We start from the raw sequence: 140,796 nt of genomic DNA on the forward strand, positions 1-140,796 counted from the left end.
TGCTCAACCAGCCATGAAAAATGTTTAGTTTAGGATCGATAATGATGAACACAGGGCTTGACATTAACGCTTGTCCGCTTGCCCGGGGCAAGTAAAACAAATTTWAAAAAATTGGTTGGACAAGAAGAATATAGATTTAAGTTGTCCGTATTGGACAAGTAAAAAGAATCACTGAAAAATAAATCACAATGTGTGTCATCATGGATCAGTGTCCTCTGGATGCAATGTGTTGCACACTGTTCTCCCAATCTCTGCAGAGCAAATCAGAGTATAATTATTGTAGGCCTTCGTTGACAGGCATGAGCGGTCTTTCGATCATGCAGTCGTGAGAAAGCCACATTGCTAGTTAGTGAGTTATTTGCGCAATTATACCAACATTTTGGTCGGCAATGAAAATCCTGGAAGGGTCATGTTGTTTGCATCACCTGCATCTGCAGTGGGCCTTTGCCAGAGGAGAGAGAGAGACATTTGCGCAGTAGGTAAAGTAATTTTCTGTTTACTGTTTACCTTTTTTTCTTCTGCAGCGCTTTTCTTTCCACTGACAGCAGCAATGCTGGCAAAGTACTGAATGACCCTCTTGGTGTTCACCGTCTTTCCAGCACCGGATTCTCCACTGGGATTGAAAATACAAACGTCTCAGAATTTATCTTAATTATAAATAGCCTCAAATCAATATAACCTTTGGTTGATGTACTTACGTGATAAGAACAGACTGATTTTCCCTGTCTGTTGAAAGAGAAGTATCAGTAAAGTGTCATCACACAAAAATCTTTTGATATGTCAATGTAAATGTAAAGTGATATTTTACCTGACAACATGTACTGTAGGCATTGTCAGAGATGGAGAAGATGTGAGGAGGAGCTTCTGTCCTCTTCTTGCCTCTGTATGCATTGACAACAGACTGATCGTACACTGGCAGCCACTTGTAGGGGTTGACAGGACACAGAACAGCCCTGAGTAGGTCTGTGGAAGACGAGGAGATGCAGATTTAGGTTCATTTGAATGAATGTTTGATTTAATGGAGATATTAGCAGGCAGGCATGACTTACGTAGATCATCCAGGCTGCGTAACGCTCTTTGAGGTTAAACAGCACAGCAGGCTCGTGCCAGGAAGCGTGAACATCGCCATGTCCTCAATTTTATCAAACTTTGGCGGGTTCTGGGGGTGAACGTCATCCTCCTTCACAGTAACAGTCTGAAAGATGGGCAATTTAAATGATTTTGTGTCATTTTCAAGGTGTAGAGGTATTCACTTTTGAGACAAATTGTAACTTSATTTTTCACAAGTTATTAATTGACATGTAATGCCTGAAGTTAAAGATCTCAAGTTAGAATTCTGCTCTTAGTTTTATATATACAGTGTATAACAATGTGGACACCCCTTCAAATTAGTGGATTCAGCCATACCCGTTGCTGACAGGTACATAAAATCGAGCACACAGCCATGCAATCTCCAGTAGAGCTCAGTGACTTTAMACGGGGGGATGCCACCTTTCCAACAAGTCACATTTTTGCCCTGCTAACGCAGCCCCGGTCAACTGTAAGTGCTGTTATTGGGAAGGGGAAACGTTTAGGAGCAACAACAGCTTATCGCGAAGTGGTAGGCCACACAAGCTTACAGAACGGGACCGGCGAGTGCTGATGCGGGTAGCTCGTAAAAATTGTCTGTCCTTGGTTGCAACACTCACTACCGAGTTCCAATCTTCCTCTGGAAGCAACATCAGCACGAAAACTGTTCTTCGGGAACTTCATGAAATAGGTTTCCATGGCTGAGCAGCCGCACACAAGCCTAAGATCACCATGTGCATCGCCAAGCGTCAGCTGTAGTGGTGTAAAGCTTGCCGCCATTGGACTCTGGAGCAGTGGAAACACGTTCTCTGGAGTGATGAATCAGGATTCACCACCTGGCAGTCCAAATGACGAATCTGGGTTTGGCGGATACCAGGAGAATGCATAGTGCCAACTGTAAAGTTTGGTAGAGGAGGAATAATGGTCTGTTTTTCATGGTTCGGGGTAGGCCCCTTAGTTCTAGTGACTGGACATCTTAACGGTACAGGAAACAATGTCATTCTAGATGATTCGGCGTTTCCAACTTTGTGGCAACAGTTTGGGGTAGGCCCTTTTCTGTTTCAGCATGACAATGCACAAAGCGAGGTCCATACAGAAATGGTTTGTTGAGATAGGTGTGGAAGAACTTGACTGGCCTGCGTAGAACCCTGACCTCAACCCCATCGAACACCTTTGGGATGAATTGGAACGCCGACTGCAAGCCAGCGCTAATCGCCCAACATCAGTGCCCGACCTCACTAATGCTCTTGTGGCTGAATGGAAGCAAGTCCCCGCAGCAATATTCCAACATCTAGTGGATAGCCTCCCCAGTGGACTGGAGGCTGTTATAGCAGCAAAGGGGGGACCAACTCCTTATTAATGGCAATCATTTTGGAATGAGATGTTCGACGAGCAGGTGTCCACATACACTACATGGCCAAAAGTATCTTTTAAGAACAATTTTAATAGTAAAATATTTACCTTTCCAAACTCAGTATCAACGGTGACTTTAGCCCCATCTCTGCTGGTGATTGTGGCCTTGACGTACTCAACCTCAGGGTCTGGNTCTCTGCTGGTGATTGTGGCCTTGACGTACTCAACCTCAGGGTCTGGCACATAGCACTCTCTCTTTATGTCAAAGGGTCTAGTCTGGCATTCCATACGCTCCTTGTCTGACTTACGCAGATAGGAAGCTGCGCCGCCAAACTCTGCCATCAACGCGTCCCCCATTCTTAAACCTGTGCAGGCAGAAACAGAGCATTGAATGCAGTATGAACATTATTTACACACAGTACCAGGTTTAAATTAATGCTGACCCCAAACTCTGCCGTCAACATGTCACACATTCTTAAATTTGTGGCACATAGCTTTGAATGCGCACAGTGGGGTTCGAAGTTGTTGACACCCTTGACTGTAGAAAATTAATTATATTATTTTTTACTGAAACAATTGCACAGAGGAAGAGATTTTGTTTAACAAGTGATATTTTTTCCCTCAAAAAGGTAGGAGTCAAAATGATAGACACCTCCTAAAGATTCTTATAAATGAAGTAGTCAAAAGTTTAGTAATTTGTCCCATATTCCTAGCATGCAATGATTAAATCAAGCTTGCTACTCTACAGACTTGTTGGATGCATTTGCAGTTTGTTTTGGTTTTATTACAGATGATTTTTTCTACAATAGAAATTAATGGTAAATAATGTATTGTGTCATTTTGGAGTCACTTTTATTGTAAATAAGAATATAATATGTTTCTAAACACTGCAACATGAATGTGGATGCGACCATGATTATGGATAATCCTGAATGAATCGTGAATAATTGTGAGTGAGAAAGTTACAGAGGGTCCAAGATCATACCCCCAAGACATGCTAAACTCTCACCATTACCAATAACAGGGGGGTTAGCATGTATGTATGTATGTACAGGGATGGAAATTAAGCTAGGCTGGAAGTCTCCAGGATGCTAGCTGTTCCCATAGACATCCAGTCATTCCGCTAACGAAAGTTAGCAATTTTCATACTGAACGCAGAGACATAAAAAATGTATCCACAAGTTCATCTGACTCTGGGGAAKTAGATAAAAGGCCTCACTGACAAAATCCATAACTATCCCTTTACTTTGGAACCAGTTTTGAAACATACATAAAGTGATACTAGTATCCAATATTCCAATTTATTTAGGTCTTTGGGGAAAATGTTTGGGACCGACTTTTAAAAATTAATTTAGTGAAGTATTAAGGCAAAATCAAAGGGCTAACTTACAGCCCTTTGATTTTGCCTTAATACTTCACAAAATTAATTTAAAAAACTCACTCCCAAACATTTTCCCCAAAGACCTAAATAAATTGGAAAATTGGATATTAGTATCACTTTATGTATGTTCTGTATATGAGCAGTATACTGTGCCAGCATGGCAGACCAATAGAAATGTAAAATATATGGAGTGGCTGTGGATCTGACTTTTTCAGGATTTTTTGTCCACTGCGCTAAAACATCTGGAGCTTCCCGAAGCCTCTGCGCATGTGCAGATCACGTCCTGCGCGTGTGCATATTCTCACCTTTAGATGCAGAGAACATGCTACTCAGGCGAATGGTCACGGTGCTTGTTATGTGATCTTGCAGACACTGATTCAGCTTTGATCTAACTTTATTATTAAACATGCGCCATTCGCTTGAGTAGCCTGTTCTCTGCTCATAAAGTATAGAATATACACATTCGCAGAATGGGATCCGCACATGCGCATAAGCTTCGGAAAGCGCCGGATCTTTGAGTGAGGCCGAAAAAGTTGGATTCGCAGCCACGGCCTAAAATAATAGCCTAAAAAAGACATGAGGGTCGAGGCAGAACACCAGTAGGCTACCAGATTTAGAATCCTAGATTGATAAGACTTTATCTGAACAATATGAAGGTCAGCAAACCAATAGCACATTGAAAATAAACCAAAACATGTGAGGTTCACAGCAGACCAAAAGTAGCTAGGTCCACTATAGCTCAAATCTACAGCTTGTGTTAGTGATGACACTGACTACATGTAATTACTGTACGGGAAAGACGTATTATGCATCATATACAAGTTGACTAGATGAGTAGACAACAAAATAAAACATTAGTATAAAAATGTATAGTTTTCATGGAACACATTTAAAGACTTAATGCAAACCACTAAGAGGCGCGTTGTAAAACTTATATTTAAAAACCTATATACTAATAGAAGACTATTAGTCTTACCTGTTCTTGGTCACACCTTGAATACGTTTGGTGGAAAGGATCTCTACTGAGAATGAAATAGACAAATACAATGACCAAAATCAATCAACTGAACACTTATGTGTGGTAATGACTATTGTTAGGTCCTGTGATGATAATCTTTGCCCTCCTCAGCAGACTGCCTCTATATGCTTACCTTCAGGATGTCCAGTGCCTTGTGTCTCCCCCTGGTCTGTCTCCACTGGTCTCCATCACTCTTTATAGAGTGTTGATCAGCCCTATATGGAGATGGGCCATCTATTGTAATAAATTAGTCTGATTATTTTAGAAGATCTGTATTTGGAAGTAGAGGGTGTGTTTCTCAGACCAATGAGGTGGGAGGAGGGGAGCAAAATCCCACGGTGCATGTATAGCATCACCCTTTGCTGTAACTCCTTTTTTGGAATGTCACTTTACGAGATGGCTACATGACGACGTTAGGACATTTCAGAGACTATTTTAGCACCCTCCTTTATAGAGCAGTTTCAGGCACCATGTATATCCAACACTTATCAATCTGGTATGTTTGAGCATTGGAAATCCCTTGCATCTAGTGTTTTGGTGCAATATGTCAGCAATGCCAGTAAGGGGGAGTAGTCTTTATGAAGATTAATTTTTTGAGTTTTGCATTTTATGTTCTAGTAAATGTTTGGCAACAAAGTAGGATGTCTCTTATGAACAATTTTGTTGTTTGCGTGTTGTGATTGCTTAAGGTCATTGAGATGACATGTTAGTCTTGCATGGTGTGAAATCATTGCAAGATAACTGCAGCTGTCCTCATTTGTTCACAAAGGCAAGGTCACTGTCCTATGTATTGTCGCCGAGATTCCCGTCTACTGTAAGCATAACCCTAGGCCCCATCTTGTTGACGTGGCATTGTCTACTTTTTATCCTTGAGGACAAATATAAACCTGTGAAATTCTTATTGGATTCCTTCTACTGTGGCCCTCACCATGTGACATTGTAATAGCTGCAACCTTTTCACATAAATATTTCCAGGCCACAAATTGAACACAAGCCACCTTCCTCAAGCAACTCATGTTGGGGGACTCAACATCAACATCAAATAAAATTGTATTTATCACATGCTTCGTAAACAACAGGTGTGGATTAACAGTGAAATGCTTACTTACATGAGTTGTTAACAAAACTTACACCCAGGGCGTCAAACTTACACCCAGGGCGTCATGCCTAAGTTTGAAAGAAAGAAAGATATTTTTTATTTTACAAATAATTATTTAGTGCTCCTTCAAGGAAAATGTGTCCAACAGGCCAGATACTCGTCAAACTTTCACTTTCAAAGACAATATCACATTTAAACCTTGGTAAATAGCCTTTTATAGTTTTACCCCCTTATTTATTAGCATATTTTGTGTAAAGTATGGATCAACTCAGTCTTAATACAATTCTATTCTCACAAAAACATTTCATTCTATTCCATTCTCTCCCTTTAAATTTCCATTAGACTAAGTGGATATCTGATAAGGTGCTGAGACAAGGGGCATGGGGTCTTAGATTTGTAAGTGCCATACTGTTAAAGATCAAGATAGCTGTCAGGGCATCATGTACAATATGGGGAAAGTCAAGCTGTTAAGGTGATGATGTAGGGGTGACATAGCTGGAAAGTGTGTTACCTCCTTCAAGACCTGTGCATTATAGTATACTGGAGGCCTTTTGACTCTTTCAACTTCACACCTTGCACCTCGCTTCAGCCTTGAGGTTCTGCAATAGCTTCCAAAGCTGAACATACCATCTCCTGCCCTTCAATGACTTGCTAAGGGTCCCATTCCCAGCTGTCGTGTGTTTGTGTGGAGGGGAGAAGGGGTGGCTGTGCCCTCCACTGCCGTCTCAGTGTGTGTGGTGTGGGGCCTGGTGGCTGGGTAAGTGTGTGTGTGTGTGTGTGTGTGTGTGTGTGTGTGTGTGTGTGTGTGTGTGTGTGTGTGTGTGTGTGTGTGTGAGTGTGAGTGTGTGTGTGAGGTCTTGCTATATGGTGTCAATTCCTGAATGGGTTTTAAGGGGGTTATTTGAATCTTGCTTGATGTACTTGAACACATGAACTCACCTTAACCTATTCTCCTGTCATCCTTTGTCTCCATAGAATGACAGACTGCAAGTCCATCTCCACGGCTCCCCCAGGCTGAGACCATCTCTTTCCTCACCAAGGCACGTGGGCTCCCTGACAGGGAGTGAGTGAAGGAGGTAGGCTAGTAATGCAGGAGCAGTCTCCACAAACCTTCCTCTAGGAAGATAATCAGCACTGACCAAGGTAAGTCATAATGACATTATCTGTAACTCATACATAACTGTCAGAATGCGGTATTCAATGTGTAGGTGCAGGGATTTCATATTTTAAGAAATAAGTGTGGCTATTATTATCAAATTGGAGTGTCATGGTCTGCATCCCAAAGACGGAACAAAAAGCCTTTATTTTACAGGACCTTACTCCCATTTCGTTTTTGGTATAGATAATTTGTTGTGAGTTCTGATAACTTACCAGTAGTGGCATTAGAAGCCAGTAAAGAAGTGGATAATAGTTCAGTTTATTTTCTACCTTCCCCAAGTGGACAACATTGGAAGTACAGGGAGAACATTCTGAGTCTGCAGCCCAGGAGATCACTTCACAGTCCCTGTACTTTCACCCTTACTGTAGGAAGGGTAACAGATGAAATATGACCTTCTTTTTGTTCAAGTATTAGTTATTATTTTTTAAAGATTTTTATTAAAGGTAAGTATAACACTTACCTGAACAAGAATATAAACGCAACATGCAACAATGTCAACGGTTTTGTTGAGTTAAAGTTCATATAAGGAAATCAGTCAATTTAAATAAATTMATTAGGCCCTAATCCATGGATTTCACATGACTGGGCAGGGGTACAGCCATGTGTGGGCCTGTGAGGGCATATGCCCACCCAGTGGGGAGCCAGGCCCAGCCAATCAGAATGAGTTTTCTCCAAACAAAATGGCTTTATTACAGTAGGAAATACTCCTCCGTTTTGTCAGCTGTCCGGGTGGCTGGTTTCAGATGATCCCGCAGGTGAAGAAGCCGGATGTGGGGGTCCTGGGCTGGTGTGGTTACACGTGGTCTGCGGTTGTGAGGCCAGTTAGTTGGACATACTGCCAAATTCTCTAAAATGATGTTGGAGGTGGCTTATGGTAGAGAAATTAACATCAAATGATCTGTCAACAGCTCTGGTGGACATTCCTGCAATCAGCATACCAATTGTACGCTCCCTCAAAACTTGAGGCATCTGTAGCATTGTCTTGTGTGACACAAGTACACATTTTAGGGTTGCCTTTTATTGTCCCCAGCACAAGGTGCAACTGTGTATTGATCATGCTGTTTAATCAGTTTCTTGATATGCCACACCTGTCAGGTGGATGGATTTTCTTGACAAAGGAGAAACGCTCTCTAATATGGATGTAAACAAATTTGTGCACAAAATTTCWGAGAAATACGCTTTTTGTGCTTATGGAACATTTCTGGGATGTTTTATTTCAGCTCTTGAAACATGGGACCAACGCTTTACATGTTGTGTTTGTATTTTTGTTCAGTATATTTCATGTAAAATAAATTGTATATGAATCATCAAAACATTTACTACCATGAAAGTCCTTAAAATATGGTTAAACATACACGCTACTATAAGGCTAGGCTACTATAAAATAATCAATTACTTAACAGCTTTCCAAAATACAGGGTATTCATCAGAACTGCTCTGTGATGTAGTAATATTATCCTGTGATTACTTTATTGGTGAATTATTAAACAAACTAATTGGTCAATTAAACTTTTGTAGTTCACCATCAATAAACCAAGTTATTGAATACCAAAACTGTTTTCAGTGAGAAGTTAGGGCTGGTCAAAAGCCGAAAAAGCCAGGAAATTCAAAAAGCATCACAGCTCAACCTCACCCATGCAATACCAAGGTTTTCCAGCACACAGCTGTGATACTTGCTACATTAAAGTGTAGAATACTACTACTATTAGAGTAGGGGTATTCAAATCCATCCTTCCTGTCACGTTCCTGACCTTATTGCCTTTGTTTTGTCTTTATTTAGTTGGTCAGGACGTGAGCTGGGTTGGTATAGTCTATGTTCTATCTTTCTAGGTCAGGTTTGTCTTATAGGCCTGATATGGTTCTCAATCAGAGGCAGGTGTTTTACATTGTCTCTGATTGGGAACCATATTTAGGTTGCCTGTTTTCACTCTTGGTTTGTGGGTGATTGTTCCTGTTCGTGCGTTCATGTGTTCTATGTTCACTAGTTCAGGACTGTAGCTTCGTTGGTTTTCGTCTGTTTATTGTTTTTGTTCGTATTGAAAAAGTATTCCAATAAATATGGAAACGTACCACGCTGCGCTTTGGTCCTCCTCTCTTTCAACCGATGAAAGTCATTACACTTCCCTGGAGGTCTGCTGGTTTTATGTTGTACCTGATAATTAATTGCACCCACCTGATGTCCCAAGTTAAAGGGAAGAATAAATAAAAAAATATTTAAGCAGAGGATCTGGCTATGAAGTCCAGATTTTAATTAGAATGTACTAGAGCATACTACATAAAAAAGAAATATTGAATGAATAGACATGCATAATAAGTTTAAAGGTCCAATGCAGACATTTTTATATCGCAATATCAAGTCATTTCTGGGTAACAGTTAAACACCTTTTGATTGTTTTCAATTAAAATGGTCAAAAATAGATAAATAAAGCTTCTTAGAAAATAGTAMTTTTTTAAGCAAGAATTTAGCTAGGACTGTCTGAGAGTGGTCTGAGTGGGAAGGGGAAAACTGAAAACTAGTTTACTGTTGCCAATGTCAACAGGCAGGCCAAAACTCCATCCCACCAATACACACTGACATTTCAGCTCTTACACTAAAAGGGCATTATAATTGTAACAATTGTACAGTATAATTCCAACCTCATAGTGTGGAAATATATATAAAACACAGGAAAATATAGTTTTTGACTGCACTGGGCTTGAAGAGTAAATACTGTACTGACCTCGCCTTCTGGATGATAGCGGGGTGAACAGGCAGTGGCTCGGGTGGTTGTTGTCCTTTATGATCTTTTTGGCCTTCCTGTGACATCGGGTGGTGTAGGTGTCCTGGAGGGCGGGTAGTTTGATACGTTGTGCAGACCTCACTACCCTCTGGAGAGCCTTACGGTTGTGGGCGAAGCAGTTGCCGTACCAGGCGGTGATACAGCCCGACAGGATGCTTTCGATTGTGCATCTATAAAAGTTTGTGAGTGTTTTTGGTGACAAGCCAAATTTCTTCAGCCTGCTGAGGTTGAAGAGGCGCTGTTGCGCCTTCTTCACCACACTGTCTGTGTGGGTGGACCAATTCAATTTGTCCGTGATGTGTACGCCGAGGAACTTAAAACTTTCCACCTTCTCCACTACTGTCCCGTCGATGTGGATAGGGGGGTGCTCCCTCTGCTGTTTCCTGAAGTCCACGATCATCTCCTTTGTTTTGTTGACGTTGAGTGTGGGGTTATTTTCCTAACACCACACTGCGAGGGCCCTCACCTTCTCCCTGTAGGCCGTCTCGTCGTTGTTGGTAATCAAGCCTACCACTGTAGTGTTGTCTGCAAACTTGATGATTGAGTTGGAGGCGTGCATGGCCACGCAGTCATGGGTGAACAGGGAGTACAGGAGAGGGCTGAGAATGCACCCTTGTGGGGCCCCAGTGTTGAGGATCAGCGGGGTAGAGATGTTGTTTCCTACCCTCACCACCTGGGAGTGGCCCGTCAGAATGTCCAGGACCCAGTTGCACAGGGCGGGGTCGAGACCCAGGGTCTCAGCTAGAAAGCATTGTTTAATGACTAATTACCAAAAAAACATTCAACAATGATATTACTCATAGTTACATTCTAATTAGCGTCTTTCAAAAGTGCAATGAAGAACTGAATAGAGAAGCATCAACAGAAGCAGAATACAGGTATGGTTGTGATTGAATTATAAGCCTTAATATAGGAGGTGCCTTTAATAATGGGAGTGTAGCTGTTGCTATCTCTCAAGKTGCTGGTTTGTGTGGTGTTGGTTTGGTTCACTATATTTAAACAAAATCTCAAATTTACATGTAAATGGCATGTAATAGAAGGGTCCAGACATTTTTTTTGCTATTTCACTTGGTTTCGAGAAACTTACCACTGTGCTGCGCAGGCTACTGGGAGAGACAGCACAGCTGGTAGGGGAAATCGCTCCATTCGCACAAAAGGGAATATAACGTTGCCGAGTGCTTTTCTCTGATTGAGATGGACAGATTGTGAGGTACATTGATATCTGAGATTAGATAGTGGTCTATAAAAATGTCTGTTCACTGAAATTTGGTCACAGATAAATAAAGCAATTTAAGATCATTACTAATAATAATTACTACAATATTACTACAATATTCGTCCTTGAACGAAAACATCACTAATGGTGAATGGAGGGAAGGTATTAATTATTTCAAGTTTACTATAACCAATGCATCCTTGTCAAGGCCATAGAGAGTAAACATTTCTGAAAAGCATTCACTTGGAGAACCAGCTGGTGCGTGTGATTGAACCGTAGTTGAGGATAGGAATGCGGATGCTAAGCTTGAGGGCAGGAAGCAAATAGTTAAGTTTTAGGTCAGGGGTTAAGGGGTTTTATGTCAGGGGTTAATAGCTGCAATGCCACCTTTTAGCGCCATCTAAAAGGAGGGACTGCTTCAAAGTAAGTCGTTGAAGCCTTAGAAAGGTAAAGGGGGMTACCTAGTCAGTTGTACAACTGAATGCCTTCAACTGAAATGTGTCTTCCGCATTTAACCCAACCCCTCTGAATCAGAGAGGTGTGGGGGACATCCCACGTTAACTGCCTTGTTCAGGGGCAGAACGACAGATTTTTACCTTGTCAGCTCGGGATTCGATCCAGCAACCTTTCGGTGACTGGCCCAACGCTCTAACCACTAGAAGACCTCTTCACTGAGTAAATGTGGTTGTTTAAAAACAATGGATGAAAAAGAGACCGTGGTTTCAATGGGACCCCTGCTTAAATAAAGGTTAAATTAGGTCTCTTGCCTTGTTTGAACCTACTGTAAGAATGTCTTAATATATCTTAAGTAATTAATGGTGCTGTCTAAAGTGTTCACGCAACCGTAGTATGCGGCTTAGGGAATTGGGAACAGCCCCCAGCTGTTCAGACCAGACTCCTCTTCCAATCAAACTGCCTTACCACACACACAAGTCACACTCTGTTGCAGCGCCTTATTCATCTGTGCTTCCCCTATTGAAGGAGCAAGATGGCCTGCTGCCCCACTCTCACCTTTCTTTTAATGAATATGTCTGATCTGATTCCATTCCTGTAGGTGCAGCTCCACTGAGGACCGGAATTCTTATTGAAATCCTTATCATGAGGTGGGTCAACTTTACAAATCCTGTATTAGCCTGTTAATATGGATAGTAATACATAATGTGTGTTATTCCCTTTTTTGCTCATAAAGAAGGCGCTAAACATGGTGTCCGACATTAACATTTTTATTGAATTCTGGGTGGGGTTAATTCGGATTGCTTTGGCTGGACTGACAGAATTATGAAAGTACCTTTTTCCATTACTTCCATGCTTCTCTCTACTAGTGTTACAGTGTATACTGGGAGCACGGTAATATCACGGTACCAAAACGTCATGATACTTCAAACATTGCAGAATTTATTAAATGTTTATAAAGTCAGTTTTGTTTATAAATTCTGTTGAATTTAAGCAATAGCCACTAGTCCCCCGCACATTGATTCTGTACCGGTACCCCCTGTATATAGCYTCCTATTGTTATTTTACAGCTGCTCTTTAATTATTTGCTACTTTTATTTCTTATTTTTTACTTATCTATTTTTTTACTTAGCACATATTTTTCTTGAAACTGCATTGTTGGTTAAGGGCTTGTAAGTAAGCATTTCATTGTAAGGGCTACACCAGTTGTATTCGGCGCATGTGACAAATAACATTTTATTTGATGGTCTCTTGTATGCGCAGGTTGCATTCCCTACCAGCCCTCACTCACCTGCTTCTCTCCACTCTTCGTGCGCATTTATTCCTCCGTCGGTTAAAAAAATATTTAATTTAGCAGTGGGGATGCAGACCCAGACCTTGCTGAGTCTTCTGCTGTTAGATTTGTACATGTGTTACATTGGAGCAGCGAGCAAAGCAAGCAATGTTGATACATTGTATAATTTCATCGCCTGTTTTAACCAAGAGCACAGGCCAATCTGAGTAGTCTTTGCAAGTTCTCGGTCGTGCAGCCTCTGAGTGTCAGAGAAGAAAAATGGAGCACCGCTTCACAACAGCCATGCTTCCAGCTTTACAGCAAAGAAGATGGCTTGTCTCTAGTCTAAACGGTTAAAAACAATATGACCCATATGACAAAAATATGACCCATAATACCGGAGATGACTTTTTTTTAAATATCTATCGGCATTCGCATGCATTTTTGAACATTTCACAAACCATGTTGCGGGCCGTTTTAAACTAATCCCGGGTAGATAATTATGGGTTTAATAACAAACAACGTTGTTCAGTCATGTTACCTAGTTAACAACCTGGTAACTTGTTGATTGACACAGGAAGAAAGGAAAAGTGTCTGCTAGTCATGAGATGTGCTTCAGACCCCTTGACTTTTCYCCMAAAAATGTACATTACAGCCTTATTCTCAAATTGATTAAATACATTATTTTACTCATTAATCTACACACAATACCCCATAATGACAATGCAAAAAAAAGGATTTTAGACAACAGAAATGCCTTATTTACATAAGTATTCAGACCCTTTGCTATGAAACTCAAAATTGAGCTCAGGTGCATCCTGTTTCCATTGATCATCCTTGAGATGTTTCTACAACTTGACTGGATTTGGAAAGGCACACACCTGTCTATATAAGGTCCCACAGTTGACAGTGCATATCAGAGCAAAAACCAAGCCATGAGGTCGAAGGAATTGTCCATAGAGCTCAGAGACAGATCTGGGGTAGGGTACGAAAAAATKTCTGCAGCATTGAAGGTCCCCAAGAACACAGTGACCTCCATCATTCTTACATGGAAGAAGATTGGAACCACCAAAACTCTTCCTAGAGCTGGCCGCCCGGCCAAACTGAGCAATCGGGGGAGAAGGGTTTTGGTCAGGGAGGTGACCAAGAAACCGATTGTCACTGACAGAGCTCCAGAGTTCTTCTGTGGAGATGGGAGAACCTTCCAGAAGGACAACCATCTCTGCAGCACTCCACCAACCAGGCCTTTATAGTAGAATGGCCAGACGGAAGCCACTCTTCAGTAAAAGGTACATGACAGCCTGCTTGGAGTTTGCCAAAAGGCACCTAAAGGACTCTCAGACCATGAGAAACAAGATTCTCTGGTCTGATGAAACCAAAATTGAACTCTTTGGCCTGAATGCCAAGTGTCACGTCTGGAGGAAACCTGGCACCATCCCTACGGTGAAGCATGGTGGTGGCAGAATCATGCTGTGGGGATGTTTTTCAGCGGCAGGGACTGGGAGACTAGTCAGGATTGAGGGAAAGATGAATGGGAGCAAAGTACAGAGAGATCCTTGATGAAAACCTGCTCCAGAGCGGGGCAAAGGTTCACCTTCCAACAGGACAATGACCCTAAGCACAAAGCCAAGACAACGCAGGAGTGGCTTCAGGATGTCCTTGAGTGGCCCAGCCAGAGCCCGGACATGAGCCCGAACGAACRTCTCTGGAGAGACCTGAAAATAGTTGTGCAGCGACGCTCCCCATCCAACCTGACAGAGCTTAAGAGGATCTGCAGAGAAGAATTGGAGAAACTCCCCAAATACAGGTGTGCCAAGCTTGTAGCCCAAGAGGACTCGAGGCTGTAATCGTTGCCAAAGGTGCTTCAACAAAGTACTGAGTAAAGGATCTGAATACTTATGTAAATATAATATTTTAATACGATTGCAAAAACTTATAGAAACCTGTTTTTGCTTTGTCATTATGGGGTATTGTGTGTAGATTGAGGGAAAAAAATATTGAATCAATTTTAGAATAAGGCTGTAACGTAACAAATTGTGGAAAAGATCAAGGGGTCTGAATACTTTCCGAATGCACTGTAGGTCTAATGTAAGCCTAAACTATATACAAATTATAAATATATACATTTGTTTCTTGTGCTCCTTAAATTCTGTTTGTTGCTTAATGTTTTAAAAGTTTGGAGTTGAGTAATGTCATTGTTTTGTGTGTGGGAGAGAGAGAGTGGCGTGTGTGTTTATGAGAGGGAGGGAGGGAGAGAGTGGTGTGGGTGTTTGAGAGGGAGGGAGGGAGACAGAGAGAGTGGTGTGTGTGTTTATGAGAGGGAGGGAGGGAGGGAGAGAGAGGGATATGTATGTTTATATGAGGGAGGGAGAGAGAGTGGTGTGTGTGTTTATGAGAGGAAGGGAGCGAGAGTGCGTAAGGTAAGGAGGGAAAGTGTGTCTGAAGAGTAAAGAAGCTTTCATGCAATTTTCCCTTACTGACAATGACATGCAAATCATGATGCATATATATTCATTCCTCCAGCCAAATGTTTTTTTATTTGTTTTATTTAACCTTTATTTAAATAGGCTAGTCAGATGAGGACAAATTCTTATTTACAATGACGGCCAAATCCGGACGACGCTGGGCCAATTGTGCGCCGCCCTATGGGACTCCTAATCACAGCCGGATGTGATTCAGCCTGGAACACAGGTAGGCCTTTGCAAATATGAGCAAATCAGCCATTCTATGCAGCATTCTATTATACAGTGAACAGTTGGAAGTTAAATTCAATGTGTTGTATTGAGTAGAAGTGTGAATTTCAGTGACAGATTTTTTGAGAACGTTTAGAAAACGGGAACCAGTGTCCAGGGGACATAGCCAACAGGATGCTAAGCCACTGATCTTTGATGATTTTATGTGTGTAAATTCACTTGCCACATAATTGTCGCTGTGTTGATTTCTTTCAAGAGAAAATCAACAAACGCTAAAACTCTAGCGCCTTTTTGTCAGTAGATAAAGATACTCCATGGATGTAATGTTGGGTCACATGCAAATATGATCTAATATTAATCAGAATCTCATGAAACCTCACAAATCCTAAGTTTTAGGCAAACAAAATATATTGTTCATCGGTGTGGATAGTAGTTTCACTTTCTGTCTAATTAGGTATTTTCTGAACAATGTACCTGTCCATTTAGGGTAGTTCCCAACCTTTTTCAATTACTGTACGACCAACTGAATTTTGCTCTGCCAGAATACTACTGAAGTACCCCCTCGTGCATTTTACCAGTAGGCCTATGGTCTCATGAGTCTTCCCAAGTACCCACTGTGGATAGGCTAAGTACCCCCAGGGGTCCTAGTACCCCTGGTTGGAAGCCACTGATTTAGGGGACACAATTTGGCTCAGGAACACCGCCAGAGATGTTTGTCTATTTTCCTGATCYTCTGTGGGGTAAATTATCAGTATATTCTATGAAAACTAGTGTTTACTTAATTTTGTTAAATAATAGTTGATTTCATGCTTATAAAATGTCTGGAATTCCTGTTTGTAATAGAAAAAAGCAAAACACAGAAGGCCTATTTTAACTTGACTTTATTCTTTATTCTGCTCATGTTACATGGAGAATATAGAAAACTATATCACTATAGTCAGGAGATGTTCAGTAAGGTCCATCCGAGAGCTTCACTCTTCATCATGACATTTCTGTGACAGAAGATGGATAAAGGTTCAAAGTGAATTAACTATTGTGAACACTAAAAACATTCTTAGAATATTCTGTGGGTCATCAACTATAAATGAAACAATGGGACACCTTGTTTGAGTTTACAGAATACACTACAAACATCATGCATTACACAAACTGTTTACTAGTAAATTAAAGATTTTACAAAAATAATGAAAGAAGCAAYGATGTCTAGTGTTTATCTAAGTAAATGTCTAGTATTTATAAGTAAATAACAATGCGTTGCTTGCCATCACAGTAAGTCACCACCAATAAATATTATGCTTTTGAAAAAACATTTTTTAACCCATGACAGGAAATATTATTCAAATGTATAGAATATAATAGAATAACACTTTATAGGTAGTCGTATGGTTATTGGACATCAAATACTTACAAAGCTATTGATGTTGGGGCCGTCGTCATACATGACAAATGAAAACCAATATCATTATTTTGATGGAAAGAACTGACCTGGGAGCCGACATCACAACTCTTGGCCTCACTCTTCATCCTTTCCTTTCTGTGACAGAGAAGATGGATTGATTATGAGAAAATGGTTTATACTGTGACCTCTGGTTGAAATTTTACAGTTGGGAATTTCAACAGGTATAGTTACTTAGTAACAATTTAACAAATAATTAATGTATTACTTATTTTCTTCAGGAATCAATGGGTGAATATAGAGAATTGAAAAGACCATTAAACAGATTCCCAGATCCCAGACTTTAGCTTTGAAGCTATTTAAGGTTGAGGATTTTGCCATACATTACAAATGGGAATCTGCTTAATTATAACCATTACAACTATGTATGTTAAAAAGGTAACTTCACTGACCTTGGAGCCGGAATCACGACTCTTGGCTCTCATCTTGTTAACCTGAGACTCAGCAATATCAGCCCTCTCCTCTGCCTCATCCAGTTCATGCTGAATCTTGCGGAACTTGCCCAAACTGGAATTGGCTTGTTCCTCCTGTGAATAATGTTAAATATGAATGTTAAAAATCCTGTGAATAATGTTAAGTTTCTTGCAAACAACAATTTGAGAATTACAGATTCATCAGTTGGATGATGGAACGTTTTCTACTTACAGCCTCCTCTGAAGTTCTCTTGTAGGATTTGACCTTCAGCTGCAGTTTGTCCACCAGGTCCTGAAGACGGGACAAATTCTTACGGTCTTCCTCAGTCTGTAGCCAAAAAGAAAGGAAAAAATTGTCATTTGTATATCTTACATTTGATTCTTAGCATGTTAATAGTGCACTGTCAAATTAAAATATATGATGTACCTGGTAGGTGAGTTCCTTGATGCGTCTCTCATATTTACGGACWCCTTTCACAGCATCACTGCTCCTCCTTTGCTCCATTTCCACTTCACTCTCTAGCTCCCTCACCTAGAAAGACATGATGGATGTTAACACACTACTTCCAATTACGTTGTTATTACACTGCTTTTAATATTAAAGCTAGAAATATGAAAAATGATTTGGAATTAATAGAAGATTATGTAGCTGGGCCTCAGACACTTACTCTGGACTCCAGCTTCTGGATCTGCTTCTTGCCACCTTTCATGGCAATTTGTTCAGCTTCATCCAGGCGGTGCTGCAGGTCCTTGATGGTCTGCTCCATGTTCTTTTTCATGCGCTCCAGATGAGAACTGGTGTCCTGCTCCTTCTTCAGCTCCTCTGCCATCATGGCAGCATCGGTAATGGCCTTTTTGGCCTTTTCCTCAGCGTTTCTGCACTCCTGCACAGCTTCCTCCACTTCATTCTGAAGCTGGGATGTGTCACCTTCTAGCTTCTTCTTCTGGCTCAACAGGCTGGTGTTCTAYACATATATATGACAAATTACTTTTAATATAACCTCAACAAGTCTCAAATCGCAGACATTTTAAGGAGAACACAAATTGTKATCTATTACCGTCTTACCTGTGAGTGCAGGAGCTGAACTCTTTCACTAACATCCAGCAGTTCCTGCTCAGCCAGTTTGCGGCCTCTCTCMGTCTGCTCCACCATGGCTCTCAGCTCATCCAGTTCAGCCTGCATCAGGTTGTTGCGTCTCTCTACAATAGCAATGTTCTCCTTCAGGTCATCATTGCCACGAAGAGCATCATCCAGCTGCATTTGAGAATCCTGTAGAGAGAATTTATGATTTTACTATATTTATTGTTTCACAGTGTGGTTTGGCTTTTTGTGAAGGCACAAGCAATATTTTTAATTCACAATGGTGTGGAAGTATTACCTTCAGATGGGAATGAAGACCCTTAAGTTGCTTCTGGGCCTCTGCTGCCTGCCTGTTAGCCTGGCTGAGCTGGATCTCCATCTCATTGAGATCTCCCTCCATCTTCTTCTTCAGCCTGAGAGCTTCATTCCTGCTGCGAGTCTCTGACTCCAGGGAGCTTTGCAGGGTATCCACCACTCTCTGCTGGTTCCTCTTATTCATCTCCATCTCCTCATCCTTCTCCACTAGCTTCCGTTCAATGTCAGCTTTGACCTGATTGAACTCCAGCTGTGCTCTCATGATCTTGCCCTCCTCATGCTCTAGGGAGCCCTATGAGAACACAGCCACCCATAGTTGAGAATATTTTACAATTCAATTCTGGTACTTTCACTATCAGTAAATGTTTTCTATTCTTACCTCAGCTTCCTCTAGAGCTGACTGTATCTCAGCCTTCTCCTGCTCCAGCTGTTTACGGATCTTCTCCAGCTCATGGATGCTCTTTCCTCCCTCACCAAGTTGCTCAGTCAAGTCAGAAATTTCCTCTGTGGAAAAATATAATTTTACATAAATCTTTTTGTGACAACTGGTAGGGTTGGGCTGTATCCAGATGTTCATACCTTCATACCGGGGTATACGGTATTACCGTTGGTGTATATTTATTTGGCACATCTTAGATAGTTACATTTATAGTATTGAAAATCATAACGTCGGTATTTCAAAATACCCCGGTATACAGTACATATGGAAAAACACCCAAGCCTAATAACTACAATATTTTTGGGATCTCTATAACATATTGATCTTTAATTAACTAAGTTATATAGGCAATAATGCACATGCTCTGACCTTGAAGGTTCTTGTTCTCCCTCTTCATGGTCTCTAGATGATCCAGAGATTCCTCATACGAGTTCTTGAGTTTGAAGAGTTCAGTGCTGAGAGATCTGGCCTCTTTCTGGGAGCTCTCCAGCTCAGTCTGAGACTCTTCAAACTTCTGCTTCCACTCAGCCAGGACCTGGAAACGTAAGTGATTTCAATACGGTATATTATTAGGATAAGATGTACTTTATTGTCCATTAACTTACAGAAGAACGATGCTCACAACCTAAGCCCCCGAGAAAACACGGGCAGAATGCAATGGGTCAGCCGCAGTGCAACTCCCCTGGAGCAATTATAGGGGTGAAGTGCCTTGCTCAAGGGTATGTAGGATGATGACAGCAACCTTCTGGTTGTCGGCTAATTCAACGCCAGATTTTCTCATCTGAGCTGGGATTCTCTAACCACTAGGCTACATGCTGTCCCTATCATGTACTATAATCAATCAAATGTATTTTTAAAGCCCTTCTTACATCAGCTGATGTCACAAAGTGCTGTACAGAAACCCAGCTTAAAACCCCAAACAGCAAGCAATGCAGGTGTAGAAGCACAGTGGCTAGGAAAAACTCCCTAGAAATGCCAGAACATAGGAAGAAACCTAGAGAGGAACCAGGCTATGAGGGGTGGCCAGTCCTCTTCTGGCTGTGCCGGGTGGAGATTATAACAGAACATCGCCAAGATGTTCAAATGTTCATAGATGACCAGCAGGGTCAAATAATAATCACAGTGGTAATGAAGGCTAATTGGACTTGTCTACAATTTATTTTCTTACCTTGTCGAAGTTCCTTTGCTTTTTGTCCAGAGCGGCAGCAGATGCATTAGATCTCTCCACATCCACCATGAGATCTTCAATCTCATTCTGGAGTCTGTGTTTAGTCTTCTCCAGGGAGGAGCATTTAGCATTAACAGCTTCCACAGCTTCCTCTGCATCCTGCAGACGCTGAGCCAGCTTCTTCCTGGATTGACATAGATGAGAAACATTTAAGACATCTGCCTTTTTTCCGTCTGATATTTAATGGTTGTATATCAGGTAATCTATGTATCATCATGTACATTTGTGTGTCACTAATTCAGCCAAGGTTGAATAGCCTTAAAAGTAAGAGAAAGTAAGAAAGAAACCTTGCTTCTTTTTTTTGTCAGCTTCAATATTGCAAATAGATTGTGGCTTCTATCAATGTAATTGTCTGCATACTTTCCAATCCCCCATATATWTTTTTTTATAAAGATATATTATTAAATGTATATATTTTTTAAATATGTGTTCGTTTATTATTTTCCCCAAACCCTACCATCCCTCCCCTAATTGGAGTAAACTAATGGACGACAACAACAACACTCTTACTTCCATCTTATACATACTATATACATTTTACAGACGCAGTATATTTTACATGAGTTATCTTTTGTTTGTTTTTAGTCCCATCCTTCAGCTAMCCTCAACCCCTCCCATCTATCTCTGAACACCATACAGTTGTGATGTTTCACAAAAGTTCTGAACCTTTCTTTCTATTCTCTTAGTTTCTACAGATTGTAAATTAAAGATAACCATTTTTGCTAAGTGTATTATTATTTTATTGATCGATTGACTATGACTTTTCAGATCACCCAGCAGTGCTATTTGCAGAGTTAACCAGGTAAATGTTGCAATTCTTCAGCCATTTCTGAATCTGTATCCCCCATATATATAAGATTCTATTGGTTACAATACTTTTGTATAATAATTTAAATTAAGCATCCTTACTTTGCATCTTCAAGCTCCTCGGTCTTCTGGATGGCATCAGTTTCATACTTGGTTCTCCACTGAGCCACTTCAGCATTAGCCTTGGACATGCCACGCTGCAGCTCAGACTTGGCCTCCTGCTCCTCCTCATACTGCTCCCTCAGCAGGTCTGAGTCATGGCGAGCAGACTGCACTGCATGGGCAAGTGCGTTCTTTGCCTGGTAAGGACATTTTGTAAAGAATCAAATTATGCCGGAGGTTAAATGAAGTTGATTATTGACACTGCATTTTTWGTATAAATACCTTGACTTCCTCYTCCAGTTGTCTCTTGAGGTCTTCAATCTGCTGAACGTTGGACTGCTTACCTCTGGTCAGTTGGGAGACCAGAGAGTCCTTCTCCTCCAGCTGTCTGGCAAGTTCACCTGTTTTAATGCAATTCTAATTATTTCAAATTATATTACTTATTTGGTTATTTGTTGTTGCTGTTCATGTGAATGTCCAGGTTTTTAGTTAATATACCATTCTCAGTTTGAAGCTTTGCTTTCTGCATGGTGAAATCATTGATGGATCGCTGTCCTTCCTCAGCTTTCGTTCTGTATTCACTCATCTGGTCCTCCAGAGTGCGGCACATTTTCTCCAAGTTTGTCTAAAAACACATTTGTTTTTTGAATGACAGAACACCTTCACTAGATTACATCTTTAAAAAGCATGTACAGATAACATTTTTTTTTTTTTTCTTAGTGATACCACATACTTTGGACTTCACAATCTGCTCCATGTTGGAGGCCACATCATCCAACTCCAGCCTGAGCTCACTCTTCTCCTTCTCCAGCTTCTGCTTCACTCTCTGAAGGTTGTCAATCTGCTCTCCCAGGTCAGCCACACTGTCCGCATTTTTCTTCCTCAGAGTGGCAGCTGTAGCCTCATGCTGCAGAGTAGCCTCTTCAAGGTCTCTGCGCACCTTCTGGAACTCAGCCTCCCTCTTCTTGTTCATCTCAATCTGAGCAGCAGTGGCTCCACCTGCCTCCTCCAGTCTCTCACTGATCTCCTCCAGCTCTCTGGCCAAGTCTGCCCTCTGTTTCTCCACCTTGGCACGGGCAGCTCGCTCAGCCTCAAGCTCTTCCTCCAACTCCTCAATGCGGGCCTGAAATGGAGGGAATTACGATTTACAGAACAAGTGTCAAGTGTACAATGGTGGAAAGAGTACTGAAATATCCCTCTCAAGTAAAAGTAAACGGTAGATCATTTAAAAAGTACTCTGATTACTTCATTAAGCTTGATAACCTTAGCAAAATTAGCTAATTATCTGAATGTTGTTACACATAATTTCCATGCATTAAATTGAAAAAGTACTCGAGAAAATTAATGTACAGTAGGATCTAAGTTAGTTTATTTTATGAGTTTCAACAAGGCAACATTTTAAAATAAATTAAACATGCAAAGCAATTAAAATCAGGGGTGTAAGGATTACTTAAATATTTTACTTAAGTAGAATACTGTTACACAACATTTTACTCAACTAGAATAAAATTACTGACTTTGAAAAATACTTGGAAAAGCTACTCAATTGCATTAACGAGAGTAGTTGTAATTCGTTACTTTACAACTCTGCAAGTGTAACAGAAAGATTCCCTTTTCAATAATGCTATTGAAATACCTGCAGCTCCTTCAGTTTCTTCTGGAGTTGGGCACTCATGGCCTGCTCATCCTCAATCTTGCTGTTGAGTTGGCTCATTTCAAAGTCCTTCCTATTGAGAAGAACATGCTTTTTGAGAAAGCATTTTCTACTGAATAATATTCTATAAGCATTTTTTGATCTGTGATCTTACTTCTTCATTCTCTCCTCCATTTGTTGCTTGTCGTTCTCCAGGTCCATTAGGCTCTCCTGGGTCAACTTCAAGTCTCCTTCCAGCTTTCTTTTGGCTCTCTCAAGGTCCATCCTCACCTTCTTCTCTTGCTCCAGAGACCCTTCAAGCTGATGAAGGATATATCAAACAATATTCTATTGTAGCCTATTTTAGAATATTACTTATTTGTTGTAATTTTTATGAATTCCTATTTGGTACTCACATCATCAACTTGCTGTTCCAGTTTGGCTTTGGCCTTGGTCAGCGTGTTGACCTTGTCCTCCTCACTCTGCAGGTCATCCAACGTTTGCTGATGAGCCTCCTGCAGAGCCTTCTTCTCCTTGGTCAGCTTGGCAATGATTTCGTCCAGAGCTGCCATCTCTTCAGTCAGGTTTTTAACCTAAGGAAACAATGTCATTACGCTTTCATCCAAAACAATCAATTGGAGTTTTAACAATGAATGAAGAACAACTTTTACCTTGTTCTCTGTGGCATGCTTTTCCTTCTCCACTTTAGCCAGAGTGAGCTCCAGATCATCAATGTCCTTCTTGAGTTCTGAGCACTCATCTTCCAGCTTCCTCTTCTTAGCAGTCAGCTCTGAATTCATCTCCTCCTCATCCTCCAGTCTTTCTGTCAGCTCTTTGGCTTTGGCCTCAAGCTGGATTTTGCTCTTGATCAGACYCTCRCATCTCTCTTCAGCATCACCAATAGTGTCTTCTGACTGTSAATGTGTCAATATATTGTAAGTATATCAAATTCTCCAAAGCTCAGAAGTTTGTTTGGTGGCAAAATATTTGGAGACTACAAATGCTCCACTGATTGTACATACCTATTTAGCAAATCATGTCTCCTCTTTCTCTGTTTTTACATTTCTCTAGTTAACTAAGGCAATTTTGACAAAGGATGTGAGTGCAGAAACGTAACTGTAGTGCAGTTAAAGTTACTCACAGTTTGGACAGCTATCTGCAGGTCATTCTTCTCTTGGATGAGGGAGACCATCTTCTCTTCCAGCTCCTTTCTACGGGCTTCACTTTTAGCATAAGCCTCTTTAAGCTTCAGGAATTCTTCCTTCATGTTGGCCATCTCCTTCTCAGTCTCTGCTGACTTCAGCAGTGGTTTGATCTTAAAGAACATCTTCATCCAGGGCCAATTCTTGACACCCATGAAGGCACGAATGTTCCATTGGATCACAAGCAAGGCATCCCTGTTAAATGGAATAGAAGTAGCTTTTTATACACCCTTTTCCACCTCCACCATATTGTCTGCAGAAGTTGTATCTATTCTTATTCCAACCTGCGGTCAACGATTTTCTGGAACTCAATTCTGGCAAGAAGACCACGTGATCGGGCCTGCATGCCAGTGATGATGAGAGCGAGACGGTCATCTCTCATCTCCTCAAGGGTACCCAGGAGACCAGCCTTGAAGAACACCTAATGATACACAAAGGCCATAATGTGGTGGTTGGATCGTCTTGTATTTGTACGAATGTATTTTTCTGCCAGTTGACCACAAATAACTTGAATGTGGTATCCCAGATTTATAAAACTTAGTAGTCATGTTTAGATTGCTAATTTCTTGACTCTGCGAAAATGGCACAAATTTACCACAAGTTGGCCCTGTAATGTGCAATTCATTTTACAACTTCTGTCCCCGCATGACTGAGAGTWAAAAAAAAAAATGGGCGCGTTTTTTAAAAACATGTACAGAAAGTCTATCTCAAACAGTATGGCCACAATGCTTTTAATATCTTATATATTGCCAGATATGGATCTACTACATGGTAAATATTTGTATCTCTTGACTTGATCCATTTCCCCTAGAGACAGATGATATGTAGTAAGCATGATCAGTGGTATGTCATCAGTTATTTCAAGAGGCATTTCTCAGGTTAACCTAGTGGTAATATACTGCTTGGACCCCGTAATTGCTGCAKGTCCAACAGGTCTTATTGCTTTTCATCTATTTAGGGAACGTACCTTAGTGTGTCCTAATCTGTACTGGGTGTGGTCAATGTCCAGAGAGCCCAGCAGTTTTTCTGCTGCCTTCATGTTGTCAATGAACTGACCCTCAGGGATAGCATTTGGATTGAGGATGCGGTATCTGAATTTAAAGCAGAAAGCAATTATCTTCAAAAATGGAACACCTGAATAGGTAAACAGTTGAATTTATGCATAATAAAAGCATAATAATTTGTACCTTTGTTTGAAGTCAGCATACAGGATCCTGTTGGGGAAGCCCTTTCTGCAGATCCTGATGCCTTCCAGCACACCGTTACAGCGCAGCTGGTGCATGACCAGAGGATTCTCCATGGCCCCAGGAGTCTTGGTCTCGTTGGGGATGAGGCAACGCACAAAGTGGGGGTGAGTAGACCTCAAGTTGGTCATGAGTTTACCCAAGTTCTCCTGTRAGTAYGWCAAATGTAGAATTTTCCATAAATKACTYYCAGTACCTCACGAGTCATAACRGCATTTAATGCTAACATGCCAATCCACAACAAACTGACATSTCAAATTTAGCRCAAATATAATACATTTGTTATTTTCTGCCAWTTGAAAACATCAGAAGTATATTGATTTAAAGTCAGATTTACCCTGTGCAATGCAGACACAGTCTGGAAGGAAGAGCCTTTCTTCTTCTTTCCTCCAGCCGCTTTTTCTTCAGCACCTGGATAATAATGATATCAATTAAATATATTATTGTCATGTACATTTGTATTTATTTTAGTGGTTTGTAGTCTTTGCCGATTAAAAACACATAGTACCTCCTTCTGCTCCAGCATAGCTCACAAAGAGGTTAGCCAGGAACTTAAGACTTGACTTCTGGAACAGTCCGACCACAGTCTCATTCAGCGGGTCCTTGTTCTTCACCAGCCAGTTACCAATGTTGTAGTCAACAATGCCAGCATAGTGAACCAGGGAGAAATGGGCCTCTGGTCTACCCTTAATAATCCTAGGCTTCTGGAAGCATGCATTTTTGCCCAGATGGTTCTCATACAGCTTAGCTTTGAATGTAGAATCACTGGCCTTGGGGAACATGCACTCCTCTTCAAGGATGGACATGATACCCATGGGCTGAAAGGGGAAAATGAATGAAAATAAATGAATACTAAGGCAAAAGCATAGTGAATAAATATGAGAAATAGTTGTTGAACACATTTAGGAAGATTGCCCTTGTGATGTTTGAAATCAGATTCAATCATATAAATTAAACTACTGCGAAACTGAAGACACCAACCCTTTCAATGAGGTCAATGCAGGCAGCCAAGTCCATGCCGAAGTCAATGAACTCCCAGACGATGCCCTCTTTCTTATACTCTTCCTGCTCCAGCACAAACATGTGGTGGTTGAAGAACTGCTGCAGCTTCTCATTAGTGAAGTTGATGCACAGCTGCTCAAAGGTGTTGAACTGAAATAGAAGTTTACAGTTACTTTATTTTGTCAGCTGTAATGTTTTAGATGAATCGTTTCATGACGTGGCTTTTCATCAAATCACTCACATCAAAGATCTCAAAGCCGGCAATGTCCAGCACACCAATGTAGTGCTGGCGAGCGTTCTTTGTGTCCAGAGTAAGGTTGATTCTTATCACCATCCAGAGGAACATGTTCTCGTAAATTTTCTTTGACAGTGCACCAATGGAGTAGTACACCTACAAAATATTGAGAAAATAATTTGCCAAAACGTAGGCTCCACATAAACGCATAGGGACAGTTTCCCAGACACAGATCAGGCCCTGGACTAAAAAGCATCGTCAATGGGGAATCACAGGCATGAAAATATTAGCAACTCTAAACAGAAGTTTTATGCTCAAAATTATTATCTCCTGGAAATGTACAACTTTCTTGAGACTCACCTGGTCGACACTCTGACCTTTGGTGACCCACTCATTTCCTACTTTGACCCTTGGGTGACACAGCCCCTTGACCAGGTCAGCAGAGTTCAGGCCCATCAGATATGCGGCTTTGTCAATATCTGGAAAGGCAAAGTTTTATGGTTGGAGGAGGCAATCTGACCGTCAGATTTTTCAGACATTACTTTATGTTAAAGTGAGAGGTTTTTAATCRGTGCTCACCCTCAGTGCCATCTGCCTCTGCTTGCTCCTCCCGCTGCTTATTCTTGAACTTCAGGTTGCCGTAGTGCATGATGGCCCCAGTCAGCTTATAAATGCCATTAATCTCTTCTTGGGAGAATCCAAGCACATTAAAGGCATCCTAGTTTCGAAATAAAAGCCACTTGTTTTGATTGGAGAGAAGAGAGTTGATACATTCAAAATCAAGTGGAATCAAATTCAAAATCAAGTTTAAATTTATTCTGTCACATGCCAACTAACAACCTTGCAAGTGAATGCTTACTTACAAGCACATACAGTGTTCATTAGAACATTATTTTAACTACGAATCAGTACGCATTAGCTCATCTGCATCATTAATGGAAGTAACAGCATTCTCTCCTTGGGGAGTCAAGGCGAGTCATAGGATTTGCTGGTATGAGTAGCCACTCTCTGAAATATATCGAACAGCACAGTTTGATTGTTGTCAGCATGGTTATCAGCCCATAACATAATTATAGTGTAAGGCCCCCTCCCGACCAGGGCGCACCCACAGTTTGGGAACCGCTGGTTCTAAGATTCCCTCCCAATGTGTTATCCAATGTTCATTTTAGAAAAAGCTCATGTCGTTGTCCTCACAAGGATTTTATAAACAAAATCTCTTTCTCTGAGCAATTTAATTAGTATAAAATGTATTTAATTTAAAAAATGCACAGTATTTTGTATTATTTATTTTATACAGTATTTGTTTGCTCATCTTATCATGGGATCCAATAAAATCTGTAATCAGAAGTTCTCAGTTGAGTTCAGAATTAGACCTTAACCCTGCTCAGTAGTGTTTGATGATTTAATACTCACCCAGCAGTTCTGGTTTCTTTGGGACAGGATCTGGTAGAGATGTGATAGTCTCTCTCAGCCTTGAGCTGGAAGTTACACGTGACTTCTCCAGAAGATCTGATCAGTATTGAAAAGTGCTTTTGGTATTAATGTGTTTCCTGTCAAAGAGATCTGTTCAATTCTGAGCAAATATCTATTGTACTCACAAGTCTCAATGTCAGCAGACGAAAGCTTCCAGTGACTCCAAAATGAATTCGGATGAATTTACCCTGTAAGTTATTGTCAAAGCAGAAATGAATGAGCACACCAGATCTGGGTTCAAGTAGATATTGTTTTCTTTTTGAATAGGTGTGCTTGATTGAGCTTGCGTGGTGTAATGGAACTGATGGAATAGTCCCAGAAGTTTAAATCACACCTTTCACACTCTAGGCAGGCTCGATCAAACACAAAGTATTTGAAAGAAACAAAGAACAAATTGTATTTAACCCAGGTCTGTTGCACACATACATCCCAAAGGGAAGATTAGCTGATGGACCCAAAGAAGATTAGCTGACATCATTGAATCAACTAATGGGGATCCTAATAAAAATTATCTAATAAATTCAAATACAGAAGATATGGATCAGATGAACATTTATGATAAGATTTGAATGGTCTTTGACTGCAAACAAAGAACAACATTACGAATCGAGAGGAGTTGTCATTCCTGATGGTCTTGGCAATTACCAAAAGCCCTCAGGCAGGATTGCGCTGGATGATTTGATCCTCCGCGCTCCCTAGAAACCAACATCCATACAGTGTGAAAATTCTGCAATGAACACCAAATACTCCATGAATAAAATGGATTTGGTCAACATATGCTCATCCAGCCATGAAGAATGTTTAATTTGGGATCGATAATGATGAACATTTGCATTCTATTTACCTTTTTTTCTTCTGCAGCGCTTTTCTTTCCGCCGACAGCAGCAATGCTGGCAAAGTACTGGTATGCCTCTTGGTGTTCACAGTCTTTCCAGCACCGGATTCTCCACTGGGATTGAAATATAAATGTTTTATGTCTCAGAATTTATCTTAATCTTAAATAGCCTCAAATCAAATTAACCTTTGGTTGATGTACTTACGTGAAAAACAGACTGATTTTCCCTGTCTTTGAAAGAGAAGTATCAGTAAATGTTTCATTACACAAAAATCTTTTGATATGCCAATGTAGATGAAAAGGAAAAGTTATATTTTACCTGACAACATTACTGGTAGGCATTGTCAGAGATGGAGAAGATGTGAGGAGGCTTCTGTCCTCTTTCTGCCTCTGTATGCATTGACAACAGACTGATCGTACACTGGCAGCCACTTGTAGGGGTTGACAGTGACACAGAAAAAGCCCTGAGTAGGTCTGTGGAAGACGAGGGAGATGCAGATTTAGTTTCATTGAATGAATGTTTGATTTAATGGCGATATTAGCAGGCAGGCATGACTTACGTAGATCATCCAGGCTGCGTAACGCTCTTTGAGGTTAAACAGCACAGCAGGCTCGTGCAGGAAGGTGAACATCCCTGTCCTCAATTTTATCAAACTTGGCGGGTTCTGGGGGTGAACGTCATCTCCTTCACAGTAAAGTCTGAAAGATGGGCAAATTAAATGATTTTGTTTCATTTCATGGTGTAGAGCGTCAGCTTTTGAGACAAATCCAATCTTGAGATTGCACACAATGTTGAATTTTCACAAATCAACCATTTACATGTAATGCCTGATTTGCATAAAAGTTAAAGATCTCAAGTCAGGATTCTGCTCTTTGTTATCTCTCGTGAGAAGAATGTTTATAGTCAACAGTAAAGCACATAACTTATATYAGTTTATAACTAACTGTTCATCAATCATAGAGTTATCCTAGTAGAAAATGTATTATCTTGTGATTTTCTCCAGGTCATATATTTTCAGAAATGCTTTTCACCAAAATATTTACCTTTCCAAACTCAGTATCAACGGTGACTTTAGCCCCATCTCTGCTGGTGATTGTGGCCTTGACGTACTCAACCTCAGGGTCTGGCACATAGCACTCTCTCTTTATGTCAAAGGGTCTAGTCTGGCATTCCATGCGCTCCTTGTCTGACTTACGCAGATAGGAAGCTGCGCCGCCAAACTCTGCCATCAACGCGTCCCCCATTCTTAAACCTGTGCAGGCAGGAAAAGAGCATTGAACACATACATATGTATATATTACACACAGTACCAGGTTTGAGTTGGAATAATATCATGTATTTGTTGTGGATATGTATGTATTTGTGTATGTATTATTAGGTTACATTTGCTAAACTACAGATTTACATGTGGCTGTCTTCTCACTGTTGCCAAGGTTTGTTGTATGTTAGGATTCTCATAACAAACTGTTCTCAAACTTAAAGCTGCAATATGTCACTTTTTGTGCGAMCCAACCAAATTAACATAGAAATATGTGTTATAGATATGTCGTGATCATTGAAAGCCAGGCTAGGAAGCGGTATATCTGTTCTATATGCGCTATTTCTATGCTTCCTGTTCTTAAGTTTAGTTTTTGTGTATTTTACTTTCGGTTTTGTACAACAGCTTCAAAAAGCTGAAAATATAAATATTTGTGGTTATGTAAAAGTTATTTCACATCGTTTTAGAAGGTACAATGATTCTCTACACTATACTTGTAAATTAGCCTTAATACTTAAGTTATTATTTAAATTGGTCCCAATAATGTTACCCACAAAGACCTAAATCAATTGAAATATTAGTTTCACTGTATGTATATACTGTTTATATGAGTAGTATTCTGTAGCATGGCAGACCAATAGAACTTTTAAATAATAGCTTAAAAAATCATGTCGAGGCAGAACACCAGTAGGCTACCAGATTTAGAATCCTAGATTGATAAGACTTTATCTGAACAATATGAAGGTCAGCAAACCAATAGCACATTGAAAATAAACCAAAACATGTGAGGTTCACAGCAGACCAAAAGTAGCTAGGTCCACTRTAGCTCAAATCTACAGCTTGTGTTAGTGATGACACTGACTACATGTAATTACTGTACGGGAAAGACGTATTATGCATCATATACAAGTTGACTAGATTGAGTACAGACCAAAATATAAAAATGGCATTAGAATAAGAATTTGTTAATAGTTTTCATGAAACACATTAAAAGACTTCACACAAACCACTAGGAGGCATGTTGTAGAACCTCTTTTAGAGGATTATGAATCTTACCTGTTGTTGGTCACACCTTGGATACGTTGGAAAGGATCTCTACTGAGAATGAAATAGACAAATATAAAGACCAATATCAATCAACTTGCCAGTTTAAATGTGGTAATGACTATTGTTAGGTCCTGTGATGATAATATTTGCCCTCCTCAGCAGACTGCCTCTATATGCTTACCTTCAGGATGTCCAGTGCCTTGTGTCTCCCCTGGTCTGTCTCCCCTGGTCTCCATCACTCTTTATAGAGTGTTGATCAGCCCTATATGGAGATGGGCCATGTCAGGACAAGAATTAGACTGATTATTTCAAAAGATCTGTATTTGGGGCTAGAGGTGTATACCTCTTTTGACCTATCAGGCTCGTTCTAACAACAGGCTATTCCAGGGTGGACAGAGGAGGGGAGAAATTGGCTGCATTGAAAGCCCACTTGATCATAGGGCAGTCTCAAGCACTGTAGTTATCTAAAAATGCCAAGCATGTATATTTGACCAATGGGAATTAATCCAATTATATATTTTAACGTGCAATGACACAAAGTAAGTTAGTTCCAAAAACRGTTTGAAACCATAAGTAATGTATGTCCATTATTTGTTAAGAAATACCCGGTTATGCTCATTGTGAACACTTGGAGGGGGACACGAGAAAGTGTTGTTGCAGTGCGTAAACTCACAATAGGGTTCTTATGACAAGTGCAGCTGTCTTTTGTTCACCAAGACAAGGTCACTCTTCTATGCATTGTAACAGCTACTGAAGTATTAAACTAGACCTCATCTTGTTGACGTGACATAGTTTCCTTCCCTTTGTCCTTGATGACAAAAATAACCCTGTGAAATTGTTCTTTGGGTGTACAGTTTATGAAGAGCCCATAATTCAATTAATTTAAGCCACAAATGGAGCAAAGTATGAAAATGTATGCACTTATGCACTGACAGCCATCTTGACCTTTAACAGCATGTTACTACAAATCTTCAGACCTTATTATGCCCCTTGGGTCAGCACCTTACATACTACTCTACACAGACGTTTCTAACCTGATTAGTCAGCACCTTACACAAGTTATTTAAAACATTTTACATTTTGAGTCCCCCTTGTTAAAACTAGCATGAGTTTCTTGAAAGTGACATGTACAGGTAACTGCCAAAATATCCAGTCGTTCTGGATAAGAGCGTCTGATAAAATGTAAACTGCCAAAATAAAGGAAACGCCAGCATAAAGTGTCCTAATAGGGGCGTTGGGCCACAACAACCTGCCAGAACATAGATTCTACAAATCTCTGGAACACTATTGGAGGGATGCGACAACATTTCTTCCATGAAAAATGACATAATTTGGTGTTTAGTTGACGGTGGTGATAAACTCTGTCTCAGTCGCTGCTCCAGAATCTCCCATAAGTGTTCAGTTGGGTTGAGATCTGGTGACTGAGACACACWCAACCTTTAAACCCCCTATGCTCCTTTGAGACCCCTCTTTCAAAGTCACTGAGATCTTTTCTTCTAGCCATGGTAGCCTAAATAATGGGTAACTGGGCATTTTTAATACATGACCCTAAGCATGATAGGGTTTTAATTGCTTAACTAACTTAGGAAACACCTGTGTGGAAGCACCTCCTTTCAATATACTTTGTATCCCTCATTTACTCAAGTGTTTCCTTTATTTTGGCAGTTACCTGTACATGTCACTTTCAAGAAACTCATGCTAGTTTTAACAAGGGGGACTCAAAATGTTAAATGTTTTAAATAACTTGTGTAAGGTGCTGACTAATCAGGTTAGAAACGTCTGTGTAGAGTAGTATGTAAGGTGCTGACCCAAGGGGCATAATAATGTCTGAAGATTTGTAGTAACGTGCTGTTAAAGGTCAAGATGGCTGTCAGTGCATTAGTGTGAAGCTGTCTACAAGTTGTCTACGAGGTGATAATACTGTATAAGTGGTTGTCATCACCAGAGAGAGTTTCCCTCCTTAGACCTCTTCAGGAGCACATAGAGGAGCACCTTTGACTCCTACAATTTCACACCTTGTGCATTCAGCCTTGAGGTTCCTTACTTTACTTCCACATGCTACTCCTCAATGACACTGTTAGGTGTCCAATTCCCAGCTGTCGGGAAATTAATTCCTGTCACTACAGGAGGGAACACATACTGATAATGACAAAACAGTGAGTTTTTACCCTAAAACAATATCAGTAGATGGTTAAAAACAAATTATGTTCTCTATCTCTCTCGAAGATGGATTTCAAAAGAAGCAACGTATTGTAAGCCAAGACTATCACTATTCTTTACCATGAGGATAATGTAACACCCTGCAACCCATCAGCTAATACATTTCAAGCCTATAAAATCGACCATGACCCACAACCCTCAAATGTTTGAATTAAGCAGTAAGGCCCAAGGGGGTGTGGTATATTGGCCATATACCACAAACCTCTGAGGTGTCTTATTGTAATTATAAACTGGTTACCAACATAATTAGAACAGTAAACAAGTAATTTTGTGTCATACACATGGTATATTTAAGCAAGAAGGCCCAGGTGTGTGTAGTATATGGATAATATACCACAGCTAAGGGCTGTTCTTACGCAGTGCTGTGGGATATTGACCATATACTACAGGGTGCCTTATGGCTATTATAAATTGGTTACCAACGTAATCAGCACTAAAAGCAGTAAAAATAAATGTTTTGTCATACATGTGGTATACGTTCTGATATACCACGGCTGTCAGCCAATCAGCATTCAGGGCTCGAACCACCCAGTTTATAATGTCTAGTATACCATGGCTTTCAGACAATCAGCATCCAGGACCCAAACTACCTGGTTTATAATATAAAATATATGCAATTTAACAGACGCTTTTATCTACAGCAACTCAACGTGCGTATGCTCCCGGGAATCTAACCCCCCATTCTGGTGTTGCAAGTGCCATGCTCTACCAACTGAGCTACAGAGGACCACACTCCCTCTCATCAAGCTCCTTACTTAGTCTCAATACTTGAGCAGTCTATTCTAGGCTCAACCTTTCTTTATACGTCCCCATTCTCAGCTGTCCAGTCTTCTCGTGTTATCAACACTGTGTTCTGTCTGTCAGATAGAAGGAATGATGGCTGGACACCTTACCACTGTTCTGCTGTGTAACATGATTCTCCTTTGCATTTCAAGGACTGCACTATCTTTAGGATGTCCATGCATCTGTTGTGACACAAAGGTCGTTGAAAACTCACTCAACTCATATCTCAGTGTTTGTCATTGTCCTTGCATTGCTGTTAACGCTCTGATGCTATTGGGCTTGTGCTATTCCCATACTGTAGATGCTTTAACAGAAAAAACTCTCATCGAAATGTGTTGCACTATAAATGTAACTGATTGTTGGTTTTAGAATGATTTTGAAAGCTGAGCTTAAAGTTAAGATTGCAAGAAAGGTTGTTGTTTGTCACTTGCATTTCTGTGTAAACCCGATACAATAGTGGACCTCCTTGTACAGTAAAGTAGCTATCTACATTTGTTCATTGACTGGCAAATTGTTTACTCTGTCACCCCGCAGATATTGAATATTAGACAGTTTTGCCCGAATTTTGTCACACTTAGTTTTTTATTTGTGGGGTAACTGAAAACTCCCTTTTGAGTTGCTGGCTGTTTTAAAGTGTTGTACTACAGTATGGCTTACTAACAATTAACAGGATAACATAAGTGTCCTGTTTGGACTCAGGCAGTTACTGTGTAGTATTAACCTTATTTGTATCCATCATCAATCTCTCCTCCATGTGACTCACAGATGCAGGTCCAGCCTCTTGCATTGGGAGACCTCCTGCCAGGGACACCAAACATGACCACATACAAGAGATGGTAAGACGTTATCAATCTTTAGTAGCATTAAATTGTTCACTATTACAGTGTCTATTGTTTTATTTACTCCTAATTAGATTTGTTATGTCTTTAATTTCTGTCTTTTGATACCATGAACGTACAGATGCGCTGGTTAACAAGTTAYCTTTTCTGCTCACGTCACACTGCGGCAGCAAGCACAATTGCTAGTTTTATTTCCATCTATTGTTGCAAGCTAGTTTTGAAGAAAATACATTCAATTATTTTTATAGAATTTACCGTAGAACGATATTTATTTAATTCCCATCGGGACGGAGGATAACTTTTAAACCAGCTGATTTGTGTGATAAACTTTTATTTATTTTTCTCAATTTGATCTTACATCTCACTTTTCATCTCTTTCAGCTAATTCATTTTGCTTTCAAGTTCCTTCTCCCCTCTACATCTGTACATCAGCTCATTTCAAGTTCCTTCTCCCCTCTACATCTGTACATCAGCTCATTTCAAGTTCCTTCTCCCCTCTACATCTGTACATCAGCTCATTTCTAAATATTCTATCTGATTGTTGTCTCCATGTCTTCTAAACTTTAGATTGGACCCTTATAAATGTACTCTTTGTAACCGAATACAGTTCAGGTACCATTAACAGTTTTTAATGGGTAGGCCTCTAAGTAGCCTATGTAAAACAATTGCTCTTGTTTTGATTTTTTAAAATTGTATTACTTTTTATTTTTATACTTTATCCATGCATTTCTCCATATAATTTGTAGGTTTTTCTCTGTTCAAGCTGTTGCACTACTTTGCTCATTTATATCTGCTGTAAGACTTTCCTCTATCAATAATTATTCTGTTTGATATACTGTATGCATCCATTATCATTTATTTAAAAAAAATAAATAAAAAAAAAAGCTATATTATTTTGTATTTTACTAGGCAAGTCAGTTAAGAACAAATTCTTAAAGCTGGTGTACAAAACCGAAAGTAAAAGACTTTACTTGATTTGAGGGGTAACCCCCCCCCCCCCCCAAAAAAAAAAACACAACCCTGCTGCACATGGGGATATCTTCAGTTGGTCTTAAAGTGGAAATATGTAACTTTTTCCCCGACCTGACCAAATTCACATTTGTTATAGATCTATCATTCTGCTTGAAAGTCTAAGAAGCAGTAGATCAGTTCTATGTAAGCTATTTCTATGCTTCCCGTTATTAAGTTTTGTTTTTTGGTCTTTTGCTTTCGGTTTTGTACAAGTACTTCAAACAGCTGAAACAACAATATTTTTGTCTATGGAAAATATATTTCACAGCGGTTTAGATGGTACAATAATGATTTTCTACCCTATTCTGTCACATAAACTGAAATTAGGCAAACTATTAGAATTATAGCAACCAGGAAATGGCGGTGCGATTTCTGCATAGTGCAACTTAAAAAATATGGGTCCCTGGGGGGAAAAGGGACCCCTGATTAACTGATGTATCTGTAACCTACGAAATGTTGTGTTTGCTAGAGATTAAATCATTCATATTTTTTCAAGCCAATTCCAATTTGGGAAAGTTCTGCAAGATTCACATTTACTTATTTTCCACCATAATTTGCAAATAAATTCATAAAAAATCCTACAATGTGATTTTCTGGAAWWTTTTTTCTCATTTTGTCTGTCATGGTTGAAGTGTACCTATGATGAAAATTACAGGCCTCTCTCATCTTTTTAAGTGGGAGAACTTGCACAATTGGTGGCTGACTAAATACTTTTTTGCCCCACTGTATATGATGAAAGGTTTTCCAATCAATGTTTGATTTAATTGAGATTTCAGCAGGCAGGTCATTACTTACGTAGATCATCCAGGCTGCGTACAGTAGATCTCTCTGAGGTTAAACAGCTCAGCGGGCTCGTGCAGGATGGTGAACATCGCCATTATCAAACTATGGCGGGTTCTGTTGGTGGCAGTCAATCTCCTTCACAGTAACATTCTAAAAGAAGAATAAATTATGTTTCCACAGTTTATGTTGTCTCCAGCTTGAGCAACCTATTACTTTAAATGATATTATCAATTCAATCAACAAATGTTTTGTTTCATTTTTAATATCAGTAAAAGGAAAAGTGCATAACTCATTATACAGTGCCTTCAGAAAGTATTCATACTCCTTGACTTATTCCACATTTTGTTGTTCGACAGCCTGAATTCAAAATTGATTAAATATTTTTTTTAAATCTCACTCATCTACACAGAATACCCCATAATGACAAAGTGAAAATGTGTATATCTAATTTACATAAGTATTCACACCTGAGTCAATACATGTTAGAATCACCTTTGACAGTTATTACAGCTGTGAGTCTTTCTGGGTACGTCTAAGAGCTTTGCACACCTGGATTGTATAATATTTGCATTATTCTTTTTACATTTCTTTAAGCTCTGTCAAGTTGGTTGTTGATCATTGCTAGACAGTCATTTTTAAGTCTTGTCGTAGATTTATAAGCCGATTTAAGTCAAAACTGTAACTAGGTAACTCAGGAACATTCAATGTCGTCTTGGTAAGCAACTCCAGTGTGTATTTTACCTTTTGTTTTAGGTGTGTTGTGTTGGATTTGCCCCAAATATAACGTTTTGTATTCAGGACATAAAGTAAATTTCTTTGCCACATTTCTTTGCAGTTTTACTTTAGTGCCTTTATTGCAAACAAGATGCATGTTTTGGAATATTTTTATTCTGAATAAGGGTTTTTCTAAGTCCCTGTCACGACTTCGGCGGTCGACGTCACCGGCCTTCTAGCCATCGCCGATCCACTTTAATTTTCCATTTGTTTTGTCTTTGTCTTACACAYCTGGTTTCAATCCCCCAATTACTTGTTCATTATTTAACCCTCTGTTCCCCCATGCTGGTTTGTGAGTAATTGTTTATTGTATTGTGGTCCGTATTGTGTGGCCTTGTATTTACGACTTGTATTGTGATATATTTTGAGTAAAATTGTTTTCTTTACCTATATCTGCTGTCCTGCGCCTGACTCATCTCACCAGCTACACACAGACGCTTTACAGTCCCTTTTTGTGGCAGCTGACCAGACAACTGAACAGTAGTCCAGGTTCAACAAAACTAGGGCCTGTAGGACCTGCCTTGTTGATAGTGCTGTTAAGAAGGTAAAGCAGTGCTTTATTATGGACAGACTTCTACCCATCTTAGCTACTGTTGTATCAATATGTTTTGAGCATGACAGTTTACAATCCAGGGTTACTCCAGGCAGTTTAGTCACATCAACTTGCTCAATTTCCACATAATTTATTACAAGATTTAGTTGAGGTTTAGGATTTAGTGAATAATTTGTCTCAAATACAATGCTTTTAGTTTTAGAAATATTTAGGACTAATTTATTCCTTGCCACCCACTCTGAAACTAACTGCAGCTCTTTGTTGAGTGTTTCAGTCATTCCAGTCGCTGTAGTAGCTGACGTGTATTGTGTTTAGTCCTCGCATACATAGACACACTGGCTTTACTCAAAGCCAGTGGCATGTCGTTAGTAAAGATTGAAAAAAGCAAGGGTCTTTTCTTCCCCAGCTGCCCTGGGGAATTCCTGATTCTACCTGGATTATGTTGGAAAGGCTTCCATTAAAGAACACCCTCTGTGTTCTGTTAGACAGGTAACTCTTTATCCACAATATAGCAGGGGGTTAAAGCCATAACACATACGTTTTTCCTGTAGCAGACTATGATCGATAATATAGAAAGCCGCACTGAAGTCTAACAAAACAGCCCCCACAATATTTTTATCATAAATGTCTCTCATCCAATCATCAGTCATTTGTGTAAGTTCTGTGCTTGTTGAATGTCCTTCCCTATAGGCATACTGAAAGTCTTGTCAATTTGTTTACTGTAAAATAGCATTGTATCTGCTCAAACACAATTTTTTCCAAAAGTTTACTAAGCGTTGGTAACAGGCTGGTTGGTCAGCTCTTTGAGCCAGTAAAGGGGCCTTTACTATTCTTAGGTAGCGGAATTACTTTTGCTTCCCTCCGGGCCTGGGGCACACACTTTCTCGTAGGCTTAAATTGAAAATATGGCAAATAGGAGTGGCAATATCATCCGCTATTATTCTTAGTCATTTTCCATCCAAGTTGTCAGACCCCGGTGGCTTGTCGTTGTTGATAGACAACAATAATTTTTTCACCTCTTCCACACTCACTTTACAGAATTCAAAATTACAATGCTTGTCTTTCATAATTTGGTCAGATATACTTGGATGTGTACTGTCAGCTGCTGGCATGTCATGCCTAAGTTTGCTAATCTTGCCAATGAAAAAATCATTCAAATAGTTGGCAATATCAGTGGGTTTTGGGATGAATGAGCCATCGGATTCAATGAGTTGGCTTTTTTCCCAAAAATGTAATTTAAGGTGCTCCAAAGTTTTTTACTATCATTCTTTATGTCATTTATCTTTGTTTCATAGTGTAGTTTATTCTTCTTTTTGTTCAGTTTAGACACATGATTTATCAATTTGCAGTACGTTAGCCAATTGGTTGTGCAGCCAGACTTATTTGCCATTCCTTTATCCTCATCCCTCTCAACCATACAATTTTTCAATTCCTCATCAATCCACAGGGATTTAACAGTTTTTACAGTTATTTTCTTAATAGGTGCATGCTTATTAGTAACTGCAATAAGCAATTTCATAAATGTGTCAGGTGCAGTGTCTGTTTGCGCCTCATTACACACCACAGACCAACAAATATTCTTTACATCAACAACATAGGAATCACTACAAGACGTATTGTATGACCTCTTATGCACTATATTAGGCCCAGCCTTTGGAACTTTGTTTTTCCTAGATATGACTACTATATTGTGATCACTACATCCGATGGATCTGGATACTGCTTTCAAGCTAATTTCTGCAGCATTAGTAAAGATGTGATCACGGCAGGTAGCCTAGTGGTTAGAGCATTGGGCCAGTAATTGAAAGGTTGCTGGTTCGAATCCCCGAGCTCACAAGGTAAAAATCTGTCATTCTGCCCCTGAACAAGGCAGTGTTCCCTGGTAGGCTGTCATTGTAAATAATAATTTGTTCTTAACTGACTTGCCTAGTTAAATAAAGGATAAATAAAATCAATATGTTGATGATTTCATTCCTGTACTGCTTTTAACTACCCTGGTAGGTTGACTGATAACCTGAACCAGGTTGCAGGCACTGGTTACAGTTTGAAGCTTTTTCTTGAGTGGGCAGCTTGATGAAAGCCAGTCAATATTTAAATCACCCAGAAAATATACCTCTCTGTTGATATCACATACATTATCAAGCATTTCACACATGTTATCCAGATACTGACTGTTAGCACTTGGTGGTCTATTGCAGCTTCCCACCAGAATGTGCTTTCAGTGAGGCAGATGAACCTGTCGCCATATTACTTCAACAGTATTTGAGATCTTTACAGATCTAAGCTTTACAGGAATGTGGTTCTCAATATCAACAGCAACACCACCACTGGCATTTCTGTATTTTCTGTAAATGTTATAACCTTGTGTTGCTACCAGCGTATTATCAAAGGTATTATCTAAGTGAGTTTCAGAGATGGTCATAATATGAATGTCATCTGTTACTAGCAAATTATTGATTTCATGAACCTTGTTTCTTAAGAGGTGTTAACGTGGGCTATTTTGAGAACTTTTGTACTGGGATTGCTTTACTGGTTTTCATTGCTTTACTGGGAAGCTTAGCAGAAGTAGATATTCTCATGTTATTTATGTTAGTGCAGTGTGAGCTGCACACAGTGGACTTCCTACTAGGGCACACCGCCTTAGTGCTAACAGTATAACTCTGGTTCATAGGCACATCATTACTGCATACAGTAGCTGTAGGATCAACAGAGAGATTCAGGACAGTTAGAGGGACATAAATTAGGTTACTTACATTGTGTTTACCAACTTCCCTGGTATAATGTACATTTGCTGAAGCATCATGACAACTCAGCGTCACAATGGTAGGGATTAACTGAGTTGGGCTTGGGTCATTGATAAGTCATTGTCCCAACGCAGCCTTATAATGCTGTGAAAGGATCCAGGAACCCAAATGATTTGGGTGGATCCCATCCTCCATATAAAATGTGTTTTGTTTCCAAAAGGTATCAAAATTGTCAACAAAAGTTACACCCATTGTGCTGCAATAATCACGTAGCCAGTTGTGAAGAGAAAGAATCCTGCTAAAGCGTTCAATTCCACGATTCAGAGATGGCACAGTGCCAGATATGATCAGAGAGGTCACAGTGCCAGATATGATCAGAGAGGTCACAGTGCCAGATATGATCAGAGAGGNCCAGATATGATCAGAGAGGTCACAGTGCCAGATATGATCAGAGAGGTCACAGTGCCAGATATGATCAGAGAGGTCACAGTGCCAGATATGATCAGCAAGGACACAGTGCCAGATATGATCAGAGAGGACACAGTGCCAGATATGATCAGAGAGGACACAGGACCAGATATGATGGGTCTTTTATTAGTGTCTAGCAGAGAGTCAATCAGCTCTTTAAAATCCAGTTTCAACTCTTCAGAGCTGCCCTTCATAATATCATTAAAACCCACATGGACTACTATACAATCAATTTCCATGTAACGACATAGTACATTCGGGAGCAGCTTAGTAATGTAATTTACTCGAGCTCTAGGATAGGACATTGTTTTTGCACCAGGAATGGTCACATTTCTTACCATGGAGCTGCCCAAAATCACGGCTGGCGAGCAGTACGAGGAAATCCACCCACTCCCACGCTTCACAGGATTCGGAGAACCCTTTATGGACGGGTGAGAGGCAGGATAACTTGAGCCCGTTGCTCCCTGCGCCTGGTGCAGGCCTCCGACAGATGGAGAAGCCCCGCTCGATCCAGGGCAGGGACGGAAGGTTGCTGACTTGGAAATCGTAGGAGTAGGCACTGTGGCCGCAGACACAGGTTCCACGGCTCGTGACATGTGACCATCGTTGATTGTCTTGCTCCTCTTGCTGTGCTCCTTCGACTCTGCTATCAGATGGGGAAGCTCGGGCAACACCGACCAGTCGGATAACGACAAACGACGAGGCGGAGATGCATCCAACAACCGCAAACGCCGTCCAGCCACCGGCGTAAACATTCCACTCTGCGTTTTCCCCAGTTTCTTACGTAGGTTTGCGACCTGCGTGATCAAGGAAGGCACCTCAAGCCTATGATCCTCGGCAAGCAAACAATTTCCACATTGGAACTGAGTGATCCGGGTTATCCCGTAACGAAGTGTAGTAGTGTTCTTTCTTTTATTTCAGTGAATAGATTGAATTGGGGCCATTGTCAAGAGTGTGTGCCTACACTACAATCTTAGGGTGGAAGTTTACGATTCTTACCTGTTGTTGGTCACCCCTTGTTTGGTGGAACAGATCTCTACTGAGGATGAAATGGACAAATACTTCAGACCAACATCAGTCAACTGACCAGCTATGTATTTTCTGATTTGTGCCTAGTGATGTGTCAATGATAGTTGTTAGGTACTTTAATGTTTATCTTCCTCTGCAGACTTCTTCTACCTTCAGGATGTTCGGTGCATTGTCTATCTCCAGGCCTTCATCCCTCTTTATAAAGAGTGTTGTTCAACCCTATATGGAGAGGGCCATAAAAAAGTAGTCCTCCTCCCATCTTGTTTACATGTCATTGTTCCTTCCTTTTATCCTTGAGGACAAAGATAAACCTGTGAAATTGTTTTTGGATTCCTTCAACTGACCATGAGGCACTTCAACGTGCGTGACTGTCTGGGCCTCACCATCTGACATTGTAATAGCTGGGGCCTGTTTGCAAAGGACTCACATAAATACATCTTGGCCATACATGAAAGAACACTTGTCACCTTCCTCAAGCAACTCATGTTAGACTCCATTTACCTTATGAGATGTTAACAAAACGTCCACCCCAGGGCATTATGCCCTGGGAAATATAGAAAATATTGTTAATTTTACACATAATTAYGTCAAATTTGATAGAATTTACTATCAGTGGCTTCTTTAAAAAAAAAAATGGGTGGATTACGCCTCTGCTTCCACCATGACAGATACCATTAGGGCTGGGCGATATGGCAAATAAATTATCACGATATCTATATATTTTTTCATTCGATAACGATAATTATCACGATATTAATCAAATCATGTTTAAAAGGTGCATGTCTGCTTCAAACTCAAGAATCCCTGAACAAACCGTGGTTAGAGCGTTGGGCCAGTAACCGAAAGGTTGCTAGATCAAATCCCAGAGCTGTCAAGGTGCAAATCTTGTCTTTCTACCCCTGAACAAGGCAGTTAACCCACTGTTCTCCGATAGGCCGTCATTGTAAATAAGTTGTTCTTAACTGACTTGCCTAGTTAAATAGGGCATAAACRCTGTCAGTGATGACTGCTTCGGGCAAACATCCCTAGATTGGCTGGTGCTTGAGGGGCGTTTATAAATACCGTGGCGCAAACTCAAACTTCCTGCATGTTCCAAAGAGTGATTTTGTTTCAGATGTTGAAAAATGTTTGTTGTATTACCAGACTTCGTAGCCACCTGTCTACGACACAATTTGCACCGAACATTGCTCTGCTCTTTGTCGGACTTCAAAAAGCCAAACCACTTCCAAATTACTGAAACAGTTTAACCCTTTTTATCAACAATTTCTTTGTTGGAAGCTGCTCCTTCTCCATGGCTATCACTGCCACTGTTTTCGCCTACCACACAAATTTTYCATAGTTAATAGTGGCTACTCCATCACTCGAGGTGCTAAGTGGTTTTTAGTGGGCGTATACCTCTCCACGTGCATATTGTCACTTCTCCGCACGTTCCTGCTGTGTCACAGAGGTGAAATGGACTGCTGTACCTAATTTTTCTATATCGACATTATCTCTTTAGCATCCTCTGATTAATGTATGCATTAACTCAATCTTGGTTACGACACTGATATTAACAAGTTATAGATGATCATTCTGTCTCTGGAGATAGGTGGGGATGTGCTAAATAACTTACAAGCGTAGATAAATCTGGCCATTCAAATAGTTTAAATTGAGCCAAAGTCAACATTATCCGGCCATATGACAATGGRTAACATATTTTATAAAGTAATATAACTATGTAACTGCTTCCTGGGTAATGTAATAATACATTATGGTGAGAAACTATTTGACCTTTTTGATAAGGAAATACTTTTTGTTGGGGGGGGTGGGGTGTTTCGATTGACAACTACCCAGATAAGTGCAACAGACATTGTGACTGAGACACGGTGGCTGTGGTAAGACATTAGTGAAAGTGTGAAGCTGTCTACAAATGGATATATGTAGTGGTTGACACAGCTGGAAAGGAACTTATACACTTTTAGAAAAAAAGGGTATTATCTATAACTTAAAATGATTATTCGACTGTCCCCATATGAGAACCCCCCCCCCCCCCTTTTGGGTTTCATGTGGAACTGTTTTCACAGACGGTTCTATGTGGAACCAAAAATGGTTCTCCTATGGGGACTGCCGAAGAACCCCTTTGAAACCCTTTTTTCTAAGAGTGTACCTTTTTCTAAGAGTGTTCTGTATCGTCTTCTGTAAACCATTAAAGCCATTTTGACAACTTCACACCTTGCACCTAGCACATACCAGTCTGTGTCCCTCAATGATTTGTTAAGGGTCCCATTCCCAGCTGTCTTGTGTGTGGAGGGCATTTGAGTCTTGCTTAATACACTTGATCAAATGTTCACTTACACTTATGGAAGGGGGTAAAGGGATTGTCCACCCAAATTAGGTTTCCTTAACTGGTAAGCAGTGTATGAACAAGGTAAAACCATGCTTTGGTTTTGTTTAACTAGCCATTGTCTCAAAATGCATTTCTGGCCCAAAATGCAAGTAAATAACCCCGATATTAGGAAACCAATATGTACATTTGTAATTTGGGTGAACTATCCCTTTTTGGGGTTATTTGAGCCTTGCTTGATGTACTTGAACACATGGAGTCACCTTAAACTATTCTCCTGTCATCTTTTGTCTCCATAGAATGACAACTGGCTGAGATCTCTTTCCTAACCAAGGCACGTGGGATCCCTGACAGGGTGAGTGAAAAAGGAGAGGATGTGTAGTTGGCTAGCGTAGTGATGCAGGGGTAGCCTCCAATCCACACCAGGGTGCTGTGTGGGCTCTTAAAATGAGTTCCAACAAAATAATGTGTTGGCTAAGCATTTTTATCTCACTGAGACTTTCACCAGATTGAAAAACAAACAGAATTTATTGAGGTACTATTCAGCATGCGCTATTGCTTTCCAGAAGCATAGATCATTCCTCAGATATGATATGAAGATACGTTTGGCCATGTAGTGTATGTGGACACCTGCTCGTCGAACATCTCATTCCAAAATCATGGCCATTACTATGGAGTTGGTCCCCCCTTTGCTGCTATAACAACCTCAAATCTTCTGGGAAGGCTTTCGACTAGATGTTGGAACATTGCTGTGGGGACTTGATTCCATTCAGCCACGAGCATTAGTGAGGTTGTGCACTGATGTTGGGCGATTAGGCCTGGCTCGCAGTCGGCGTTCCAATTCATCCCAAAGGTGTTTGATGGGGTTGATGTCAGGGCTCTGTGCAGGCCAGTCAAGTTCTTCCACACCGATCTCGACAAAGCATTTCTGTATGGACCTCGCTTTCTGCACAGGGCCATTGTCATGCTGAAACAGGAAAGGGCCTTCCCCAAACTGTTGCCACAAATTTGGAAGCACAGAATCGTCTAGAATGTATGCTGTAGAGTTAAGATGTCCCTTCACTGGAGCTATGGTGAAGCGTGATTCATCACTCCACAGAGCGTGTTTCCACTTCTCCAGTCTCCAATGGCGGCTAGCTTTACACCACTACAGTCGACGTTTGGCATTGAGCATGGTGATCTTAGGCTTGTGTGTGGCTGTTCGGCCATGGAAACCTATTTCATGAAGTTCCCGACGAACCGTTCTTGTGCTGCCGTTGCTTCCAGAAGCAGTTTGGAACTCGGTAGTGAGTGTTGCAACCAARGACAGACAATATTTTACACTCTACACGCTTCAGCACTCGGCGGTCGCGTTCTGTGAGCTTGTGTGGCCTACCACGTCGCGGCTGAGCCGTTGTTGCTCCTAGACGTTTCCACTTCTCAATAACCGCACTTACAGTTGACCGGGGCAGCTCTAGCAGGGCAGAAATTTGACGAACTGACTTGCTGCAAAGGTGGCATCCTATGACGGTGCCATGTTGAAAGCACTGAGCTCTTCACTAAGGCCATTCTGCCAATGTTTGTCTATGGAGATTGCATGGCTGTGTGCTCGATTTTGGCACTGACTAAAATACAGTAGAATAGAATACAGTATATACATATGAGATGAGTAAAGTAGTATGTAAACAGTATTTTAACATGATTAAAGTGACTCGTGTTCCATTATTAAAGTGGCCATTCCAAGTCTACGTATATAGGGCAGAAGCCTCTAAGGTGCAGGGTTTCGTAACCGGGTGGTAACCGGCTAGTGATGGCTATATAACAGTCTTATGGCCTTGAGACAGAAGCTAGTTTTCAGTCTCTCGGTCCAAGCTTTGATGCACCTGTACTGACCTCGCCTTCTGGATGATAGCAGGGTGAACAGGCCGTGGCTCGGGTGGTTGATGTCCTTGATGATCTTTTTGGCCATCCTGTGACATCGGGTGCTGTAGGTGTCCTGGAGGGCAGGTAGTTTGCCCCCGGTGATAAGTTGGGCAGACCTCACTACCCTCTGGAGAACCCTGCGGTTGTGAGCAGTGCAGTTGACATACCAGGCGGTGATACAGCCTGACAGGATGCTCTCAATTATGCATCTGTAAAAGTTTGAGAGTTTTAGGGGCCAAGCCAAATTTCTTCAGCCTTCTGAGGTTGAAGAGGCGGTATTGCGCCTTCATCATCACACTGTCTGTGTRGGTGGACCATTTCAGATCGTCAGTGATGTGTACGCTGAGGAACTTGAAGCTTTGCACCTTCTCCACTGCGGTCCCGTCGATGTGGATAGGGGCGTGCTCCCTCTGCTGTTTCCTGAAGTCCGCGATCAGCTCCTTTGTTTTGTTGAGTGTCAGGTTATTTTCCTGGCACCACTCTCCCAGGGCCCTGACCTCATCCCTGTAGGCTGTCTTGTCATTGTTGGTAATCAGGCCTACTACTGTTGTGTCATCTGCAAACTTGATGATTGAGTTGGAGGTGTGCGTGGTCACGCAGTCATGGATGAACAGGGAGTACAGGAAGGAGCTGAGCACACACCCTTGTGGGGCCCCTGTGTTGAGGATTAGCGAAGTGGAGGTGTTGTTTCCTACCTTCACCACCTGGGGTGGCTCGTCAGGAAGTCTAGGACCCAGTTGCACAGGGCGGGGTTCAGACCCAGGGCCCAGAGCTTAATGATGAGCTTGGAGGGTACTATGGTGTTGTGAGCTATAGTCAATGAACAGCATTCTTACATAGGTATTCCTCATCCAGATATTCTTAGGTAGCGGATTTACTTTTGCTTCCCTCCAGGCCTGGGGACACACACTTTCTAGTAGGCTTAAATAGAAAATATTGCAAATAGGAGTGGCAATACAGTCCGCTATTATCCTCAGTAATTTTCTATCCAAGTTGTCAGACCCCGGTGGCTTGTCATTGTTGATAGACAACAATCATTTGTTCACCTCTTCCACACTCACTTTACGGAATTCAAAATTAAAATGCTACAATGTCTTTCATAATTTGGTCAGATATACTTGGATGTGTAGTGTCTGCGTTTGTTGCTGGCATGTCATGCCTAAGTTTGCGAATCTTGCCAATGAAAAAATCATTAAAGAAGTTGGCAATATCAGTCGGATTTGTGATGAATGAGCCATCTGATCGTGGTCTATAGCAGCTTCCCACAAGAATGGGCTTTAGGTGAGGCAGATGAACCTGTAGCCATATTACTTCAACAGTATTTAACATGAGATCCTCTTTAAGCTTTACAGGAATGTGGTTCTGAATATAAACAGCATTGGCATTTCTGTCTTTTCTGTAAATGTTATAACCTTGTATTGCTACCACTGTATCTTCAAAGGTATTGTCTAGGTGAGTTTCAGAGATAGTCAGAATATGAATGTCATCTGTTACTAGCAAATTATTGATTTCATGAACCTTGTTTCTTAAGCTACATATGTTAATTATTATGGCTGCAATCGCGTTAACGGGATGATATGACAACAGCCAGTGAAAGTGCAAGGCGCCAAATTCAAACAACAGAAATCTCATAATTAAAATTCCTCAAACATACATGTATCTTATACCATTTTAAAGGTAATCTTGTTGTTAATCCCACCAAAGTGTCCGATTTCAAATAGGCTTTACAGCGAAAGCACCACAAACGAATATGTTAGGTCACCACAAAATCACAGAAAAACACAGTCCTTTTTCCAGCCAAAGACAGGAGTCACAAAAAGCAGAAAGAGATCAAATTAATCACTAACCTTTGATGATCTTCATCAGATGACACTCATAGGACTTCATGTTACGCAATACATATATGTTTTGTTCGATAAAAGCTCATATTTATATGGCGCCATGTTCAGAAATGCCTCCAAAATATCCGGAGAAATTGCAGAGGCACGTCAAATAACATAAATACTCATCATAAACTTTGATGAAAGATACATGTTTTGCATAGAATTAAAGATACACTTGTTCTTAATGCAACCGCTGTGTCAGATTTCAAAAAGCTTTATGGCAAAAGCACAATATTCAATAATCTGAGAACAGCGTTCAGCCACAAAAGGAAGCCATACAGTTACCCGCCAAATTGTGCAGTCAACAAAACTCATAAAAAGCATTATAAATCTTCACTTACCTTTGCTGATCTTTGTCGGAATGCACTCCCAGGACTCCCACAAGAAATGTTCGTTTTGTTCGGTAATGTCCATCATTTATGTCCAAATAGCTATTTTTGTTAGCGTGTTTGGTAAACAAATCCAATGTCAGAAAGCGCGTTCACTAAAAGCTGACGAAATGTCAAAAAGTTCCGTAACAGTCAGTAGAAACATGTCAAACGATGTATTGAATCAATCTTTAGAATGTTTTTAACATAAATCTTCAGTAACGTTCCAACCAAAGAATTACATTGACTTCAGATATGCGATGGAACAGAGCTCCCTCTCATGTGAATGCGCATGGTCAGAGCATGGCCAGGTCATGGTAGACCTGACTATTTCCTGTCTCCTTCGGCCCCACTTCACAGTAGAGGCATCAGACAAGGTTCTACAGACTGTTGACATCTAGTGGAAGCGTTAGGAAGTGCAAACTCATCCATATCCCACTGTTTGTTCAATAGGGGCTGTGTTGAAAATCTACCAAACTCAGAATTCTCACTTCCKGTTTGGATTTTTTCTCAGGTTTTTGCCTGCCATATGAGTTCTGTTATACTCACAGACATCATTCAAACAGTTTTAGAAACTTCAGAGTGTTTTCTATCCAATACGAATAATAATATGCATATATTAGCAAATGGGACTGAGGAGCAGGCAGTTTACTATGGGCACCTCTGTGCACCTTTCATCCAAGCTATGGGCTATTTTGAGCACTTTTCTTCCGGGATGCTTACTTGTTTTCATTGCTTTACTGGGAAGCTTAGCAGAAGTAGATATTCTCATGTTATTTATGTTAGTGCAGGGTGAGCTGCACACAGTGGACTTCCTACTAGGGCACACCGCCTTAGTGCTAACAGCATACATCTGGTTCATAGGCACATGATTACTGCATACAATTGGCCAATTTACAATTGGCTCATTCATCCCCCTCCTCTCCCCTGTAACTATTCCCCAGGTCGTTGCTGCAAATGAGAACGTGTTCTCAGTCAACTTACCTGGTAAAATAACGGTAAAATAAAATAAATAAATAAATACAAAAGCTGTAGGATCAGCAGAGGCATTCAGGACAGTTAGGGGAACATAAATTAGGCTACTTACATTGTGTTTACCAATGCCTCTAGTATTATGTACATTTGCTAAAGCTTTTTGACCACTCAGTGTCACAATGGTAGGGATTAACTGAGCTGGGCTTGGGTCATTGATAAGTAATTGTCTCCACGCAGCCTTATAATGGTGTGAAAGGATCCAGGAACCTAAATGATTTGGGTGTATCCCATCCTCCTTATAAAACSTGTTTTGTTTCTAAAAGTTATCAACATTTTTAACAAAAGTTACACCCATTGTGCTGCAATAATCACGTAGCCAGTTGTGAAGAGAAAGAATGCTGCTAAAGTGTTCAATGCCACGATTCAGAGGGCACAGGRGAGCATCGCTGGGGAGTTTCTTCCATTATTTTCTGAAAATTCTCTGAAGCTCTGTCAGGTTGGATGGGAGTGTCGCTGCACAGCTATTTTCAGGTCTCTCCAGAAATGTTTGTTGGAGTCCGGGCTCTGGCTGGGCCACTCGAGGACATTCAGAGACTTGTCCTTAAGCCACTCCTGCGTTGTCTTGGCTGTGTGCTTTGGGTCACTGTCCTGTTGGAAGATGAACCTTCGTGTCCGGTCTGAGGTGCTGAGCACTCTGAAAAACATCCCCACAGTTTGATGCTGCCACCACTATGCTTCATCGTAGGGATGGTGCCAGGTTTCCTCCAGACGTGACGCTTGGCATTTGGGACAAAGAGTTCAATCTTGGTTTCATCATACCAGAGAATCTTGTTTCTCATGGCCTGAGAGTCCTTTAGGTGCCTTTTGGCAAACTCCAAGCGAGCTGTCATGTGCCTTTTACTGAGGAGTGGCTTCCGTCTGGCCACTCTACCATAAAGGCCTGATTGGTGGAGTTCTGCAGAGATGGTTGTCCTTCTGGAAGGGTCTCCCATCTCCACAGAAGAACTCTGGAGCTCTGTCAGAGTGACCATCGGGTTCTTGGTCACCTCCCTGACCAAGGCCTTTCTCCCCCGATTGCTCACTTCTTCCATTTAAGAATAATGGAAGCCACTTTGTTCTTAGGGACTTTCAATGCTGCAAAAATATTTGGTACCCTTCCCCAGATCTGTACTTCAACACCATCCTGTATCGGAGCTCTACGGACAATTCCTTCGACCTCATGGCCTGGTTTTTGCTCTGACATGCACTGTTAACTGTGGGACCTTATATAGACAGGTGTGTGTCTTTCCAAGCCATGTCCAATCAATTCGTAGAAACATCTCAAGGATGATCAATGGAGACAGGACGCACCTTAGCTCAAAAGGTGTGAATACTTATGTAAATAATATATTTCAGTTTTTATTTTTAATACATTTGCAAACATTTCTAAAAACATGTTCTCGCATTGTCATTATGGGGTACTGTGTGTAGATTGATGATAATTATTTTTTTAATCCATTTTAGAATAAGGCTGTAACGTAACAAAATGTGGGAAAAGGGAAGGGGTCTGAATACTTTCCCGAATGCACTGTACATCTGTAATTGAGCTGTTCTTGTCTATTAATGTTCTGTATTATGTCATGTTTCATGTTTTGTGTGGACCCCAGGAAGAGTAGCTGCTGCTTTTGCAACAGCTAATTGGGATCCTAATAAAATACCAAATATGTCTGGAGAAAACCAGGCACATCTTGTCACCCGTCTAACACCACACCTACCGTGAAGCATGGTGGTGGCCGAATCATGCAATGGGGATTATATACAGCAGCAGGGACTGAGAGATTGGTATGGATAAAGGGAGCAATGAATGGAGCCAAATACAGGAAAATCCTTAATGAGAACCTGCTTCAGAGGGCAAACGACCTTAGACTGGGGCAGTCAAAGCAATGCCGGAATGGCTTCAGAACAAGAACATGAAAGTCCTTGAGTGGCCCAGCCAAAGCCCAGACTTGAATTCCATTGAAAATCTGTGGAAAGACTTGAAGATTGCTGTTTACCTCCGCTCCCCATCTAACTTAACAGAGCTTGAGAAAATCTGCGATCCAGATGTGCAAAGCTRATACAGACATACCAAAGATGTCTCAAAGCTGTAAATGCCACCAAAGGTGCTTCTACAAAGTATTGACTCAAGGGTGATAGTTCTATTTTTCATTTTCAATACATTTGCAAACATTTCTAAAAACATGTTTTCACTTAGTCATTATGGGGTATTCTGTGTAGATGGGTGAGAAGAAAACAAATATTGAATCCATTTTGAGTTCAGGCTGTAACACAACAAAATGTGAAATAAGTCGAAGGGTATGAATACTTTCTGAAGGCACTGTGTACATCGAAAAGTAATATACTTCCTAAAAATACTATTTAAAATTGAATTAAAATAGCTAATTGTTTTGCTTTTAGTTTGAATAAAGTGTCAACTATATAGTGTTTTAATCCTACGGCATAAAGATACTTGAAGCATAATATGGTAGCTTACTGCATGTGATATGACAATGGTGTCTTCTGCTTAATGTACATTAGATCCAAGTCATGTTTATAATTTTTGAACTAGTACACTATTACCAGATTGCCCAAACATGGTTAGTTGGATTCCTGGGTATTCCTAGGGAATGAGTGGGTTTCATGGTCTGTGTCTCAAAGACTAAGAAAAAAAAGCCTTGATTTTACAGGCTTTCACTTCAATGTTTATGTTATCTCTTTTGTGTTTTTAATTCAATATACAAAATAGTGTATGTTATCAGTTGAAGACATTCAGTTGTACAACTGGCTGGGTATCCCCCTTTCCCTATCTTAATGCTTACACAATGCATGAGTTCTGATAACTTACCAGTAGTGGCATGAGAAGCCAGTAAAGAGGTGGGTAATGGTACAGCTTATTTTCTACCTTCCCCAAGTGGACAACATTGGAAGTACCCAGGAGGTCACACAGTTTTCACGCTTACTGTAGGCGGGGGAAACAAGAAAGGGAAAGGGGGATACCTAGTCAGTTGTCTAACTGAATGCATTCAACTGAAATGTGTCTTCTGCATTTAACCCAACCCCTTTGAATCAGAGAGGTGCGGGGGGCTGCCTTAATTGACATCCACATCTTCGGCACCCGGGGAATAGTGGGTTTAWTGCCTTGCTCAGGGGCAGAACGACAGATTTTTACCTTGTCAGCTCGGAAGTGTTAGTTGTTTACTTTTTTTAAATTTWATTTTGAATTACAAGTAAATAAAACATTTTACTCCTTAGTGGGAAATGGAGGTTCCTGTATTTACCATCTGCAATAATATTTGGTTGATCAGTACAGTAATGTAATTAATTCCAAATATGAATAAAGCAAAAAACTGTTTCAGTAGCCTACATGTCTCATTCATATTTGTGCATTGATGTGACACACAAAATGAAAACATGTATGGTGTCTTTATACAGTAAGATATGTAGCCATGACCTCTTGCTTAGGTTAGTTGTCCACCATTTATAGTTATAAACCTCCCATTGACATTGACGCGCCTAAAACAGTTGGCCTTTATGTTGAAACAGACGTCATGTGTTTGAAAGGGTAGCAAGGCTCTTCTGAGACACTTGTTTCATGCTTTGACACTCCCTCCAGTGTTATGGCAAGGTACAGCAATATGGCAAGACGAAAATGATTTTTATTTTACTAGGCAAGTCAGTTAAGAACAAATTMTTATTTACAATGACGGCCTACACCGGCCAGACGACGTTGGGCCAATTGTGCGCCGCCCAATGGGACTCCCAATCACGGCCGGTTGTGATACAGCCTGGAATCTAACCAGGGTGTCTGTAGTGACGCCTCAAGCACTGAGATGTAGTGCCTTAGACCGCTGCTCCACTCGGGAGAAGTCACTTTGATATTTCTGCAGTGACGCATGGGAGTGAAGTAGCCCAGGTATGGGCTAATTTTACAGTGGTAATAATTACATTGACCTCTCAGACTGAAGTGGATCCCTTGCAAGTAGAACTTGTGTTTTGCATGCAGAAAAGCAAGCACAAATTCAAAGGATCAATGCAAATAGGAGACGTGCGCGCGCACACACAACCGTCAAAATATGCTAACGAATTTGACAGAATTGATGAATTCCCCAGCCCCATACCTCAACTGGTGGTGGAGCTGCACGTTTTAATGAATGATCCTTTAGGATTGTTTAAAGTGCTAGTTAAGATTCAGCTTCATCCTAGTACTGTATCAAAGCACCACAGCATTTTCAATTTAACTGCTTTTGATTATTGGCAGAAAAATAACAGCTTCTACATTTACATTTATGTTATAAAATCTGAGAGAGAAAATGTCATCTGATGTCAGAATCCTAAAATATTCAAAACAATTGAATATAGATAAGGGCACCTTACCTCCAGTGGCTAACGAGAGCAGCCTAGCTTGTTCTGAGTAGCCTAATTGCTGTGGAGAAGTATTTTTATTTGCTGTAGAGGAGCCTGCTAATAATAGGACCTGATTCACGTCACGTCTGCAAGTAAAGACAATAATCAAACACTCCCATGAAAGTCCACAATTCCTCATAATATGGTAAATACACGCAGAACCTGCTACAATAAATAACATACACAAAATGCTTTATTGTTGTGAGTAGTGTAGGCCTATATTGTTTGCGCTTGTCCAATTCATTGAAAGTTATCTAGAATATATGATTAGCTAACTCATTAGGGAAGGTATTTTGTAATTAATGTGGCTAGATTTTGTTACCTGAAGAATGCAGAAATGCAACATGTCCTGAACAATTCTTTCCTTTGCAATCACGATGTGATGACAGATACTGTGCTCAGAGCACTGGCCTCTCTTTATAAAGAGCACTGGTGTCACTTTTAGTGCTGGTATCTCAGGAATCCCACTGCCTCAGTTATTGCAGTTGAGTGACTTTGATTTGATTCATTAATTGCTTACAGTTTACAGAAAAACCGATGAAATGCATAATTTACATAATAAAAAAATTGCATCGAAAATAGTGTGTGTGTATGCCAAAGGTAGAATGTGGGATGTAAAGAATAATGAGGCGTAGGCCTAGCTGTTGCTGTCTCACAAGTTGATGGATTGTGAGGTGTAACCTTAGCTGGGACGTTCCACAATCTTTATCGAGGGTGCCAATAATTTTGTACCTGACTATGTGTAGGAGGTGTCTTAAATAATGGGGGTGGGGGTGTAGCTGTTGCTGTCTCTCAACTTGATGGTTTGTGAGGTGTAACCTTAACTCTGTCTTATTTACACCACATTGTTTCCCTTCCTTTGTCCTTCGGTACAAATATAACCCAGTGAAATTCCTGCTGAGTGCCTTTCTCTGATTGAGGTGGACAGTTTGTGGAGTACATTGATATCTGATCTAGATTAGGTGCTATATGTTTTATCAGAGATTAATTCTACCACCTGCCTTATTGTCCAGGTCATGGAAATGAAACTCTTTTTGAGAAATTAGCTTTTAGAATTGGAAAATATTCTCTCAGCTTCATGTCAAAATGTGTAGCATAGCAGGAAACAGCAGGGGGGGCTTGCTCGAACCTTTCGGGGGGCTCGTGAAACGCCACTGTCTCTGATGACTAAATTACGGTAGATAACGTTAGCTAGCATTTGCATTTACATTTACGAAAAACGTAACATTACATACATGGCTACCGGTAGGTAACGTTCAAAGACACAGCTCACAGTGAGTGAATATATATTTTTGGGGCATAACTTAAATTCCTTACTGTCATCTCTGCAGACCATGACTAACGTCCGATAACCATACAACGTCTTGAGTGACACCTTTCGAAATCCCCATTTCTCATTGGTTCCTTTTGAAACTCCCACTTTTCCTGAGAGATGTTTGATATGGACCCCAATCTGGGTTAAAGAGACCTACATCTCCGCTAAAACCATTGACACCTGCGTGCCGTTTTCAAGGGATTGTTAAATGTTAACTATTTGGTTGTAATATAACCTCTTGAAGAGCATAGTCAGACCTACACATTTCAGATTATTCCATGCAAAAATTATTGCGCACATTGAACTCTATCATGAGAGTTATACAGCAAGTAACTGCATGCTATTCGTGATGAGTAAACATCAATGATCATGCCATTTCAGATACGGATATCTCTCAATATTGGCCATCATTGATTGGATATTTGAGTGATATAAAAAGTTAACTATACTTGACAAGTATGAGTGATTTTGCTAAATTTCCCATCTTTTGTCGGCTCTGCCTGTCAAGCAGCAGAAGGGCGCATTTGCAGTGGTAACGTTACTGTTAGCTGATGTTTACTTTGCAAGCTACCGGTAGAAACTTTGTACAGTTGGCTAATAGTGGTAAGTGGACCTAATGTAGGCCTACCTAGCTAAGTTAGCTAAAATGTTCCCCTTTTCAACATTGTGTTTAATTACGATTGCTGCTGACACATGATATAAGGCTACATTGTTTGATGGACCACATCAAATGGCTAGCTATCTAAAAGATCACGTCAGTATGGCTAGTTAACAAGCCAACTTTCAGGAGATAAACTTGCCATCTATACTGGTGATGACAGTAGTCTGACAACTTTACCAGGACGAGGATTTGCCGATGTCAAGCTATTTCCCAAATCCTGTAATCTCTGATGAAGCAAACTAAATGAAGTTGTTTGCTTAGCTTCACGTATCTGAAATTACATGATCATTAATGTTAACTGATCATGAATAGCATATAGCTAGCTACTTGCTGTATAACTCTGATGATGGAGATTGTTTTGCATGGAATAATCGGAAAAATGTGTAGTTCTGACTATGCTCAATAGATGAGGATATTATAACCAAATAGTTCTAACATTTATTTAACAATCCCTTGAAAACGGCCAACCTGGTCTCAGAGCATTTCGTATTATTCTGTACGTAAATCCGAGACACTCAATCTAGTATGATATGATATGATATGATATGTTATGTTTGGCATGGTTACATACAGTGGCGATTTTAGCATGTACATCTCGGTGGGGCAAAAAATAATAATTGTGGGATGCATGCCAGCAAAGCCACTACACAACACTAAACAATACATTAATTGCACTATAACTGTGACAAACGGTGCCCACAAACTGTTAGGGCCTAGATAAAGCTGTCCCAACAGCAGTCCATAAGGGGACGACATGCAGATAAGAGGCAATCCAGAATTTCGAATAAGACATTAATGAGCGAGCTAGGACGGACATAGTCAATATAATTATTTGTTCAGCACTTTTGAAATGTACAGCAACAGAATTCAGAACATGGGCCGTTCTTACAGTGTTCTCCCTGTACACCAAGTCAGAACCATAGGATAAATAAAGGAGGCATATAAGCAGGCAATGAAAGCTCTTACAATATTCGATGGTTACATTTCTCAAAAACAGGTTATAGGCTACATGTGCACCACCAAATCAGAACAGTAGGTGAAATTAAGAGGTGAAAGTAGACCAAATTATTAGGGTGAGGCACATGGGCTACTAACAGCTTACTACACAGCATACACTAAGTATTACTTTCTTAGCTACAGTATACATATCTCCCTGGAATATTACGTCATTTATGCAGCAGCATACAATACATTTTGGGACTTACCTTGCTGTGCTGTGCTCACTTGAACAGGAAGGCGGCGCGGCGGTCCTTCGTGGGCAAAATTTGTCATCAAACTTTGTCATCAAAGTCTGGCATTCTCTGGATTTATGGTGCTTTCAAGACAACTGGAAACCAGAGGGGGAAAAAAGGTTGATTCATGATGACGTCAGTGATCTTCAGGTCGTAGCTGTAGAAAGAGGCCCGATTTCCCGAATTTACAATTCCGAGTAGGATGAAAGTTCAAAACGTATCAGCACACTATTCTCATGCTTAATTTCAAGGTCAAAATACGCATAAAGGGAAAAGTACATTAAAAGGGAATTATGTTTTGTGAAGTAAATAAGATATTGCCATTCCTGTCGGACAAATAATAACATTAAAATGACGTTGCTGTTTCAAGTTTTATTAGTCATATGTACAGGATACACATGGTATAGGTATACACTGTCCAACAAAATGCTTACTTGCAGGTTCCTTCCGACAATGCAACAACAATAAGAAATAATAAAATAAAAAAATAAGAATTTGAACATAAAGTAATTGGCTCAGTAGAACAGAATAAACATTTTAGCATAAGTATAATACAGGAAGGCACATTTTATATTTACACATGTATCAGGGAAGGGGTGATTGGGGGGCAAGTGTTTAAATCGTGCAGTATTAGCAATAGTACATAGTAGTCTGGTAGCAGCAGTTGTGATGTGTGTGTCTGATGGCTTGTAGATAGAAACTGTCTCTAAGCCTGTTGGTGTCAGACCTCCAGCTTCAATACCGTCTGCCCAACAGTAAGGGAGTATGAACAGCTCATGGCTGGGGTGTGTTGGACTCCCTGGATGGGAGCATGGTGATGGTGATGTACTGGGCCGTCTTCACCACCCGCTGGAGAGCCTTTCGGTCGTGGACAGAGCAATTCCTGTACCAGGCCGTGATGCAACTGGTCAGTACGCTCTTGATGGTGCAGCCATAGTATTTGGAGTAGACCCCGGATGGCATGCTACATTTCTTCAGCCGCCTGAGGAAGTAGAGGCGTTGTTGCGCCCTCTTGACAAGAGGGGTGGTGTTGTTGGTCCATGTTAAGTCATCGGTGATGTGGACGCCGATGAACTTAAAACTGCTGACTCTCTGCTGCAGTCCCGTTTATGTGGAACGGGGCGTTCCCTCTACTTCCTCAAAACAACAATCAACTCCTTTGCTTTGCTGACTTTGAGGGAGAAGTTATTGTCCTGGCAACACAATGCCAGTTCACTTACTGTCACGAATCCCACCGAAGATGGTGCCTCTTCCTGTTCAGGCGGCGCTCGGCGGTCGTCGTCACCGGCCTACTAGCTGCCATCGATTCTTTTCCTTTTTTGTTTCTGTTAGTTTGGGCTGATTGGGTGCACCTGTTTTGAGTTTAGTTTTGTGGGTAGGCTATTTAAGGGCAGTCAGCCCGCTGGCTGCGGGCTTGTTTATCTGTTATTTGGTGTTGGATTGTTTAGTGGATTTATTATTTGTTCTGGACAGTTTAGTCCTGTGTTTTTGGACTCGTATTTTTCATGCGCCCGTGTTTAGGGCATGATCGTTTTCCCTGTCTACTGGAAAATAAATACACGTTCTTGAATCCCTGCTCTCTGCGCTTGACTCCTCCACCCAGTACTCCTAGCAGCTCTGACACTTACCACCTCCTTAAAGGTTGACTCGTTGTTGTTGATTATCAGGCCTACAACCGTTGTGTCGTCAGCAAACTTGATGGAGTTGATGTTGTGCAAAGCCACACAGTGGTGGGTGAACAGGGAGTACAGCAGAGGGCTGAGGACAACCCTGGGGGGACCCCTGTGTTAAGGGTCATTGTGGAAGAGGTGTTGTTGCCAATCCGCACAGCCTGGGGTCTGCCCGCCAGGAAGTCCAGGATCCAGTTGCAGAGGGTAGGGTTCGGACACAAAGCTAAGAGCTTGGAGGGTACAACAGTGTTGAATGCTGAACTATATTTACTCTTTTGAGAGTTTTCCTCACGTTTCCTCACGTCAACCTTGGGAGAGTGAAAACACCTAGTCGTCCGGAGCAGCGAGAGTCTTCCTGGATGGGTCGGTATTGTCTGCCTCAAAGCGAGCATCGAATGTGTTCTGCTCGTCTGGGAGGGAGGCTTTGGTGGGAACCACACAGCTGGATTTGCCTTTGTAGTCCATGATAGCCTTGTAGTCCTTGCCACATGCGGTGCGAGTCTGAGTTGTCAAACATCGATTCAAGTTTGAGTTTGTATAATTTTTTTGCATCCCTAATGGATTTGCGGCGCTCGTACCATCTTTATCAGAAACACTTTGAAAAATCTCTACGTTGTTTTCTGGGGGGAAAGGTGTGCATAACAAAAAGTAAATTATACAATCTTAAAACCAATATACAAGATCAATAGGATGATCTGTTAGCTTCCTGACGACAAGACCCTCTTCATCCATCAACACAGACAAGACACACAACAACCCATTGTTTACTTAACATTTTATTTTCGATTCAATCAGGTTATTAGAGTTATTAACAATTACATTGCTGTTATTGCTTAATAGATCATCTTAAGGACCTAGCAATGTCTAACAACGTATTACTGTTGTCAAGTTATTCATAGTTATTATCATCATTAATAATATCCATATTATTATTAGATTTGTTTAGTGCATTTTAAATAAACTACCAAAGACCTGCAGCGGGAGGTGTCTCTTTTCCCCTTCCTAACTCCCCAACTTCAAGCCCCCTTCAGCCCCCCCCCCCCCCCCCCACACACACCTCTGCCCAGAAAAGGTTCTGGAGCAGATCCAATCAAAAACCTGTCAAAAAAAACATCAAACAGCTAGGTCCTCAATGTTTCAAATAAACATACAGTACCAAATCCTGGCAACAAGGTGCCTGGCAACAAGGTTCCTGTTATGCACGTCACCATCACTCTATTATAGTGAGTTCCTGTATTCTAAAAAGAGAATAGCCCAGGTCTGGAAACAGCCCTTAGGCCTTCCCCCCCTAGCCTAGGGCCAAGATGCTTGTGGAGATCTGAAAGGATCAGAAAGGTATAAGCAATATCGTAATAGCTTCACCATGCCGCCTGATAAGCTGGATGGATTGTTTGTACCTAGCCAATCCTTTCAGATCAGTGCCTAAGGGGTGGGGGCTTGGGCAGGTTTCTGGGCACGGCTATAATTCAATGCTGCAAACTCTTCAGGGCATTGCCCCACAATAATATTTAGCGTAGAACTGATATAATATATAAATGTGTGTCCATTTTCTACCATACATTTCTATCTACCCAAGGTTTTCAGCTCTGAATGCACAGGCACACTCCCTATGTCTTCAGTGAAGCCCAGAGGAAGACAGGTCTGACAGCCCAGACGATCAAGATGAATGACCCATAAACAGTACTGGCTCCAAGTCACATCTGGAAATTGAATTCATATCATTTCATCACATCCAACCAAGTCTGTGGAACTACAGTACATTTAAATGTTACTTTCTCTATCTTTTTTTATTAAACTGATTGTAAGGACTCTTGGGTTTGGGGAGGTAGCCTATTAGTATTTATTTAATGCAAGTTCAAAGTTTCACCAAACTACCCTCAAGTGTAACGTTTGCTCAAAGAATCTTCAATTAATATAATTTCCCCCGATGCCTTTAAGAGCAGTAGACAAAATTGCCCTCATCTTGTCTTAGTACGATGTTTTTGCACAATACAAAGTACCCTTCCAAAAACTTCCAGAAACAAAACTACTGTTTTTTATAAATAGATAACCTAGCATTCATAAAGTTAAAGAAACTAAGTTGTAGGTATTTACAGGACCGTTTCCATAACATTCCTGCCTCTGCCTCCGTGAGCTGTGTGTGATGCCATACTCTGCCAGATAATACACAAATCAAAAGGGTCTCTCTGATGGTGGCAGTCGGGAGCATGGGCAGAAAGCATCTGCTCCCTTTACTGACACACAGGCCTTATGGGAAAGGTGAGGGGGGTGGGGGTCCCTTCAACCACCCTCCTTCATTGGCTCGGCACAACCATTTTCAGCAGACAGCTGACCCTCTTGTTCCTCTCCGCGACCTGCTGACACTCTGGGCTGGCGTTATGACATGCTAGGTCTCTGGGTTGGGGGTGGCCAGCAGGGGCACGTTGTCCCTCCTCCTCCGGCCCAGCGAGGGGCGTCGGTACTGCTCCCCGTCGGCCAGCGTCTGGGGCAGCGGTTTCCTCTTGCTCTCGGGCAGAAGCAGGATGGAGAGCACGGCCAGCAGAGCCAGGGAGGAGTACACCACATGGTGAAGGAAGTAGCCATAGTGGTTGCGCAGGTCCATGAGCGGCGAGGTGAGCCGACCCACACAGCCCAGGGCCAACACCGTGCCCACGCCAATGCCCCTGGACGAGAGGCAAAAGTTCAAAGGTTAGTGATCTCCAAGAGGAAAGATCAGGGAAGAGAGATAACATGAGGATCAAGCCAAAAATGACACCCATTAATATGAATATTAGGCCTAATAATACGTCTAATATACGGAACAAGCCTAGATGGGGAAGACTCGTGTGACAGTCTATGAGTTGCTGGTCCTTACCTGATGATGGTGGGCATGATCTCTGCTGTGAAGAGGACACAGAGAGAGGCAGCYGCCTGGGAGGAGAAGAGACCCATCACTGAGAACACAGTGATGGCAGCCTCACTTAGATCTGAGAGAAGGATAGGAGGGAGAGTTAACTTAGGACTGAACTCCACAGACTGGCTGACGATTACATCTGAAACTGAGACACGACTTTGACTTTACTGCCACGGCAGTGTCCTTCATGAACTGATATACCACCATTCAGCCACAAGGTGGTGCCATGCAAAAAATAACCTGTGCTTCCTGTATTCAATGTCAATTGAGAGTCGTAACTACTTCATGACACGTGGTCTCCTATGAACTGAATTACATTTACCCTCTATGTATTCCAGGTGAGGACTATCTATGTGTATTCTATCTATGTGTACCTAACTATGTGTATTCCAGGTGAGTAGGTAGAATTTGGCCCCTAAATCTGTGTGTTCCAGGTGAGTAGATAGAATTTGGCCCCTAAATCTGTGTGTTCCAGGTGAGGGGTAGGTAGAATTTGGCCCCTAAATCTGTGTATTCCAGGTGAGGGGTAGGTAGAATTTGGCCCCTAAATCTGTGTGTTCCAGGTGAGGGGTAGGTAGAATGGCCCTTAAGCACTGACACAGGATTATATGTTTTAGTGGATGAAAACATATCTGATCCTATATCAGTGGTTAAGGGACTATTTCTACAAAGCATTATGCCAATCCGTATTTGAATCAATTACAAAGTGCCCACCCCATCTCTGTTTTGGTAAAAAGCTGAGGGATAGGCCTGGATAAATGTAACCACTCAAATGCATAGACAGAGCTATGAATGCAAGGACTGACCATCAGTGACATCAACATTATAGTTTTAACCATGTTTTAAGGTTATACAGTGATTGTTTACAAACATTGAAGTAAAACAAGCTTATATTTTGGTTTCTGATGGGGTATAACAGTTGAACTAAGCTCATGAGGCATTTTAGTTATATTCTTCAAGAATCAATGGATATAAATCATAAATTTACAAGTCCAAAAATGGGTGTAGTAACTAAGGATTCTACCTTGAACGTCAACTTACACTCCATCAGTCCGAGGAGAATCAGAGATGCCAGCCCCGTCATCGTCATGGCGAGGAGCAGGATACCACGTCGACCACACCTGTTCACGGTTGCCCATAACAACAGCCAGGCCCCTCCTCCCGCACAGACAGAGAGTAGATAGGTCCAATAGAAGCTGGGGGCAGTGCCTCTGACATCACCGCGGAACGAGCTGTAACAGTGACTAATGCCATGGGAAATGAACCTGACAGACAACGGGAGAAGATGGGGAGGGAGAATCATGGTCTGATTGGCAACTACTGTATGAATCCTATGGGTGCCAACCTGTAAATGTTGATAGAAGCCAAGGCAAACCTTTATATTACACTATATGTAGCATATATACTACTATGTTTGGTTACCAAAATGTCGTTACATCTTATTAGTAAACGGTGTAGTTACTGTGTAGAAACACAAAGAAGTTAAACTTTCATGTACTGTATTTGTAATTGTATTTCTTATGGATCCCCATTAGCTGTTGCCAAGGCAGCAGCTACTCTTCCTGGGGTCCAAACACATTAAGGCACTTACATATAAAACAAAATATAGAACAGTACATCATATAACATTATTACACCACTGTATATCTACTACTGGTAGACCTACTACTATTACTATGTGTGTAGCTAATTAAAGTCTGACCAAACATATGAGGGCAAACTTCAAACAGCACAGTTAGGTGACTTACGAGGTGAAGCCGAGCACACATATATTTTTCCAGATGTTCCTGCTGTGTACGAGCTCTGGGAAGGACAGGTGTGGGCGAGTAGAGGGAGATAGCTCGGAGTCCAGCTCTGAAATAATGACAACACCACAAGTCACACTGGAGGCATCAGCAGAGAATAGTTTTTCTAATAAAAGTCATAAACCTCATGAAAAGACCCACACAAAAAGACAAAATGGTTCCCACACACCTGTGAAGCTCTCGTCATCCCTCCCTCTATCTCTTCTTTCACTGAAGGAATTCAGATCAGCTGATCTCTCAGAGAGGAGGAGCCAGCGAGGAGACTCAGGAAATACCCCTGGAATACTGAAACAAAACAAACATTTTCATGTCATTTTCTCCTAGCTTCCTTCTAGGTTGAAGATAACAACAGTTAAGACAAGAGGGTTGTAATTAAGCCATAAGGCATGAGAATCCAGGGATTACCGTATGATAACTCCTGATTAAGGGCTGTTCTTAGGAAKAATTTTAAATAATGGGACCGGCACTGCTAGTTAGCTTCCACGTGGAATTATTAGGTTCTTCAACCTAGGATCCACACCAAGCTATTCTCTCCCCTGGAACAGCAAAGTTCATATTTCATTTGCTCAGTGTTCAATTTACTATTTGCAATAAAAGGTCATGAGGAATGTGGGAGGAACACTGCACCTTGAAGCCAAATGCTAATGTATTCTGACTTGAGTTAATGGCTGAAATCAATACAAAGCCGGGATGCTCTCAGCAAGTCAGTTTGCATTTACTTCTTTAATGAAATGACTACCATATTCCCCTTCCGTTGTCCATAAGCTACTATCCCCCAACACACTCACTCACCCATAGGTGAGGAACAGAGAGAGAGGTAAGCTACTATCCCCCAACACACACACACTCACCCATAGGTGAGGAACAGAGAGAGAGGTAAGCTATATCCCCCAACACACACACACTCACCCATAGTGAGAACAAGAGAGGGGTGCACGCCCAGTTCCAATATCTCTCAACTACCAGAGCAAAACCCAGCAACAGCAGCTCCCCAGCAACTGTAGTTAGTCCTCCACCATGTGACTAGCAGACGTAGTGAGGGGTCACGAGTTAAACCTGTCAATCAAACACAAGACAAAACAATGAATGATTACACACTGAACATTAGTAAACAAGTTTGGTCTTTAATATACTCAAAATAGTTTTAAGATGCTATTGCCTGTGTGTGTCAGTTTCAAAAGCTTAGCAGTGGTCATGGCAGTAGTCTTTTGATGCTATTGTTAGATCTTTGTACTATGGCTCTGTGTTTTGACCAATCATGTGACGTGCCTGGATTTGAATTTTATTTTTTTATCAAATTGTCCCTTTTTTCTCTCCGTATGTCAGATGGTCCAGCACCATCCTCAGGAAATTGCTTTCATTTTTGGAGTTATCTCATTTCTGGATAAGGCTTGAAATACAGAATAAAATCATGATATGTCATATGACTGCGCAATACACATGGCCCTAACTATGACACCTATACTGAGACTACTCACGTGTGATGTAAAGGCCTAACACTGACACCAGTAGTTGAACTACTCACGTGTGATGTAAAGGCCCTAACTATGACCAGTAGCTGAGACTACTCACGTGTGATGTAAAGCCCTAACTATAACATAGCTGAGATACTCACGTGTATGAAAGGCCCTAACTATGACACCCAGTATCTGAGACTACTCACGTGTGATGTAAAAGGCCCTAACTATGACACCAGTATCTGAGACTACTCACTGTGTGATGTAAAGGCCCTAACTATGACACCAGAATCTGAGACTACTCACGTTGATGTAAAGCCCAACTATGACACCAGTATCTGAGACTACTCACGTGTGATGTAAAGGCCCTAACTATGACACCAGTATCTGAGACTACCTTCACGTGATGTAAAGGCCCTACTATGACACCAGTTAGTTAGACTCTCACGTTGACGTAAATGCCCTAACATGACACATAGCTGAGAACTACTCACGTGTGATGTAAAGGCCCTAACTATGACACCAGTAGCTGAGACTACTCACGTGTGATGTAAAGGCCCTAACTATGACACCAGTAGTTGAGACTACTCACGTGTGATGTAAAGCGTGAGGTAGACACCAGCACTAGCAGCAGCCAGGCAAAAGCGCATGACAATAAAGATAGGGGGGGAGGTAGAGACGCACACAAGCACGCCAAATACCACTGAGAGGGTCAGAGAGGTGAGTAGTGTCTTCAACCTGCCCAGTCTGAGGAAAACATAGAGAAGAGAAGATACAAAGCTCTGTTTTAGTTGTGCATAAGCACTGGCCGGTTTCATGGAAATTAAATCCAGATATAGGCCTCTTAAAAACAGGTTTAAAAACCAAGTTAACAGTCCTGGTTTATGGAATCCAAGAATAAAGCAAGTAAATAACCAGGGTCATTTCCATGTAAATACATAGTTATTTAGGGACATCTAGTCTAGAGTCTAGAAGTATATGGAAACAGCGTTCATTCAACCACATTTCTTGATTCAAGTGCAGCCCAGGCCTGAGTCTGGATTCAAGTGCAGCCCAGGCCTGAGTCTGGATTCAAGTGCAGGCCTGAGTCTGGATTCAAGTGCAGGCCTGAGTCTGGATTCAAGTGCAGCCCAGGCCTGAGTCTGAAACTGTCGTCGAAAGCTTAATTCGATGATCTTAATGAACTGAATCGTGTTGGCTAATTACATTTGCTTCATCTCACTTTAAATCCTGAAGAGGTCTCCTCCCCCCACTCTAACCCTTTGTATTTCTCAGCTCGTCTCACCTGTCAGCTGCAAAGCCCAGTCCCAGGCATCCTGTCAGAACGCCCAGGATGAAGGACACCTCTTCGACTGGAACCAGCCAGTACTGACCACACACCAAATCCCACTGGGAGAGGAGAGGAAAACAACGAGGTGGGAAACCAACAGAAGAATACAGAAAGGGAAGAGACAGTTAAACATTTTATGTTATGCACAACAACTCCATCGTTAGGACATTTTTCCAGATCATACAGAAAAAGTCATTTCAACCAAACTACAGTATATTTAAATGTAATTTCAAATATTTCCTTTAAGTGTTTGTTATGACTTGTGCGTGACTTTGTTATTACATCTCAAGAGCTCTGCATTTTCTACTGTTGAAAGCTAAGTGATTATAATTATCTACAGAGATAGCATCGTTTTTTGGGCAGTCAGGAAGCTGCTGCTAACAATACCTTATGTCATTGGAACCTATGCAGGGACGCATAAAAGCCTGTCAAATACTATCACTCATCCTCACTGGTCGGCATAGCTGCACTGTATAGTAACCTCACAAATGAGAGCATAGCAAAACGGCACAAAAACAAGTTCACAACCTGCCCAAACCGGTTCTAAACATGACTCGAAAGCATTATAATGCCCTTGGCCAAAACCTTTGCCTTGCATTTTTTTMCCCCTCTTACAGTAAACGTCCTCATGTCAAAGGAGCATATAGGCTGACATGGTGTTACAAGGCAGCTGCTTAAAGGWGCTTATTTCAGTATTCCACTGAAGCCTTATTGAATAAAGGCGTGTACTGATCAGAGCTTTTCTGGCCTCCGTGAGAAGTCGCTGAAGAAGCACCGTGGTGTTATACTGGTGGATCATGACATGGTAAAAATACACTCTGAAACCAACCACTGACTCAGGCCTTGTGTCTATGAAAAGAGTAACTGAATGATATTCCTGCCGTCTATAGGTGCATGGAAACCGCTGCTGTAGTCTGTCTCTTCAGTTAGAGTGACTCCTTGAGACCAGTGTATGTTCAGTTAACCACAGAGGGCAACAGGCCCACAGAACAGTTTACAGAAGAAGCATTGGGTATGCCACCCGCGTCACCACGCATTGGAATTCAAAACAAATAGAGCGTCGGTCCACAGCGGGCCGATTGAGAGCTTAAGACCTCCGTAGAAAAATTGGGTGTGGTGGACATTTGTCAAGAGTTCTGCCAAAGACATTAGGCCTGGTGCGTCATAAGGCATTGTAGAACAAGTACACACATCAGTAAATGAAGAAAGGCAGGATGAGTTTGGTTGTACATTTCCCATTACCTCCCTCTACGTGACTGTTTATAACATAGGCCTACTTCATCAAAGCTGTGTTAATAGTGAGAGCGTTTTTTACCGTTGCCGTGAATTTGACAGTTACTTACTGGCAGCTCATTGGCAAGTAAGTTTCCTTTTAAAAAAAACATTACAGTACACCTACTGTAATCTAATTACGGTATCAAAGCAAGTACCCTGTAATGACACACAGTACACTACTGTAAAATGTATTGTATTATACCGTAAAAAAAAGTAAATACAACTGTAATCGGAATGAATGGATCAATGGATGAAATTCATTGAGGGGAGGGGTTTGTATTTCACAGTATTTTTATGTAATTACAAGGGATACACATTACAGCATATCTATAAATATGTGGGGTAATATATCACTTGCACTTCTTGAGGCCTTAACTTATTCGGGATCGGTGTCTCATCCACAGGACGGTTGAGATAATATAGGCTAATGCGATTAGCATGAGGTTGTAAGTAACAAGAAAATTTCCCAGGACATAGACATATCTGATATTGGCAGAAAGCTTAAATTCTTGTTAATCTAACTGCACTGTCTAATTTACAGTAGTTATTAGTGAAACAATACCATGCTATTTTTTGAGAGTGCACAGTTTTGAACTTGAAAAGTTATTAATAAACAAATTAGGCACATTTGGGCAGTCTTGATACAAAATGTTGAACTGAAATGCAATTGTTCATTGGATCAGTCAAACATTGCACGTACACTGCTGCCATCTAGTGGACAAAATCYGAATTGCACCTGGGCTGGAATAATACATTATGGCCTTTCTCTTGCATTTCAAAGATGATGGTACAAAAAAATATATAATCTTTTACCAAATCTAATGTGTTATATTSTCCTACATTCCTTTCACATTTCCACAGACTTCAAAGTGTTTCCTTTCAAATGGTACTAATAATATACATATCCTTGCTTCAGGGCCTGAGCTACAGGCAGTTAGATTTGGGTATGTCATTTTAGGCAAAAATGTAAAGAAAGGTGCGGATCCTTAAGAGGTTTTAACAAAGGCTTCCAAACTGACAGTGACTACAGGGCAAATCAGACCAAAAGAACATGTTAAAATGCTCAACCATTTCATGTTTAAGACTTGCTGCCACTCCAATTATGTCCCCTATACAAATTGATGGGGCACTATAACCACATAGGAGTTAAATTGGTACAGCATTCTCACTAACGGGTGCTACAAATATAGCCTCTTACAAGGCACGCCTCAAAATATGGTAATGAGTCAGAAACAACAATACCATGTACACACTTTTGGTCAAAAGGTTTTTGGCACTCCAAAGATACGGTACGTTACTGTATTCTGTTGGGTGGATTACAGTACCATTCTAAATACAGCCATTCTTACCCAACCCACAACATTTTCCCATAATGCACCATAATTTACATTACGCTGCAGTTAAATATTTCAGAGTATTTTACTAATGCTAATACCAAAAATCACTGTATAAATTACAGTTTTCTGTTACAGTGCATGTAAGGATATCAGAACTTCACTGAAGAATGCATTATATCATTGTTAAACAATCATTCCCTGTTCCACTAGGAACCACTTGGATTCTGAGACCGCGAATTACAAACTAATCAAGAAAACAATGAAGCCGACAAAGTTCCTTGAGGTACCTCAGTAACAATGTTAATCCTCAATCCTTCTGTGACGTTGTAGTCCCAGCCAGCTTCACAGTTTTCCACCCCGGACTGGGTACCGTTGATATACTGCTTGCACTGAGACAGCCCCCCGCTGTCCCCCACTCTGCCCCCCTTCTCCCAGGGCAGGGAGGTGTTAAGGATCTGGGCGGCGGGCAAGGGTCCCGGGAGGCGGCAGTGGTGGGGTGAGGTGAGGGTAAGCAGGGCGTCCGAGGAGAGAAGGAAGGCCAGGAAGAGATTGGGCAGGATGGAGAGACCGATGAGCATCCTCTGCTTCTTCCTCCCCAGGGCCAGGACCATCACCTCCCCTGTGGGAGTCAGCGAGGGGGGAGGTGGGAGGGGGGAGGGAGTGGGAGAAGAGGGGAGGGAGGAAGGGGGAGGCGGACAGGGGGAAGGGGAGGGGACGGGGGACTCAGGTGATGTCATGACTGAGGGTCAGAGAGGTTGTGGTCAATCCTGGGGGAGTGGGAAATATGGGAAATATCTGTGGTGGGAAAACATACACAAATATTAACAAGCTTGGATTTACCATTGCTACTTTCTCCAAAAGATACTATTAGCTACAGTATACAGTTCACCTGCAGAATAAGAAGAAATAGCTCCGTGAATAGATCTGCTTTCTTATTTATCTACAGACTTGAACAGTCAGTTTTACAACTGTTTACATACTTAATTAATCATAAAGCCTGGCAAAATGATATCTCCAATCAATCCCTTAAAAGAGTCTAGAGGGAGCAATGCCAACCGCATGACATAATGTTTAGCCAATTATTCAATTGGTGGACATACCCATTCTATTACTGTTTTTTTTTTTTAAGACACGTTTTTATCTGTAGCAGGACTATACACGTGTAAGAAATACGTTGTACAGTTATATTTTATAGCCCAAGATCATGGAAGGTTTTTGGACACGTCTATACTATCCGCCATAAGGGCATGGTCCATTATACTGGCAAGGCCATGAACTAGGCTACTGCTAAAGGAATGAAGTTACATAATAGGTTTTTCAGACAGGGGAAAGTACTGCATTGAAGGAAAAGAGCCAACGCATATTTTAAGAGGTAACACAGAGCAACACACACAAAGCACCAGAAAATAAAAATTCCTAACATTATTGTGTAACATTGTAACATGAATAAAACTGACATGGTGGTGACATAATCGGTTACTGAAACAAACGCATCTGCCCGGGGCAGACAGCAAAACACATTATTTTGTAAATATACAATATTGTCACAGGCTGTGTGGCATGGGGACAGTTGCAGCAAAATTAATGACGTACCCCCTTTCCAGTATTATTATAGTCGTCGGATATTATAATAAATCCACTGGGTTAACGATTGCCCATTGTCACTTTCCAACGTCCGTTTAGGTAAAGCCAAAACATTGAAGGGGATAAAGGGAACAGTTCCGAATTGAGTTGAAATTTCACCGCATTCCCTTAACTCTTCCTATGCGTCTTCTCTCTGCCGGCTTTGGCTATTATTCCATCCTGTGACATATAGGCTTCTGTCCCGGGGTGGTGTTATATGAAGCACTGGAAACTAAAGTCCTGTCAGAGAAGATAGCGCAGGGCTTCAATTGACACCCACTGAAACCTACTTTAGGAAGCAATCCGTTTTGCTGTATTGGCAGAAAGGGTGATGCTCGACTTCTACCGTCCCTGATTTCTAACGTTGTTGCTCGACCGAAGTATATGTCCGCCGACATGAAACAAAGAAATTAAATATTAAATTATTATTTCTGACATCATCTTAAAGGGGACGGGTCACATAACTGCTGGCTGGCTGAACAAGGCGAACCGATCATTTCTGTCTCTGGGACAAAGAGGGGGTGGAAACTGCATTGGTAGAAGCGATCTCCAGACTCGTGAAAAATCGGGTGTAATCGTTGAGGAGACGTCCCCAGCTTTCACTGCAAATTGAGTCATCTACCGCATGGTGGGGCCATACATCAAAAATGTGAATGTTTAATTTTTAATGCGCACATATCCAGTAAAAAAATGTGGGATTACATAATAAAAACAGTTTAATTGCATAATTTCTTTAAATTGTTTATTCATTTATTTGCCAAGTATATTATTTATTCGATGACATCCACAAATGAACTGTGAGAGCCTTTAATATAATTTCCCTCCAAAATGCCGTTTTGGAGCGAAACGCAATAATAAAGTCAAGATAGCAGAGTAGGCTCTTTCAACAATGAGACCAACGTTGAGGAAGGTGGTCTTGATCGCGCTGTTGGGCCGGGACCAGCCCCGCCGAAAGCGCAGGTCCGTGTGGGTCCAGAAATGGTTAACCCCTTCCCTCTCCCATTAACGTCAGTATGATACACACCTGGCATGGTACATCAGGTGAGCAGGAGCACTTATTAAGGTTATATGACATACAGTTAGTATGATAACAAAGGGAAAGGKTAACCTAGGGTCCATACAAATAGTACAGTTTACCACCATGTTCACTGGCCTGACAAAATACAGGTGGGAAAAAAACTAATTAGGAAGAGAATGTGTTTTTTCTTTCATCTTGTCTTAGATCTGCAAAGGTGTAGGGAAGAAATAAGCAGAATAAGTCTAAATGAGATATTAATAAACAACTGAAACAACTGACTGAAAACATAATTTAATAAGTATTCAAGTACAGGAAAGAACATGACAGGTATGTGTGTTGTAAAAATAAAATAATGTGTAGCCTGTAATCTGTAAGAGAACAACAAGAGCATGTATTTTTGGCACAACTGCAGACAGATACAGGGACTACTCATAAAGCCTAGACGTAGTAGGGGAACTTCAGACATGGCCATACAGAGAGAGAGGGCAGGGCTCAGGAGATCTGAGGTACAGAGAGGAGTGGAGGAGAGGTGTGTGTGTCTCTCTGTCTGAAAAAAGAAAATAATATGTAGCCATAACACAGCTAAACAAACAAATGGCCCCTGGACGTCATGGACCAGTCGATGGAACATACGTTCACAAAAAGTTTCAACACCCTGGTTTTCAAGTGGTTTTAAATTAAATAAATAAATTCACCTTTAGTCTCGTAAAAGATCAACAAGAGCATCTGTGAATTCTCCGGTGTATGAGTTTCAATTCTGTCAATTCAGAAATGTATGTAACACTAATAATGAATGCTATCCTAAGACTTTAAAAACAAATGACTTTATGAATTGACTGAATTTAAACGGAACTGACGTGTGTGAAAAGAAAGGTACAATGAGAGAGGTCAAAACAACACCCAGACAACTCCTCTTCCTGTCCTTCCTGTCCTTCCTCTCCTCTTCCTGTTCTTCCTGTCCTTCCTCTCCTCTTCCTGTCCTTCCTGTGAGCTGGTCGGCTAAATTGACTCCATCTCTGAAAGGAAAGAGAAAAACAACACATACAAGCTTAACATAATAGAACACCATAAAAGGTGAGATTTATGTTAACTAAATACTGCTTGTATAGTGTAGTTAGAGGCATAAATATAGGAACAGTGCGGTAAAGTTGGTAATACTCGCTGTTTACTCATGGAATTTATATTTCAGATCAAAAGATGAATATGACAGGTAAATATTTAGACAGCAAACTGTTTTAGGATATTTTCTAACCCAGAAACAACAGCTATACATTTGCCTCATATTAATCCTTTGATCTGAAATACCAACTAGCCTACATGAGTATACTGTAAAAATGACCTACTTTACTTCACTGTCACAACACTTATGACAGTACCTGTGATGTGGAGAGAGAAAAAATGTACCATTGAACTCGGCTTCGAAAAGCAGCTGATACATTTTAACCTTGACTGCTGCTTTTCTTTGCTGAGGCAGCCTCTTCAGTGTTGGCACCAGGGTCATGGCAAAGAGGGTCTCTTCATCCTCCTTCCTGTGAGCATCAGGTTGGGCTGCATCCCTCTCGACGGCTTGGAGGAGCCTCTGCTGAAATGAGTTGAGTGGATCTGGGGGCTGGTACCTCCGATGACGCCTGGTGTGACGTTGTTCCTCTTCATTTCTCTCTCTGTTTCTCTCCACGGCCACATCCTGTTCAGCGAGGTCCTCAGTGGTCACTTCCGTGAGGTTCATAATAATCTCAGGTGGTCCTAGATCCAGAGGTGCTTCCTCCATTTCATCATCTTCCATGGCTGCACCGGTGGTGGTCATACTCGTGGATGATGTAGACGTTGTAGAGGGTCTCGCTGCACCGGTGGAGGCGATGGTCGCACTTGTAGGTGACGTTGAGGGTCTTGATGCACCGGTGGGGACAACACTTGTGGATGACGTAGTTGAGGGTCTGACTGTAAAATTGACACTCGTTGCCATAGGCACAAGACATGGATCCAGAAAAGAAAGAATGTAGCAGAAGCGCCAAGGCTGCTGGCCTGAAGCTGCTGACCCAGACCTCTTCTTCTCTCTCTCTGATACCTGTCCCTGAGTCCTCTCCACTTCCTCCTACAGTCTTCTTCTACATAGACATGAATATGATAAGCCAAACCATTACCTAGCATAACTATAGTTGTTAGATAGTAATCATGGACATGTCACCTACTGTACAAACGGTTATCTGACCAAATTATCAGGGGTACAGTAGTATCTACCATTTCTATTACTATTTATCTGACACTCACACTCTTTCAAACATGATTATTTGGTAAAGTTATCAGGGGTAGTAACTAGCATAATTTATATGACTATTTCTTTCACACTCACGCACCTCATTGGCTAAGTTAGCTAGCTAGCTAACGTTAACTAGCCACGTCTAGCACAAGCTCACTACTAAACTGACCTGGCAATCCTACTATCGTAGACACTTGTCTCCGAGCAGCATTTTTTTGTGTTTGTGTCCCTGTAGCTGTCAGCAGTTGTGTCAAAAAGACACGGTTTTGAGGATACTGCGAAAATGATTCTCTCCTCCATGTGTCCAACCGCATGCGATCATCTGCAAAAGATACCTGCATCAGTATAGTTGCCTAGCTGCGCAAAGCGTTAGGGGAAGGTTTCGCTGGCCGGGATTTCCTTGTCCCATCGCGCTCTAGTGACTCCTTGTGGCGGGCCGGGTGCCTGCAAGCTGACACCGGTTGCCAGCTGGAAGGAGTTTCCTCCAACACATTGGTGCGGCTAGCTTCCGGGTTAAACGAGCACTGTGTCAAGAAGCAGTGCGGCTTGGCAGGGTTGTGTTTCAGACGCATGGCTCCCGAGTCCGTAGGTGAGTTGCAGCGATAGGACAAGACAGTAACTACCAATTGGGGAGAAAAAGGGGTAAAAGTAAAAAAATTAAAACTGAATTAAATAAGTACTTACTGGGGTGTAGCCTACTATGTCGGTCCRCAATGGAAATTTATGAATGCCCACCGTTTGTAAAACAGGCCATTAGTCCTGATTCCTGTGACTAATCAATTTGGCTATTTAAGTTCTGAATATCAGCTACCCAACTATATCAGGAGTTAAATCGAACCTACTATACAGAAGTATTTCTTTTTCACTATGATCAGCTTGTCAAAAATTGACAGATACAAACTTGAAACCACTGATCATGAAAATAGGGTGAAACTCCTGAACAACAATTGTGATTGTCCATTTCACTTTGTCCTGTCCTGTTTTTAGGATATGTTGTTTGTTAACATGACAGCGCATTTCTTATTTGATTTAGCGCCATTTAGGTTAGGCTATTTGATTGGAGAAAGCTGCATGGTGTAAAAAGTGTCCGTCTTATTACATTGTCATACATGTTATCTCCAGCCTGTAGGCGAAAAGGCCACATACTCTTTCTACCATATACTCTCTGCTACATGATTTATGTTCGATTATTTTTTCTGATGGAACGTTGGTGGAGGGCTGCAGAGATGCGTCTCTCCAACAGCACGCTGGAGAGGCRCGCTGGGAATGGACAAGTAAAATATTTTGTGGGCCTGCCTTTGACAAAGTGGGCACTGCTTATCAAAGGGCATTATCAGCGCTCACCAAAAATGCCCGTATGCCACTGGTTGAGAGAAATTGTCATTGTTTTGGCTAGATTTACAGTGCATTCGGAAAGTATTCAGACCCCTTCCATTTTTCCACATTTTGTTACGTTACAGCCTTATTCTAAAATTATTTAAATAATTTCCCCCCCCTAATCAATCTAAACAATATCCCATAATGACAAAGCGAAAACAGTTTTTTAGAAATTTGTGCACATTTTTTAAGAATAAAAAACAGAAATACCTTTTTTACAGAACTATTCAGACCCTTTGCTTGAGGCTCGAAATTGAGCTCAGGTGCGTCCTGTTTCCATTGATCATCCTTGAGATGTTTCTACAACTTGATTGGACATGATTTGAAAAGGCACACACCTGTCTATAAAAGGTCCCACAGTTGACAGTGCGTGTCAGAGCAAAAACCAAGCCATGAGGTCGAAGGAATTGTCCGTAGAGCTCTGAGACAGGATTGTGTCGAGACACAGATCTGGGGAAGGGTACCAAAATATTTCTGCAGCATTGAAGGTCCCCAAGAACACAGTGGCCGCCATCATCATGAGTCATGATGGCGCCGGAGGGGAGGGCTGCCTTCTTATTGGCTCTCAACCAACCATGCTATTTTGATTGTTTTTTCACGTTGTTCGTAACTTGTTTTGTACATAATGTTGCTGCTACCTTCTTTTATGACCGAAAAGAGCTTCTGGACATCAGAACTGCGATTGCTCACCTCAAACTGGAGGAAGAGTTCTTCTTCAGTGAGTTGGATGGGAGGGATATACTATTACAGACACCCGACCAGGCCTAGATCCCTGTGATTCGCTGGAGAAGGAAACAGAGATTTAGTGGGAAAAGATCCGGGTGCCTTGTGAGGACTAGGCGATGAGTGTCTAATCTGCCCTTGCCTTCCGTCCTGCTAGCTAATGTTCAATCGCTGGAAAATAAATAGGACGAGCTGAAAGCACGTATATCCTACCAATGGGACATTAAAAACTGTAGTATCTTATGTTTCACAGAGTCGTGGCTGAACGACGACATTAAGAACATACAGCTGGCGGGTTATACACTCCATCGGCAGGACAGAACAGCAGCCTCTGGTAAGACATGGGGCGAGGGCCTATGCATATATGTGAACAACAGCTGGTGCACGATATCTAAGGAAGTCTTGAGGTTTTGCTCGCCTGAGGTAGAGTATCTCATGATAAGATGTAGACCACACTATCTACCTAGAGAGTTTTCATCTGTATTTTTTGTAGCTGTCTACATACCACCACAGACCGATGCTGGCACTAAAACCACAGCTGTAAACCGCCATAATCAATCAATTAAATTTATTTATGAGCTCTTTTTACATCAGCCGATGTCACAAAGTGCTGTACAGAAACCCAGCCTAAAACCCCAAACAGCAAGCAATGCAGATGTAGAGCATGGTGGCTTGGAAAAACTCCTAGAAAGGCCAGAACCTAGGAGAAACCTAGAGAGGAAACCAGGCTCTGAGGGGTGGCCAGTCCTCTTCTAGCTGTGCCGGGTGGAGATTATAACAGTACTGGCCAAGATGTTCAAACCTTCATAGATGACCAGCAGGGTCAAATAATAATAATCGCAGTGGTTGTAGAGGGTGGAAACAGGTCAGCACCTCGAGAGTAAATGTCAGTTGGCTTTTCATAGCCGATCATTCAGAGTTAGAGACAGCAGGTGCAGTAGAGAGAGAGAGAGTCGAAACATTAGGGCCGGGACAAGGTAGCACATCCGGGGAACAGGTCAGGGTTCCATAGCCGCAGGCAGAACATTGAAACTGGAGCAGCAGAATGGCCAGGTGGACTGGGGACCGCAAGGAGTCATCAGGCCAGGTAGTCCTGAGGCATGGTCCTAGGGCTCAGGTCCTCCAGAAGAAGAGAAAAGAGAGAGAGAGAGCGAGAGAGAAAGTTGGAGGGAGCATACTTAAATTCACACAGGACACCAGATAAGACAGGATAAATACTCCAGATATAACAGACTGATCCTAGCCCCCCCGACACAAACTATTGCAGCTAAATACTGGAGGCTGAGACAGACAGGAGGGGTCGGGAGACACTGTGACCCCGTCTGACGGGGATTGAGGAGTACACCACATAGGTCACTGGCTTCATCAACAAGTGCATCGAGGACATCGTCCCCACAGTGACTGTACGCACATACCCCAACCGGAAGCCATGGATTACAGGCAACATTCACACTGAAGGGTAGAGCTGCCATTTCAAGTAGCGGGACACTAACCGCGAAGTTTATAAGAAATCCCATTATGCCCTCCGACAAACCATCAAACAGGCAAAGGTCAATACAGGACTAAGATCGAATTGTACTACCGGCTCCGACGCTCGTCGGATGTGGCAGGGCTTGCAAACTATTACAGACTACAAAGGGAAGCACAGCCGAGATCTGCCCATTGACACGAGCTTACCAGACGAGCTAAATAACTTCTATGCTTCAGGGCAAGTAACACTGAAACATGCATGAGAGCATAGCTGTTCAGGACGACTGTGTGATTACACTCTCCGCAGTCAATGTGAATAGGACTTTCAAAGGTCAACATTCACAAGGCCGCAGGACCAGCTGCTACTCTGTTATTATCTATGCATAGTCACTTTAATAACTCTACTACATGTACATATTACCTCATTACCTCGACACTGGTGCCCCCGTACATTGACATTGACTCTGTAGCGGTACCCCCTGTATATATGTCCCGCCTATTATTATTAACTGCTCTTTTTAATTATTTTGTTATTCTTATCTCATACTTTTGGGGGGGGGGGGGGTTATTTTTTAAAACTGCATTGTTGGTTATGGCTTGTAAGTAAGCATTTCACTGTAAGTCTACACCTGTTGTATTCAGCGCTTTTTAAATGGAAGAAGAATTGGAACCCACCAAGAGGCTTCCTAGAGCTGGTCCGCCAGCCCAAACTGAGCAATCGGGGGAGAAGAGCAGAAGAGCCTTGGTCAGAGAGGTGACCAAGAACCCGATGGTCACTCTGACAGAGCTCCAGAGTTCCTCTGTGGAGATGGGAGAACCTTCCAGAAGGACCACCATCTCTGCAGCACTACACCAATCAGGCCTTTATGGTAGAGTGGCCAGAAGGAAGCCACTCCTCAGTAAAAGGCACATGACAGCCCGGTTGGAGTTTGCCAAAAGCCACCTAAAGGACTCTCAGACCATGAAAACAAGAATCTCTGGTCTGATGAAACCAAGATTGAACTCTTTGGCCTGAAGGCCAAGCGTCACGTCTGGAGGAAACCTGGCACCATCCCTACGGTGAAGCATGGTAGTGGTAGCATCATGCTGTGGGGATGTTTTTCAACGGCAGGGGCTAGGAGACTAGTCAGGATCGAAGGAAAGATTAACAGAGCAAAGTACAGAGAGATCCTTGATGAAAACCTGCTCCAGAGCGCTCAGTACCTCATACAGGGGCAAAGGTTCACCTTCCAACAGGACCACGACCCTAAGCACACAGCCAAGACAATGCAGGAGTGGCTTTGGGACAAGTCTCTGAATGTTCCTGAGTGGCCCAACCAGAGCCCGGACTTGAACCCGATCGAACATCTCTGGAGAGACTTGAAATTAGCTGTGCAGCGATGCTCCCCATCCAACCTGACATAGCTTGAGAGGATCTGCAGAGAAGAATGGGAGAAACTCCCCAAATACAGGTGTGCCAAGTTTTTAGTGTCATACCCAAGAAGAAGTGAGGCTGTAATCAATGCCAAAAGTGCTTCAACATAGTTCTGAGTAAAGGATCTGAATAGTTATTTTTTATTTATTTCACCTTTATTTAACCAGGTAGGCTAGTTGAGAACAAGTTCTCATTTACAACTGCGACCTGGCCAAGAGAAAGCAAAGCAGTTCGGCACATACAATAACACAGAGTTACACATGGAATAAACAAACATACAGTCAATAATACAAATGTGTAAATGTATAAATGTAAATGTGATGTTTATTTTTTAATATATTTGCAAAAATTTATACAAACCTGTTTTTGCTTTGTCATTATGGGGTATTGTGTGTAGATTGATGAGGGGGAAAAAACAAGTGAATACATTTTAGAATATGGGTGTAATGTAACAGAATGTGAAAAAAGTAAAGAGGTCTGAATACTTTACGAATGCACTGTAAATGTTGTGTTAGTAAAAATAAAAAAMMCCTCTTTTTGTACCTTGATTTGAACTGTAAGTCATATGACATAGAATGTTGAGAAATAGCCATCAAAATACTTATTTAAAAGAAATTGAATTGCACAATTACTTAACTTTTGCCTGATATCTACTAAATAATAACATGGTAACAAGGTTATTTCTGGAACTGGTAATTTCTTTCCTTTTAACAAAATTGGTGACAACAGTCTTACACGTAGTGGTGACAACAGTCTTACACGTAGTGGTGACAACAGTCTTACACGTAGTGGTGACAACAGTCTTACACGTAGTGTTGACACCATGTCTTACACGTAGTGGTGACAACAGTTTACACGTAGTGGTGACAACAGTCTTACACGTAGTGGTGCAACAGTCTTACACGTAGTGGTGACAAACAGTCTTACACGTAGTGGTGACGAAGCAGTCTTACACGTAGTGGTGACAACAGTCTTACACGTAGTGGTGACAACAGTCTTACACGTAGTGGTGACAACAGTCTTACACGTAGTGGTGCTTATTTCAGTGAATCTTTTTGATACCATATAAAGTATTGGGTAATCAGATTCGTCAATCATTCTTGCCACGTCATTTCCAAAGGAAAACATTGTAAGTAGATAGTGTACTGAAATCTGTGTCACATTTAACCATAGATTTTTTTTAAATGTCCTACTGTACCTTTTAAAGCACTTGGAACGTTTTGTTCTTTGACTCACAACCTTTGTTGACTTTACACTTTAAATATATTTAGATAGATATGCCAACACTTCCAGATGGTGTGTGTGTACAGTTGAAGTCAGAAGTTTACATACACTTAGGTTGGAGTCATTAAAACTTGTTTTTCAACCACTCCACAAATGTCTTGTTAACAAACTATAGTTTTGGCAAGTCGGTTAGGACATCTACTTTGTGCATGACAAGTCACTTTCCCAACAATTGTTTACAGACAGATTATTTCACTTATAATTCACTGTATCACAATTCCAGTGGGTCAGAAGTTTGCATACACTAAGTTGACTGTGCCTTTAAACAGCTTGGAAAATTCCAGAAGAATAGGCTAATAGGCTAATTGACATAATTTGAGTCAATTGGAAGTGTACTTGTGGATGTATTTCAAGGCGTACCTTCAAACTCAGTGCCTCTTTGCTTGACATCATGGGAAAATCAAAAATAAATCAGCCAAGACCTCTGGGAAAAAAATGGTGGACCTCCACCAATTTCCAAACGCCTGAAGGTACCACGTTCATCTGAACAAACAATAGTACGCACGTATAAACACCATGGGACCACGCAGCCGTCATAGAACGCGTCCCCTTCCTGAGCGGTGTCTCTTAGAGATGAACGTACTCTGGTGCGAAAAGTGCAAATCAATCCCAGAACAAAAGCAAAGGACCTTGTGAAGATCCTGGAGGAAACAGGTACAAAAGTATTTATATCCACAGTAAAAACGAGTCCTATATCAACATAACCTGAAAGGCCGCTCAGCAAGGAAGAAGCCAACGCTCCAAAACCGCCATAAAAAAAGCCAGACTACAGTTTGCAACTGCACATGTGGACAAAGATTGTACTTTTTAGAGAAATGTCCTTTGGTCTGATGAAACAAAAATAGAACTGTTTGGCCATAATGACCATTGTTATGTTTGGAGGAAAAAGGGGGAGGCTTACAAGCCGAAGAACAACATCCCAACTGTGAAGCACGGGGGTGGCAGCATCATGTTGTGGGGGTGCTTTGCTGCAGGGAGGACTGGTGCACTTCACAAAATAGATGGCACCATGAGGAAGGAAAATGATGTGAATATATTGAAGCAACATCAGTCAGGAAGTTAAGCTTGGTCGCAAATGGGTCTTCCAAATGGACAATGACCCCAAGCATACTTCCAAAGTTGTGGCAAAATGGCTTAAGGACAACAAAGTCAAGGTATTGGAGTGGCCATCACAAAGCCCTGACCTCAATCCTATAGAAAATTTGTGGCCAGAACTGAAAAAGCGTGTGCGAGCAAGGAGGCCTACAAACCTGACTCAGTTACACCAGCTCTGTCAGGAGGAATGGGCCAAAATTCAGCCAACTTATTGTGGGAAGCTTATGGAAGGCTAACCGAAACGTTTGACCCAACCTTTTCTCAATATAGGGGGTGCTGTTTCAACGTTACCATTTATCGTTCCCAAATTAAACTGCCTCGTACTCAATTCTTGCTCGTACAATATGCATATTATTATTACTATTGGATAGAAAACACTCTCTAGTTTCTAAAACTGTTTGAATTATTTCTCTGAGTGAAACAGAACTCATTCTACAGCACACTTCCTGTCAAGAAGTGAGATTTCTGAAATTGAGGTCTCTGTTCCAGGGTCGGTTTATAAATTCCCTTATAAGCTATGGGGCTACATGCACTGCATACACCTTCCCCTAGATGTCAGTAAGGGTGAGACTTTGAATGGAGCGGATAGCACCATCTGGGGAGTATAAAACCTCTTGGAACGAAGTACCGACCTTTTCGACGAGGCGCCTGACGCATGAGGGACACCGGCATGGCGTCTTCAAAAGCTTTCGGTTTAGCAGTTCTATATCTCCGGCTCTGATTAATTTGTTTTTTGTCTTTAAAAACTTCATACGGTAGTTAATTTAAACCGACTTATAGCAGTTTATAGCAGTTTATTGCGATTTTCTGGAGTTTCTTTGTCAGGCGTTATCACGAGTTGGGCACCTCTCCGGTACATCGGCGTTAGCAGCTAATTTCTACAGGAGAAGAGGACATCTTTCAACCAAAGACGATTGTTCTGGACAAAGGACCACTTGCCCAAGATTCTGATGGAAGATCATCCAAAAGTAAGAGCTATTTATGATGTTAATTCGTATATCTGTGGAAAGATGTAAGTATTAGTCCGCCATGATTTAGGCAGAGCGTCAGCTAAATGACTTAAATGCTATACAATAAATATGTTATCAGACTCTTCATCTGATGAAGTTGTTTCTTGGTTAGTGGCTATATATATCTTTATTTGGTCGAAATTGTGATAGCTACCTATGCAGGAAAAAAATGGTGGGAAAAAAAAGTTGTGTCTTTTGCTATCTGGTTAGCTAATAGATTTACATATTGTGTCCTCCCTGTAAAACATTTTAAAAATCAGAAATGATGGCTGGATTCACAAGATGTGTATCTTTCATCTGGTGTCTTGGACTTGTGATTTAATGATATTTAGATGCTAGTATTTACTTGTGACGCTATGCTAGGCTATGCTAGTCAGCTTTTTTACTGATGGGGGTGCTCCCGGATCCGGGATTGTGTGCAACTAGAAGTTAAACAATTTAAAGGCAATGCTACCGAATACTAATTGAGTGTATGTAAACTTCTGTCCCACTGGGAATGTGATGAAAGAAATAAAAGCTGAAATAAATAATTCTCTCTACTATTATTCTGACATTTCATATTCTTAAAATCAAGTGGTGATCCTAACTGACCTAAGACAGGGAATTTTTACTTGGATTAAATGTCAGGAATTGTGAAAAACTGAGTTTAAATGTATTTGGCTAAGGTGTATGTAAACTTCCGACTTCAACTGTATATGACTGTTTCAATGTATAGGAATGTACAATTTCCAACAACAAAATAACATGTTTTCATATAGAACCTCACTGAACAAAACATTGTTGCTGTAATTCTCTACCACTAAACTCCTGCTGTAAGTCCCTCTGGATAGCAGCTTCTGCTAAATTATTTAAATGTAAAATGTACACTCCCCAACACACTCAACAGCCCTCTTCCCTGGCTACATTCTCACCCCTGGGCCGTAGGTGACGCTGTGACAAGATGTGTTTGAGATGTGTCCAATTGCTGGGTGATTTTCCCCACGAGTATCTGCAGCCGGTGGTTCTCCTCTTGCAGCTGCAGAGCCCTTTGGTGGGTGAGCTGTATGTGCCGCCTGGACTTGTCTCGGCTCTTCCTCATAGCAATGTTGTTCCTCTCCCGCCGCATTCAATACTCCATGGTGTACTTGGCTTCGCAGGGGGGCCGGGAGGAAGGGAGAAAAGTTCTGTAGGAGAGGGAGTTGGGATGTAAGGGTTTGGAGGGAGGAAATAACATTCCCTTTAAGAARGAGAAAATAGGATGCAAGAAATTAGAAAGATTTTCAACATTGAACTGCAACATTATGCATTCTGATGAACACAGAAACATAGCGGAGTATCCACATACCTGTTGCAGTATGAGACTCTGTGGGCCAGGTGTCTCTGTGGAAGGTGCGTCGGACAGGTATGACAATCCCATCATCTGCTCTACTATTCTGTTACTGCCAGTCCTGACCAATCCCTGAGCCCTCAGCGACTGGCTGTATGGAATCTCCTCCATCTGGGGCATATGATTGGTTAAGGGTGCCGGGGTCGATGGGTCTGGTTTTGAGGCCAGGGTTGTAGTAGCGTGGGTGGTAATGTGACTGAAGGTTGTGAATGGGACAGAAGCAGGACGACTGAATCACAGAAGACTGAGACAACTGTTTGGGATTCAGACTCATTTTAGAATCACGTCCAGACACATTAATCATCACGTCTATTGTGAATTAATAACTTTAGAACTGTAGGGCTATTGAAATGTTTTAAAATGTTATAAAACAAGCCGAATAAATGCAAACATTCATTAAATGCGAACATTCACTAACATTTAGTCAACATTTCTTTCCATCTCTGATGCAAATGTCTTTTTGCACACGTAGCCTACATTGTTATAAGTGTGTTTCAATATATACACCAGAATACTGACTGACTCACCTCTCTTTTACACCACACATGGGCTGGTATGTATTTTCTTTTAATCTTGTTTTCAATTTGCTTCTCCCTTTTTAGCATCACATCCTGTCATTATTACATGTTTTCTGACATTTTAAAAGTGACGTGGCTGTACCTGGGAATCTTTAAAGGAACATTCTGGGATATTTAATGCTGTACTGAGTTACAGTTCATATAAGGAAATCAGTCAGTTGAAATAAGTTAAATCAGGCCCTAATCTATGGATTTGACATAACTAGGCAGAGGCGCATTCATGACAGGTGTGGCATATCAAGAAGGTGATTAAACAGCATGATCATTAGAGAGGTTCACCTTGTGCTGGGGACAATAAAAGGCCACTCTAAAATGTGCAGTTTTGTCACACAACACAATGCCACAGATGGCTCATGTTTTGAGGGAGTGTGCAATTGGCATGCTGACTGCAGGAATGTCCACCAGAGCTGTTGCCAGAGAATGTCATGTTAATTTCTCTAGCATAAGCCACCTCCAACGTCGTTTTACAGAATTTGTCAGTACCAATCGTCCTCACAACCGCAGACCATGTGTAATTGCAGACTGATTTCCTTATATGAAGTGTAACTCAGCAAAATCTTTGACATTGTAGCATGTTGCGTTTATATTTTTGTTCGGTATATTTTGAACAGATTCTATCATTGCTTTAGCATAAAAWTGGCTTATCAGGGATGTAAAAAGAAAGCGAAAAACCAAGCAAACTATCTAACAGGGGGGTATAAAAAGATGACAATAGCCAGGTATACTGAGAAAGAAGCTTTGAAGGAATTTCTTAGTGAGTCAGACAGATACTGGGAGCAACCTGGACCAAGATCACTATGACTCGGGTGGAGGAAAATGTTTTCTAGAAGGACTGGATTCAGTTTTAGATCTGTAAGTCAATTATTTTGTATAACTTTCTATAGTTTACTATATGTTTTTAGTATATTTTATATAGTTGTAGTCTGCTTCTTTTTTTATTTTTTTATTTCCAGTATAGTGGTGTCCTGTCCTGTCCTGTGTAGCCTATATCCTGTCTATTAGGTGCCCTGTCCTGTGTAGTCTATATCCTGTCTATTAGGTGTCCTGTCCTGTGTAGTCTATATCCTGTCCATCAGGTGTCTTGTGTAGTCTATATCCTGTCTATCAGGTGTACTGTCCTGTGTATCAGGTGTCCTGTCCTGTGTAGTCTACATCCTGTCTATCAGGTGTCCTGTCCTGTGTAACCTATATCCTGTCTATCAGGTATCCTGTCCTGTGTAGTCTATATCCTGTCCATCAGGTGTCCTGTCCTGTGTAGTCTATATCCTGTCCATCAGGTGTCCTGTCCTGTGTAGTCTATANTGTCCTGTCCTGTGTAGTCTATATCCTGTCCATCAGGTGTCCTGTCCTGTGTAGTCTATATCCTGTCTATCAGGTGTCCTGTCCTGTGTAACCTATATCCTGTCTATCAGGTGTCCTGTCCTGTGTAGTCTATATGCTGTCTATCAGATGTCCTGTCCTGTGTAGTCTATATCCTGTCTATCAGGTGTCCTGTACTGTGTAGTCTATATCCTGTATATAATTTCAAAGGAGTTACATATTGTATATATTTCACATTAGTTTGCTGGTAAAAGTTGAATATATTCTGTGGAGCTTTGGAGAGGCCATTGTTACTCTGTCTCTAAAGGTAGCCTACCTGTGTCCCACTGTTTGCATTGTTTAGGCTAGTATATTGCTTTTACATTACAGTAATGTTTTGTTATAGTTGTGGTCTGCTTTTTTTGTGTTTTGGACTGTATGTATAGCCTACACCCAGAATAGGCCTGTGTTACTGTGTCCTGTTTGTACAATATTTCTAATTAGTCTTCCACTGGGAGGCAGGGATGTAGGCATGGGTGAACACAGGCCCTGGCAAGGCCCACCCAAACAGCAAAAACCAAAACAATAATACATTATTACTACAAGAATACTCATGTGGAGGCTGGTGGGAGGAGCTATAGGAGGATGGGCTTATTAATGGCTGGAATGGAATAAAAGGAACGGTCTCAAACACATGGAAACCACAGACTGTTCCATTCCATCTATTACAATGAGCCTGTCCTCCTATAGCTCCTCCCACCAGCCTCCTCTGGTCTATAGTAAATGTGTATTTTGCATTTATGAAATTATTTTTGATGTGATATGAAAGTACAGTTCTTTATATTTCTAGAACCATACTGCACTTGAGAATCGATTCACGTTTAGATGGAGTATTTGGCTGTTTTGGCTGCCAGAGCCAATTCACCTCTAAACTGAACATGTAAGGTCCTTATAAGGATTAATGTTAGGCTCCTTTAGTCCATTCTTGGGCTAATAGCTAGCTAGCTATTTGTCTTCTGTAGCCTTCTTGCTAATAATATGATATAGCTACGGTAGTGTTGTTTAACAGTTATACTGTATATATATATATATATATATATATTTCTACTTACTGAGATCTATTACCAGTCACACAGATGTATAAGGTCTGTACACATTCAATCCTATACTTCAGTTACAGTGCATGTTTGAGATTTGCGCGAGGGTCCAAAACAGAACATTCTAAACATCCAAGGTAAGTACTGTACTATGTCATTGAAAGTTCACAATGGCGTGGACTCACAGGCAACATTATGTCTCTAAAATTATTAATGAAACTGTTAATTTATGAAAAAGTTAATTTCCCATTATCTTGTAGGGTTTGTCTTTCCTGGACGTGCGATAGCAGCTGCTGCTGTTTACCTAAGATGTCACTCACCTGATCAGTCTCAAACGAGAGGAGGGAAGTGTTAAAGACAACGGCGCCCTTCAGACTGGCCACCGTTGGAACGGTAAGATGCCCTCATTTCCAAAAATGCGATTTTTAAAAAAATCAAAAAAGAGACGCCGTTTCTCATTTTGTGATGTTTTGTTGTTGCATTTCTGTGCATCTTGGGACCGTATAAAAGTTCAGTAAAGAACAGTAAAATGCCCTCCTTTCCACTTCTAATCTCCTGGCATCTCAATCTGTGTCAAATGAATACAATTATATCATTATTGTTCATTTTGTTTCACTGCTCCTTTTCGCTTCTGAATGTCTTCACCTTACGTCTTATTTAATTCCAAAGCTAAATGAATCAGAAGACCGAGGGTAAAAATGGAGAAGGCTGAAGGCGCAAAGTTCCATCTAGTGGCAAGAAACATGTTCCCCCAAGATTGCTCCAATGCACTGATGGTAATGTCAATATAACACCATTTCCTCTTCCTGTTAAATCTTATATACTCACCCCCCTCTTAAAAACCATACCCAAATCTTCCCAAAGCTGCCATATCTCTGTGGCGTGATTTTACATAACCATGGCTGTGATGTATATTTATTTATCTTTACCTGACCCACAGAGGAAGACATGAACGATGCAGACAAATATAAAGCAGAGACTTGCCGCCCTCCTTAGTTCTGTGATCCAACATCTCCGGTACAGCGACGCTCCCGTAGAGATCCGCCACCACAGGGACTTCAAGACAGCGCCGAGAGCAAGTCAGTGCATTCATCACACAATCAATCAGATTGTTATTGATACCTTTCTCATTTAAACTGTATAGTACTACAGTAGTTTGTCCTCTCATTTAAACTGTATAGTACTACAGTAGTTTGTCCTCTCATTTAACTGTATAGCACTACAGTAGTTTGTCCTCTCATTTAACTGTATAGCACTACGGTAGTTTGTCCTCTCATTTAAACTGTATAGCACTACGGTAGTTTGTCCTCTCATTTAACTGTATAGCACTACGGTAGTTTGTCCTCTCATTTAACTGATATGGCACTACGGTAGTTTGTCCTCTCATTTAACTGTAGAGCACTACGGTAAAGGTTTGTCCTCTCATTTAACTGTATAGCACTACGGTAGTTTGTCCTCTCATTTAACTGTAGAGCACTACGGTAGTTTGTCCTCTCATTTAACTGTAGAGCACTACGGTAGTTTTTGTCCTCTCATTTAACTGTATAGTACTACGGTAGTTTGTCCTCTCATTTAACTGTATAGTACTACAGTAGTTTGTCCTCTCATTTAACTGTATAGCACTACAGTAGTTTTAGTCCTCTCATTTGGTCCCTTCATGTAATTATTTTCCTTTACGAAAAACTTTAAAGAGTCAATGATGCGTCTGCAAGTGCCCCAAAATGAGAGAAACACTTCAAATGAGGCATGCATGCTAGGAAAGTCTGGTCAGCTAAGTGACATCCCACAGTTCAGTGACATCACAGTCCTGAAGGGCAGAGGGAGACAGGTGAGTTGGACACATTTCAGTGACATGCCACTCCTTACTGCCATGCAGTGATCAATAATAGTGTACAAATCATTAAGAACACCAAGTTGCACCCCGCTGTTTCCCCCCTCAGAACAGCCTCAACTCGTCAGGGAATGGACTCTACAAGGTGTCAAGTCAAGCGTTCTACAGGGATGCTGGCCAATGTTGACTCCAATGCTTCCCACTGTTGTGTCAAGTTGGCTGGATGTCCTTTGGGTGGTGGACCATTCTTGATACACACAGGAAACTGTTGAGCGTGGAACAGCCATCAGCGTTGCAGTTCTTGACACACTCAAACCGGAGCGCCTGGCACCTACCATGACCCGTTCATAGGCAATTCAATATTTTGTCTTGCCCATTCACCCTCTGAAGGGTACACATACACAATCCATGTCTCAAGACTTAAAAATCCTTCTTTAACCCGTCTCCTCCCCTTCATCTACACTGTTTGAAGTGGATTGAACAAGTGACATCAATACGGGATCATAGCTTTCACCTGGTCAGTCGGTCATGGATGAGCAGGCATTAATGTTTGTACAAGTTCGCCATTTATCCACCTCTTTTATCCAAAGTGTCTTAGTTATGCGTGCATATCCTGGGAATAATTGGCACGCTTAGGATTTATTCTCCACAGGGACGCTGGCCCATGTTCAAATCAAATTGTCACATGCCGCGAATACAACAGGTAGATACAACTAAGTAGACCTTAGTGAAATGTTTACTTAAAAGCCCTTAACCAACACAAAAAAAAAACTAAAGAGCAACAAAATATACAGGGGTACCGGTATTGAGTCAATTTTCGGGGGTACAGGTTAGTTGAGGTAATATGTACATGTAGGTAGGGGTGAAATGACTATGCATGTTGGATAAAATGAACCCCAATGTTTTCTGTCCCTCCCTTCAGTACAGAGATAACCCTGGGCCCAAGAAGAAACTCATGAAAAACATAAAAACTAAAACCTGTTGTGTGGACATAGCCAGGACGTCAGTGATTTCTTTCCTCTGGTGTTTTTAATGATACATTGCGAATTCAGTTTCAATTACTTGAGAGTGCAGTGATTATGCATCGTTCTTTACCTGCGACTTTCAGAAGATCAATAATTGAATCCTTAAAAAGACAAAAGCAGGATGAAGATTTAGGTTTTCGTGCTAAATGAGACGATTCACTTGGAATAGCTTTTCGCAATAATTTAGTGATTGAGGTGCTAAAACTGTGTACTAGAGGATGAATTTAAAAAATATTTCTCATTAGTCCATGTTTGAGTCTCATGCAGTCCAAGTTTTCAATATCACGATCCCTAAAATCCATTTGAATAGCCAAATTCCCCCAATTTAGAATGCAGAGCGGATTCATTTTCCTTGGGCATTACCTAAACGTTACTAGCCACACCTTTTCAGGATAGAGAATGGGATTACTTTTTTTTTTTTAAATTTACACGTGAATTACATTTTAGGGACTGAATCAAACATGGTCTAATAAAAATATGTTACATATTTATCCCTAGCTAATTCACTCTTGCGCAAATAGTATTGTTGAACTATGTCATCTCAAACATGAACTCATTGTTTTCTAAAGACCTTATTTGTGGTATAAGAGCCTATTAGCTGAATGTGTTTTTGATTGTTTCATCCTAAGAAAATCTAATTCACTGCTTTGTAATAATAATAATAATAATAATAATAAATAGTGGAAGGTATGAACACTTTAAAAATGCAGTTGGCTTGGACACGTTACAGTAAATCATTTACAATGGTTACAATAGTAATTGTACCTCGTGGGGGTGTTAGGCTCCTGCGTGTTATTAAAGAGGGTACTGGAGAAGACAAGCCTAAGACTCCAACACTCAGAGCTGCAATATGTAACCATTTGGGCAAGCCGGACAAAGTCACATCAAAATGTGAGCTACAGAGCTGTAATTCTCATTGAAAGCAAGTCTAAGAAGCGGCAGATCTGTTCTGTGCGCTATTTCTGATTCCCGTTTTGTTACATTTTACACCAGCTTCAAACCGCTGAAAATACAATAGAGTTATGGAAAATATATTTCACAACCGTTTAGACGGTACAATGATTTCTGCATTTTGCACCTTTAAAGAACTGAAAGACATTTGAAACTATACTGATATTAAAAATACTGCAGAATGTCAGTCATTAGGTTCAGAATTCTCCCAGCTTTACTTTCAAGAACCGATTTTWAAATGCTTTGTAACTAGGGACAAAATTCACAAACAAAATTATAATTTTTACACAACGTCTTTATTTTTTTTATTTTTTTTTCTAATTACAGACTAATGGGTTAAAAATAAAAAAAAGCAAAACATCTTTTTTTTGTTTAACCCACTCTCCCGTTTCAAAAATTCAAACCTCTCCACACAAACCCACCCCCCCTAAAATAAAAGCTCCGCCCCCCCCGGCTATTAAATTAAATCGATGCCTTTAGCCCCACTCCTAGTCCTCGACAAGCCGTGGCTGCACTACGCACTGTTAAAGACAGGCCCTGGAACCCCCCCCCACCCCTCATCTGGTCCGGTCTTTCTCACTCCCAATTAAAACATCTTCTGCCATCTTGACTAGCTCTCGCTATATAAATATGTGTGGTTGTTTGGTTGTGTGGTGTCTGAAGTGTGTGGGCCTAGTATGTGTGAGTGCGTGCCGGGTGAGTAAGTCAACTCAACGCTTGTTGTAGTAAACGCCCCCTGCGGTGGCCCTGTGGTCGCCCTGACCCCCTCCCCCCCACACAGACAGGATGGGGTGAGTGTGCATAGCAGGAGCAGAGAGAGAAAGAGACCCTGCCGAGACATTGGGGGGCGCCGCGGCCGGAGGAGGGGTTGTCAGCCTCCACTGGTCCTGAAACCTGAAACGACAAGAAGTGGTCTAATATACACAGAGAGGAGAGAAGGAGAAAGAGATGAGCAGAAGAGGTGAAGGACAAAATGGTAGGAGCAGCAGCATAGAAAGGCAGAGGGGTGCAAGAAGAGGGGGGAAAAGTTTGAGGCCTACAAAAAAAAAAAAACGAAACAGAAAAGTTGGCAGAGCTCTGGCCATGCCTTCTTGGGGTGAATGCTACAGACTTAAAAGGAAAGGTACAATAGACAAAAATAAACAAATAAACTAAAAAATATATATAAAAAAATAGCCCACTGAACAGAAGTCACAGCTGTTAAGATACTGAACACAAGAGAGCGTGAGATGGAACCAGAGGGAGAAGATGGTAGCAAAAGTAGTGAGAGTTAAGGAGTGGGGTGAGTTGTAACTGATCAGAGAACAGAGAGAAAATGACAACTCCCAACACCACAACTTAAAAAATAAACAATATTCTTGCTCTTGGAAGTTTAACATATACGGTACATAAAAAAACAAAAAAACCTCCTCGTCGACGTTTKCTTTTTCGAATGCAAGCATTTGGGGGCTGTGTTGGGTGTGAGGGTCACAGCCAGACAAAGGAGACAAATCTGCAGCCTGAGATAACATCTTCTCAAAAAAGAAATGCCACCAAATCTCCGACGGCCATCAGATACATTACCAGGGTGACCGCACCACCTCCGCACACGCACGCTCACACACAATCACACACTGTGGCCAGTCAGTCTGTCTGTCCAGGAGAATACTGTTATTTTTTTTTTTTCATCTTTTTTTTTTCTTCTCAGTGTTTTTTTCCTGGGACTTTTTTTWTTTTCATTCTTTTTTTTGTATGGGGACATGGGGTGATAGTAGGGGGTGGGGGTATTAGTAAGGGGAATACCACGATGTTGTTCGCCCTCGGCCCCTGGAAAAGAGAGAGAAAAAGAGGGTGAGTTTCTTGATTGGCTTAAAGACGGACACCAATTTTAGGGTGTGTAGTGTGCAGGTAGAAAAGGGCCTGATGAGTAGTCAATCCGAGGTAAACTGAGGGGTAAAATATATGTATGAATAATAGTTTTAAGTATACACAAATTGTTGGTAGGATGACATGTATACCATCTTAATGGTATTGTGCCTTTATTTGATAAGTGTTGAATTACCACAATTTCGAATTATTACGATTACGAATTAACAGTACAGAAAGAAGCAGAGAACAGCTTCGCCAACAGTAAAATATCTGATTCTCAGATTATACAGGACTATAGAAATAATGGTGTGGGGTGTGTGGGACAGTGAGGCACTCTCTCCCTCTTTCTCTCTCTCTTTCTCTCTGCGAGAGCGGCCCCCCCGAGGTCGCTGTTGGGAGAGACCCTGAGGACAGAAGCCTCCATCTCACCCCACAGAAGAGTCAAAGTCATTCACATGGCACATGCTAGGAAGGGCAACACATATAGCTTCAGCACGCAGACTTGACTGACCCCTTCTCCTGACAACCTGGACTGCACCATCACTCAAACACAGCATCAAAGCTCAATCACCACACGTAGCTTTTCCACTCACACAAAAGGGTTTCCATTAGGAAAATGTGGAGCCGGACATTTGACCAGAAACATTTAAAACATTTTTACCGGATGTTTGAGAACTGTACTGGACCCATATGCATTGGGTGAGTGACCTAATTAACACAGTGCTCAAAATGACCGAAAGCACATTTTGAACACGGTAATTCATATCAACAAGACAAATAACTAACAGCAAAATCCCCAGCCTGTGTCAATCTACTATGGTAGACAGGTTTAGGCAACCTACTCTATTGGTCAGCTTGTCAAGAAAGAAACAGCCTATTACAAACAGATCCTGGGACAGTTCTGGGACGATAGATCCCAAATTCATACAACCAGTAAGCCTAGGATACATAATACAAACATTCAAAGCAACGAGTCTGATGCAACAGATCAGAACATTTAGCTTAAAATGTTGATGAACTATTATATCCTCACATTATAAAACTCAGCAATGCGCACAAGGCAGTAAGCTATACATGAATGTTCATCCCATAATGCAACTGTCAGGAAAACGCTGTTGTAAAAATGGCAATGCACAAGTGAGCGGTTTGATGTGACAGATGGAAATCTGGTAGAGCTTTAGAGAGAGATCTAATAAGCTCATTTGAAGCAAGGTAAAACACCCCTCATAATACGTAGCAAAACATTCAGGTTTCAAACAATTGTGTGTGTTTTCAGAATGCATCCTGCCTCGAGGCCATCGCGAAGTGGAGCGACACACCGCTGAATCCTGCCTTTCGTTGCCGTTTGACGACGCGTTTAAAAACTGGGGGAAATACGACCGCCGAAAAATCATTTTGAACGGTCATCCAACTCGGGAATTCCAACTCAGGAACTGAGGAGTCTTTCTAAATCTCCGACGTCATTATTTGACGTCGTCTTGAAAGCACCACAAGATGCAGCATCTCGCTCGGTCCGACAGACTTTACACTCAAAGGCTCTGTATAGGCAGACGTGTGATAAATAAGATACATAAATATACTGTACACGTGCCAATTTAATTCCACTAAATTATACAAATTAACCTATAGACCAATAAGAATGACCAGTCAAATGCATTTACATCAATTAATAGGCAAAAAAAATTATGCATTATCCCACAATGTGATATTTTGTTCTCCCGGACAATTGGTCAACACCAATTTTATTTCTCGCCTTTTTTCTAAAAAGAATAACAACCAGACAAAAGCTGCCTATTACCAGCTAACAGAAACCCCGCCTCACACACACACACCATGACCATCAAACCCAGGCATCCAGTACCCACAAACACACAGGTCATATGAGTAGAAACCAGTGGTTAGAATGCTGTGGTCAAAATCAGGCTGCAGGAATGAACCCTCCATTCTGGAAGTGAAGGCAGTGGGTGGGAATGTCTGACCAAGGGGACATCTAGCCTGTGTGTCTGATGCACCAATGTGTAGTTAACACAGTTGGTTTAAGGAGCAAGGCAAAGCATCCGGACTCATGCTTTTCATCTCCCTATAGTGGGCCACCTGTTCCCAGGCTAGTCTATGTCTGAGCTATGTATATGAGTGTGGTGGGCATACGATTGGGACTGGCACCAAATCATTTACACTCACCAGGATGTCATCCTTACAAAATGTGTTAAATAGGACTTCAAAAGTTGAGCCCCTCTAAAAGATCTTATCGTTCAGTGATTGACGATCATATCAACTCCCATAGAGTTGCCAATGAGGTACTACTACATAGGACTAAACTGACACCATTGGTCTAGTAGTGAGTGGAAAGGTTGGTCCATTGGTCAGAATCTGTCAGTTGGTGAGGATGCTCATTGCACTTGCTCTGCAGCCCCTCTTCTCAGCAATGCTTATAAAAAAAACAATAAAAAAAACAGGACATGGGCCCAGAGACAGAGCTCCAGCGTGAGGCCCACTGTGAGCGCTCAATGAGTCATCACGGGAACCCCCCTCTCACCTCACACTAAGAGACACAGCAGGACACACACTCCAGGGAGACACACCAGACTCCCAGTGCACAGCGCTTTGATCCACTCCAGGTTTTACATACATAGGGGGCAAGCTTTTGTACAGATCGAAAACAAATCCAGATACCAGGGGTGTTGCTTTTGAAAAAGGTCACAGGCAAAACACGGCTCTGGAGCACCTGGCCCAGGACAGGTGAACACACGGCTGGCCCAGGACAGGTGAACACACAGCTGGCCCAGGACAGGTGAACACACAGCTGGCCCAGGACAGGTGAACACACAGCTGGCCCAGGACAGGTGAACACACAGCTGGCCCAGGACAGGTGAACACACAGCTGGCCCAGGACAGGTGAACACACAGCTGGCCCAGGACAGGTGAACACACAGCTGGCCCAGGACAGGTGAACACACAGCTGGCCCAGGACAGGTGAACACACAGCTGGCCCAGGACAGGTGAACACACAGCTGGCCCAGGACAGGTGAACACACAGCTGGCCCAGGACAGGTGAACACACAGCACTGCGTTGATGAGATGGAACACAGGATGGATAGAGGCTACTGCTCAACACTGGTACATCATTAGAACAACTGAACTATAGATACACATGCCAATTAATGTTTAATTAAGCAACGCATCTACAAAGATGAATGTGTTTGCATTTAAATCTTCACGACATCTTAATGATCAAATTATAAAATAGAATCCGACCATTAGCACTGAACAAATGAGAACAAACTGACATTTAAGTGAAACTCTTTGCCTGTCACCTTTAGCATTAATGAGCAGCACTGTGGGAGAGATGCCCACTCACAGTCAGTGTGTATATGTAATGTAGCTCCAAGCCATACAAACAGCCTGCCTCCCATACATGTACAGCCTGGGAGGACCTCACTGCTGTGGGCTGAGAGTTTAGCTGCCTCCTCTGAAACAGTTATAGGTGGTGCATGCAACAAGACCACACACACACCCCAACTAACCTACCCGAATCCCTCCCACCGGTCTCTCTCTCTCCACAACCCCACTAAAGGAAACCACTCAACATAGCCCCACTCTAAAGGAAACCTTTCCTCCACTCTGCTGTGGAAACACCTTCACTGATATGGCTGTAGTGATGTTCATCAATGTCAGCCACAGATTCAGTCTCCTCCCACTACAGACATGCCTTCTCAATGATTCTCTATATGGCCAGTTTCAGCCAATAGACACTTCTTGATGGACAGAGTCTAGGACAGGGGATGCTATGAGCATTCACCCCACGGGGCTAGCCACACCCCCCTCCCCCCGCCCGGGGCTAACAACACTTCGGGGGGTCCTCTTCTCCCCCCCCCCCGCTAACCATCTCCTGTTCTGATCATCCCCCACTACTTCTATAATCTCACTACTCAGTCTTCTGCCCCTTCACTTCTCCATATTCCTCCTCCCTCCGGTAATGGCCAGCTGTCTCCCAATCTCAGGGTGCTCACCTGAAGGCCCGTCCTCTGCCTCTGGGCGGTGCGTAGCCACTGTAGTAACGTGCACGTGACGAGTTAAAGTTGCCTCCTCGTGAGCGGAAGCGGGCCCGGGGGAACCCGCGGTCTGTGGTGCTGATGCCTGGCCTGTTGGTCCTCTTCACCCCCACCTGCCAGAACCAAGAGCGAGGGGAAACAGGACTCCACAGGTCAGACACTAGCACAGGGTCATATCAGTCTCAGTCAATGTAGGAAATCTAACGGAAATTCACTTCATAGACAGATACATGGGGCAAAATCCTGATATTATCCCAGTTCTTTAGTTGAATTGACACCGGCACTTGGAATTTTTCCTACTAGTGCTGACATTGCTGATAACTACTGGAGGAAAATGTACTTACCATGACAGTTTGGTTACACAACCACATCTATCTCAAGATGAATACACTAACTGTAGGTCATTCTGGATAAGAGTGTCTGCCAAATGACTCAAATGGAAAATGCCATCACAGGAGGCTGGTGGCACCTTAATTGGGGAGGGGTTTGCGGTAATACCTGGAGCAGAATAATCTCAAATTCATGGTTTCTCTGTTTGATGCCATTAGGTTCCAGCTACTGTGAGCCGTCCTCCCCTCAGCAGCCTCCACCTAATGTGTAGACATTGTCGCGTCCTTACCTTAATCTGCCTTCCTCTGAACAGAGACTCGTCCAATGCCATGGCCGTCCTCACAGACTCCTTGTCTGAAAACTCGATATAGGCAAACCTAAAACAGCAGCAGAAATATAAAAATGTGTCACAAACGACAATCGCAGAGAACGGAAATATTGACGCTAAAAAAAAGTCTCAAAGCACAATCCACTAAACAAACGTAGATCTCCTTTTTCTCAATTCCCTTAACGAGAATAAACTGTGTGATTAACAACGCTTAAAAGTTGAAAAACCAGCTCACCAGTTTCTACGCACTTCAGAATAGACCCCTCCAGGCTATTAGAATAAGCTGTAACTCAACTAATGTAACATTACTGGGAATTGGGAGTCACACAGTGTGCAATTAACTTATTTATTTGCAGTACTTCAGCAGTGGTGGCAAAGGCCATCATTGTAAATAAGAATTTGTTCTTAACCGACTTTCCTAGTTAAGAGGTAAAAAAATAAAAAAATAAACAGTAAGGTCGAAGCGCCGACACAATGCGTAATTTCCATTGCTTGTTCTGATCCTCTGGGAATAATGAATGCTGAGGGTAGCAGTGCAAGACCTCTTTATTTTGATTATTAGCATATGAACGACTTGCTAGACGATCGAAGACATCAATCTAGTCTTTTTTTTCTTGTAATGTCAGCCTTTTACCAGATCAATCCCCCCCCCGCATGAAATGTTTTATTTTCACAACTGATCAAAATTCAGTATGCTATAATCTAGAGGCATACAAAAGTATGTGGACACCCCTTCAAATTAGTGGTTTYGGCCATTTCTGCCACACCCACAAAAATCGAGCACACAGCGATACAATCTCCACAGACAAACATTGGCAGTAGAATGGCCCGTACTGAACAGCTGTGACTTTCAACATGGCACAGTCACAGAATACCACCTTTCCAACAAGGCAGTTTCTGCCCTGGTCAACTGTAAGCCCGCACCTGCCCGCCCATCTAGCATCACTACTCTGGACGGTTCTGACCTAGAACATGTGGACAACTACAAATACCTAAGTGTCTGGTTAGACTGTAAACTCTCCTTCCATACTCAAATTAAGCATCTCCAATCCAAAAATAAATCTAGAATCGGCTYCCTATTTCACAACAAAGCAGCCTTCACTCATGCTGCCAAACATACCCTCGTAAAACTGACTATCCTACCGATCCTTGACTTCGGCGATGTCATTTACAAAATAGTCTCCAACACTCTTCTACTAGGCAAATTGGATGCAGTCTATCACAGTGCCATCTGTTTTGTCACCAAAGCCCCATATACTACCCACCACTGCGACCTGTATGCTCTCGTTGGCTGGCCCTGGCTTCATACTCGTCGCCAAACCCACTGGCTCCAGGTCACCTATAAGTCTTTGCTAGGTAACTCCCCACCTTATCTCAGCTCACTGGTCACCATAGCAACACCCACCCGTAGAACRCGCTCCAGCATGTATATCTCACTAGTCACCCCCAAAGCCAATTTTGTCTTGCTGCTTTTTGTTCTATGTTGCTCTGTCTGTATGCTACGTCTTGCTTGTCCTATGTTGCTATGTCTTGCTTGTTCTATGTTGCTATTGTCTATATTGTAATTGTTTTTAATAACCTGCCCAGGGACTGCGGTTGAAAATTAGCCGGCTGGCTAAAACCGGCACTTTTACTGAAACGTTGATTAACTGCACCCCCTGTAAAAAATAAAAATAAACTCAATTCCTCCTTTGGCCGCCTCTCCTTCCAGTTCTCTGCTGCCAATGACTGGAACAAATTGCGCAAAAAAATACTCACTGAATCTGGAGACTCGTATCTCCCTCACTAGCTTTAAGCATCAGATGTCAGAGCAGCTTACAGACCACTGCACACAGCCCATCTGTAAATAGCTCATCCAACTACCTCATGCCCATATCGTTAGTTATTTTTTGCACCCCAGTATCTCTACTTGCACATCTATTACTCCAGTGTTTAACCTTTTGTCAATAGGGGGAGCTGTTAGCATTATTTATTTTTTTACATTTCCAAATTAAACTGCCTCGTACTCAATTCTTGCTCGTACAATATGCATATTATTATTACTATTGGATAGAAAACAACTCTAGTTCCTAAAACCGTTTGAATTATGTCTGTGGGTGAACCAGAACTCTTTCTACAGCGAAACTCATGACAGACATGCGAAGCTCTGAAAAATAGTCTCTGATCTCGGATCAGTTAAAAACTCTGTGTGTGCCCTATGCTTGACATGAACTGCACCCGCCTTCCCCTGTGTCAGTAACCAATGAGAAGTGGAATGGTGCTCTACGTGTTTCTCAGAGTTTATAAAACGGAATGGAGTGAGATGTCCCTTCTTTCACGCTCGCCAGGACGCAAGGGAGGACATCAGAATCGCATGCTCAAAAGCTCTCGTTATTGATCAAAGATATATCCGTCTGTGATTTAATTCGATATAGGTGTTAGAAACATCATAACGAAGTTATTTGAAACCGATTTATATCAGTTATGCGAGTATATTGCTATTTTTCTGAATTTCCTTAGTATTGCGTTGAGGATTTGGGCATGTGTGTGCCGTGTAGCTATCGTTAGCTGCTAGTTCCGAAGTTGAGGAGGTCGTTTTACAACAAAGCAACGATTCTTTTGGACAAAGACACATTGCCCAAGATACTGATGGAAGCTCGTCCAAAAGTAAGAGTTATTTATGATTTTATATCCGTATTATGTGGAAAAATGTAAACGCAGTTGTCAGCCATTTTTTGCGGCACTAGTCTGGCTGTAACTCACAATGTATGTCTATAACGTAAATTTTAAAAATCTAAATCAGCGGTTGCATTAATAACCAATGCATCTTTCATTAGCTGTCCAACCTGTATTTTAGTCAATCTAATCGATAAATAATCGTAAACTTAGGTGCCTTTCCAAGATGGCGCCGGCCAGAATGCATGCCATGTTTTGACAGATTACATTGCATTACCACGATTTGTGATGCTAAATATGCACATTTTCAAACAAACTCTATATGCATTGTGTAATATGATGTTACAGGACTGTCATCTGAAGAATTCTGAGAAGGTTAGTAAAAATTAATATATTTTGGTGGCATACATTATCGCCCCTTTTGCCTTGATTTAATGCTGGTGTGATGTTAGCTCATGTGGTATGCTAATATAACGATATATTGTGTTTTCGCTGTAAAACACTTAGAAAATCTGAAATATTGTCTGGATTCACAAGATCTGTGTCTTTCGATTGCTGTAGGCTGTGTATTTTTCAGAAATGTTTTAGGATGAGTATTTTGGTAATTGACGTCGGTCTCTGTAATTATTCTGGCTGCTTCGCTGCTATTTCAGATTGCAGCTGCAATGTAGAACTGTGATTTATACCTGAAAAATGCACATTTTTCTAAAAAAACATATCCTATACCATAAATATGTTATCAGACTGTCATCTTATGAAGTTGTTTCTTGGTTAGTGGCTATATATATATATATATATATATATATATCTTTATTTAGTCGAATTAGTGATAGCTACTGATGGAGTAAAAAAACTGGTGGAGTAAAAAAAGTGGTGTCTTTTGCTAACGTGGTTAGCTAATAGATTTACATTGTGTCTTCCCTGTAAAACATTTTAAAAATCAGAAATGATGGCTGGATTCACAAGATCTGTATCTTTCATCTGGTGTCTTGGACTTGTGATTTAATGATATTTAGATGCTTGTATTTACTTGTGACGCTATGCTAGGCTATGCTAGTCAGCTTTTTTACTGTGGGGGGTGCTCCCGGATCCGGGATGAGTACCAAGTAAAAGTTAATTACTAATTTGTAATTATTTCGCAACTATGGCCTATTCATTTCCTTACCTCCCTAATCTTACATTTGCACACACTGTATATAGACTTTTTCTATTGTTTATTCCACGTGTAACTGTTGTTTGTCACACTGCTTTGCTTTATCTTGGCCAATCACAGTTGTAAATGAAAGTTACTCTCAACTGGCCTACCTGGTTAAATAATTTGTTGTAAAAAGTGCTGTTATTGTTAAGTGATAACTTCTAGAAGAAACAACGGCTCCGCCGCGAAGTGGTAGGCCACACAAGCTCACAGAACGGGACCACCGAGTTTTGAAGCGCATAAAAATTGTATGTCCTCAGTTGCAACACTCACTACCAAGTTGCAAACTGCCTCTGGAAGCAACGTCAGCACAATAACTGTTCGTCGGGAGCTTCATGAAATGGGTTTCCATGGCCGAGCAGCCGCAGATTATGACCAACTGCCCAGGTGAATACAGGCCAAAGCTACGATCCCTTGTGGATTTAACAAGTTACATCAATTTCAAATCAGTGTAGATGGAGAAGAGAGAGTGAGAAAAAAAGCCTCACATCAATGATGCGTGCCATTCAGAGGGTGAAAGGGCAAGACAAAAGATTGAAGTGCCTTTAAAACAGGGTATGGTAGCAGGTGCACCGGTTTGAGWGTGTCAAGAACTGCAACGCTGCTGGGTTTTTCATGCTCAAAGGTTTCCCCTGTGTATCAAGAATGGTCCACCACCCAAAGGACATGCAGCCAAATTGACAACTGTGGGAAACATTGGAGTCAACATGGACCAGGGATGCTGGACCAATACTTTCCACAGAACACCTTATAGAGTGCATGCCCCGACAAATTGAAGCTGTTCTGAAGGAAAGGGGTGCAACTCAATATTAGGAAGGTGTTCTTAATGTTTTGTTCATGTGGTAATATGTGTGTGTGTATATTTATTTCTTTATTTGTACTTATTTTTGGCAGCGGTGGTAAGAAATTTATATAGAGGAATTAAATTAATATAGGGAAAACACTGACACTAGTCATGAATTGTGCATGGCTTGTGTCAGAAAAGAAAACATTTGTGCTCCATTACAGCTGGGACAATAAACCGGAAATTATTGACACCGGCCACTTACCGCAGGCATTTTGCTGATATCGTTCATTGCGATAAGATGCCTAGACTAGATAAATGTGAAGTTCGAAACGATTACACATGGTCTGCAGTTGTGAGGCCAGTTGGAAATACTGCCAAATTCTCTAAAACAAAGTTGGAGGTGGCTTATGGTAGAAAAATTAACAATCAATTTTCCCGGAAACAGCACTGGTGGACATTCCTGCAGTCAGCATGCCAATTGGGCATTGTGTTGTGTAACAAAACTGCACATTTTAGAGTGGCCTTATTGTCCCCCAGCACAAGGTGAACCTGAGTAAGGATCATGCTGTTTAATCAGCTTCTTGACATGCCACATCTGTCAGGTGGATGGATTATCTTGTCAAAGGAGAAATGCGTACCATTGAGATGTAAACTAAATTGTGCACAAAGTGAGAGAAATAAGCTTTTTGTGCATATGGATCATTTCTGGGATCTTTTATTTCAGCTCATGAAACCAACACTTCACATGTTGCGTTTATATTTTTTCTGTTTAAAGGATCATTAAAAAAAATTACAAACCGCTAGTGCGGTTTAGTGTTAGAAACTTGTTCTATTTATCGTTATTGCATAAATTCAGGGTATTTGTGAGAATTAGTGATTTACATAAACAAATATTCGCAACAGGAGTTTGACTTTGGTCACTGTGTCAATTCATCCATGTCTCAAGATTGCACCTTTGTGTTGGAGAATGAACTAGCTTGCTGCTGGTTTTCACAGTTAGACATTCCTCAGCATTGTGCAGTGCGCATGGCTCAGGCGGTGAGTGGCGGCTGGCATAGCAGCAGTTTTGCTATATAGAGGGACTATCAACAAAGCAGATATTCTAGAAAAAGCCAATATTGGCCCGGCCGATTAACAATCGTTCTCTAGCTGTAGTCGCTGCCAAAAGGTGATTCTAACATGTATTGACTCAGGAGCTTGAATACTTGCCGTTTTATTTTCCATAAAAAATAAAAATCCACCACTATTGCTGACAAAAATAAATAAATAATTCCATTTTGTAACAATCAAAGTCAACGGGTGTGAATACTTTCTGAAGGCACTGTACATCCATGTGAATTAAAGTGGGCTACTTTGCTAACCTGCACATCGAGTGTAGACAATTACAATCTAGTAAAGTAGGTTGTGTATACTCATTCCTCTAGACTAGGTATGTCCAAATTGGGGTACGCAATGCCGTCGGGGGTACGCCAAATAAAAATGTGATTCACATTCATTTGTTGAAAAAAAGTTTCACATTATCTAACAGCTCATTTATATTTTCCAACGGGGCTATACATTTGGGTGAGGTTTTTCGCTCGCCCGAGTATCCTCGTTTCACTGCCAAAAATAAAATAATATCCATCTAGTGTTCAGCAAAACACCACCACAATGTCAAAAACAAGTAGCCTAGTCAAACAATTAACATCCAATCACATTAACCGTTACTCTCTTGCGGGAATTCCACTCACTAATGTAGCCAAACGTAGCTGCAGCTCATTTAGTTTGCTCAAATTGATAAATAAAAAAATTGTAAGGGTCTACAGACATATACCAGCTCTACTGGTAGTACTGCTACTACCAGCAGTACTACACCTGCACCTGTCAACGACACAAGTTGTCTTGCTTCCACGAGCACATTCAATGCTAGCATCAGTAATTCTACATTTGTTGTTAGCCCAGCTAGCATCGACACTGTCAGGGGTGAATCTGATGCAGCAGAAGAGCTAGTAACCCCTCACCCGGAAAAACACCGAACAGATACGGACGTTGGACCATCGAAGAGACGCAAATATGATGAGAACTACATTGATTTGGGTTCACTTATATTGGGAGTAGTGCCTTTCCTCAGCCACAGTGTGATATATGTGCCAAAGTACAATCTCACAACTCAATGAAGCCTTCACTGTTGTGCAGATATTTAGAAACAAAACATGCCAATTTGAAAAATAAGCCACGGGAGTCTGAGCGAGAATTAAGATAACTTTCGAGTAGTAAGACAAGCATAAAAGCAACAGATACCACTAATAAGAAGGGGCTAGAAGAGTATTATATGGTGAGCTACCGAGTGGCTAGGACAGGCAAGCCCCATACTATTGTGGAGGACTTAATTGTTCCTGCTGACGTGGATATGGCTGGGGGAAAAGGCCAATAAAACTATACAGACAATGCCTTCATCAAACACTGTTTCACGACGCATCAGTGACATGGCAGGAGATGTTTTGAAGCAATTACGGCTCTTCTGTAAAGCACTGGAAACCAGGAGAGGATATTTTTTAAAGTACTGAACAGCTTTGTGACATTAAAAGGACTTGTGGTCAAGATGTGTTGGTACCTGTACTGATGGAGCAAAAGCCATGACAGGGAAACATAGTGGAGTGGTAACACGCATGCAAACAGTTGCTCCCAACGCCACTTGGGTACACTGCAGCATCCACCGAGAGGCTCTGCTGCCAAGGGAAAGCCTGACAGCTTGAAAGACGTTTTGGACACAACAGTGAAAATAGTTAACTTTGTTAATGCAAGGCCCCTGAACTCTCATGTATTTTCTGCACTATGCAATGATATGGGCAGCGACCATGTAACGCATTTACAACACAGAAGTGCTCTGGTTATCAAAGTATTGAAATACAATTTATAAAAACGAGCTTAATGTTCTTTAATGACCATAATTTTCACTTGTCTGACGAGTTTCTCACACAACTGGCCTATATGGGTGATGTTTTTCCAAGCCTGAATGATCCGACTTGAGGATTACAGGGATTCTCCGCAACTTTATTCAATGTGCGGGACAAACTTGAGGCTATGATTAAGAAGTTGGAGCTCTTCTCTATCGGCATTAACAAGGATAACACACAGGCTTACAGACAATGTCAAATGTGATATAGCGAAGCACCTGAGTGAGTTGGGTACGCAAATAAGCAGGTTCTTTCCCAAAACGGATGACAAACAACTGGATTCGTTATCCCTTTCATGCCCTGCCTCCAGTCTACTTACCGATATCTGAACAAGAGAGCCTCGTTGAAATTGCAACAAGCGGTTCTGTGAAAATTGAATTTAAAAGCAGAAGCCACTGCCAGATTTCTGGATTGGGCAGAGAATCCTGCCTTGGCAAATCGCGCTGTTAAGACACCGATACCTTTGGCAACCATTTACCTGTGTGAGAGTGGTTTCTCGGCACTCACTAGCATGAAAACTAAATACAGGCACAGACTGTGGAAAATTATGACAGACGCTCTCCAATATAACATTGCAGAGTTATGTGCACCCTTTCAAGCACACCCTTCTCATTAACCTGTGGTGAGTTATTCACAATTTGATTAACAAATAAGGTTTTATATGTAAGATGATTAAATAAAAGAACATAATTATTGATTGTTATTATAATAATATTTGTGCCCTGGTTCTATAAAAGCTCTTTGTCACGTCACACGAGCCGGGTTGTGACACAAACTCACACTTATTCTTATGTTTTATAAATGTATAATGTAGTGTTTGTGTGGCAGGCTTACAATGATGGCAAAAAAACAAAACATTTGAGAGTCTGGAGGTTGAATGTTTGAAGGGGTAAGGGACTATAAAAAGTTTGGGAATCACTGCTCTAGGTGACTGATAGAAGACGCAGGTCTGTAGTGAAAGAGCACATGGAGGAACGTGGTGTAGATACGTACCCTTTGGGATGCCCTGTGAACTTGTCGCACAGAATGGTGACTCTGTTGACGGAGCCGCACCCGTGGAAGTGGGCTTCTAGCTCCTCCGCCGTGGCGCCGTAATCCACCTGTCCACAGAGAGGGAGAACAAGTGAGATACCTCTGACAAACAGAGTGGCTAGTCGATTCCATATAGAGCCAAACCCCAAATTAAAAGTTTCTGCACAAATGCATGTGAAAATCATGCACTACGGGACATCATGGCTGCACTAATGTCAACGAGACATTTGTGGAAATTTGAGTCAGCCCTTTGAAACTGATAGTAAATGCAAACTGATAGGCCTGACAAGGAGAATCACCACATACACATCCTTGGTTGCTCTGTTTGCATGCATCTCCTTTCATGAACTATTCGATAAATATCTAGATACATGGCCTTAAGTTTGAAATGAACGTGTGATTAGGTTTGATTAGGGGAACGAATTGATGCGATTTAGTTCAATAGGCGTCTATGCACTTTTGTGTGGAATGAAGACATTTATTTTCCATTTTTAATTAAAAACTGCTGCTGATGGGAGCTCAGGAGCTGGGCCTCTGAGCTGGATCTGTCAGCTTACTTCTCTAAACTAAATGGCTGTGTGTGTCTCAATATCAATGGTGTATGTAGGTACCTGAGCTGACCCATACAGCAGACTGAGCATCTACCACCCAACTATCAGATATGGGGTGGGGAATGTATGCTTTTTGTCCCCCCCGCTTATCTGAAATCACCATCACCGACTGATTAAAATTGTGAGCTGGTACTACGGCAATATTTATTAGCAAAAAAAAAGTAAATTACCCTGCTCATGGAAAAATGACCAAACACACTGACTGTTTAAAGCAAAACTACCAAAACGATGTAGTGTGAACCTGGACAATCTGAATGATTGAAAACCCCAATCAGCAGCTGCGTCCACTCGGTTAGACTACACAACTCCGATAAAACAATTTTCTACAGGCTACTTGCTAACTATTAGTTGAGTGACAAGAAAATGACATTGCGAAAGCCAATCGAGAAGCATCTGAATGCTTTAGGTGCCGCACAGATGTTCGAACAGCCTATCAGAAGAGAGAAAGGCCTACCTCTTGTTGGCGCGAGCAGCTGTGTCTCCCGCACAGTTGTTATGTGACAGTCATACACAGTGACATGCATAAAAGCTTGATAGGTTACTGAACTGAAGGAGAGGACGCATCAATTCCGTCACAACAGATAAAACAATGAGTAAAAACATTAGTGAATTGGGCGATTTGTAAAAGTGAGAATAGGTTTTCTGATCGATGCATGCTTGTATTTGGATTGGTTTGGGGATCCCCCTGACCAAATGCATTGGTATGTTAAACATTTTTACCTGGGACCGATGCATATTGGTGAATCGTTACATCCCTAAGAGCAACCCAAACAACATGCAGGGAGGTTAAGGGGCGGCGAAGCCTTACGTTTCCAACGTAGATTGATCTTGCGTCGGCTTCCATTTTCTCCTCGATGGACATGATGACGGGACCGGCTATTGAGAGCAAAATTGAGCAACGAGTGAAATTTAAAATGGTGAACTAAAGAACAAACAGATATACATTTGGATGAGTCTGATAATAATCTCTGTCTTGCATCTGCTCTCTGGAAACCTCAGTGAAATACAACATTCAGTCGGTGTTCTCAAACGTATTTTTGGAAGACATTCTCCGAGGCACTTCATTACTATTTCCTCCCACAAACTCACCTGGTGGAGGGCTAAGGTTCATCTGTTTCTCCACCTCGTTCTGTAACTCCTTCAGCTTTTCTGCTTCCTCCTCCATCTCTCGCACCCGGGCTTTGATTGCCTCCAGCTCCTGAAAAAATAAATACACACATATATTATATATATTAATAAAACAAAGAGACACCCATCAATTACAAAGAACATCACACCAGTCAGGACAGAAATCAGCTGAAAAAAAGAAACCAAAGGAATATATTCATCATATCCATCCGTGACTTGCATGCACATAACACAATTGATATTTCAGCAGCCTGAGCTGACCCCGTTTCTACACTGGCTTCTGTGTGGAACAGCCTGGCACATGACCACTGGCTGGGTCTTTGTAGCAGGCAGGATTTATTCACCATTCATTTCAGACACAGCTGCATTCTCGTTCCACATCCTCAACTAGATAACGATAGACATGCACTCACTGAATGACAACATTTGCATTACAGTGAAATCCATTCCAGGTCTTGGGGGTGTCATACATGACCAATAGACGAATTCAACAGCTCTGACAGGCTTCAAAATGACACTGAAATTCATGGAAACAACATGGCTCATTTGACTCGGTCATCACTGATACCCGTCTGTATTTTGTTGCATATTTAGTGCCTCTTACCTCCCTCCCCCTTCTGAAAATATTTTAGGACGCAAGCCCAGCCATAAAAAAAAATACCCGAAGGATGCGGGCCCAGCCCTAAAAAAATAAATAAAAAATAAACACTTCACCCCACAACTGCTTTCGAACACATTCTATGTCAACGAACACAATCACGTGCGTATAAAATCTGAAATATTGTAGCTATAAAAACATTCAAACTCAAACCAAAAGCTTTAATTTCAAAGTATTGGCAATCCGTATCTTTGCACACAACTACAGTAATATCCATGACCCACAAATGTATTAACAGAATACTTGTACTCAAAGAGTACCTCAAAGACTAACCGTTCGCACAAAAGTGCTTGTGTTGTGCATATCCCTCTAACGTTAAATTCCTTAAGTGGGAAGATGAACGTGTGTCAAGGGGCATGTCATGATTAGCGATGTTAGCAATTAGCGATGTTAGCGAATCGGATACCTCCACTATATCAAGCCTAAATGTCCATATCAAATCGTACCTACAATAGCGCAAGTGCCACATACCCTTTGCTAGCATTTTAGCTATATGCGGTTAGAAGGATGGCTAACAGCACATTACAACGCTTGCTTGTAGCTAGCAATGACTGTTAATTGACTATCATATTATGTATACGCTTCTATTTCAGCAGCTGTCAGCGTATGAGAAAATAAAAGAGGCGTGTTTACCGTGAGCTCTCTCCGTGTCTGCAGATAGACTCGCAATGCCGCGGCTAATGGCGCCTGTCCTACCCTCGCCCCTGTCCACATCTCGGTCTCGCATTTTAGCGACGAATATTTTTTCCCCCCCACTAGGTCGACAACTCTGCTGCAGAGAAACTACCACCGCTGCTGCGCCAACATGGCCGCCAAAACCACGCATGTCACCACCCATTTATACTGCACTGCGTGAGCCACAATGGCGGTTATATCGACCAAGAGATAAGTCACAGTCGCATACCACCACGGGGTAAATAAATATAGCTAAATCCATCTTAAAATAACGTGTTTACATCCGCAATACATACCGTACAATACACACGTCTCAACTTTAGAGAGGCTTTGGGCATAAACTATGCCCTTCACTTACCGGGTCCTCAATTGCAGCTTCTCCTTCCTCTAATCCCGGCTCCTCATCGCCAACACCCGGGTCTTCTAGTTCTGGGTGCCCTGGGTCTGAGTCCAGTAGGGATTCCTCCGTCATTCCTGAGTCCAGTCCGTTACCGAACTCCGCCATCGCCCAATTCCGGTTGATCCGACCCGCCTCGTGGCTAAATCAACGTTACAGGCCACTACTCACACAGGGGGGAGAGTGAGCGGGGCAAAGGAAGAAAAAAAAACGGCTGAGCACGCCGCTTAGGAAAGTTAAACGTGAAATAAAAGGCGAGCTTCAACTCTTGCCTCTGTCCGAACGGGTTCAACGGATAATATATGCTACTATTTCACAGACTAGTGGCTACTTTAGTTTTATGTCGCGAATTTTCTGAAGATAATCTACAGTGATATACATGAAGAAATATACATAAAATCGAGGATTCTCTTCGCTAGCGCCGTGTCCCTCAGTTCAGAAATGGATGCCGGGGGGTGGAGTTACGTTTCACTGCGGGCGTAAACTCGCAATTTTATTAGTCAGTTGATGATTGTAGACACACATCCCTGCTTCTATTGGATATCTGGCAGCACATTATCTCTTTTTAACAATTTTGTCTTACACTTCAAAATCTGATTCGATTAGAAATCTGTCAATCACAAAGCCCACTCCCCCATTTGTTTTGCGACCTATGATTGCATTATCATCAATGGCGTCTTTTTGTAGGCACTAACTCCGCAATGGATCGTTGGACAAAGCCTATGAATGAGGAAAATTATGTTTTTGCATGGTTTTTGGCTAAATAACGAAAATGAAGGTGATAAACACAGGCTTTGGAGATGATATTCGTTTTGTTGAGATAATCTTCATCAGCTAAAGTCACTTTTTGTGAATTTGGAAGAATTTATGTAATAAAAAAAAAATCATAGGCTTTGTTAACTGACTGCTATTATTCCTACATCTGTGTTAACCTCAGACCTTACTTTCAGCATTTATTCCCAAATCCTATTCTTTCCCCATTAATTTTTCCCATGGGGATGGCTGAACAAATATGGTGGTGGTTGATGTTATTGCAAGAAAAATGTGAGATAAGGTGTTCCATTTACAGAGTAACTTCTACAATTTGTTTTTATTATATTAGCAGATCAGGTTGGGTAGCAGATTAGGTTGTAATCTAGAAACTAAATGTCTGGCTGCTTAACTAAATATCTAACTGTAAACATGCATATTGAGAGCTCCTCAGGGAGTAGAACTCTCATCACCCTATTCTACTGTATTCCCCTCTAGAAGCATCCACACCACATAGGCATATCCAGTGAATTTGCAAATACTCTTGGTTATGATAACATGTAGACAATCACAAGTGATTGGTGAGATTCATTTAACAAGCTGAGGAGCAATAAACCCAACTAACATACCAATAACATGGTAATTAGACCAGTTTTGTTGTTCAATTAAATGTATTTATTTTCTGTATACCAAAGAAAACCAAATGGCGATCCAACACAAAATGAAAGTACAAGTAAGGAAAAAAGCTTAATCAATATGCTAACACACTTATAACACACTGCCACCATTATTGTTCAATATTCATACCAATAAAAATTCTCTTTCTTGAGTAAAGAGACATCATTAAAACCGTTATGAGTCAATAATCAAAACAGTGATGAATAATGATAAAAATAGCAGAAGTAGTAGTTATAACAATAGTGATAATCAAGTGACAATGAAAAGTGAATAGAATAAAAAGCAGATYTCCATAAAACTACCTTGGACAGATCCCAGACTTTGAGCACAGCACTGCAACCCAGTCCTTGTTTTAGACACAAGCTACAGCTCGACACCATCATTTTTTTTTTTTTTTTTTAAAGATTAGTAATTATGAAGGATATTTTAAACCTTGTAGTCTATGAGCCAAATCAAGTGCCTGCCCCATGTTGTGAAGGCTGAAATGCATTCATCTGTAGCTCATGGTAAACATCTTGGACTGGCTCAAATGTCAAGCCATGGGAGTTCCTTTACAGTCTACATGAAGAACATCTCTGCTGCTCTGTCAACCTCAAGATTGCTTTTTGGTTTTTTTAAATGACAGAAAGCATAGGAAGGATAACTTTGGAATATCATTTTTTTCTTAATATATTTCTTTAAAAAAAAAAAAGTGTAATTTGTTGTTTTGCATTTTGTCAAAACTATTAATAGTAACATTATTATTAATAATATACAACTTAAAACAGAAGGAAAAACATCTTTAGTATTATATGTGTCCTTCAAAACAGCACCTTTCATAGTTTGTGCGGTCTTGACTTTTTGCATGTCCCAATTGCTTACAGAAGTATCCCCAGTAAGACAAAGGTGACGACTAGAGTACCCAACTGACTCCCTTCTCCTGGTTTCTGGACTTGCATTGTTTCTACCCATAAACAGATAAGTACTAGCTTGCAACCACATATGTTTCAAGACAGAAAAAAATAAAATAATGAAATCTCAGAAATTAAAACCCCGTTCTTTTCGATTTCTTGTTGTCAAGTCTGTTTCATTTGACCTCCCCAGGAAGTTGATGTATCCTGAACAAAAATATAAAACGCAACAATTTACTGTTTTACAGTTCATATGAGGAAATCAGTCAACTTAAATAAATTCRTTAGGCCCTAATCTATGGATTTCACATGATTGGGAATACAGATATGCATCTGTTGGTCAATGATACCTTAAAAAAAATTAAAATAAAAGAATGGGCCTCAGGATCTCGTCACGGTATTGCTGTGCATTCCATAACCCCACCATGGGGCACTCTGTTCACAACATTGACATTAGCAAACTACTCGCCCACAAGACGCCATACACGTGGTCTGCAGTTGAGGCCAGTTGGACGTACTGCCAAATTCTTGAAAACAACGTTGGAGGTGGCTTATGGTAGAGAAACTAACATTAAATTATCTGGCAACATCTCTGGTGGCCATTCCTGCATTCAGCATGCCAACTGCACACTCTCTCAAAACTTGAGACATCTGTGGCATTGTATTGTGACAAAACTGCAACAACAAAAATATTTAAGTGGCCTTTTATTGTCCCCAACACAAGGGGCACTTGTGTAAGGATCAGCTTGTTGATATGCCACACCTGTCAGGTGGATGGATTATCTTGGCAAAGGAGAAATGCTCACTAACAAGGATGTAAACACATTTGTGTGTGTTTGGACAATTTCTGGGATCTTTTTTTTCAGCTCATGAAACATGGGACCAACATTTTACATGTTGCGTTTATATTTGTGTTCAGTGTATTGTTTGTTATAAGGAATATCACTTGTTTCAATCTTACACTTGAAATGATTTGTTGTGGATATTTTTCATTGACCAAAAATGGAAATGTTATTTCCTTGCTCCACATTCATTCAATAGATCTTAAAAACACCATAGTGAATTAATAAATTTAGAAATAATTTAACAAGTATCAGGACTAAGACTTTCCTTGCACAGCAGTAAGGTCTGATCCGTTTTGTATGGTGTATGGTGAGTTAATGTAGATATTTTTTTTGACAGACTGCAAGTACCAAAAAAACAATGTTTCCAATGTTATTAATGTAACTTACAATAACACATCCAACATGCAACACGCACATCTTTCATTAAGTAGAAAGACACTCTGCATAAGAATGCTTAAGAATAAAAACGTTTCATACAATGTGAAACGCATCAAAGTGCCGTATAATGAGAGTCTGCCCTCTTCAGCCTCTCTTTTCCCTGTCTATAGAGGATTGTCACGAGAACAGTGATTGGGTGCATCTGAAATGGAACCCCATGGAGGATTCCATTTCAGCCACAGCCAGTGTGTTTACAGGAGGGGATAATCTGTTCAGTTTAACAGGCCAAATTCTAGTCACAAGCAGTTAAAAGTACCTTTCGATTCCATGTGAAGTAGCATACACCATCTGAACACACGCCACCTGTATTCTAACAGAAAGCTTGTCGTGACACAGACACAATCAAGATGGCAAGTTCAACGCCACTAAAAACAGAGCTACTTCTCATTTCTGGTCCAAATCTATACAGTTACAGGTAATCCCAGCAGTCTTTTTTAGTCAGTCAGATAATGGCCTAATTGTTTTTGCATAAGCACAGTCTTTAGGGATAATACACAAGTATTATAAGAGCGATTTAAAAACTGGGCCAGGATGGTTAAGGACAAGATTATAACCGCAGCCCAGGACAATATAAGGGACTGGTAAATGTTCACTCATTTGATAACTTTTGGTGAAGCAGTGTGACAACAGTGTATCCAGTTTGGACACAAGAACTCGGCAGAAAGACGTCCAATGTGAGGGAGCAAGAGTGGTAGGTGATTGGGCCTTTCCATCACACATTAAAGAATATTAGCTTGGAGGACCAGTGCCCAATGTGTTTATAAACATTTAAGGAGCCCAATGGGTCCAGTCTTTACCAGCACTGATGGGTGCCTTAGCTGGTGCTGCTGGGTAGGGGTGGGGAAGCTGAAGGGTCCTCCACACAAGACCCGGAGGCGGAAACAGAAATAGACCCGCTATCAGATTTATTGTTGATGATGGTCGCTGGCTGGCCAAAGTTAGTGGTTCTCAGAGTGGCTAAATGTCGAAGGGAGAAGACATGGGATCTTGCTGCTGCTCTGGACTCAAAGCCTGTGTTGCAGGCCTGGCACTTGCCTCTCAGAGTCTCTCGGCCTGCAGGCTGGCCCCCGGCTGGGGGAGAAGAGGGCTCCAGGACAGTCAGCTGAACCGGTTTGGGAAGGATGGGACGGTGGGCTCGCAGAGCGTTGTACTGCAGGTAGCTGCCCGAGCTCATGTCAACCGTCTTGGAGGGATCTGAGGACACAGGAGACTACAAAAGGCAGAGAGAGAAAAGTGTCACTCCAACACGGGCTTCTGACATACATGTTCAAAAAAAGGTCACTGGTGTATTACCTCAACATACATATATACAATTCTAGACAATAACCTAAGTTTTAGAGCTGGTTTCCCAGACACAGATTCAGCTTAGTCCTGGACTAAAACGCATGCACAATGGAGATCTCCATTGAAATAGATTTTTTTTGTCCACAACTGGGCTTAATCTCTTTCCTAGATAGCTGCCTGTAAAGTAAAAAAAATAATATCTCCACAGACCAATTCATTGCATAGTGTACAGTAAAATGTCTGACCAGTTTCTCCTGCTGCAGCCTCCAGCGTTTCTCCTTGGCGCGGGTATTCTGGAACCAGATCTGCACCACCTTGAGCGGCAGCCCCAGCTCCGTCCCTACCGCCTCACACTCCATCGCGTTAGGGTGGGCGCACGTCTCATAGCATGACTGCAGGATGGACAGCTGCAGACAGGACAGGTGTGTGCGTGGCCTGCGGGTGGTAGAGTGGTGCAGGAAGCTGCTCTCCGATGGAGAGGTCTTAGCGATGGTGACAATGCTGACGGTGGTTTGATTACTTGCGCTTGCTGTTGTGGTGGTGGTAGTTGCTGTGGCAGCAGAGGCAGGAGCAGAGGACGTGGCAGAAATGGTGATGGCAGTGGGGGCAGCAGCTGCACCGACAGCTGTGAAGGTACGGGGTGCTGACAGACCCAACTGTTCCCTAGACAGTGTGTTGATCTTAAAGGGGCCCTTGGCCGACCAGTAATTGAGCCCATTTTGTTTTTGTGACGTCGCAGCAGGAGACTTGCTAATTGGCGTCGAGGGCAGTTTTGGCACCATGCGGTTGGTGGATCCAGGCCTGGCTAGTGGCTTCGCTTGGTTACGATCATCCACTTCCTCATCATCTTCCCCAACTTCCTCTTCAGGCGCATGTTTGGGAAGGGGGCGAGGTCGGGGTTCCTTGGGGACGACAGGGAGAGCTGGAGCGATGCTTTTGGGGGCGATTTTGACCATTGTGACATTGTTTGTCAACTCCATTTTGGTCTTTGGCACTGCAGACACACTGTGGCTTACGGAGGAAAGAGAAGAGGCCACCTCCTTGGGCCTGTTTGGAACTGTTTTTTTAACATTTTCCTCCTTCACCTCCATCTTTGGGATGGCCCGTACTGGATTGGCTACAGTTGAGACGCTRCWGTTGGWGTTTGATTTGGGGGTGCTGGAGAARATGGGTTGTGACAGTGGCCAGGTGAACTTGATGAGCGGTTTGCCCACTGCTGCCAGAGTGCCATCACTGATGAAGCGAACCTCACCCTTGCGCTCCCTAGCCCGCATGTTCTGGAACCAAATCTGTACAACTTTCTTTGGGAGATGGACCCACTCTGATATCTGCTCAAACTCGTGTTTCCCTGGATTTGGGTCTTTGAAATAGCAGCCATAAAGCACATTTAGCTGCTCAGCCTGGATGATGGTCCTGGAACGTCTCATGTCCCGGTACCGCCGTGCTTTCGGCCTGCCTTTCTGGTCCCTCTCCTCTTTCTCCCTCATGTAGACAGTGCTGGCCTTGGCCATGCCACTGACAAAGCCACTGCTGTTGGAAGTCACTTGCTCAGGTTTGACCTTGACCACAATGAGTCTCCCTTCCCCAGGTACCCCAAAAGCTGTGGGCCTTAGACCGAGTCCGTCAAGCAGACGGCCCTTTTGTGCTGAAGTCTTGTCACCCGTGAGTGACGTGGAGGAATAAGATGTTGAGCTGTAGCTTTTCCCAATGCTGAGATCTAAAGCAGCCTCACAGTCTCCTCCATTAGACATGTAGTGGGAGGTGTGGGTATGGGAGGAGAGGGATGATGTAATGACAGGGTCAGAGAACCGGGTGATGTTAGGGGGGGTTGGAAAGGCAGGTACTTTGCCTCCATCTCCTTCTGCAACTCTGAGCCCAACCACTGAGGGAGGGAGAGAGAGAACATAAGGGCTATGGAACTGAGTAGAGAATGGAGTGAGGGACAGAGACAGAGGGAGGGAGTGTAGAATGCCACTCGGAAGCCGTTGATGGTCAATGGTGACGGGAAGGTGGGAAGGAGGATCAGCTTGAGCCTCTAGTTGTAAATCCACGTCGGGGTCCAGTCTCTCCTTCTTAACCTCTACCTCCTCCCGCTCCAACTCCCTCTTTCTCTTTCTTCTCTTTGCTCTCTGAGCTGCGGCCTCCTCGGCATCATCGTCATCCTCAGCGTCTGAGAGGAACACAGTGGTGGAGCGCAACACCTTTCCTCCTGAACCCATGTCTCCTGACAGTTCTACCAGAGCCTCCTCTTTAGCAGGGCTGCCTGGCCCCTCCCTCATGGAGCCACTCAGGCTGTCCTCATCACTCACAATGACAGAGGTGTAGAATTCTTCATTGTCTGAGGTCAGACACGAGTCCCCTTGGCTCTCCCTCCCCATCTCTTTACGCCCTCCACTATTTGACAAATCCATCGCGTGACTGCCAGAGGCCTCGTCGCTGACCCCACCCTCGGTCTCATCTATTGTAAGACAACCTTCCTCCTCGTCGTTATCAAGACCCTTGTATTTTTTACCATAGCCTGCAATGCTGCTCATGTGCTCTGTTCCCCCAGCTTTCTGCCTCTCTTTGGCTCGTCGGGCGTCGGTGAGCCACTTGCGAACCTCCACCTCGGTGAGCCCCACCTCCCTGCCCAACGACTCGCAGTCATCACGGGGAGGACTGGCTGCATCAGCCTCGCTACGCGACTCMAGAAACGCACGCATAACCTGTATCTGGAACTCTGACAGTATCGGGGGGCCTGAGAAGTGGCGAGCCCTGAAATGAGCATGGGGACGAGTTGGATCATGGGAATTTAAGGTGCGTTTAGAGGGGCTAGATTCTGGGGAGCAGACAGAGGCATAAGGGCTTGTGCCAACTTCAGATTTTTGAGGGGTAGAATCAGGGCTAAGCATAAGATTTAAAGTGGTAGGACTTAGGCTTGAGTTGCTGGTAACAGACGGTGAGCGGTCACTACACTTGTCATTGTCCCCCCCTTTCTCATCTGGCCACATGTGACCTGCTGAGTTCCTGCTCTCTGTTGTGCTCTCTTTCATTTCAAAATCTCCATCTATCATACATGACTCAGCCCTGTTATTTTTGCTTACTAAGGCGCCGAGATGCTCTTGTGCATATCCCTTAGCATCCTCCTCACAAATCTCTCTTTCTCCATCATCACATTCCAGGGACCAACTTTCCTCCTTCTCAGCCTTAAGTGATCCTTTCTCCTCAGCTGTCGCCTCGTTTGTGTCTTGCTTCACTTCGCTCTTGTTTGTTTGGCTGTCTTCTGAACAGGCTTGTGAGATTGCTTGGAGACCGACAGCTGGCCACTGGTTCTGTAAGCTACTGAGTCTTTGGGCCAGGATAGCTTGCTGGGCAGCATTGAGACCTAGTAGGGGTATTGACTGGGTCAGAAGCTCTGGGTTTAGTCTCTGGCTTTGTGTTTGGAGCCCATTCAGGATAAAGGGGATGAGCATCTGAGTCTGGGTTATGAGCTGAGGTGAGGCCGTGGCAGGGGACGCGCCAGCCGCAAACAGAGAGGGGAGGAGGGAGTGTGAGATAGAGCTTGGACTGGACGTGAGGAGGGTGAGAAAAGCAGTGACTGCCTGAGCAGAGGTCACAGGGGAGGAAAGCAGTGAGGGAGCCGGCTGGGTTTGAATTGCTTCTCCGTCTTTGTTAGTCATTGCTGCAGCAGCCAGGCTTGCCGGGTTGACACAATTGCTGCTGGTGGTGCTAACCAACTGTGCAGCACTGCCCCCAGACGTAACAACTAAGTTAGTAGCCATATTGGTCCTTCCTGAATTTCCACCTGCACTGTTGGCAGAGATTACTGCATTTCTGCTACGAGTCTGGTGCAAAACAGATTTCAAATGACTCTCCAGGGTGATGGCATGGTTGTAAGAGACTCGACACACAGTGCACTGGTAGGGCTTGTTTGATAGATATGGCCGAGACAGAAAAGGGACTGAGGGAGCGGCTGGGGTGCCATTTTCACCACCCTGTTTTAGGGATCCTGTTCTCATCCGTTGCACATGGGATGCAGAGTTGTAGTGAACACTTAATGCGGTCCTGGAAGGAAAAGCCTCTAAGCACGCATTACACTTGAATGGAGGACTGTCATCGCCTTCAGCCATTACACAATGTGTACCCGTTGACTCTTCATTGTTGTCAGGTGTTCCTGTGGACTGACTTCTCTCCTGATGCGTCTCAAAGACAACTCCAACTCCCTCCGGGTCTCTAGCTCCCTCTGCCTCCTTATCCATCTCTTTATCTTTGTCTCCAGACCCAATGAGAGTGTGCCTACTGTCGGAATTATGTTGGGGTCCGTCAGTGTTCTCATTATTATGACACGGGTCTGAGAGGGAGGCTTCTAAAAGCTTCAGCTGTAATGACGGGGCATCTGATGTAAAGGAGAAAGGCAAGATATTTCAACAGCTTTTTTTGGTAAATGGAACCCTGACAGCACCCGATTCATTTATTACCTGACAACACAAATACAGTCATAGCAAAAATGTATGCTTGTAGGTTTAACAATACCCTTAAAATTAGCACAAGCTAGATGTTTAGGTTACTCTGTCAATGTGCTTGTATACTCTATTCAAATAAATTCATAAATACAATATTGATAAACTAATCGACAGTGCAAAATGGTGGGTACTGCGGTCATTCAAAGGAGAAACTCACCTGCGTCATGCTGAACATCGGTGTCCCCGTCCACTCCACTCGCCCCCTGTTTGGGAGCAGCCTGGTGAAGAAAACGTGATTAATTCATTCTGAAAAACACGTCAAGGAAACTTTACCGTAAGACTAAATTCTGCTGACACAGGAACCAACTGCTTAGCAGTCCAACAAGAGAGCATCTTAGTACAAATTGGTGACTCATTCTGCAATATTTCACATAACCAGTGATCCACTACTAATAATGCCCTAAGGGGGTAAATAAAGTTCTATTGAACGGTCTTAAGTCCCACAATTATGTACACACACAATGTACAATAATTTATCATGTACACACATAGTACAATAATTTATCATGTACACACATAATGTACAATAATTTATCATGTATACTGTTTAACATCCAAGTATCATTCATGAAACACATCACCATAATAACAGACACCCAAGTCAAGTTTTGTAGACCCATGTAGCGTAGCACTACTTACAATGTCCAGCAGCTTGTCGACACAGTTAGGGAGCACACTATGACTGTCAGACAGGTGCAGAGAAAGGGAGCCCCTGTCTGGTAACCCTTGTTGACACAGTGGGCACAACCACACCGCCACCTCGTTGCTTTCACTGCACACCGTCTCTCCAGACTTCTCCTGCAAGATCAAAATGTGTTTCAGTGGATAGAAAAATATTGCTTTGAAATTAGAACCATATCCAGGGGTGTTTCTTTGTATTGAAAAAAAAGTCATAGGCTGCACAGTGCAAATGTTATTTCAGTACGTTGGAAATGGAAATCTACATAAACCTAAATAGTGAGAGTAATCCAAGTTAGGCCTCAATATAGATAACTATCAGAAGAAACACATACAGCCTATCGCTAGTCTAATTGTTTAGGCTACAGCCAAAATAGTATGACTTGAACTTGGTCCAAATAAATAAATAAAAGACAAATAAAAATACAGAATATTTTCTGACTTGAATGCAATGTCACTTCACTTGGCACGAAGAAACATTTATTCCACTTCAATTAAATCGTTGTGAATGGCCTGATTATTGACCAGCATACATTTAGCACATTTCAGAGACAAGTACGATATCTAGGGTCATGCAAAACATAACATGTCGCTTCATTGTAACTAATGAGCGAACCATGGGCCATTTGAACGTTATCACACACACCAATATAATAGCCTAGTAAATGGCCAGCATACCCAACCACGAGACAATGCAGTGTTGTCCTTTTCCAAAGCTACTCGGCAGAAATTGAATTGTGTAATTAGACCAAAGGACCCTATTATTAGGCTACAACTTTCAATACCGGTACTTCTAAATTAATCGATGAGCGATAAAAAAGATACATGCCGAATACCAACACTCTGCTGTATTGCCCACTTCCGTCCTCACCAATTAGCTAGCTAGCCGTGCCCAGAAAATATCGTTTTACCAGCAAGGTTGCATGATTATTATGGTTGAGAGAGTGCAGTGCGTTATAAACCATAGTTTAAGGATTTATACAAGGGTATTGATAAATTCCCATTGCTCTTCATTCTTTAGCTAATTAAGGTACAGATTAATTAGATACGCGGAACAGTGATGAATCAATTAGCTAGCAAGCTAGTTAGCCAAGCTATCAACGTTGTGATGCTAACTAATGTTATGAAATGCAACAAACACTAGTTCCTCTGCTCTGCAATTATAAAGACGGTTAAAACAGAGAATCGAACCTACCGCATTGATTATTCATTAACGTTACGAAATTAAACAAAAGGATCAAACAATCGTGCCAGCCTGCTAGCTGGCAAGATAACCCGTCGCACTCTCAACCGTCTTTCAACTAACTAGTCCAGTAGACAAAAAAATAACTTATCCCAGGTGTACATGGCTACACATCCTGAAGCATAGCGTTCCACTACAAATAGATACATAGACTGAGTCGCTAGGCTTTTGGTTCCCATCCGAAACCTCGGCCTTGAGTGGTTCCCTTACCCCATAGATTGTGGGCTTCCAATCGGGCATCCAGTATTACTCCACCCGCTGCCTGCTCAACAGCGCAAATTGAGGCCTACATGGACTAAGCTATTTAATTAATGAATATGGCTTCCCTTCACAGATGTGTAAAAAAAAAAAAAAATCGCACCCCTCCCTCACCATTCCACAAAACCCAGGACGCATTTTAATGATCAGTTTCATTATCCAAGAGTTTTAGTATTCATGAACATCTTAACAATCATTGTAGATAGCTTCGTGCAATAATTGACCAAATAAATCAAACGCTAAACTACTTGAAACAGACTACTTGCACACTGCGCACGGCGAAGGGGGGTGAAGAGAAGGGGAGGCAGAAAAGTTTTGGACATTTATGTTCGAATTCGGTGCATAGAACTATTTGATATACAACAATTCATCGTTCGATTGTTGTTCAAATGATAGTTTCAATCTTCCAACCATAATCGCAATTAAGACATCGACAATATCGTTTAATTAACTTCTGAGCAATTAGTTAATGCATTTACCTGCATGGTCGCCGCTCCAGCACACGCTTCCTCTCGCTCTTTAAAACTGAAAAGTTTTCCTGCTCGCCCTCCCTCGCCTGTTCTCTCTCTCTCCCCCCCTTCGTCTCTCTCCCTCCCTCTTCTCTCTAGTAAACACACGACAGCTCCCCCCCAAGGCTGATCGCTGACATTCAGCAGAGACGCAGACGTGTCGTCAATATAAAACCTTTATGTAACAATATGAGTTGATTCAAATACTATTTGTCTCGTCGAACCAGTTTTGCTGTTTAATGTAATGAAGCATGCTGAGAGTGGGCTTTACCAGAGAGTGGGCTTTACCAGAGCCATGGCGACTGATCTGAATAAGCATTTGTAAAATTCAATCAACCGGATTGAATCAGATTTCATACCCAACATCCTGATCCTGTATGGGGTCATCAGATTAGGATTAAAATAACTAAACAGAGTGAATAGTTTACAGATTGAAACTTTAAACAACTATATATGACATTTATCTAGATAAAACGTTACATTTACTTCAAATTATAGTATAGAATTTTTGTATTCGATTAAAGCTATTTGGTTACTGTTTTGTTTCTGAGTCCAGCAATTGTAGGCTATTCAATGAGATTGGCACTTTTCACTTGGGCCTAATATGATCGACCCCTATCTAATTAGGTCACTTCTTCTACTGCTTCTATTATATCATGCGGTACACAAACAAACGTTTAAATCACTTCTTATTTCACCACACACTTTCATATTACTGTACATTTTATTGCATAGTAGTGCGTCACAATAGTTGCATTAGTCACGGGGGATTAAGGTTATAACAAAAATAGAAAGAGTATATTGTATATGTTTAAAAACTGCTACAGTTGTTTTCCAATCTCTGTAATGTACCTTTTCTGCGTTATTATGACGGGCTATGATGCCCGGGAATGCAGTAATCACCTAGGTGCCCACACTGCGCCTTTCTAAAATACTTGCAGCTGTCAGGGATTTAGGAAAACTCAAACTCCAACCTATTTTGCGTGATTGTTGATCGGTAATAACTTGTTACCATATCCGTACCACTATATTCCGTGCTTTAATGTCCGATAATTGTGTATTTATGTTATCAATATTTTATTTATTTTTTCCCCTCACCTTTAGTTCTGTTTGACGACCAGAGGGTTCAAGGAAAAATACTTGTCTACCTGCAAAGATACCGCCCAGAGCACTATGTAAAATTACTAAATGCACATACAGCTAGCTGTACATTGTAACAAATAGTTGCTGACTAATGTCAGAGAAAATACTGCACATTATAATACTTTGTTTTAGTTTGTCAGGGACTTAACTTTGTCTAATTAAAATGGTTAACACTAAAAATTATGGTCTAATTTTGTTATTACAAGCATGCAATGAAAAGTTATTATGATTGGTTTCCAGGTATGTCCTGCTGTGCTGTCTAGGTGGCGCCTTTCTTATTCCCGCCGCAGTTAAGACAAAACCACGCCCCGTTATTCAGAGAGGCGTTCTACAACGCTTTGAGCGCTCTCCAAGTCCGGAAGTGAATATCACGTAGCGCGAAATTTCAGTCACTGATTAATAACATTTTCCCTTGTATTTAAAGATTGAAAAATGTAATAACATAATGTCGTGGACCGAGCTAGCCATTGACATCCCTTTATGCTCAAAGACAGATTCAATGGCTGTAAAATAGCGTATTCGACTGAATGATTAGCTAATAAATATTTAGAAATTATGAATAATAAGCATTTGCTTTTACCTGATAGTAGACTACTAATGATAATAACAACTTCAAATACCGAGCTAGGTTAACTTAGAACTAATTGAAACTCTGAAAATAAATACATGGCAAATGTTACCAAACATGATAATAATAGGCCTGCATTAAGGTAGGCAGCTAATTGTTAAATTACACTTTCCATCCTTACCTTGAAAGGTCACTGTCTCTGCGCTGATCGCCTGTGAATGAGACAACGCTAGCTAGCCAATGGGAGCGTAATAGAACGCCGGGGGCGTGGTTTTAGCTTAACTGCGTTGGGGAAAAGAAAGAGGCGTCTGGGTGTCATTGGCCTAGTACATGGTAATTCAACCACTTCTAAAGAATAACGAACTACCAACCTGTCCATATGTGGAGTCAGTCAAATCAGAGCAATCACTTCCAGTGTCACTGAATGATACTTCCATCTGCCGTTCAGCAAGTTTTGGATCCACTCTGGCTGGGGATGTTGGATGATTGGGAATGGGAATGTGTCTTCCAACCTCTATCACCACACTAGGTGTGTTTGGTCTTGTTAACCAACCTTTAAAAAACCAAAACAAATAACATTGAGTTAGTATAATTACCTTACAAATGAAATACAAGATACAAAAAAAAAAGATCCTGCGCAATCATCATTTTTAAATACATTTTTTAAAGAGATTTTAAGGCAAGTTTATAGCAACCATTTGATATTTAGAAATCCAAATGTTACCCTATAAAATGGGTAACAAACTTTTTCACTCAGGCCCCACTTCCAGCATTGTCATGTCTTGTGTGTGTTCATGTGATATTTGAGTGACTCAAACAATACAACAAAATCAATGGGCAAAAAAAATGTGCTAAAAAATGTTAGTTGACATGGCCTAGTTGATTTGGACATTGATGACAAGTTATATATAACTCAGTCTGCAATGACTGACATGACAAGAGGAAAATTGATGATGTATTATCCAATTTTGAAATTGCACCTTGTGCATTCTACTTTTACTACTTTCAGGAGTAAATTGAAATCCAGATCATGTCAGAAATCACATTTTAGATCAAAAATAATGATCTTGTTATATAGGTACCTATTTGGAATTGGAATAGTCACGGTTTTTGTATTCCTTGGTTATTTGCACATGGTTTGTAAGAAATCAATGCTAGGCACCGTCACAATAGGCTAGCTAGGGGGATGAACTAAGTTAGCCACCCTCGACAACCACTGTGRTTATTATTATTTGACCCTGCTGGTCATCTATGAACATTTGAACATCTTGGCGATGTTCTGTTACAATCTCCACCCGGCAGAGCCAGAAGAGGACTGGCCACCCCTTATAGCCTGGTTCCTCTCTAGGTTTCTTCCTAGGTTCTGACCTTTCTAGGGAGTTTTTCCTAGCCACCGTGCTTCTACATCTGCATTGCTTGCTGTTTGGGGTTTTAGGCTGGGTTTCTGTACAGCACTTTGAGATATCAGCTGATGTAAGAAGGGCTTTATAAATACATTTGGTTTGATTTGATTTGAGCTGGAGTACTACACTCAGTTGCTACACTTTATCAGACATGATAGCGCCGACGGAGATGGCAGCATCGCGACTAGCTCTTAAGCAACTCTGCAATATTTTGCTTGTTTATGTACTATTTTTTACGTTATTAGCTCAGGAATTGTTTTGTGTCATTACATACAGCCCGGGAATAACTATTGTTAATCAGCCAAGACCTCATAAAAAATATTGTAGACCTCCACAAGTCGGGTTCATCCTTGGGAGCAATTTCTAAACGCCTGAAGTTACCACATTCATCTGTACAAATAATAGTACGCAAGTATAAACACCATGGGACCACGCAGCCATCATACCGCTCAGGAAGGAGACGCGTTCTGTCTGCTAGAGATTAACGTACTATGGTGCGAAATGTGAAAATCAATCCCAGAACAACAGCAAAGGACCTTGTGAAGATGATGGAGGAAACAGGTACAAAAGTATCTATATCCACAGTAAAACGAGTCCTATATCGACATAACCTGAAAGGCCGCTCAGCAAGGAAGAAGCCAACGCTCCAAAACTGCCATAAAAAAGCCAGACTACGGTTTGCAACTGCACATGGGGACAAAGATCGTAGTTTTTGGAGAAATGTCCTCTGGTCTGATGAAACAAAAATATAACTGTTTGGCCATAATGACCATTGTTATGTTTGGAGGAAAAAGGGGGAGGCTTGCAAGCCGAAGAACACCATCCCAACCGTGAAGCACGGGGGTGGCAGCATCATGTTGTGGGGGTTTTTTGCAGGAGGGACTGGTGCACTTCACAAAATAGATGGCATCATGAGGTAGGAAAATAATGTGGATATATTGAAGCAACATCTCAAGACATCAGTCAGGAAGTTAAAGCTTGATCACAAATGGGTCTTCCAAATGGACAATGACCCCAAGCATACTTCCAAAGTTGTGGCAAAATGGCTTAAGGACAACAAAGTCAAGGTATTGGAGTGGCAATCACAAAGCCCTGACCTCAATCCTACAGAAAATTTGTGGGCAGAACTAAAAAAGCTTGTGCGAGCAAGGAGGCCTACAAACCTGACTCAGTTACACCAGCTCTGTCAGGAGGAATGGGCCAAAATTCACCCAACTTATTGTGGGAAGCTTGTGGAAGGCTACCCGAAACGTTTGACCCATGTTAAACAATTTAAAGGCAATGTTACAAAATACAAATTGAGTGTATGTATACTTCTGACCCACATTGAATGTGAAGAAAGTGTCACGAATCCCGCCGAAGATGGTGCCTCTTCCCGTTCGGGCGGCGCTCAGCGCTCGTCGTCTCCGGCTTACTAGCTGCCACCGATCCCCTTTTCTGTTTCATTTAGTTTTGTCTGATTTGTTGCACCTGTTTTGTGTTTAGGTTTATTGTGGGCTATTTAAACCCAGTTGGCCCGCCGACATTTGTGCGGGCTTGTTTTTCTGTTTGTGGTGTCTGTTCCGATTAGATTTAGTCCTGTTTGTTTTGGACTGGGACTTGACGCGCCCTTGTGTGTGTGGTGTAACCGTCTCGCTGTTATTTTTGGAATATTAAATCCACGTCCTTCTGAACTACCCTGCTCTCTGCGCCTGACTCCTTCAATCACCACTTATGGAACTGTGACAGAAATAAATAAAAGCTGAAATAAATAATTCTCTCTGCTATTATTCTGACATTTCACATTCTTAAAATAAAGTGGTGATCCTAACTGACCTAAAACAGGGAAATTTTACTCAGATTAAATGTCAGGAATTGTGAAAAACTGAGCTTAAATGTATTTGGCTAAGGTGTATGTAAACTTCCGACTTCAACTGTAAATTAGGAATCACTGGCCACTTAATAATAATGTTAATGTGTCTAGTATTACTCATCTCATATGTATAAACCGCACTCCACACTATTCTACAGTATCTTAGTCACTGTTAATTGTGTTTACATATTGCATCACCCATTTCATACGTATAGACTGTATTGTATTCTAGACTACACCACTGACTGTTAAACAGCCATCTCCAGCACATCAGAGGCTGCTGCCTACAGACATAGATTAGGAATCACTGGCCACTTTAAGGACATGAAACATGAGCCACTTTAATAATGTCTCCGTATCTTGCATTACTCACCTCATATGTGTAAACTGTACTCTATACTATTCTACGGTATCTTAGTCCAATGCCGCTCTGGCATATATGTATATATATTCTTAATTCATTCCTTGCTTCGATTTTCGTGTATTTTGGCTATATGTTGTGAAACTGTTAGACATCACTTGTTAGATATTACTGCACTGTCGGAGCTAGAAGCACAAGCATTTCGTTACACCTGCAATAAACACGTGTATGTGACCAATACATTTTGATTTGAATGTCATCCACAAAGCAAGTCCCGCAGGCGCTAGTTTGGTCTTATCTTGATTATTGTCCAGTCATATGGTCAAATGCTGCAAAGAAGGAACTAGTTAAGCTGCAGCTGGACCAGAAAATGCTCTTCATTGTAATCAGAGGGCTAATATCAACTATGCATGCCAGACTCTCTTGGCTAAGAGTTGAGGAAAGACTGACTGCATCAATTCTTGTTTTTATAAGAAACATGAATGTGTTTGAAATTCCAAATTGCTTGCATAGTCAACTTACATACAGCACTGACACACACACTTACCCCATCAGGGGTCTTTTCACAGACCGCAGGTCCAGAACAAATTCAAGGAAACGTACAGTATTATACAGAGCCATGATTGCATGGAACTCCCTTCCATCTGATATAGCACAAGTGAACAGCAAACCTTGTGTCAAAAAAACTAATAAAGCAACACCTCATGACACAACGCCTCTCCCCCATGTGACCTACTTGTTGTGTATGTACTGACGTGTATGTGTAACTCATAGATGCATACACACACACGCACACTACATGTAAATTGTAAAGTATTTGGTCTTTTCCGTTATGCAGTGGCGATTTTAGCATGTAAATCTTGGTCTGGCAAACAAACAAAAAATGTTGGGGGATGCATGCCAGCTAAGCCACTACACAACACAACACTAAACTATTCAAATTACTAGGGTGAGGCACATGGGCTACTAACAGCTTACTACACAACATACACTTAGTATTACTTTCTTAGCTACAGTATACATATCTCCCTGGCATATTACATAATTTATGCAGCAGCACACAATACATTTTTGGACTCTCTTTGTTGTGTTGTTCTCACTTGAACAGGAAAGTGGCGCGTTGCTTCTTGTGGGCTCTAGAAAGAGCCCTGAAATCCTGATTTACAATTCCGAGTTGGATGACCGCTTAAAATTATTTTCTGTATTTTCCCAGTCGGAGCTAGTTTTATCTGAGTTCCCAGTTGTCTTGAACTCATTGAAGTCTGAGATTTCCCAGTTCCGAGTTTCCAGTTGTTTTGAAAGCGGCAGAAGTCATGCTGGATTGACGGCATGGCCATTGTATTACAACTTTTCTTGCCCATTGTTTACCCCCTTCATCGTGATATTCAATTGGTAGTTCCGATCTTGTCTCATCGTTGCAACTCCCCTACGGACTCGGCGAAGGTCAAGAGCCAAGCCGCACTGCTTCTTGACACACTGCTAGCTTAACCCAGAAGCCAGCCGCACCAATGTGTTGGAGGAAACACTGTCGGACTGACAACTGAAGACAGTTTGCAGGCGCTTGGCCTGCCTCAAGGAGTCGCCAGAGCACGATGAGACAAGGACATCCCGGCCTGCCAAACCCTCCCCTAACCCAGACGACGCTGGGCCAATTATGCGCCGCCTCAGGAGTCTCCTGGTCACGGCTAATTGTTGAATTTGCAATTTCCAACTTGTTGTATAATGTTTATGTTCAATGGCCGATGAGCACCGACACGTTTTATCAATAAATTATCTTAATATTTATCCTTTATTTAACTAGGCAAGTCAGTTAAGAACAAATTCTTATTTACAATGACGGCCTACACCGGCCAAACCCGGAAAACGCTGGGCCAATTGTGCGGCGCCCTATGGGACTCCCAGTCACGGCCGGTTATGATACAGCTGGATTCGAACCAGGGTGTCTGTAGTGATACGTCTAGCACTGAGATAAAGTGCCTTAGACCGCTGCACCACTCGGGAGCCATATGACAAGGATTGAAAATAATTTGCCAGTAGATTGCCAACTTGATGCATGATGATGACTGCTTGTCTAACTTGCTAGCTAAGATTTTGAAAGTGTGATGTTGACATGATCAGTCCAATCAAAACTACGATAGATATAATGTGATTTGACTTAATTTTATCTGTGGCCAATAACCTTGAGCCTTCTTGGATGGGCACTTCTAATGTAAGTATATGGCAGCACCCAAGGGGCTTGAATTATTTAGCTCTACCCGTAGTTTTTAATGGTGAAGTAGTGTCCCTTTGAGAGACAGAACACTGAGCCAATCACGGCGCAACTGGAGAACATTACCAACCCCTATGCTCCGTATTTTCCACTGGCTGCCCCACCACCACAGAAAGCACTGAATTAACATGCAAAACGGGCAACAACAAAAAAAAGCATGTGGTGCTCTGCCTGAATGACGCATCGCCACTGCCGTTATGTGTCAGGACCCAGTAACTAGCTGTCGCCATTGGTGTCTACTAATGGGGATCATAATACAATTTTAAATAAAATCCTTGTAATTTGTTGCTATCCTTGCGGTTTTATGGATGTCCTCGTTTCAGGGTTTTCCTGTCGAGAATGCTATCCATATATAGAGTTTTATAGACATGACTTGAATTTTATAAGGTCTACACATCCACGTTTCAACATGCACTGGCACAATTTCAGTGGGTCATGTGACAGCAAAAGTGCACAGGCCACTGAGGTTTAAGTATGGACAAAGATGTTGTCATCTTTCTGTGGTATATACTAACAAGATACGTCTCTCCGAGTCCGCTCACAAATGGAGTCGTTGTCGTCAAAACGGCATGGCGGGATCTCTAGCTCCCGCCTATCCTTTCTGTGGATTGGTGGATACATCTCATTATTGTAATCTTGTTTGAATATTCGATGAGGGTTCTTGACATCAACCCCCTGTATTCAATGGTGATCGCACATTGTTACAATACTATATACATAATATGACATTTAAAATGTATTTATTCTTTTGGAACTTCTGTGACTGTAATGTTTACTGTTAATTTTGATTGTTTATTTCACTTTTGTTTATTATCTAATTCACTTGCATTGGCAATGTTAACATATGTTTCCTATGCCAATAAAACCCTTAAATTGAAATGGAATTGAGATGCCGCGGATAGAACAATGGGTTAGTTATAAACATTTTTGGAGATGCTATGCTACTAGCCTCATGCCATGAACATGCATAGCCATCTCTAGACAACTCTGATATAGTGTTTTTTTCTCAAAGTTGCCGGGATGTCACGTATCCTACTTATTACGAAACGTATATTCGATCAAATATAAGCCATTCATTTTTTGTTGACCAAATTCGACACTCTCGTTGACCTCCATACAATATATATAGGTGGCTTGTTTTGTGTTGGGGATTGTGGGTGGTTGTTTCCTGTCTCTGTGTTTGTGTTCTGCACCAGATAGGACTGTCTAGGTTTTCACGTTWGTTGTTTTGTATTGTTGTAAGTGTTCACAGTTCGTTAAAGTAAACATGTTGAACACTAACTGCGCTGCATTTTGGTCCTCTCCTTCATCCCAGGAAGAAAGCCGTTACAGAACCAACAACCTAACCCGGACCAAGCAGCAGCAGCAGGAGAGGCTGCAGCAGCAGCAGCAACAGGAGGCTGCACTATTTGGAGGAATGGACATGGAGGACGAATTAGACGGCAAAGGACCCTGGGCAGAGCCAGGGAATATCGCCGCCCCAAAGAAGAGCTGGAGGCAGCGAAGGCGGAGAGGCGCTATTATGAGGCGCTAGCCAGGCAGAGCGGCTGGAGGCCCGAGAGGCAGCCCCAAAAATGTCTTGCTCAAAAATGTGCTGGTTTGGGTGCATGAGGCACGACATCCGCCCGACTGAACGTGTCGGGGGTTGATGTCACCGGAACAGCTCTCCATACTCGTCCTGAGGTGCGTGCTAGCCGTCCTGGTTAAGACTGTGCCAGCCTCACGCACAAGGCCTCCTGTGCCCTCCTAGCCCTGCACGTCCTCTGCAGCTCGGCGCTACAGCTCTCCCAGCCGTGCTTCCAGTGAGAGAGGGGCGTCGTACCGGGCAGGCACCGTGTTATGCGGTGGAGCGCAAGGTGTCCGGTGCGTGTGCTTAGCCCGGTGCGCAACATCTCAGCTCCCCACATCTGCCGGTACACGCCCAGGCCAAATGTGCGCCTCGAGATTCCAGTGTGCCCTGTTCCTGCTCCCCGCACTAGCCTTGAGGTGCGTGTCTCCAGTCCGGTACCACCAGTTCCGCACCACGCACCAGCCTACTGTGCGCCTCAGCAGGTCAAGCCGGTCTCTGCCCGCGCCGTCTGAGCATCGTCTGCCCAGCGCCATCTTGAGCCATCGTCGCCAGCCCTCTGAGCCATCCGTCTGCCAGCGCCATCTGAGCCATCCGTCTGCCCAGCGCATCTGAGCCATCCGTCTGCCCAGCGCCATCTGAGCCATCCGTTCTGCCAGCGCCATCTGAGCCATCCGTCTGCCCAGCGCCATCTGAGCCATCCGTCTGCCCAGCGCCATCTGAGCCATCCGTCTGCCCAGCGCCATCTGAGCCATCCGTCTGCCCAGCGCATCTGAGCCATCCGTCTGTCCCGAGCGTTAGAGCCGCCGTCTGTCCCGAGCCGTCAGAGCCGTTCGTCAGTCAGGAGCGGCTAGAGCCGTCCGTCAGTCAGGAGCCGCCGGAGCCGCCAGCCAGTCAGGAGCCGCGGAGCCGCCAGCCAGTCAGGAACGCGAGCCGCCAGCCAGTCAGAGCGCGGAGCCGCCAGCCAGTCAGGAGCGCCGGAGCCGCCAGCCAGTCAGAGCCGCGGAGCCGCCAGCCCAGTTAGGAGCCCGCGGAGCCGCAGCCAGTCAGGAGCCGCCAGCCGAGCGCCAGGAGCCGCGGAGCCAGCCAGTCAGGAGCGCCGGCCGCAGCGCAGTCGGAGCCGCGAGCGCAGCCAGTCAGGAGCGCCGGAGCCGCCAGCCAGTCAGGAGCGCCGAGCCGCAGCCAGTCGGAGCCGCCGGAGCCGCCAGCCAGTCAGGAGCCGCCGGAGCGCCAGCCAGTCAGGAGCTGCCGGAGCCGCCAGCCAGTCATGAGCTGTCCTCCAGTCATGAGCTGCCCCCTCAGCCGGCGCTGCCATTAGTCCGGAGCTGCCCTTCAGTCCGGAGTTGCCTCTGTCTGAGCTACCTTCTCTGTCCTGAGCTACCTCTCTGTCCTGAGCTACTCTCTGTCCTGAGCTACCTCTCTGTCCTGAGTTATCTCCTCTATTTAGGAGGGACCTTTGGGAAGGTTCCTAGACCAGGGTCGGGGGGAGGGTCGCCACTCAAAGGACGCTAAGGAGGGGACAAAGACAATGGTGGAGTGGTGTCCTCGTCCTGCGCTGGAGCCGCACCCGCGGCCAGATGCCCACCAGACCCTCCCTTGAGTTTTAGGGGTGCGCCCGGAGTTTCTCACCTTGAGGGGGGGGTTCTGTCACGTTTCTGACCTGTTTTCCCTTGTTTTTGTATTTGTTTAGTATGGTCAGGGCGTGAGTTGGGTGGGCATTCTATGTTGTGTGTTTAGTTTGTCTGTTTCTGTGTTCAGCCTAATATGGTTCTCAATCAGAGGAGCTGTAATCGTTGTCCCTGATTGAGAATCATATATAGGTGGCTTTGTTTTGTGTTGGGGATTGTGGTGGTTGTTTCCGTTTCTGTGTTTGTGTTCTGCACCAGATAGGACTGTCTCGGTTTTCACGTTTGTTGTTTTGTATTGTTGTAAGTGTTCACAGTTCGTTAAAGTAAACATGTTGAACACTAACTGCGCTGCATTTTGTCCTCTCCTTCATCCCAGAAGAAAGCCGTTACAGGCATGTTCCTTCACAAGTGTTGTTTATACCTACCTTGTATGCCCACTGTCTCTGGCTGACTGCTGCGTGTCTTGTAGCCCCACTGGTCTCTGGTGACTGCTGCTGTGTGTTGTATGCCCCTGTCTTGCTGACTGCTGCTGTGTCTTTTATGCCCCACTGGTCTCTGGCTGACTGTGCTGTGTCTTGTACCCACTGGCTTGGCTGACTGCTGCTGTGCTTGTATGCCCACTGTCCTGGTGACTGCTCTTGTCTGTATGCCACGGCTCTGGCTGACTGCTGCTGTGTTGTATCACCATGGTCTCTGGCTGACTGCTGCTGTGTTTTATGCACCACTGGTCTTGGCTGACTGCTGCTGTGTCTTTTATGCACCATGGTCTCTGGCTGACTGCTGCTGGCTGTTATGCCCCACTGGTCTCTGGCTGACTGCTGCTGTGTCTTGTATGCCCCACCGTGTCCTGGCTGACTGCTGCTGTGTTGTATGCACCACTGGTCTCTGGCTGACTGCTGCTGTGTTGTATGCACCACTGGTCTCTGGCTGACTGCTGCTGTGTCTTTTATGCACCACTGGTCTCTGGCTGACTGTGCTGTGCGCTTGTGTGCCCTCTGGTCTCGCTGGACTGTGCTGTGTTTGTATGCCACGGTCCTGGTGACTGCTGCTGTGTTTGTCTGACCACTGGTCTCTGGCTGACTGTGCTGTGTTGTATGCACCACTGGTTTCTCTGGTGACTGCTGCTGTGTCTTTTATGCACCACTGGTCTCTGGCCTGACTGTGCTGTGGCTTGTGTGCCCCACTGGTCTCTGGTGACTGCTGCTGTGCTTTGTGTGGCCCCACTGGTCTCTGGCTGACTGCTGCTGTGTCTTGTATGCCCCACTGGTCTCTGGCTGACTGCTGCTGTGTCTTGTATGCACCACTGGTCTCTGGCTGCTGTGTCTTGTATGCCCCACTGGTCTCTGGCTGACTGCTGCTGTGGCTTGTCTTGCCAGTGGATTCCCAGCCCGACACTCAGGAGTTGGACGAGAGTGAAATCCGGATTCAGATCCTCGTGGCCATGGCCTCATCCGGCCTGAAAGCCAGGCAAAGCTTCACATGCGTGCTGACAGAGGTGAGGGCGAGCAATATCATGTTGGTCTCGCTTTGTCACAGTAGTTTCTTACAAAGTTGTTTCTCAGGTCAAGAGGGTAGTTCTTAAAATAAAAAATCTGTTCTCTGAGGGAACAAGGCCGGTGTCAAGGCTCCAGTTTTTCTCACGGAGAGTGCAGTCTCATTCGCTCACAGTRAGTATATCCACACATGCATGAACTACTCGCTGTGAAGTCATTGCTAAAACAAGTGAAAGCTGATGTTTTATAAATCGTTCAATTTAATAGTTTCAACTTGTTTACATGAATAAAGCCTTATCGATCAGATCATTGACCTGAATATTGACAGGTGAGGARGAGCCTGTTGTCATAGAAATGTGTTAATGTTCCGTTTGCATTTCTCCTCAGTTTTTCTGCCCAATCACGTGGCACACAAGGACACATACCAGCAGAAAGCATTCTGTGGTGTGTACAGTAACGATGGCAACATGTTCCCCCCAGCTGGCCAAGGTAAGGACGTGGGTTGTGACAGTGGTGTGAGAGAGGAAGTGGTCTCCCCTCAGCTTGGAAGCTCGTCGAGACCCAGTTTTTGTTTGTAGTAAAAAGTGTGTACTTTAGCCGTGTCTCAGGATCAACCACTATTGGATCTACTTATGTCTATTGTTGGACTACTGATCTATGTTGGTCTCTGCTGTTTCTTCATGGCCTTTCCCCCGCTGGAGATCTGTTGGAGGATTGTCTGTCTGACTTACTACAACTTTTTGCTTACGATATTTAATTTGTTTTGATGTATACCGCGATTGATGTGTTCGGTTGTAGTGAAGACTACAGAGATGTGACACTCTATAGTAAAAGAGTTGATTGCAATCTGATTGGCTTAATGAGAGTGGGATTACACATCACTTTATGAAAGGACAAGGTCACTTGGGTTCACTGAACTCCTTTGACGGGCTGGACTCTTTCAGGACCGAGGTACGGGACCTTTCTTTGAGGAACCAGAAACTAATTTTTTATTTTTTTTATTTGTGTGTGTGATCATTTATTTGGGTAATATAACCAACGCAAAATAAGTTATTTCAAATGTTTTAAGGGTTTATGAAAGGTTATTTTCATACTGATTTATTTATTTTTAAACACGAGTCCTTTGTATTGGTGTAGACTTGACGGACTCATTCCCTTCCAAACCAAAAAGAGAAATCAATATTTTCTCTGGTAGGCACAACCTACCTGGCACCCCTACAAACAATAACCTCAAGTCAAAACCATTACATAGAAAATGGCACCCCAGATGGGACCTCTCCAACATTGAGAAATAACCAAAGCAAATCTCTTGTGTGGAATTAAAACAATGGATTCACCCCAAGAAAATGTGCTCATCCATATCATACCTGTCAATGGGAATACACAGGGCCATTCTGACAATGGGGCTGACCATACAAATCATAATGTGAATGGACCTGATTTGGGCCAGAGCCCTGGGTATCTGCATGCTCGGTCTGGACCACAGGTGGTCTAACCAGTTACTCTTATTGACCTGGACCTGTGTGGACGTACTGAGCTAGCCCTCCCTCTGATACCCAACCTTCCTCCATCGTCTGGTTTATCACCAGAGGTTGTGGGCCTACAACTTCAAGGTGACATACTTGATATTCGTCAGACTCAACAACATCTCCAAACTCTAATCCATCATAAATGTCTAAGTGAAGAGCAACAGCGCGCAATGGAATTCTGAGACTCAGTGAGCACTCTAACCCACATGCTGACAGAGCTCCGTGAGAGTGGAGGAAGGAAAGACCACAACCATTACAGTGGAATGGCAAAACTATTGAAATTCCTTTTAGTTCTTAACGACATCGCTGTGTTTACATGGCCAAATACATATTAAAACAATGTCACTTTAAAAAAATAATGTATCGGTAGTGACTTCTGGTTCCTAACACATGCATCCCTTCCCTGTCTTTCTTAGACCAGACCTTCTGTCTGTATGACACCAGTAGGGGGCGCTTTAACCTGAAGCAGTCACCCCTGAATCCCACAAGATGCTCTATTCCAGCTGGTCTCACTACACACACTGCTATTTAAAAAAAAAAGTCAGCTTGACTTTAGCACAGATGAACTAATGTGTAGGATTCTCGTTTAATTTGAAGATATGGAGGTGGGATGACAGAGCTTTAAAGTAATGGTCCAGTGTTTAAACATTTCTATGAAATATGGCCTATAATTCCTTATGAGCTTTTTTTAATTAAAAAAAAAACTATTTTAAGTATGTTAAAAAGCAGCTTTTCTGTATTTGAGTGGTGTGAGCGTATACTGGTCACAAATATTTATGCAAGAAAATTACAATTTTTGAACCGGTCTGTTTTAAAATAAAAATTTGTGGTGGGGTATTCTTTCTTTTTTTTTTTTAAATCTCCAATTAATGCTTTGGCCACATACGAATATAGGATGCGTCAATAACATTATTTGGGTATGAGTTAACAGAATATGAGCTTTTCACTGGACATTTACTTTAACCAGTCAATCAGGGGAGCTTTGATAAATAAATTAAAAGCTAAACTCTTGCTAATTTTGAAACGAGTGATTTCAAAATCACTAGATTTCCATCACAATATTCACCAGAATATAGGCTCAGAATCTCTCTTGGGCTTCTTGTTAGGATGTTTCATTGTGTAGTTTGTACTGACGTGTGTCCTCTTGTATCCCTCTAGTTTATGTCTGCAGTGTAGATGGTGACAGTGAAACTCGCACCGACCTGAACCTCAAGTTGGTGTTTCTCCTCATAGTACTTATAGCTTAACCAATGAGGAAATGAACCATTCTACCTGCAATCCTCTTGATTCACAAGGATGCATGACATTAGAGCTAGTCATCTCAGCCATCTATTACTGGTTTTGGTTGCCACTGATGGAGCAACAGGAAACGTTTTAAATTAGATCAATTCATCGTCCAGAACATCAATTACATGGATAGCTGAGTACTTCAGTTCATGTGATTTCCCATTTAATTACTGCTTTTTAGGCAAACTAAAAGTGTGTGTCTCTCAAACTTTTACTTAGGAATTGATGTCAAAGTGAGACTTACACAGATTTTCCCTCAAGTTAGGATTCAAACTTTTAAAGGTGCACTATGCAGATATCGATCCACCATTTCTCGGTTGCTAAAATTCTGATAGGCTAACTAATTTCAGTTTGACAAAACAAGCAAGTGTAGTGTACAGAATCATGGTACCATCTTCAACGCTGTGAAAAATATTTTTGGAACTAAAACATTGTATTTTCAGCTGTTTTGAAGCTGGTGTACAAAAGACAAAACGAAACTTAAGGGAAGCATTGAAATAACGCACATAGAACAGATCTACTGCTTCTTAGACTTGCTTTTATAACCCACTTTTCTGTGTGAATTTGGTCCGGTTGTTCAAAAAGTAACATACAGTGTTTGATACACTGTATTTGATACACAAGTATTTGATACACTGCCGATTTTGCAGGTTTTCCTACTTCCAAAGCATGTAGAGGTCTGTGATATATCATAGGTACACTTCAACTGTGAGAGACGGAATCTAAAACAAAAATCCAGAAAATCACATTGTATGATTTTTAAGTAATTCATTTGCATTTTATTGCATGACATAAGTATTTGATCACCTACCAACCAGTAAGAATTCCAGCTCTCACAGACCTGTTAGTTTTTTTTTTAAAGAAGCCATCCTGTTCTCCACTCATTACCTGTATTACAGCTTTAAGCGCAGGCCTATTCTTTCCATGGGTTGTAGATGTTCCGTAGTTGGACTTGTCTCTCAGTGTAGGCTGGTTAATGTTATGTTCTTCCCTCGTAACCCAGACGAGAGGAGGTTCAAGTTTTCAAAGTTTATTTGCCATGCGCACAGGATACAGCAGGTGTAAAACGGTACAGTGAAATTCTTACCTTGAGAGCTCTTTCCCAACAATGCAGTAATAGGAAATAGAATAAAACATTGATGTAAGAATAAAAACCACACAAGAACTATGATGAGGGTTAAAGGTTGTTTCTGAGCAGTATATACATGTAAAACGGAGCTGAAAAGTGACTTGTAGCAGGAATACATAAATACTTATGGTAAAATACAGTGCCTTCATAAAGTGTTCACGCTACTTGACTTTCTCCACATTTTGTTGTTACAGCCTGAATTTAAAACGGATTATATTGAGATTTTGTGTACATAGCTCAAGTTTCCATCCAGTTTTCATGCAAATATTCTTATACATAGTTCCACCAAACTGACTTGTTGCTGATAAAAACCAGTACGTGATGATGCACACAATGTACTTTTTCCACTTACGTTTTCATGTAACGACTAAAAATGAAATGTTCAATGTGTTTCCATTGCATTTTTAACTCTACCGATTTTAGTGTTGTCACGAACGGTCGCAATAGCAAATGTGCCTACTTTGGTCTCGGCTACAGTGTGGGTAGGCTAGTCTACGTGATGAGATTTATTATGGATAAGAGCAAGAATATTTTAGATTTGTCAAGCATCGATCATCATGTCACCAGAATAAGACCCTCAATATTTATTGGAAAGGAGCATCAGGCTCATCACCGTGCACTTTCACCACCCTGTGAAGTTCATCAGAATGTATTTAACCTGTAGCCTAAAACTGCATGGTTTCCCTGAGTCGTAGTGGGACGACCACACATGTCATCGTGTGACAAGTTTACTTCTATATGATGGTTATWATATATATATTTGCGCATAAGTMTTTCCACAAATTTCTCGCATAATTAATTTAACCGACATCAAAAGATCCCACTTTGTCTGGCTTGTTTTGTCTACATTTAGAAAGTTTACATTAACATTTTCTGTTTCCATCAGGCCTGTCATGACTCTATATTTATCAGACATGTACTTTACGCGTGTAAAAAGGTTGGCTGGAAACCTGGTTATTGGACTACACACAATACCCCATAATGTCTTGAGTCAGTAAGTATTCAATCCCTTTTTATTATGCTAAGCCTAAATAAGTTCAGGAGTAAAAATGTGCTGAATAAGGTGCATGGACTTACTGTGTGAAATAATAGTGGGCTATTGTCTCTGTACCCCACACATACAATTATCTGTACAGGTCCCTCAGTCGAGCAGTGAATTTCAACCACAAAGATCAGGGAGGTTTTCCAATGCCTCAAAGATGGGCACCTATTTGGTAGTTGGGAATTTAAAAAATAAAATAAAGCAAATATTGAATATCCCTTTGATCACGGTGAAGTTATTAATAACACTTTGGAAGGTGTATCAATACACCCAGTCACTACACAGATACAGGTGTCCTTCGTAAATCAGTTGCCGGAGAGGAAGGAAACCATTCAGGGGCTGTACCATGAAGCCAATGGTGACTTTTTAAAACGGGTACAGAATTTAATGGCTGTGATTAGGAGAACTGAGCATGGCTCAACAGTATTGTAGTTACTGCACAAGACTAACCTAAATGACAGAGTGAAAAAAATCTATGGCAAGACTAGCAATGGCTGTCTAGCAATGATCAACTTGACAGTGTGAAGAATTTATAAAATAATAAATGTGCACATTTTGTACAATCCAGGTGTGCAAAGTTCTTAGACTTATGCCACGTCAAAACAACTGGGAACTCAGMAAAATAGGTGGTCAAATCATGACTTCAGTGATCTTCAGTCGGAGATCTAGAAAGAGACCTGAGATTCCGAGTTGGATGACCATTCAATTTTATTTTATTCCCCCAGTCGGATCTTGTTTTTATCCGAGTACCCAGTTGTTTTGAATGCTCGGAAGTCGGAGATTTCCGAATTACCAATTGTCTTGAACACGGCATTAATCAGACTCGCGGCTGTAATCGGGGTATTGTGTGTATTTAATACATTTTGAATTCAGGCTGTAAACAATGTTTTTTTAATTTCTTTTTTTTAACCTTTATTTAACTAGGCAAGTCAGTTAARAACAAATTCTTATTTTCAATGACGGCCTAGCAACAGTGGGTTAACTGCCTTGTTCAGGGGCAGAACAACAGATTTGTACCTTGTCAGCTCGGGGTTTCGAACTTGCAACCTTTCGGTTACTAGCCCAACGCTCTAACCCCTAGGCTACCCTGCCGCCCCGACGGCAGCATGGAGAACTGTCCATGTCTCGGGTGGCTGGAGGCTGGCAATTTTTCAGACCTTTCTCAGTCACCGCCTGGCATGTATGTCCTGGATGGCTGGGCCGTCCGCACCACCCTCTGTAGGGCCTTCCGGTCACGGGCGGTGCAGTTGCCATACCAGACTGTCATACAACCAGTCAGGATTCTCTCAATGGTGCAGCTGTAAAAGTTCCTAAGGATCTGAGGGGCCATTCCAAATCATTTCAGCCTCCTGAGAAGGTGTTGCCATGTGACGTGTGTTCTTCACAATTGCTGGTGTGAGAGGACAATGTTAAGTCCTTAGTGATGTGGACAACAAGGAACTTGAAGCCCTTGACCCTCTGCTGCTTTGACCCCCCCCCCCCCTTTCCTATAGTCCACAATCAGCTCCTTGGTCTGTCTGATGTTGAGGGAGATGTTGTCACCACAGTGCCAGTTATCTAACCTGTGGCCTAATCTCACCACATGGGGTCGACCCGTCTGTCTTCTCTCTGGCTGAGGCTGGTTAATGTTCTGTTCTTCCTTCTTAGCCCAGATAAGAATAGGTTCTGTGTCTTCTCTCTGACTGCCTCCACAGATGGGAAAGAGGTCATTGGAGAGTGAGTGCACTCAATTTTATTCATCCCAATTTTACATTTTCCGAGACATTTGAAAATAAAAATAGTTTGTTGCGTTTTATAGCCTAGCACTGTTTTTTTCTTCTTCACAGAGCAAACGATGGCTGCTTCTATCATCGATCGGGAACAGAATAAGAGAACTCTTAAGGTGTGTGTGTGTCTGCCCGCCTATGGACATTGGCATTGCAAATATTCAGTCACAACCTGGTCACCCTCTGTCTCCCCACACACCATCGCCTCTGGTTTTAGCTGACGATACAGAGCAACCCTCTTCTCGTGGGACCCTTTGTCATGACCCACATCACTGTGTTGTTGGCCTCTGCCATCTGTCTCTCTCTCCTCTCCCCCCC

General features: G+C 42.0%; 4 protein-coding genes, 1 long non-coding RNA gene and 2 pseudogenes across 8 annotated transcripts; 1 reads left to right on the plus strand and 6 right to left on the minus strand.

The window, feature by feature from the left end:
• Positions 1 to 4,986, minus strand: part of LOC111972757 (myosin-6-like) — a 23,465-nt pseudogene extending 18,479 nt beyond the window's left edge.
• An 11,372-nt stretch (positions 4,987 to 16,358) lies between these two features.
• On the minus strand, positions 16,359 to 27,362 carry LOC111972756 (myosin-6-like). Its single transcript, XM_023999824.2, has 29 exons — positions 27,230 to 27,362; positions 27,011 to 27,129; positions 26,657 to 26,806; positions 26,395 to 26,565; positions 25,922 to 26,231; positions 25,751 to 25,824; positions 25,357 to 25,562; positions 25,137 to 25,260; positions 24,454 to 24,590; positions 24,109 to 24,364; positions 23,639 to 23,881; positions 23,384 to 23,560; positions 23,143 to 23,288; positions 22,971 to 23,061; positions 22,068 to 22,457; positions 21,833 to 21,959; positions 21,617 to 21,735; positions 21,335 to 21,531; positions 20,366 to 20,549; positions 19,567 to 19,732; positions 19,138 to 19,262; positions 18,742 to 19,050; positions 18,429 to 18,632; positions 18,031 to 18,327; positions 17,790 to 17,894; positions 17,595 to 17,690; positions 17,342 to 17,476; positions 16,979 to 17,027; positions 16,359 to 16,485 (listed from the first exon to the last, which is right to left on the minus strand). Exons 1-28 carry the CDS (start codon positions 27,297 to 27,299, stop codon positions 17,007 to 17,009), a joined length of 4,749 nt encoding a protein of 1,582 aa, XP_023855592.1. The 5' UTR covers positions 27,300 to 27,362; the 3' UTR covers positions 16,359 to 16,485; positions 16,979 to 17,006.
• LOC139028673 (uncharacterized) lies at positions 25,431 to 37,986 on the plus strand. Its single transcript, XR_011480893.1, has 3 exons — positions 25,431 to 25,520; positions 35,033 to 35,103; positions 35,488 to 37,986. It is a non-coding gene; the product is annotated as an uncharacterized lncRNA (long non-coding RNA).
• LOC111973492 (myosin-6-like) lies at positions 28,778 to 31,514 on the minus strand (annotated as a pseudogene).
• A 21,991-nt stretch (positions 37,987 to 59,977) lies between the features above and the next one.
• Positions 59,978 to 71,374, minus strand: LOC111973493 (solute carrier family 22 member 17). The gene is given in 12 exon segments (XM_070446595.1): positions 59,978 to 61,882; positions 62,074 to 62,185; positions 63,154 to 63,377; positions 63,861 to 63,966; positions 64,087 to 64,202; positions 64,769 to 64,821; positions 64,878 to 64,932; positions 64,934 to 64,973; positions 65,967 to 66,121; positions 66,660 to 66,763; positions 69,604 to 70,111; positions 70,910 to 71,374. Coding segments are annotated over 11 exon segments (1,692 nt in total). The 5' UTR covers positions 70,054 to 70,111; positions 70,910 to 71,374; the 3' UTR covers positions 59,978 to 61,605.
• Positions 71,375 to 91,133: 19,759 nt separating this feature from the next.
• Positions 91,134 to 109,837, minus strand: LOC111972758 (polyadenylate-binding protein 2). Of its 3 annotated transcripts, none has more exons than XM_023999825.2 (7): positions 109,328 to 109,837; positions 107,598 to 107,706; positions 107,317 to 107,384; positions 105,859 to 105,965; positions 97,254 to 97,341; positions 96,593 to 96,747; positions 91,134 to 91,628 (listed from the first exon to the last, which is right to left on the minus strand). In XM_023999825.2, the coding sequence occupies exons 1-7, from the start codon at positions 109,472 to 109,474 to the stop codon at positions 91,445 to 91,447; spliced, it is 858 nt and encodes a 285-aa protein (XP_023855593.1). In that variant the 5' UTR covers positions 109,475 to 109,837; the 3' UTR covers positions 91,134 to 91,444. The 3 variants fall into 3 exon arrangements, with proteins under 3 accessions (XP_023855593.1, XP_023855594.1, XP_023855595.1); XM_023999826.2 differs by lacking the exon at positions 109,328 to 109,837 and adding an exon at positions 108,928 to 109,023; XM_023999827.2 differs by lacking the exon at positions 91,134 to 91,628 and adding an exon at positions 92,385 to 92,540.
• Positions 109,838 to 110,768: 931 nt separating this feature from the next.
• LOC111972781 (zinc finger homeobox protein 2) lies at positions 110,769 to 121,520 on the minus strand. Of its 2 annotated transcripts, none has more exons than XM_023999855.2 (5): positions 121,412 to 121,520; positions 119,393 to 119,551; positions 118,911 to 118,971; positions 114,497 to 118,626; positions 110,769 to 114,177 (listed from the first exon to the last, which is right to left on the minus strand). In XM_023999855.2, the coding sequence occupies exons 1-5, from the start codon at positions 121,415 to 121,417 to the stop codon at positions 113,782 to 113,784; spliced, it is 4,752 nt and encodes a 1,583-aa protein (XP_023855623.1). In that variant the 5' UTR covers positions 121,418 to 121,520; the 3' UTR covers positions 110,769 to 113,781. The 2 variants fall into 2 exon arrangements, with proteins under 2 accessions (XP_023855623.1, XP_023855622.1); XM_023999854.2 differs by lacking the exon at positions 121,412 to 121,520 and adding an exon at positions 120,885 to 120,973.
• Positions 121,521 to 140,796: the final 19,276 nt, after the last annotated feature.

Source organism: Salvelinus sp. IW2-2015, linkage group LG14, assembly GCF_002910315.2.
Source record: "Salvelinus sp. IW2-2015 linkage group LG14, ASM291031v2, whole genome shotgun sequence".
Classification (NCBI taxonomy): Eukaryota; Metazoa; Chordata; class Actinopteri; order Salmoniformes; family Salmonidae; genus Salvelinus; species Salvelinus sp. IW2-2015.

What these genes read in the sequence shown, in the direction of transcription:
- LOC111972758 (XM_023999825.2), bottom strand. Translation starts at nt 109,474, where the DNA reads ATGGCGGAGTTCGGTAACGGACTGGACTCAGGAATGACGGAGGAATCC. An exon ending in AAGCTGCAATTGAGGACCCG is followed by an intron (nt 107,707 to 109,327) that starts GTAAGTGAAGGG and finishes TTATTTTTTCAG; the next exon opens with GAGCTGGAGGCAATCAAAGC. An exon ending in GAACCTTAGCCCTCCACCAG is followed by an intron (nt 107,385 to 107,597) that starts GTGAGTTTGTGG and finishes TGCTCTCAATAG; the next exon opens with CCGGTCCCGTCATCATGTCC.